The sequence below is a fragment of the Falco peregrinus genome, chromosome 4, assembly GCF_023634155.1.
Source record: "Falco peregrinus isolate bFalPer1 chromosome 4, bFalPer1.pri, whole genome shotgun sequence".
Taxonomy (NCBI): Eukaryota; Metazoa; Chordata; class Aves; order Falconiformes; family Falconidae; genus Falco; species Falco peregrinus.
In genome coordinates this window covers 76,090,585-76,234,763 of record NC_073724.1, presented here as the reverse complement: position 1 = coordinate 76,234,763, position 144,179 = coordinate 76,090,585, and the positions used below count along the sequence as shown (strand labels likewise).

Genomic DNA, 144,179 nt, shown 5'->3' with positions numbered 1-144,179 from the left:
TTGAGTAATCAGCAAATTTTGTTATGCCTTGCATACAAATTCTGCAAATAACTGTTACAGATGCAGCATTTCTGGAAAGATCTAGTTGTTGCTGCACTCTCCAGACTAGCCAGCTGCAACAAGGTCTTTTACCATCACATACCAACATACTTTTCACATCAGTCCCTCTACTGCTTTCTCCTAGTCTCTCCTCATCCAGGGCATGCCCTCACTCTTCTCTCTACTACTTCTTCTCTCTCTTCCTCAGCTGCTCTCTCTCCATTGCCTCTCAACAGAACCAGCCACAGCTGCACCTTATCTACATCGGCCAACGCACCGCCCCTGAAGCCAGCCCACAGCTGTATGTTATCAATGCTAATTAACCCAGCTTCATTCCTCTACATCTAGTTTTCTATTATCTGTGATAATGTAGAATGTATACTGCACTGTCTGATAAATGATGTAATCCACTTTATCTGAAAAAATACGTTCTAATATAAAATTCAGAGCAGTTCAATGGTTTTTACAGGATGTCAATGGCGTTTACAGGTTGTCAGATTAAAGATCAAAGTGTTCTCTATCATGATTGTAATTCTACAATATTGTAGGGACAAAAAATGCAGATTCATTAGTAGGTAAGCAGGTGATATATGGAACCACTCATGGAGAAATCCTGACTTCATTGGAGTCAGCCTTATTATTTCTTTAATTCCGTGTCTTCATTGTCCTTGAATTTTTTTTTAACAAGCATTTTGAAAACTGTGTTTATGTTTGTTAATTCAGTTTATTGGAGATAGCAGGATTAGATAGCATGCAAAGAATATGGCTGTATAAGTAATTTTCTATCTATACATCTATATATACATCTATATGGCTTATCTCTATACATTTGAAACACAAATTCCTGATGTCCTCTGTCACAAAAGCACAGTTCCAGATCACCTACTGTATATATCCCTTTAACATTTTATATACACAATTCCATTTTTACAGTAGCATTTAGTAGCTTCAGTGAATGAATACAGAATCCTGCTGGTCACCTGCTTAACATCCAGTCTGTCTGCAGATGATGTCCTACACTGCCAAGACTTGTAATGTGTGATATTAACCCAGGAAAGAAAATTACTATCCCCATGATGTGTAGCACAAAGACATGCTCTAAAGAACTCTTGCTTCAACAGAGCTATTCACTTGGAAAAAAATTATAGTATCTAAAGATTTCAGATTATGCTGCTAGCTGGAATTTAACTTTACCAAAACAAACAAGAATATAAAGGCAGCCTGTTTGAGGAAACAGTGGAAACAGGGCAGGGAAATTTGTCATGAGGGGTTTTCAGGTAGAGCAAACTGGCTGGAAGAAAGGATGGGGAAAGATATGAAGAAGTGGCCAGACAAGTATGATGGAGAGGAAGAAAATGGGGTCTGTGGGAAGTCTCCTCCGAAGTGGTCTGCAATGTCTTGGGGCAATGCCATTATTCTGTTGAGATTGATGGGATTTTGGTCTTGGCTTTAGAGCAGCCAGGATCTTGCTCTTGATGCTTATCACTCATGCTTAATCTTGCAGGAGAGGAAGTCGCTGCCATTTAGATTTCCTCAAAAAACAACCTGGGTCACAGGCCTGTTGGGCTCAGTGTGAAAACATTCTTTACATGTCAGAAAGGCAGGTATATTTAATGCATCTAGAGATCATCAAAGTGAGATTTCTGTATCAGATCACTTTGTTTACAGAGCAGGAGGAAAGCCGAGCATGTCTGGATTTATCCCACGTGTTGACTCACAACTATCCTATTCAAAGCCAAAACCACTCCTAGCAACACTTCCAGTCACTAACTGCAACTGCCAGACAGAGAGAGTAGATAACAGTAGAGGCAAACTTTCAGTCTGCTTTAACCTGAAATTGGATCTTGGTGGAAGAGAACCTGAAATTGAATCTTGGTGGAAGAGGGATTTTAGTTGTAGGAAGTAGTAAGTGGAGGCACGTTAGGAGTCCTCTCTTCAGTGGTCAATAAATGAATGGCTTTATGAACAGTGGAAGTTTTTGCATCTGGAAAGCTCTCCCAAGGTACACTCTTCAGTGCCAAATTTGGTAAGTCCATGTTATAGCAATAAGCTTACCTGTGAAACTAAAAAAAAAAAAAAGAAAAAAAGAATGTTTGTGTTTGACTCTCAGTGTTTTCCATATAACCTCTGCTTAATTTACAAGTGGCATTTCCCCTGCACTCCTGCCAAGTGTTATCTGGTTCTGATTGTCCTGAAAAGTTCTTTTCTCTTCTCATTTCACCTCTAATACGTGACTTCTTTAACCTGACATCAGGAAATTGTTTAGTTGTGTAGCTAGAGTGTACCAAAAAATCCCACAGACATAAATTCCAGTTCAACATACTTAGCAGAGTTGGATAATAGGACAAATTAAAGACATGCCAGTATCTTCTGACACTGTTTCAAGCAGAGATGATACTGAATGTAAATAAGAACATAGTTTTCTAAAGATGTGTTGCCATTCTGCATTTAACAATTGCTGTATTTTATGTAGTTCATTACCTTTCAGTCGTAAGTGAAGGATGACTGGCACTGTTTTATTATATTGCAATATTTTCATGCTCTTCTCTGAAAGATGGCATTAAGGTAAGGATTGGGATGACCATCTTGTGAGGGACAAAGAACTAAGTTAGGCACTACTTGTTCTACAGATTTTTACTTTTTTTTTTTTTTTTTTTTTTAATTTTCAAAAAGCTTTGAGGAAATATACAGTATCCCACTGGTAGGTTTAATTCAATGGCAAATGACACTGAATTCCTCAAAACCCTTCCAAAACAGAAGATTTTACTTTATAATTGCATTTATTTCTTACTCTGTCTAAGCTTCCCTGCACCCATCACATACAAACTTACTTCAGGAATGCAGACAGCAGATCTTAGGCACATACCTTGTATTTGCTCTGTGATTTTAGCTTAGCATTTGTTCCTACAGAGTTTAGAAATTGTACTCAAAATCATTGAATCTAACATATTGAATTGAAATACGCAGTAGATAGAAAGTTATATTTACTTGGATCAGGAACAATAGGCTTAGTTACTCCCCAAGCTTCAACAGGTTTCAAATTCAGTTAGGATTTTGACTTGCATTCCACCAGTATGAATACGTGCTCTGGCATCTGAGCCAATTGACTAAGTCACCTCAGGCAGTCAAAATCCCCTTCAGTTTGTAAAACTGGCCTGTGATACTGGTATCTGCCCTGTTACTGTGTTAAAAGGTGGGCAAAGAGACAGAAATTGGGTAAACACGCAGAATGAAGTAGAACAAGTTATTGGTGATCACCAATGCTTTAATTAAAAAATTTAGAAGATTTTGGAAGAAGTTAAAATATTGCAGGAAACCTCATGGTGTGTTATATATTTATTCTGGGGACAAGCAGGGTATCAATCGCAAATGAAACAACATGTCATAAACCCTAAATAAAAATAGAAATGTCCCTTGGTACTACACCAGCTTCTTAACCCAGATCTTTCAAGCTCTGCAGACAGTACTGAAAGGGGTGAGGGACAACTAGGTCAGTCTTTTGAGGCTGCATAAATCCGGACGGTATCCTTTTAAATGGATGGTCTTGCACTAAGACTGATCATTTCTTGGAAGCAAGATGAGAGTGCCTGGATGTCCCACCTTGACCACGCATACTTGGACCAGCACTGCTGTTGTGCTTCTCAGTTCTGCTTTGTGGTTTCTGGTGAAGTGCTGCATCATTCCTCCTTATTTCTGTGGGTTTTTGCTGCAGTTGTGTTCTGCATATGGATTTTTCTGTAGCCCAGTTTTCAGCCACACAATATCTAAAAGATGGCTATCATCCAAAGCTAAATATCATATTGGCTCCCTTTCTTGAGCTGAAAAATTTTAGAATTATAATAGTTTCCTAGAACTGGGTTATACAAAGGAGTAGTATTAGCATGACTTTTGTAGCTGAGCTTTTCTTGTTGCATAGGCATGCAGTGAGCGATAGGAAATCATTAATTTCTATTTTCACTATTTTATTTGTTTAAAATCTATGACAAGCAAATGGCAGCAGACAAAAGCATCTCAGTCTAAGCATATGTTCAATGTAAAATTTTGCAAAACTGCAATAGCAGTAGAGGAAAGATTGCTACCTGTCTAATTTGGGTACCAATTTCCACTGAAATACTTGAACAATCAATAGAAATACATCTGAGCACACTGAATACATGTATCCCTAAATTTAAAGCAGGTCAGCAAGGAAAGAAAATTTAAAAAATCAAGTTTAAGAAGTCTAGGGAGAATATTTTCTCTTATGCCTGTGTGCAGGAAATGAGAATGATAGAGGCCCCCAATAAAATGAAGCAGATTCAAGCTGCCATTTCTCCCTTCTGGGATTTCAGTCGTGTGCTGGAGAAAGCTTTTCCATTCGTTGTGCTGAAGATTTGATAATGGGTCTTATTTTCACTGCACTATTTCCACCTACTGCTCAAACTGCAAATTGCACTAAATTGTAAGTATGTTCTAGAATCGATAACTGCAAATAGGTATCGGTCTCAGGTTTCAGGGAATCGGCACTACAAACAAGCAAGTGGATATAGTGAGATTAAATACTTCTTTTATAAAAAGGTATTTGCACTAGCTCCCAGACTAAAGGTTGTCAGGTATCTAATATGGTCTTTGCTGCATGATCTGTTCAGAAACAAGAGTATCAGTTATTTGGCTTAAATGTTAGAATCCCTCTTGTGGATGTAATTTTTGTGTGAGTTCTGTTGTTAATTGAAGACAAATGAACACATATGAATAAGAAGGGCCACACAATGGTCAATGGAGGCATTCATTACTCTCACAGGCAAGTGTGTGCTCAGGATCAAGTATAGGAAAGGGTAGCTAAACCACCTAGAAGTTTTGAGGGGGATTCATCTGGACAGTCCTTCCCCATATATCTCAAGCTATAAAGTACATTTCACACTTCATGACAACCGTAACATTTTAGTAATGGATCTGGAAGATTCAAAAGCTCGATTGTGCTGCAGGAAAAAAAGATGAGAGATTTTGTGCTAAGCTATGAAATTTAATTTTTTTTCAGGGGGCTGAGTAGAGCATAGCTAGAAGACACATCTTGTGGATCTACCTCGTGAAATGTAGCAGGAGTCTTATGGACAGTTACAAACATAAATAGACAGTACAAGTGATTTAAAACTCTTTAATGTTCTAAGACAAAATATATACTTTGTGTGATATATGCTTACACAAAGTAAAAAAATACCAGCATTGCTAATCTCAAACAGCTCTTCATACAACACAGGTATGGCAATAGCTTTGATAGCTGTAAGAGGTTTTTTATTCATGCCTTTTTGTAGCAAAATCTGGATGCAGCAATTCTACTAAGCTGTTCTTGTAACTAGCACAAAATAGCTAAATGACTCTTAGTTCGAGCATCTGAAAAAACACAGGATGGTTATTTCTCTGAGCATCTGATGTGTAGGGAGATGGAACTTCCTGACTTCAGAATCTGTAGTTTGGACATTTTCTTTAGGCAAAAGGCTTCAGCTCCTGCTTTTCCCTTGTGCATTCTTTTTAATCACATGCAAAATATGTATGAGTTAATGCCCAGACTAAGAAACTGCAGTGTCCTTCACTCAGGACAGCATATTAACTGCTGCTTTATTAGATAGGAGGCAGCACGGCTGCGACCACTGTCTTTTCCTGGATATAAGCAGGGTACCAATCACAAACAAAATAGTACGTCATGAACTAGGAATAAAACAAGAGAAGTCCCTTCGTACTACATCAATTGTGATCACATGTGTTTTATGATAAAGCATCTGCAGTAACTCTGTTTTTTGAAGTGCCCAGCATTGACTGGTGGGTTAGATAACTCCTGAAAACATAATGTGTATTGCACCAAACCTCTTTTCAGGTCTTTGCCAGGGTATTATCACCTCTGGATATTTCTCACCCAGTTTAGATATGAGGTAAGCACCAAGCTGCTTGCTCCAAACCAGGCAGATACCTAAACTGAGGCATACATGTATGCGGCTAGAGAACTGTGAATACAATGATCTGCTTATGGAATTTACATTTTTCTGGAGACAGACAAGAGGTGGGCTGAGGTTTTTTAGAGTTACAGCTTTGGATTTAAATTTCATTTTACAGAACAATTTGTTTAACCTTTCAAAAGACTAACTGCATAGGATTCTATCAGTCAGCAGTTTTCTAGTAGAACTGCCTTGTTAAAATACTGGATTATTTTTACCACTGTGAACATTACTGTGAACCCTGAGCTACAGAAAGGCTCAAGTCTAGACCAGTTTTTATTATCCAACTTTCTTGCTTGAATAGTAAAATCTAATTTTGTTTAGTCTAGATCAGTTTCTGTTATCCAGCCTTCTTGCTTGAATAATAAAATCAAATTATATTTACAGTCAAATTCTCCTTATTTGTGAAAGAATCTTAATTGGATACTGCTTTTAATGGAGAATGCATGGTGGGGTGGAGGTGGTGAATAGCACTATTTTATTATATTATCTGTTGTTACTTGAGGGCCCTGCTCTTGAAAGAGAGCTTTGGACATCCAAGTATAGATTTGCTTTGGCTTGAGTCCTAAAATCATCTGGCAGGAGATTTAAACTGGGGAAGGGATTGCTGTGGATGTAGCTCTGTACTACAGAAAGCGGCCTCTGAAGAGGGTAGAGTTTATATGTGGGGTCCCTGGGAAAGTCCCACCCATCTTGGAACAGCTGCTGTTGTCTGGGATGATGGTAAGGTGAGGAGCTGTTTTATTCTCTGTAGTTGCCCTGTCATGTGAAGACTATCAGATGAAGGCTATCTGAAGTCTGTAGATTACTTCGAGCAGAATGGCACTGAGACAGTGTCCTTTCAAGGGGATGGAAGCCAGGACTTTGTTACAGGAGGAAAAATGTACTGCCAGTTTCTAAAAGCAACTTTAAACTAGTGCAAGCAGAATAAATTAGGTTTTGAAAGTGTAGGAAGCCTCAGTATTACCCAATATAATTAAATCAGTACATTCACCTCTAAGTAATTATTTGTAATAATATGTGGAGTATTTCTTAACCTATCATCCTTCAAAGAACTGCTCTTGGCAAAATAAAAACATATTTCCTTGGAGGATTGTATTTATGTAAATACTTAATAGATTGCGATTAAATTAAATTAACAGTATGTATCCTCTTCAGACTTGTGTATATTGTCCTGCCTTGTGATCTTTGCGCTAATGAGTATCTGAATGAAAACACTTGGTTTTTGAAAGAGAGTGTGGAAAATTAAATCAATCATTACAGTTAAAAATGAGGAGGAACCTTACTTTGATATTTGTAAGATTTCAATGGCAACATCATATTTTGAATCACTCTGTTGTGAAGGCTGGTAGAAAGAAGGGCACCTCTGCTTTTAATGCTTTCCATTATAGAGGTATGGACACGCTAGATTAGACCTACATGCCACCCAAGTCAGTAATTTGTTTCTGGCAGAGCCCAGAGCCAGATGCCTCAGGGGAAGGTGCAAGGACCTGCAGTGAGAAGTAAGGGCACTGCTCTCCCTCTAGCATGAAGATAATCTATTCATACAGCTTGAGCAGTCTCCTGAAGTCTCACCTTGTGGTGCCAGAAATAATGAATCCACCCTTCACAGATTTTGCTGTGTGTTGTACCGAATGAGTCTGAGATATAGCAGATGCTCTCAGGTCTGATCCTTCATTAAAGCTTTGGTGTGACAAAATGTAATAGCTGCTGTGACCTGGTGGCACTGCATGGGGCTGGGAGGCAGAGGCAGCAATAGTTAGGGCAGACCCCAGCCCAAGACCCATAACAATTTATGCCTGAACATGGCTAAACACATGTACTGAAAATCCCTATCTACTGGTAGACGTAAGTAGATACTTCCTTGTATCTGTTACAAGGGAGTAATCTTTGAGTTTGCAAACCCTTGAGTTTGGTGCTGTTCTGTGAGGATTTCAGAACTTGCTTCTTAGTCTTAGTCCTGAGTTTCTCCCTGGATTTATGGGGAGAACTTACGGAGGTCTCAAAGAGAACATTAGAGCAGTTCAGAGAAGGTCAGACACAACCAGGGGATGCAGTGAGCTGTCTGCCTCTGACATGGCTATGAAAAGCTCTGAGTCAGGCTGTCTTTGCATGCCTTAAATGTTGCATGGAGTCAGAGACCCCTGAATATGGAGCCAACTGAAATCCCCTTTCCCTTTGTGCAGTCACCTAGGAGTGGTCAACACAAAACCAGAGTCTTACAACTGGCTTGTGGGTGCCTTATTCTGAGCTCTATCTGTCTGGAGCTAGAAACAGATGGGTGTCCACCACCTGTTTGAAGAGGATACTTCAAAGTACTGACTAAGGGCCACTCCATTAAACACAAATTGAGGAGAAAGTAATACAAGGGACATGTGGCCACCTTGTGTTTAGAGACTCTGCAAGAGCAGCCCAGGGGCCAGAGCTGGAACCCCTCTTGTTTGTATGACACACCGTTCATCACAGCTATAAAGAAAGCTTGCCATCTGGAACGTTAATTTTTCACATGAGCGTATTTAAGCTCAGCAAACTGAGCTTAAATATTTTTTTTTTACAAACATGAAATTCTGTGTGGAAGTAAAATATATAAAGTAGTGGCTAAAGTTTCCCTCAACTGTACACTATCTATGCTGTCTGCTTCTACTGTGTGGTCATATATTTGCCTGAATGCATATACTGTACCTTGTTGAATAAATCAAAGCTGTTATGTATTTTAACTTTCTTAGTACTGCTGCTTATGAGATACTGTGTCTGTGGATCCAGATTAGCTTGGCTGTTCATCACAGATCAACACCTTTAGTACTTAATCACACGAAACTGCAAATGATTAAATACTATTTGACTCAGAGGGAGCATTGCAATGTAATATGTCTATTTATTACATTCCTTTCCTTTGCTTCTAATACAAATTTTTATTTACATTAAAACAGCTTCCTGTATATGAATTTCAGTTTTTGGGTTTGTACTATCTTTTATTTTCACAAACTTTTTAATAGTCATCTCTGTTGCAACAGAAGAATGAAAATAAATCAGTACATTTTAATAATTACAACAAACTAATTAGAAGGTAGAAGTCATGATAGTTTACATTTCATTGACTTCATAATTACAGAGTTGCCAATGTATGAGTGATTACCTCCTTCCTTCTTGTTCGTTATTAAATGAAGAGTTCAAGGAAGGCCTGAATCTTTTCTACCTACCGTGTTTGTCAGAGACAGGATGTGGCAAGGATGGCAGAAAAAGAGGAAGGAAACAGGTTAGCACTGTCCCATTAAGAGAAGATACACAAAATTACAGAGAAAGAGTGTGGACTGCTTTTCAAAATTATTATTTCTGGCTTGGTCTTCCCTGCAGGGAAATAGCTGCTTACATAGTGTACATACGGGTTAGGGAGAAGAGAAATTGTCACTTGTCATAAGGAAAAGGAAGATCTGTGCTTTAGATGGTTGAATCTAATGTAATGAATTCACTAGTGGTGTATCCCAAGGCTTAATACTGGGGCCAATACTGTTCACCCTCTTCGTTAATGACCTGGACAAAGGAGCACAGTGCGCCTGCAGCAGGTTCACAGAGGATACAAAACTGGGCAGACTGGCTGATGTTCCAGGTAGTTGTGCCATCATTCATGGGGACCTTGACAAGCTGGAAAACAGGGCAGAGAGGAATCTCATCAACTTCTACAATGGTAAAGCTAGAGTCTTACATCTGTGGAGTAATAACCCCAGGCACCAGTACATGCTGGGGGCCCACTGGTTGGAAATTTGCTTTGTTCAGAAGGTCCTGGGAGTCAAAGTTGTCCAGCAAGTGGACAACAAGATGACCATGAGGCAGCAATGCACCCTCCTTAGCTACCTTAGTAAAAGCATTGCCAACACGTAGAGGGAGGTGATTCTTCTCTTCAGCATGGTGAGGCCACACCTGGAGTACTGCATCCAGTTCTGAACTACCCAGTACAAGAAATATATGGACTTACTGGAGCAAGTCCGGTGCAGAACCACAAAGATGATTAAGGAACTGGATCACTTTTTGTATGAGAGGCTGAGAGAGCTGGGACCATTCAGCCTGGAGAAGAGAAGGTTTACAGGGATCTCATCAGGGGAGGGAATGAAGGAGAGGCAGCCAGAGTCTTCTCCACAGTGCCCACTAAAAGACAAGAGGTAATGGACATGAATCAGAAATCATTAAATTCCACCTGAACACAAGAAAACACTTCTTCACTGCAGGGTTGATCAAGCACTGAATCAGATCGTCCAGAGAGGCTGTGGAACCTCCATCCTTGTAGATATTCAAAGTCCAGCAGGACACAATCCCAGGCAAGATAATCTAGCTGATCATGTTTGAACAGGGGCGTTGGACTACATGATCATAAGAGGTCCCTTTGAACCTCAAAAATTTTGTGATTTTGTGAATTGAACCTATTATGTGATTAATGGTTGTGTTGTGGGTTAACACCAGTATGCAGCTAAACACCACACAGCCACTTGCTCACTCCCTTGATGGTGGGATGTGGAAGAAAATCCGAAGGGTAAAAGTGGAGTAACAGTGAGAAAACTCATGGGTTAAGACAAGGAGAGTTTAACAGGTAAAGCAAAGCTTTGCTTTGCGTGCACAAGCAAAGCAAAATAAGGATTTCATTCACTGAGCAAAGAGCATTAGATTCATAAAGATTCATTCATCAAAGAGTGTTAATATTAAAACAAACGCTGAGATCATAAAATGTTATTCCATATGGAAAGGAAGATGAATGGGTAATACTTGGCAAATTATCCATATTACCCAATTATATTTTTAATAGATTTTCCCATATGTGTGTGAAGAGATTTGAGCAAGGTGTGATTTGTAGAAGAGAGGAAAGCCAATGGAGTACTTCGAGAAACTTAGAACATACTCTGAAAGTGTTGGCAAGTCCATTTAATTGAAATCCTGTAGCAGACTTCTCTTGTATTAAAAAATCTGTAGCTGTTAGAGCAGGGAAATCACTGTAGTGAAGGGAAATAACTAGTAACAATATGCGTGAATTTACAGAGAGGTTAGAATACTGATTCTGAGGCATGAACTGCCTTTTTGTTTCAGTAGTTGCTACATTAGGATGGTAACTTTAAGAGCTGATTTCCTGACGTGTACACTACCAAATAGCACACTACAATGATGGGGTGGTCTTTCCCTACCCTGTATCTTTTTTTTTTTTTAATATGCTTTTTTTCAGTTCTTTGGATCATGAGACTTGCAGTGAATTGGATCATGACATTTGCTGATCTGACAGAGGAAATCTAAGGGACTAAGGAGGAAGCACAGGCAAGGGCAGGACAGGCAAAGCATAACTGTTCCTTTTGGTGGGAATGTGGTAACAGATCAGTTTAAATGCATGACGAAACCACATCCTTGCTGTTCACTGCAAAACCTATTGTCAACACCCGTTTGCTGGATCATTGCACTGTACAGTTACATAAATGAGAGATGTTGATTCATGACAATCTCTGTGGTGCTTCCGGAATGGGTATCTCCTGCAGTTACACCTCTGACTGTTTTGGAGGCTGACCTCACAAAACCCTAACAAAAATTGTATTAAGAGGCTATGAATGAACTTGCCCTTCTGCATGAACCTCAGAGGGTTGCTCGTTTGTGGTACTGTCTTCAAATCCCTTCATTCCTTTGTTTGCAGCTGAGCAACCATCCTTTCTCAACCTGTGTGTTTGCCTTTATTTGGTCCTTCTGCAGCATAATTCAGATGTTAATCTGTCCCAATCACAAACCATGTGGAAGGAATAGCTGACATGCCATGCATTGTTCATGACATAGTTTTCATGCAACATCACTGCTCATCCTGCCTCTCTTAATTTGATTGCAGTTTTTCTAAAATGTAAGATTTCTGGGGAAGGTGTTGTTCTATTTTTTATACAAACACTTCTATCATCGCTTAAAAAATAGTAGGAAACATTAATCTTCATATACACGGATACAGTTTCAAAACCCTTCATGAGCACTGCTCTGTAGGATTTACATTGTCAGTATATGAGATCAGACAGATCTTTGACCTTCTATATCCTTTTCTGCTTGCATCCATTTTCTCTTTGACATCTTCCTCCTTCATCTTTATTTCAGCTCCTCTTTGGTTACTTTTCCAGCTACTTTCAAATTTCAGGCTCTATCTGCTCTGCTTCTTCCAAGTGGCACCTGCAAGTCATGTTCACACTCTCTTCTTCTAATGAACTAAATTTTGTTCTGTCTAACAATGATTTTTTTACGTATCATGGTGCTCTCTTATTACCTTTGGAAGGGGGAATTTAAAAGTATTTTCTCAAATAACTAAATACTGGAACTTTTGGCATCAAATGTTTCTATTATACAGCACAATCTATACCACTGTGGGTTCTATAGTGTAACACCATAGGAGAGATCCAAAATTTGACATACTTACCAGCAGGGCAAAAAAAAAAAAAAAAAAAAAAGTGATTGAATCTTTCCAAACAAAGACTTCAGTAATCTTTGCAATAATGGCAGGCTGAAGTTTGTACATACATTGTGCTCTCCTAATTCTATGCTCCTATACTAAGCAAGGAATTGAAATGAATATTCCAGTCATCTCTTGTGAAATCTGTTGAAGAAAGATTGCTCTTTTTCAGTTGCAATTATCCTTAGTTCCAGCAGGATACCCAGAAGGGGAAAATACCCAGCAGTTCTCCAAGGCTCAAAGCCAATGCTATGGATATAAAAGATTTTAAATTATGTCTGTTCTCCATGCAAAACTTCTGAGAAACAAGAAAATTCTGGTTCAAAATCATGTGACCTTTTCCAAGATTTCTAGGAACTTGCAGCCCAGACATTGGGCTGGGGTATTTCAGACCTTAAAGTGGTGGCCCCAGCAACACTAGGAAATAACATCTGTACCACTTTGAATGGAGAAGTAGTTTGATCCAAGTGTTGCTTGTCCACAACACAGCTATTTTTTAAGAAAACCACAAGATTTTACTGGCTGAACTTGATGGCATGGTTGTCTCACAAATGGAGTTCATTACCTGGTGTGCAAAGACCCAATCTCACACAGAAGGCCAAGATAGCATTTATTGCAAGTTTGTGTGCTAGGGTTGGTCAACTACAGCATGTGAATTCTGCTCTCCAAGGAGAGCAAAGAACAGCAGTTCTGGCAGTTTCATTTCCTAACTGATGGCAAAAAAAAAAGGGGAAAAAAGACAGAGAGAGCAATCAGTGTGACACATAACTACTACACGGGATTTTGTGGTATCACTTAAATAGAGAGGCAGGGTGCAGCTCAGCTGTTCGTAGCCACAGAAACAGAAAATGTTATTTGGAAGGAAGAAGGAAGTACACCAAATCTACTATGTCTCAAACTTGACAGTGTCTCTTTAAAATGTTCTTAAACCTGTTTAACACACCCTTAATTTTCACCACTCCCTGGGAACATGCACCTCTTATAGTAACTTGTAAATCAAGAAAAACCAAACCCAGCAATTTATTCTCCAGTGTGTGGTGGCTATTTTCACACACCCAGCCTGGCCGTATAATTAAGCTACAACATAGCTTGCTAACTTGGAGCTTTTTGCTTCAACCTAAAATGAGTTTAGCACTATAAGCTTAAAAGTAGTTTAGCACTATAAGCTTAAAAGTTTCAAGTATTCTGGAGCAGAATTGCATATTTCAAAATGAAAATTAAATGCCCAGCCTTGTTTACGTGGCACTTAACAACAGCAACAAAAACAAACGGAAAAATCTTCTTTGTGTACTGAATATTAAAACTCATGTAAAGGATTGTTTCTACTAACATTCTTCCTAAAGTACTCACAATTTTAAAAACAATTATTCAGAAGAATATAATTTACTCAGAATAAAAGGGAAGAAAGATAAAGAATTCAAAGATCATGATTCAGGCATAACACTATGGAGGTTCTGCTCAGAGGTTCATAAAAGATGCCAAACCTCATTTATACTGGGTTGTCTGCAGCTCAGTGATCTGAACAGAATGAATACAGTTATCTACAAGGAAAGCACCTAAACCCCAAAATTCAAGTCTTACTGTTGCTATAGCTAAAGGGTTCAAATCCAGAAAGATCCAACACACTCCTTCTAAAAATAGAAGGAATACTTTGTACCAATGAATGAAAGGGATGGAATTGCCAGGAAAGCACAATGATTTTTTTAGTTTCTCTCTCTCCTCTTATCTGGCAGTTTCTCTGTGGATCAGATTCCCACATGGCCAGATTATAATTTCCTTGTCATACTTTTTGTGTAATTGGCCACAGCATACGGAAGCTGTGTTTTACAATGCATCACAGTACATGCAGTTTGCTTGAGAATTAGACAAATTTTGATGTTGTATAGATGCAGTGCTGCTGAGGCTGCAGAATGAGCTTTGCGACTTGAATTTTGGCCAGTCACAGAGAAAAAAAAAAAAAAATAGCTGCATGTTTGTTTCCTTTTCCTTTTAATTTGGCAAGAAGTCATTGCATTCTGCAAGTGGAAAAAAATTATTTCAAATCCTGCCATTACATGGGATCCATCTGACATGTCTAGGTGTTTACAGTGTAGATGTCTACTTCTGACTTGTCATCTTAGGCTCCCTTTCAAGACAGTGGAGAGAAATAGTAACTTCTAGAGCCCAATGCTCTGACCTACTTTAGTCATCTACATTAGAGCGAGATTACATTAGGGATGTCTTGGGTGACAAATGTGGTAGGAGCCTAGCTTTTGATGTAGCCTAGCTTTTTTGTTAAATAGGGCCCGCGATGGAAAGTCTCGCCCAGCTCCAGAGGAAACAAGTGTTTGAAAATAGCTGCCACCAGTTTGACTTATCCTTTCATTGAGTAGAATTCAGATTATTTACTTAGACGTTAATTGGCATTTAGTTTTCTCAGGCTAATAGACTGGATGAGGATTCAGAGCAGCCCATACTTGAAATTACCAGGTTCTTCACAGTATGCTCTTAGAGCACTGTGGCAGCATCTGGAACTTCAGAAACTGATCTGGGACTCCATGATTACATCCAGATAATTATAATAATTCTGTTCTGACTCTTTCCCTTGTAATATCACACAAATTATTTTGAAATCATCCTGTTTTAAAGCCCAGCCTTGTTTACATTGCACTTAACAACAGCAACAAAAATAAATGAAAAAAAACCAGCTCAGTTCGTGTACTGAACATTAAAACTCATGTAAAAGATTGTTTCTGCCAACATTCTTCCCAAAGTACTCATAGTTTTGAAAACAATTATTCAGAAGAATATAATTTACTCAGAATAAAAGGGAAGAAGAAGTTGATATTTAAAATGTACTATCTTCCTCACCATTGTAACAGTCTGTTGGCCAGTTTATATAAAAGGACAAGGATTTTGTAAAGACAAGATGAGAGCTCATTGTTTTTTCTGCTTCTCAGCCCATGCAGCCCTACTTGCAGATGTTTCAGTTTAGGAAATATGTTCTCCTTTCTTTCACATAGTTCTGTTCGTGATTGAAATCTGCACCTGAAATGTATTCCTTGGCACGTGTTTGGAAATGGTATGAAACCTTCTACTTTACTCAGATAAAGGAGGACAATGAGACAACTGAGTTTTCCTCCAGAGAAGCTGGGAGGGGAACATGGAAGGAAGATGCCACTTCTGTGATACGATTTTCTATTTTACTCCTACAGATGACCTACATTTCAACACATATCATAAATCTGCCTTGCTATTTTATTTATTTGAACAGGTGAGCAATTTTATTTGACTGCAAAGGTATTTATTAGTAAGGAAAGGGTCTTGAACATGTGCAAACAAAATACAGTGCTCTCTATATTTACATATATACATGCTTTCCACATTTGTCATGTAATTAGAGAAGAACTTCAGTCTGAAGAAAATAAAATGACAATGCTGAATGACTGTCAGCTGAGGGGCTGAATGACAGCCCCTTCACTAAGGAGACTGGGTTATTTTAATCCCTAAAACATCAACATTCTACAGACATTTAATATCACCTAATTGTTTACATCAACATCAAAGAATTAGGAAATAATTTTCATGCATACAAATTTTGACCATAGGGGAATAACATAGGAGCAGCAGTCCTTGTTCAGCCCAAAGGTCTATTTAGCCCAATATTCTGTCTCCAACAGTAGCCAAAAGCAGATGCTCAGGGAAAAGTGGAAGAACAGGGAAAGTATGTAAGCTGCTTTCCCTAACTGTCCTTACAGTCTCTATCAGTTTGCATGTTAGGGTCTTTTGTAACCAAATGTAGTTTCGGTTTACTTAGTAACCATCAATGGATATCTCTTCCACTAGCTTGCCTTCCTTGTCATTGAACTGTTTTATGTTTGGGTACACACACATGTATACAGAAGTATTTATGTACATACACACAAGTACAGATATACACATTATAAATAAGCTTTTGCATGTCATAAAATGTTGGAAAAACAGCTTCCTGCAGCAAGGACAGCTTACATACATATTGTAGGAAGAAACACCTCTTCCCCCCGCCCCCCCCCCCCCCTTTTTTTTTTTCCCTTCCTACTAGGTTAATTTTGATGCCACATAGCTCTTGTACTGGGAGAGAATTGAAATACACCCTTCTCATACTGTTTGTGATTTTTTAGACCACTTATACGTCCTTTTAGATATCCCTTCACCACACTAAAAGGGGCTTAGCTGATGCATTTGTTCTTTATGTGGAGAAGTAATTTTGTCTCTCTGACCATCTTTTTTTTCCTTCTCTGAACGTTTTTAAGTTCAATGCCATACTTTCTGATTCCCATTTTTGGCCTTCCTCTTACTTATTTTGGAACATATTTCCTAACAACTCTTCTACAGGAAGCCATTCTGTGCTAACTGTACCACAGCCTGCATCTTCCAGGAATGCAGATATACCTACCTTTCTTCCATGCTCATATTCAGCTTTGATGTGGATAGAGAACAGGATCACAATCTGTTACATTTGGCTGGCATGCAGTGCAGATATGTGTGCCGATAACACTAGTGTGGAACCCACCTGTCATTCATTAAATAGGTCAGATACTGGTTCACTGGGTGTTTTTTTGATTTTTCAAAATGGTAATCAAGGTTTTCAAATGGTAATCAAGTTCTCAATCAATTAATTTGATCCAAATAACAAAAGAAACCATCATTGCAAGAGAAAAGGCTGCTTAGCCCTAGCAGATAATCCCAGCACAATACCAGGACAAGGAGGGAAACCCAGTCTTATCAAATAAGTGTAATTTGAAGTTCCTCACGTATATAATTTTAAAAGGCAGATATATCTCCTTATTTGCACCATAAAAATAACATCCTGTTGGGTTGTCGCCTATGTATTAACAGTGCCTATGATCAATTAATCACTATAAGAAAATTTCAGATAGGGAGCAGGAAGAAACTTTCCTCCCCTTAACTTCTTCTCCTCTAACATCTTTTAATAAGATGGCTTTCCCTGAGATCATCACTGTTGGTTCTTTCTCAGAGCTCTCTCCGTGGGGATTTTTAAGTGATGGAGATATAAAGTCTTTCTTATTCTTTAATGAAAAAAACACGACTAATTCTAATTCTCACACTCCCACTACTACTGGTCAGAATGTGATTTTCATTTTTTTTAGCCACTCAGATGAATATTCTTGGTTAATTCAGATGGTGGTAACACATTAACAAATAAGCTATTTATCAATAACATAAGCTACAGAACTGGTTACAGCCATTCAGCTGGTACCACGCAGATGTCACTTGACCTAGATTTACAGTACAATTTTCCTTAGATAACTGATTTTATCAGTAACTCTTTGTGTTCTTTAGTAAGGTGGTAATGGTACTGATGCAGCATGAAGATACACAATTTTAACATACTATGGACCAGACTTTCAGGGAAATCTGCAAGATATTTCACTCATTTGCAGAGTAGAGAGGTATGCAAATTGTGGGAAAATCAGGCCCACTAACACTGAAGATTATGTAGCTCCATGAAATGTGCTGGCACCTGCTATGATTAGCATTTTTCTCTGCCAAGCAATTTTAGAGGAAAACATAAGACACTGTTCAGCCATTTTCTGCAGCAACTAGAAGCAATAAAAAGATTTAGACATTTTGCATACTATTTATAGCAATTTTTTCTTCCTTCTTTCGTGTATGAACCTTGCCACACCTTTTGGGAGAACAATGGGCTGCCAAATACATCTGCATTGTCACTAAGTTTTTCTTAGCATTTAAAAAATGCATACAAAAAATCTCTGAGAGTGTTCCTTCCTGTATTCAGGAAGGTGTGGTTAAACAGCCAGATTGCATACCTTACTTTAATCAGCTGAAAGGTCTTCCCCAGGAACAGCAACCTGCAATGGCAATAGGAAATGTGAGTTGGGCTGGTAAAAATTAATCCGTAAAGCACAACATTATCCCTGATGCATTCTGGTATTTCATATCAGACTTACTGAAAAGTACTCACTTTAACGATAACATAATCTAGTGAAAGTGGCTTTAAATTGTTCTGCCTCTGCACAACAGCTGTTGCTACATGATATTACGGAATTATTCTTCTATCTGTTTTAATCACCCAAGTGATAAAATTCTGAAAAATACAGCATAAAATGAAAAAGGAAAATTCAATGTATAATGTCTAAATATTAATTTAGACTGTGGTGAGACCAATATCTTTATGTCATAGTAAAAGGGCTGTAGTGTTATTCTCTCTCCAGTAAAATATTTACATTTTAGGGAGGTAGAAAAACTGTGGTAATTGTGTTCCCTCCCACAAAAAAAATATCTTATAACTCAGTGGTAAAAGTAGTCTGCTGGTAAAAACGGGCTGCTGTCAAAAGGGGGAATTATTTGTACTTGTGTTTAGCCATAGGCTAAGTGGCTTTTCCAATTGGAAGGCTGTTGCTTTCTCATCCTCTCCTTTGAAAGGGTTAGGCATGCTTGAAGATAAGCTTTGCATGTGGATTAGGCAAAGGAATTCTGACTTTTTGAGCACCAAGGGGAGAACAAAGTTGTTAAAAAGGACCCCAGGTGCTTGGCATTGCCAGTAGTTGCCCTTTGCAAGGCTGCACAGGACATTGCTTATCTACATTTAAAACCCACATCTCAGTATGAGCTAGGATGCCCATGGAGAAAGGGGGTTTCCATCTCACATCAGATCAGTAGTTTATTTTATTTTGAGGTGTCTCTCTAGGAGCAGGAGGAGCAGAATCTTCAGAGGAAAGTTACAGAAACCCCATGGGAGTCTAATGATAGAATAACCCGCCTGCGGAAAAAAATCATAGTCCTTACTTCTCCCTCTCCTCTCTGTTGCAGTCATGAATACTACTGCAATTCACACAACCGTTTCTAGTCTGAGTCATACATACCTCTTGGTAAGGGTGTACCCATAGGCAATATGTTTCCTTGGTTAATTATTTTGACCAGGGGTGAAAAGTACCTCTGTACATAGAGGCAGTGCAAATCCCGAGCATTCCCTTATTTTATGTAGGGCTGGACCGGGAATTAAGGTCCTTGTGTTAGTCACCTTCAAGGAGAAGGTGTCACCCTATACATGAGTACCACTTCCTTTTCTATGTTAAGTAGTAGTATATTTGCTGCAGTGGGTTCTTTTTTCCCTGAATGACCCTTCCCCTTTTGACTTAACCTGTTAGAACTGCTGCCTACATATATAGGTGATCTTAGATCAAGCTGAAGCAAGAGAAATGTATGGGCGGCGCAGATGCGCAACCCACTTCCCAGATAAATGTTAAAATAACTAGCTGAGTCTGCCTGCTAAATGCTGCCTGGCAGCTGGCCATCATCCACTGCTGACACCTATGTTTTAGAGTGTTTAGTTTTAGTCATCTTTTGACATGAGTTATGTCAAACACAATTCACTTTGGAAAAATCAGGTCCAATGAGTAGGACTATACTAGTTAAGTAAGGGTAGGACCTGGGCTTGAGCAATATCCTCTGTTTGCCCGTGCTATTACTGTGCACGATCCTTGACACAGTTTTGTTATTTCTGAAAAAAACCTTGGGCATGGATCTCTCTATCACAAACCCAGGACTGTTTCCAGTAAGAGTGTGGATGAGGCCACATAGTTCTTTTTGGAAAGTGAGTTTAGTGATACAGATAAAAACCATGCTGTGCCACTTGTCCTCAGGCCAGAGGCTCAGCTTTGGTATGTTTAACTTAATAGGATAAACGTAGCTTTTTTATCTATATCTTGAAACTAAAAACTTTGCACAGCATTTGCTAGAATGTCTTTAAATCTTTCGGGCACAACAGTTATAATAATAGCATCTTCTAACCCAGAATACAATAGTTTACCAATCTTACTCGGAAAGTCTGAAGTATTAAAGGATTTTTCATTAGGGGGACTGAGTGTATGGAAAAAATGTATTCAGTAGTATTAATTCCTTTTTGGGAGGAGTCACAGAATGGTATTTGTCCAAAAAGTGGCCTGATGAGTCATTGTTCATTCCCATCTCTCCCTTGTGAATCTACACAAAAACTCAACAGGGCTAGGTTACATTATGCTATTTTCATGATTGCCATCTTTATAAACCTTAAAAAGGATGTGGAGGTAGCACAATATTTTGCAATATGTTATGCACATAAAAATGGAAACTCAACAAAAACTGAGGAGAAAATCATGCAGAGAAAATGCATCTTACTAGCTATCAAGGGACATAAACTTTGCAGAAAATTATAAACTAAAGCTAAGTACACAGAACACAACCATGTTGTTCAGAGCACAGCAGGAATTGGGAAGCATGATAATGTATGGCCAATGTAAGGTGCTACATGTGTTTGACTTTAGCAACACTGAATAAGCCAGTCAAATCTAAGTGATGGCATTTATGAACTCATTATGTTCACTTTTCTACCACTGCTATTGTATTTTAAATGTCAACATCCCATACCGGCAGTTTCTTAGGAGGCATTTTAAGAATTCTTTGGATGACAAAGAAGCATAAGCCTCCATTGCTCGTGGGGTTATTTAAATTGAGATGGATAGAAATGGCTCCTGAAATATGCTGCAAGTCTAAGCAGCAAGAGACAGTGACCTCTGATTACTAATCAGTAACGCGTCCCTATTGCTTGTTATTAAACTAAAAAGAGGAGTTAATGTAGGGACGAATTCTAAGATATTGTTTTCTCTCATAAATCATGTCAGGCCATGCACTCTACAATATAAATCAAGCTATCAGCATGATTTCAGTGGCATTATATCCCATTACATCAGCTAGGGATGTGACCATTTATGTTTGCATCTATTTTTCAGAGAAGTTCCTTATTTTCTTGAGAGAATGGCAAGTATTTAACTCCCAAGGAGGAGATTACATGGACATTTGGTGATAGGTAAATATGAAATGAGTTACTGTCATCACCAAAGCACCTTTATGGTTGAACTAAAAAAAAGTATTCCTTCAACTCTGATAATAATAGTAAAGCATGGCCCAATGCAGTGATTAGGTAAATTACATTCTTTGATTAAAAGTCATTGGTTGTCAATGCAGAGGCATATACTCGCTTGTATTTTTTGCTTTGCTCTTTTTTTGACACTGCTGAAAAATATGTCCAGAATACTATCTGTCTGTGCTTCAACTGGGGAATTTTCTGGGGAGTGAGAAAGGAAATAAGGGAGGCAGCATTCAAATGTTGATATAGTATGACCAATTAAATGTCACTGTTTCTATATTTCTGTCCCTTCTTCAGTTAAATAAGGACTTTAAACTAGAGAATGAAAATAAAACTGTTCTCTAAATGTGACTTCTGAACAGTTCACACAATATGGGGATGGCTGGATTTGTGATACATTTTACCTGTTATACTTAGATCCAGAGGAAGAGTTCGAGTTCCCCTGAATTTCTGAAAGCTGAGTTTCTTCAGAGTATGAGAAGTTTCTTCATGGAAAATAGTTACAGCTCACTTTCACTGTATGCTTATGCTGAAATGTTCTATTTCTGATACATGGCACTGCATCATGTATTCTTTATTCACCAGGAACAACACTCGCATGTGATTACCATACAGAAAATGAGACAGAATGATTAGGAGTAAGTCAGATTTGCTTTAATCTGGGGGGAAAAAAAAAATGTTTTACAAATTTTTTCCAGCTTTGAAATATTAAGTAATCAGCATAACTAACAAAAAATTCACCATACATTTAATACACCGGTTGTTGCAGATCAGTCAATTAAAGATAGCTGGCCTGCTTTATTCTTAAGCTAAGTAAGTACCATTGTTAGAATTTCTTCTATGTGTGCATTTTCCTGTAGAGGGTCTCTTCTGTCATGCCAGCCACTAAAGAGTTAGCCATGACTGTCATGGAATAAGCCTCAGGCTTACTTGGAGTAGCAGAACCTGCTTGCTGGGCCCCATAGTTTCTTCTCTGTGTTCAAAGGTTATAAGTACAGGAAAATATCAATTTAATTTGTCCAAACTCTATTGATTGCATCTCTATTTCCGTTCCTCAAATATTTTAGCTGAAGGCGGCATTGTGAGACAGGCTAAGCTTATCTCTGACTTACAAGCAGAACTCTTTTTTGTTGAATATAAAATGATAACAAATTAATATCATCTAACATCTGGATTGTAAAAGAAAAATGCTTCAAAAACAGAAAGATGTTCTTAGTCTCAGGTTTTCTTATTACAAATCAAAGCTATATGTCCATTTCAAGTCAAAGTGTATGTAGATCTTTTTTAAGCTAATTCCCATGGGCATTTCTCATGAGGAAAGACATCTGTTTCATTTGGGCGGCATGTGTGTTAAAACTGTAAAATCCCAATATGTCTGTAAAGGGATGCATTCACAAAATTTTCTTCTTTGTCATAAAAAGATAAACATATAATACGGTTTACCTGAATATGCCAGGACTGCTAGTAGTTAGTAGTTTATACTTTGTGTTTTCTTGTCTGCTGCTCTGCTTCATCAGCTGTATTTCATCAGATATAACCAATGTTTAGACAATAACCTCATGCTGCTAAGTACCAAGCCTATGAAGAGGTAGCCATCAGCAAAAATAAGAATTAGAAATATGGCTAAAGAGACATGTTAATTTCTGTCAGAGTTTTCTTTTTTGTTGTTGAAAGAAATTCTTAACTTTCAGAAAAGACAACTGGGCTAAATGATACCTGGCATCTCACATAACGGCGTCTCATGTAATTCATTACCAAAGCTCCCCAAATATAAAATAAATGTTGGCTTGTATAAGATACATTAGAAACAGACTCTGTATCTTAAACAGAACCATAGGGTTGTATACAGCATTCCTATAAGGAAGTATTGATTCCATGCTACTTTATTTATTAACAGTAAACCAGTTCTTAGCCTACACAGAAACATATTGCAGCCATTTTAAAGGGAAAAAAGTGAAGGCAGTCTCTTCTTTCCTTGCTGTTTATTACTCGCTGTACTGAAGGAGAACCCAAATGTGCACAGATAAGAGAGACTTGTAACAAGATCTCATGTGGGAGGGCTTTCCCCTCCAGATTTTTGTCTCTGCCCACATACTCAAGCAGCGCAAACACTTAATGTGTATCAGATTCTGATGTGTGTTCCCCGTGTAACATTTCTGCAGAATTTTCCTCTGATGAAATACGGTGTTTCTTCATGTTCACCTGTATAAATACCTGAAACCCTGAAGCTGAGAGGCAACCCTATAGCTCTGCAATGTATATTTCTGTGAAAAATCCAAATGAGTGTAGTATATTTTTTCAAATAGGAATTGCTTGGGTTTCTGTTTCAAGGTCTGCAAAAGCATTTCATTCCATGAAACTCAGCCCTGCTGCACTTGAAAAGTAAACCAAGCACAGGAGTGTAACAGGTCACTGGTACTTTTAATTGATCTGGTATTTCTACAAGGTGCCACCCTTTTCCACACCTCCTACCTCCTCCTTAAGTGACTCAGCCTCTAAAGGAGAAATCTCTTGACTTTTCAGACAGCTGTATGGGGAAAAACAGTTCAGCTCTCTGACTGCTTTGGCTGTACCTCACTTCCAGGTGTCCCCAGGTTGACTTATCACACTGAGCCACACTAGGACACTAACTTCTACCATACCCAGGTAAGGACATTTACTTTTCCGGGGTTTTATACCATGTATGGAGAGTCCTATATTTTCAGATGTTTTGTGATTTCTTCGTGTTCAATTTAGGGTCCCGCTCCAAAAGATCTGATTTTCAAGAAGTGTGGAGAACTTGACTATGAAAATCCAGCTCTTAAAATGTTTTAGTTTAGGTGTTCAGATTTCCTGGACCTTTCTGAAATCTCTTGTCCTTACTATCTTAATTACTTCACTATTGACAATATATTGCTAATCCTACTTTATTCTAGTGCTATTTTTCTGATGATAAACTCACTGTTCAGACCCCTCTTCATGAATGGCTGTTTTAATATAATTTCTGCTCTTTGGTTGGTTTTATTGTTTCTTTATTCTTTCTTTGGATTTTTATCTGAAAATAAAGAGTACTAAAATCTCATTTACTTGAATTTTCTTCAAGTATATTATTTTGGAAAAAAAAAAAAAAGCAATACTTTGCTTTCATTTTCACCTTTGCAAAAGGTGTAGCAAAAATACCCATTCTGGTTTGATACAAAGACTTATCTATACCACGAATTTAAACCATGTATAAACAGGAAAAATTCTTCATTAAAAATCTAGCAAAGTGAAAGGAAAGAGTTGAATAAAAAAAATAATTAAATTATTACCCCCTTACCCCCTTCTACAGTCAGTTAAAAAAAGAAGTCTTTTAAACCTCATATGTTTCTAATTTGAAAACACTACAAATTTTGGTTCCTAGCAGCTGATTTTACATTAGTGACAGTTCCAAAGCTTAATTTCGTTCAAAACAGAATCTCCTCCACCCACGTCTTGAAAAACCAGTTTTGAGAGCTCTTTCAGCTACAAATAGATGAATGATTTCTGTTGTACGTTCATGTGTTCTCTAGTTCTACCCTGCCTTTTCTAACCTTGCCTGTTTTCTCTTTTACAAACATACACATTATTCCTACTCTCTGTGAGAGTTGTTATTAATTCTGTGGCCTAAATTTTAGAGTGGAATACTTATTTAAACACAATGTATTATTTATAGACATTTACAAATGCATTATGTAGTTATTGCTCTGATACATAACTCTTGGAAAAAATTTCATTCTAGGAACATGTTTTTGTTGTTCTTTGATGTCTGTAAAATAAATGTAGATATTTTTATATGTAGTCCTCAGCAAAAGGATAAAAGCCTAACTAATTGCCAAATAAAGAGAATTGTGTTACTTTTAATTCTGTTTAACTCAAGTGTTTATTCATTAAGTTCTGAATACACACTTGGTAATGTGCTGAGTTAGCAGCACCACTGTTCTTTCTATTTCATGTCCTGACCTAAAGTCTTGAGTGATGGCAGTGGATACTGTTGACCATTTTTTAGGGAATAAAGTACAGCACCAGTTATACATACAGATCTGCACCTGACAGAGTGAGCCTTTAGGGCTATTGTGGAGATCATATGCTTGACTGAAATAGCAAGGTTGGAAGTGTGAAGGATGGTATGGCCTGGGCTGTTGATTTGAAAACCAGCCTTTATCTGCAATCAAGAAGTAAAGCAATGCTTAGAAATACAAATTATTATTTCAGTTGAAGTATAGGTGGACAGATCTGACAGCCCAGTCACAGCACTTCTGATATTTGAGGGAAGAAAAGATGGATGTAGAGAACAGCAAAATTGGTATTGACTTCCAAACAAGAAAAATTTCACCTCACATACTTATGGAAGTCTATCTAGAATAACTGTAATGATGTATCTTCCCAGTGCCTTATTTCTAAGGCTTGGAGATCTTCATCCTGTACCAATTCAGAATTACTTTAATCAGTTGCTTGCTCACACATCGAGGTCTTACTATATTCAAGAGAAATGATGGAGAAAATAACAAAGATTGCTGACCTGACATGAAAGTAGTTAACTGAAGACAAGGAAATACTGTAGTGTGCTTCATAATTGTGATTAAGTAGGATCAAATGTGTTTTTGTTTAAAATGTCATAATCTCCACATTCATCTCATAAAAATGAAAGATAAGCCATGTAGTATAGAATTGACATTAACAGTTAAAATGGAAAAAAAACCCAAGACCAAATCCAAAAAGTAAAGCTGAAGTAAGCCTTCATTTTATTCTCTCACTAATAGTTATTCTATTCAAAATTCCTCCTGGACTGCAGTGAAAGCAAGCAAATGGGTCAAAACACGAAGGATGTGGAAAATTATTTCCTAACCTTTTATTAGCTTTGTAATGGAAAAATTCTAAAATATTGAGCTCTGGTTAGTCACAAGATAATGATGTTCAGCTTAATTTAGAGCAGAATAGTCCTTCTAAAAGATGAATTTTTGGTGGAAAGTTTCATATTTGGGATAAGGAAAGAACAAAGTATGTCTATTTTCTTTTTCATATGGTAGATATTAGATGTTTCTGAAAAGCTGGAACTGTAAGGATGAGGAGCAAACAGTAGTGAGCAAGCTGTGGCTATGCAGAACCATGTATAAGAAACCTGTTTGTTCCAGCTGGCATTTTATGTGGACATGCCAAACTCTGTGGTTTCTATACCCCCCAGGCTGCTTTAGCAATGCAGTATGAGAATCTGGAAGACAGGAAAATTCTGGAACTTTTTTGTTTTAAACTATTTGTTCATCTACAACGTTTTGTATCATCCAGTTCATTAATAATAGTAGGAATGTTGATATGTTAGATGTTTGGCAATGCTTTATATGAAAAACTCCCCTATAAAAACAAATGTTTTGACTTTTAAGAGAAGGTCTACCTTCCTTGACACTCCCTCAACATCTACTGTGTTGAATTACCTATTATACGGTGTGGTGATATGCGGTACCTCTAAGCTGTGGAAAGAAATATTGTTTATTAAAAGCAAAATATATATAAACTGAATATTTATAAATAAGATCTTAATCACTGTTGTAGCTAGAAGCCAAAGAACAAAGACTTGGTTGTTAACTAGTTCAATCTGATGTGGAAAACATGATTCTTACAGGAAATATTTGTATCATTCTTACAGATTTTTTTTTTAATACAGCAATGTATATATGTGAAACTTAGTAACATGGAAAGCTACAGCCAAGAACAGAAGAAGGAAGGCAAGAGGACTCTGTTGGAAGAATGGGTGTGTTCAGACCAGCTGAAAACTAGAAGGTCTAGCTTTGAGAATTTAAGGCAGGTGTAAGGTCTTCTGCTGATTGGCCACTACAGGATGTGGAAAGGAGATGTAGAAGTGTGAATCTGGATATTTGTGATAAAAATAGAATTGGAGGCCTGTGCTGCTTTCTGAATAACTTGCTACCAGTTTGGAGGGGCATTTTGCTTTCCCTGAAGTCATGTCTGAATTTTTTTCTGGATTTCTTTGGGATTGTATTTGGATTTCATAAAAAATGGGGGAGGGTCTGAATCCAGGATTACACGTCTTAAAACTTTTTGGGAACTGCTCATCGGACTGGCTGGGGCAGTTTTAATTTTCTTTTAAAGTTTCCTGACGCTGTTTTTAAATTCAAATTACACTGGAGCTACATTCCTGTTTGTTTTTGTTTTGCATTCCAGCTGAGTTGTTTTGCTTCAGTGGCTGAGTTCTTATTAAGAATGCCAGAACATAATTTACTACTATAGTATACTATAGAAGCCTATAACTCCTTTCTCACATTTTCATTTACAAAGTTAAAACATATTTTTTTTATCTCCCTTGAACTATCGGCTAAAGATAAGCAGTTCACTGACCTGTGTGAATAATGTGACGGTTCCAGTTTTTTATGAGCTGAAGTTTTTAAACTAATGTGGTTCTCACAGTCTTCTGTCCATTTCCCTTTCCATGTACACAGACACACACACAAGTCACAATAGTGAAGCCCAAAAAAATAGTGCTTGGATGAGTTGTATCTGCCTCTACAAAAGAGTCTTTTTATTTCTAATATCTGAAAATTTAAATCTTACCCTGACGATTCTTGATTGTCTGTGCTAGAGATTAAAGTAGGATATTTTTTAATGTGTGATTTAAATTTTAATGGATTAATCTTTGATATATAACTTGAAAGTTTGGAAGCAAAAAGTCAACCTTGAGGACAATATGGCAGTATTCTGTAGGACTAAAATGTCTGGGTGTAAAATTTCAGAATACCTGGCACATTTGCAGTGCTGACTGTAAAAGGGAGTGTGCCTGTTTTTTATATTCATTTACAAATACTACTTGCAGACTGCAAGACTAGGTAGTAGTTTATTCTGGATGCTGTACATATGTGCAACAGAAATCTTGTTTTGCTCTAAAAACATTTAAAAATGAATATAGGATAAGAGACAGAACACAGTTTTAATTAAATTATGGAGGATGAAACAAACACAATTGCTGGACTTTCTTCTGTCATTCATGGATAGAAACGGCTGTTGCAAACCTGCTTTCCAGTTGCTTTTCAGGGTCTTAGTGTCATTAATGAATCTGTGGTTATTCTGTACATTTTAAAGACAAGCCTCAAAATGTATGGCTTTTTTACTTTGGTGAAAAATTGTATTTCAGAACAAAAGTCTGAGGCTTTCTTGTTTAATTTTGACAAAGGTGTATGATACTACCTTGCCAGTTCTGTGAGAAATTTCTGTTTCCATCATGAATCTATAAAAAGGAAGGCTATAGTGTAACATGAAGTCTACGTAGGAGTTTCCTGTAATTTTTAATGACAAATATTTAAATTGCAAAATGTGTATTTTTAACAAGATATTCTAAGCCTTAGAATGACCACATTTCATTTAATTTCAACAAAAGAATGTTTCGTTTTCAAAAATTCATGATTCATTTCTCTTAGGAAATAGCTTTAAAAGTCTCTGTTAGAAAATAAATCAAAGTTCCTTCCGTACAAACTACTGCTTCTTCTCCAGATGAAGAAGTGCCAGCACTCGTTGCTTGTGAAACATACTGAAATGTCAAGCTATTATCCTGGGACTGACTGAAATAAAAAAAAAAACAAACAAAACCCCCCAACAAACCAGTATCAAATGTCCAGCTGTTGCTAAGCTGAAAACATAAATAAATCAGAGTCCTATCTATCATGTTATGACAGTTCAGGAAAATTTACAGCAAGATTGATTAAACTGAGAGGTTGATAACCTTCCTGAAGAGTTTCCAGGAAATTCAGTGCATATCTACTTAAAACCATTTGTCAGTAATTTTAAAAGGTATTTTATAACCTATTGCAAAATAAATAAGGCTCACCATAGCCCTGAGCATATTTTTTTTTGGGTAGGAACCAGATCCAGCTATCACATGTTTTCTACACAGACTGTGCCAATGCATGCTTGATACCAACAACTAAGTTTAAAAGAAAGGAGTGTGGGTCAGAGCCTTCCAATCTACATGCCAGAATATTAAACTCTTATAAACATCTGTAATTTCACAGCTGGGTGAGATACATATGGACTTTTGGATTCAAATATTAGTTTTGTGTTTGTACCTTTACTTTTTAGAAACGTCTGTATTTGTTTACATCCAGGTTTTGGTTTCTTGCTTTCTTTTCTTGGTAATCATCAACTTTTTTAGCAATTGTCCAGCTCTAAGTGCAATTCATTGTGGCATCCACTAGTTTTATATGGTTTATTATCAGTATTACTTTTAGTATTTTTGCTAAGCTTTTGTCAAAATTCAACATCTTCACCTTCCACTGGTAAAGAAACAGCCACAGGCTCCAGTCTCTCAATCCACTCTACCCTACGTGAGTGGCCAATGCACCCTACATCTGCAAAAAAGCCAGGACAACTGTGTTACCCAGAGAACCAGGAATGTTTGATTTTTAGTGACTGCTTCTGTCACAAAAACTGTTTTCTGGTGTTTTAGTAAATTTTAGCAGCCTGACCAGTGGAGCTGAATGGGAGCTTTCCAGCTTAACTTTTTTTTTTTCTTGGAAAATGCTGCTTTTCAAAAAGGAATCCATTTGCTAAGGAGTGTCAGTTTTGTTCCCACTACTAAATCAATATTAGGATTGCTTTTTTTTTTACTTAAAGGGGAATTTCTTGTCATTGAAATGTCATTGTGTTCTGCTTGATGTTTTTCTCTGGGAAAGCCAATATTCAAAATGCAGTTTCCAAGCCTGAAGTGAAATCTTTTGACTGGCTCACCTCCCAGATAATAAATATTATTTTTTCTAAATCAGCAGTCTTGGGGGCTCATTTTTTAACCTGGCTTCAGATAAGGGAAGAAGTCAGTGACTGGAAACCTGCTGCAGGGCAGAAGGACCGCATCTACTCGGGACCCCCGTTCAGCTGCAGGCCACCGAGCTGTGAGATCAGTCGGTGGGGCTGGGTGAACCCGCATGTGCTCAAGGCACGGCTCTGAGCCACCGGCTGATAACATCTTGCCATTAAGCTAAACACCTCAACCCATTCTTTATTACTCTGTCTTGCCCTCCAAAGGCTCTCACCACCCCTCGTGTTCTCAGGGAAGGAGGTCCTGACAAGGATCAGGAGGGAGAGGCAGCGGCAGGCAGAGGTGCAGGGTAGGTGTACACGTAGTCATCACCAGGGAGGGGAAAAGCCACTGCCATGCCTGAGCTTCAGTTCTAAGAGGGCTGCAGCTAGCACGAGGTCATTCCACCCTATCGGACTAAACTTGTGCGAAGAGGTGATCAAAGTGGCAAACTTAAACTGGCTTTGGGGCTGATTCTTAATCTCACCGCCAACTCTCCTTTTTTTTTTTTTTTTTTGTTTGCTTTTAGATTCCCACAGAAGGACAACCCGCTGAACAAGATGTCAGCTTTCAGCATACGAAAACAGTCTCCTAATCAAAGCGGTAATACTCCTTCATTTTCTGCTCTCAGGGCACTCAGATGTTGAGGCACGGCCTCTCTGCTTTCTAAGAATTGCCATGCCCATTGCACAGCTCCCTCTCAGGGCCTGCTGCCACTCTTTGGCAGTGACAGGCAGGTTATTAGAACCACAGTAGGACCTGCTTCAGACACAAAGCTAGCAGTGTTGAGCATAAACTTTTACTGGCAGGGACTCAGGCCAAAACACCATGCTGGGCAGCGTAGTGTGGTGGAGCTGGAGAACCAGGCACTGTGGTGCAAGATGGTGGCTCATGCTGCTGAGGCCCATAGCTGCTGTAGAAACCTGACAGGAGCACGGTGGCTGGCAGCGCAGTGGGCAGACAGGGCATCCATTGATCTCAGCACCATATCTTTGACTCACTCAGGGAAATGAGGAGAAATTAAGGAAAATTAGAATGAGGGGAGGGTAGGGGAAAGCTAACCACTGTCAGATGTGTTCGTTTGTTCCACTGGAGGGATGAAACTTGAGGAGTGCTGGAGTGTGGTTTGTATGCAGACAAGTGACCAGAGGGAAACTGGAAACATGATGAAATTTTCCATTTGCCCGTAACCTACAAAATACTTCTAAAGACTGAAAGGTTTTGAGGCACATGAGGACATGGTTTGGGTGGGATGTGCCAGGTTTAAGTACACCAAAATGGCTGCAGCCACAGCATGGAGCTGCTTGGCTCTACCATGTTAAGGGCATAAACTGTTTATTGCCAAAATAAGAAAGGGATAAGCTCCATCTGACTGTGATCATGTGACCTGAACTGTTGTATCAGTTCTATATTGATTTTTTTTAACCAAAACTTGGTAGACAATTAATTAGACCAGAAATGAGTACTCTTCAGCAAACCCAAGGCCTCATGCATTAGCAAATTAATTGTGATGTTTCTTGAAAAGAAAACAAAATATGTATTCCTTGGCTACTGCCTTTGAAGATTTGCCAAAACCCTGCTTGCGCGAAGCATGATTTCTGTGAAATCCGAGATTTTTGCATAGGTAGTAACTTTTCCTAAAATGCTCTTGGAAAAAAGCCAGTATTGCACCTGCAGGATTAATTTTAATAGTTGGATATATACTGAGTACGTCTTGAATATACAGAACTATTTATGTTATGTTCGCATCATTGAAGATTTTTTTCTTCAAGATTCAGTTTATGGCTGACACTAGAGCACAGATTAAAACATACTGCAGACAGTTGAAAGCATCTTTGGCTAAAACTGTTAGTATTAAAGGAAGGCTGGAATAATTTCCACCCCATGAGCTGCCATCAGCTATCCTTGCTGTAGAGGTATTATCTCTGGAATGTATATACTTGAACTTACCTTTTTCCTATTTTTGAAAATTAACTTATTTTTCCCCAGTGCAAATGACTGCACAAAATTAAAAATATCTAAATATTTATCAGAATGGGAAGACACAGTTTTTGCTACTGGATCTTCATTCAAATCCTTGATTATTGAATGTTGCAAAGTTTTTTTCTATCTATGTATGTTTATCCGAGTTCCTATTATATCCCAGTCATTACTCATAGTATCAGTACATTCAAAACAGCAAATACTTAGAGCAAATGCACGTAATGTGGTCTTGTTCACCAATTGCAACTATCTCCATTCTTGACAGTGACTAAAAAACAATACTATTATTTAAACTGATGGAGGTCCTACCTCTTTTTGGTTTGCAAGAAATGTTTATTTTAGTAGATATTTTTATGAACCACTGGAGCTATGTAGATGAGGTTAGGATGCCTTCATTTTTTGGAGTCTTTAGAGCCAGGTTTTAATATATATTTTTAAAATAAAAAATAGCTCAATTGGCACTGAACAGGCTGATGCAGAAATCATGAAGTGAGGATAGACTTTTTGTTCTTAATCTACTATGACTGTAAGCACGTTCTTACAAATCTCATCTTTGATGTGCCTGCTCATTTCTTAATGTCTCAAAGGGCTGTGTTTACGCTGCTTAGAAAAAGAAAGCCAAACCTTGGCATTAAGGCCAAGAGACAGCAAATGTACAGCCATGCTTCTTAAATGTTTGTCACTTCTCTAGCAGCTGTCTTGGAGAGAGCTAGTCTAACACAGAGCCACAGATTTTCTTATAAATCATAGCAGATTGCCAAAACACAGCTCTAACTAATAACGTAATACTGACTGCATGCATTTTCTGTGGGTGGTCTTTCTATACACAATCTTTATGGTCAAATGTCCTTACTGAACATCAGATAGTGATATCTCCTGAAATCTGGTGGTGTTGAACTCCTTTTGCGTGAATGCTCAGAGAGTGAGGAATTCATGGAGAAAACCATTGAGGTCTCTAAAGGAAAATCTGAGAAACTCTATATTTTTCATCAGTCAGTGTGTTGATTAATTGGCTGGTATTGACAAAGGTTTTGCATATTTAACTTTACACCTTCTCTTGTCTAGGAAAGTCTGGGGCAAGTCTCACAACTGAAGTTTCTGTTTAGGCTCAACTTCCAGTCTTCCATTTTAAAGGAGAATGTTAAAATGATACAACAATATTCCCCTCACCTCAAACAGGCTGATGATATGAAACGTAGGTGAGAAGAAAAAAACCTGAGTACTGGAGAATAGTCAATGGATATTTTTTTGCTTACTTCTGGGCCAGACCCCTCATAAAGGGAAACCAAAGCCGATAAACATCAGACTTCTAACACAGTGAGGAATATATATTCTCCAAAATCAAGTCAACATTGTATTGTTAGTTCCTCAATATACTAAATATCAGTGTTGTTGGGCAAAGATATTTTAGGCTGATTTCATAAGAAAATAAGGCTTCCATGTTCATATCTTGTGTGAGTGTGCATGTCTGTCTGTCCCTCTTAACAACCTTTGAAACCATACACCAATTTTAGTTAAATTTGACATAAAGACATAGATCTTAAAAGTATTGCTTTATTGAAAGTTCAATAAAACTAGGTAGCTGGTTAGAAAAGAGACTTTGTTCATTCAGCCACTGAGGAAAAAGTTTCAGAGGGAGTCTAACCCTTTTGAGAAACCTGAAATTCCACACATGTTTGGCTGGATGTAGGTGGAGGACCATGTGATCATCTCATGAAATTTGCATCCTGTCACACATCTGCAAACACAAAAACCACAGACAACACCCCAGGAAACAGGATTCATTAGTTTGACTTTCCTGGAATTACTGTTGTCTGTATATTTCAGAATTCCTTTATCAGATCTGTAATATTTGTTTACATTAAAAATATACAAAGCTGTTTCATGTTAAAGATGAAACTGAATTTAGTTTGGTAAACAAGGCTTGTGCAGTCCCTTGAAAGTCAATGGGATCAAGCCACAGACTTTGCAAGCAAGTGGTCTGCACTGGAGTGACAGCTGAAGATTCAATGTGTGTTAAACTTTTACATATTTCAACCTAATAGTACTTAAGTTTCCAAAGTTAACTCATATGTTCATTTTCAAGACATACTTACTTGCATTTGCAGAAAATAAGAGCCCTTCTGTCGCAATTAAAAGCAGACAACAGTCTACTCATGACATTAACAAACGACGGACCCTTTTGCAAGATAACAGCTGGATAAAGAAGAGGCCTGAAGAGGAAAGGTAAGAAAGATATGAAGTACATTTATTCTGTATTCAGTTCAGTATGCCAAGTATATTTCTTGAAGTGACTGCTTTTTCATGAATGGTATCAACCAGAATTACATTAATATAATCAAATAGCTATTATTTGTTTATCTTGATGAGGTATTGATTGCCTTTTGGAAGTATTAGTTTGCTGGACTTTCACTAACTATGTTTTTCCTTTAATGAGATGTCAGGCTTCTGCTCTACAAGAAAAATCCCACATTTCATCTATTTAGGTTGCAAGACTATGATCTGACTTTTTCTTTTTACAAGCATGAAAATTATAAATCTTGGCAAATTCTTTTAAGGAGCTTAGGTCAGAATCAGTTGAAATCTAGTTTAATGCAAACTAGCATTTGTGCTACAGGAGAAACTCGACCTGGAGACCAGACCCTCAACATTTTGTCCATGAAGAGCACATAGGAAGAGGTAATGCTTACTGCAAAATGTCTGGAGTCATCTAATGCAGAGATCTGTAGCTGATGTGGTTACGGTGGTAGTGGACAGCTGTGCAATCTGATTAAGGACAGGAATCTTTTGCAAAGAAATAATTTTATGGCTTTAATGTTCAAATTTTAAATAACTACTGTCTTTCTTTTGCTTGAAGTGCTGATGAAAACTATGGAAGGGCTGTACTTAATCAATACAAGTCCCAAGATAGCCTACACAGGTAGAGTATCTGAACACCTTTCTAATGATATTGCCAAAGAAAACTACGTACTATAACCCATTTATAGCAAAAGTTTGCTATGTTCCATTCTAGTCTATGCATGTTTCTACTGTAAGTCTGACTCTGATGTCAATAATTCTTAAGTCGATCATTGCAATCGATGTAGCGTTTAATCTGCTGACACCCGGATTGTCTGAAACCTGTATGATACCTTAATTAGAGACTTATATATTGTTTTATTGGTGATGAGTTGTTTAATAAAAACAGTGACCAAAGTGGCATTTCTAATTTTTTTTATAGCAGTAGCACAAATGAAAAGGAAGATCAGAAAGCTGTACTTGGACGATACAGGTCTGATACTACCTTGGACAGGTAGGGCTTTTTTCTGTATATGTTGCATTTTGTGATTCTCATACCCGTGAGAGGTCTTAAAAATGGATGACATCAAGAGATTTTAAAATTTTGTATTTATTAAGTGTCTAAGTAGAAGACTTCAAATGATTTTTGCATGAATTGTCAATGAGACAAATGGAAATGTGATTTGAGAAAAAGTTCTTTTGACATCTTGCTCTTCTTTTTCTGTATCAATTTCTGTGTATTCTGGTCCTCATAAATGCAAGTATCTCTGCACAGATGTTAACCACTCCTCCCCAGTTTCTTGCTTTTTGAACTATAAATCAAAGTCCTATCTCCAATGGTTGAGCACAACATGGCTAAACCCTTAGTTCTTTGCAAATCCTTGCTACCACTTCATACCATTATCACTACAAATAGCAGAATTGTATGCTTATCATATAGGTGCTTAATCTTAAAGTCCTCTTCAGTCTTGACCTCTGGTGAGTTAAGACATGACCATGCTTGTGTTTACAGAGTCTTTCTGCGTTGCACCTTCAAAATTAATATCTGATATCTACAATACGCTGAGACTATGAGTACTAGCACTTAAATGCACACTGTGGGAGAAGTGCACCTGTGTGGTTGGATCTTAGCACTGTTATTGTGTTTGATGATCTTTACTTCTGCTGTAAGAAACAACAATAAATTGTTACATAAAATTTACCTTCTCCATAGAAGTCCGGAACAGAATAGACTACAGAGCTGTGTGATGTCACCCCTCTGTCAGTTCTTCTGCAGGCCAGTGAATCCTGCCGTATTTGTTCACTCGTCACGAGGAAGCCATTCTATAGCTTCAATTTACCTATTTCTCTTCTTTGTATCTTTTCTATTTCCATATTAGTCTTTTTGATCTGGGGTCCTAATCTCCACACAGGCACTTAAGATGGGTACAGACGTTGTATATATAGGGGAGTATAACTGATTTCTGGTTCATTTCCTATTCTTTCCCTTGTACTTCATAACATTGAATTAGCTCTTTTGAGTGCTGCTGAGGATAGAGCTTTCATTTTCATAACATTATCTGTATAATTCCAAGACCTCTTTCCTGAGCAATAATTGCTGGTTCAGGGATCAATTATTTTTCTTGGTAGGCATTACTTTGCATCTAAGAAAACTGAATGTCACCTGACATTTTAGAAATCTGACATGTTAGCAGATGACTTCTGAAAGCCTTGCCAGTTGGCATTTGACTGCCACGTTAGCAACATCTTCTCACTCTCCTTTTCCAGAGAATTTGTAAATATATGAAAAAACACAGGTCTTGTACAGATCCCCCCTTACACTCTGAAAAAATGTCATCTATTCCAAACCCGTTTCCTACTTTTAAAGCAGTTATTTATTCATGAAATGACCTTCTCTGTTACTACATGGGAGATCAGTTTATTTAAGAACCTTTAAAGCAAATTTCTATGAAGCTTTTTGGAAATTCAAGTAGAATATATCAGCTATGTCACTCTTGTCCACAGGCTCACTGACTTCAAAACAATTTTTAAGGCTTGATTTTTGTGCATAGAAGCCCTGGTTACTAATTTAGAAGTCATAGGACAATTCCAGTTTCTACAGTATCCCTGAACAGCATTGTCCTTTTGTACTCTATATGGTTTTGCTTTATGCTGAGATACTAAGATGTCTGAATTATTTTAGGTTGCAAGTTGACTGTTTTGTGTTTTCATATACACAAATACCTATCATAAAAGGTTCTTAATATGCAGCAGATGACAGAGAATACAAAGAAAAGGTTATATAGTTCTGATAACTAATGTGGAATATGTCCATAAATGGAGTGAATAATGATGATTCCACCTTAAAATTACCACAATGAGGAAGCTGCAGTCATGTTCTTTATTTTTCCTCACTCTTTACCGGTCTTCTCAAAACTGTGGAATAAAGCCATTCCAGGATTAATTTGTCCACACCCATTGCCAGCAGGCACTTCTGCAAGGGATGACCACGTGTTCTACATCTCCTCCAACTTGCAACCTAAGGCATAAAAGGGTGTGGTGATGTCTTTTCTTTTAGCACCTTTTTATTCCTTGCAGTCAAATTTGGTAATTCTGCATCCTCTGTGAAGGATATTCTCCACCCAGTACGATTCCCTTATTTTCTTATAAATTATTTCTGGCAAGCATAACCATAGGACAGAAGTCTCCAAGCTTAGAACATATCAGTCTGCAGAACAGCTATATTGTTTAGTTATCTGTGTGAAAAAGCATTCAACCTTTTTCCTGTTCAAAACTAAAAGGTAGAGTTGAAGATGGAGCATGTTCCTGGAAAGCAGAATACAGTCTAAAGGACTGCTTCTAGTAGACAGTTCTTCAGAAGAATTACCTTGGTATTTGAAATCTCTCAGAGCTGTTTACAGAATTATAGACAACATGACTTACAATATTGAAAGGAATTTTTGTCTAGCTAAGACACTGTAAAATGGTAGCTTTCTATCCTGCAAAAGGTCTTTAGGAGTTACCTGTTTTCAAGCTAGATTTTGGAACATCTTTTGACAATTCTGCTTTGCATTCCTCCTGGCCATAACTGCAATATTCCAAAAGACAAGAATTTAAAGAATTTGGATCTATCTGGAAGAATGTCTCTTCAATAACTTGTTTTCAAAATGTCAAAATAGTCACTGAAATTCTAATTTAAAAAAAAATCCAAAATAAAATATTTGAGGTGTATAGGAGTAATTTTGGGTTCTTCATTGCACATGTGAATGTGACAGTGAAGACATATCTAAAAGCCATATTAAGTATAGCTTCTTGCTTCTTGGATACTGCCATATCCATGGTCAAAAAAGGTATTGTCGATACGAATTCTGCCTAATACCATATCTACAAAATTTGGACATCAGTTTCAGTATAGGAGACCTGAGAGAGATGCTGCAGATGACTACATGCAATTGCACCATTGGCTGCAAGCACAAGAAAACACCAGATGTTGTTAACATAAATCCATAGCTTGATGGCAGCAGATGCACATATACTTGTACTGGCATGTAGATCTACATAATTCAGACAATTGCACTGTGCAGATAATCACAACCAGCCTTTCTGGTTAGGAGGAAAAAAATTATTTATCCTTTTTTTTTCTCTCTTAGTATTAAAAACTAACTAAATATTTGACAAAAGATGGGAGAAAACTTAAAAATCAAACAGTGACCATGAAAATTACCTTTCTGTTTTTCCAAGTACTAAATGCTACTAAGTCCAGAATAGTTTCCAGCAAGAATAAAACCTAACTGCATTTGTGGCAATTAGATCTGAAGAGATAGGACTGAAGCAAACAAGACACTTCCATTGTTTGCTTTATTAATAATCTAAAAAATCCTTTACAATGGTAGAAATTATTAGAAAAGGAACTGAGACCAAACCAAAAACATGGTACGATCATGTTTTGCACATCTCGAACACTGCATGCAGAATTTCATGTATGTAAAGAAACTACAGTAGAACCAGAAAAATATAGAAGTTGAGAAAGGAGGATCCCAGGGGTGGAATAGCTTTCATATGCAGAATGTCTGAAGAGGCAAAGATTCCCCAGCTTCAAAAACTGTGGTATAGGGAAAGTGAGTAAGGAAGGAATGCTTTCTGTTTGTTGCACTGTAAGAATGGGGAGATACCCTATAAAATGTTTAGGTAATGATTTATTTTTTTTTTTTAAGAGAGAGAGAGAGGAAAAAAAGAAAATATAAAGGAAGAAAAAAAGAATTATTTTTTGCCTTAACACATATATTAATTGTAAGAGTCATCACCACAGGATATTGTGCAAGCCAGAAGTTTAAATTGGTTCAGAAAAACATTAGGTGGGTAAACAGATCATTGATACAAAGGCATCTGTTGGAGAAAGCATTCCGTGTGCACACAGAGGGTATTGTTTGACCACTGCTTATAAGAAGCTGAGAAGTTGTACAAGAAGTTAATATTATACTTAGCTTTCTTCTTTCACTTTTTTCAAAGCTTCTGCTACATTGGGGAGCAGTGTAATAGGATGCCAGATGGACCCTTTAAGTCTTTAAAAAGGGAAAATAAAGAACTACTTAAAGTGTTGTGCTGAATTTTGAAAATATGAAATGAAACACGAAAGAAACACTGGTTCATTCGGTAGCTGTGAATTAAAAGAAACGCTGGTGTTTGTATCCACAGTAATGCTAGCAAGTTTAGCGAGACCTCTAGTGATCTTCTGAGTAACTGTAACTGCTGGTCACAGTCACAAGCTGCCTGTGACACGACATAGTCATTTGCACAAGTAAATTTAAGGTCAGAAGAAAGCACAGAGCATGTGCTGGTGCAGACTGAGTCCCACAGCAACCCTGAGGGTTTTTTATTAAATACAACAGTATTCTGTGATACTTGGCTGAAGGCAGGATACAAAATGTTTTGTACATGTTATTAGATTATAGTTCTAGGATTGATTATTTTGTATCTATAGCTTCCGTTCATAGAAGGAACTAAAATTAAATAATTTATATATGTAAAAGAGTTGTAGCTCAAAATATGTTTCAGCTCTTTTAACCAAATATTTAAGATATGTACATCACTATATTTGTGCTTTTTGGAGTCCCCCTGTTCTTATTAAAGGATATTCCATACATGAGAAGAAAGTTGGAATACAGTAAGTACTTAAGCTGTTTCAGCTATGATAGCTACATGGTATTTTCTGTGAAAATTTGGAAGGCTTTTAGGTAACAAGTACAGAATCCATAAAGGGCTTGAAAAATCATGTTGTTGTTTCTTAGTGTAAATTTCATGGCTTAATAAAATAAATTCAAGCACAAATAATGTAACATCTTTGATACGTGTTATTCCTGTAGGTCAGTACCATGCTTTGTCAGGGATTTTACACCAGAGTATTTTCAAATCGCATTGATCTCTAAAAGCTGTAAAGAAAACAAGACCGTTGCATCTCCCACAGGATGGTGAGGGACAGGAAAATGGTATAGTTTATGTACTGCTTGCCTGAACATTGCTTTCTTTCTAGTATCTTGATCTAATTCAAAGGTGTTGTTATAAATTAACTGTTAACAATAATGCTTGATACAGTATATCAATTAGCATTTGATAAGTGTTTTAAAGCAGTTTTTTCAGTGAGCTACTCAGACTCTTCAGATATTAATGAACTAAATTTATATTAATTCAGCTTCTGTTCATACCCATTTTGATACTTGGAATTTTTAATCTGTACCCAGGGCAAAGTGATACTCCATCTTTATTGATAGTGTTTGTTGGGGTTTTTTTAAATATCTAGAGTGTGCATTGTAAATACTTTCTGTGTTTCTGACAGAATTCCAGCCAGAAGTGATATTGATAAAATAAATACATCCCCAACTCTGAATAATAAGCAAAGCAACAGGTATGAGTTTTGGAAATTTTATCATCTAAGTATTATGTATTAGGATTTATCATGTATCATGTATAACTTATCAGGCATTATCTTCTAAGCATTATATATTATCATAACTTCTCAATAAATGCACATACTAGAATATATAGAGAAGTTGTTTGTATCGCATATGGCCTAATAGGCTTCATTTCACCACCTGACATCTGGAATGCAGACATCTATATGTGGGTTTTCAGAGACTATTTTTATAGCCAGAGAGGAGAAAAAGGGTCTTTCAGAGATATAGCCAGAGAGGAGAAAAAGGGTCCTTCAGAGGACAATTAATCTGATGTCTCTCAGATATTTTTTTTAGAATAAGAGGAATTTTCCTTAAAAATGCCTATTTCTTCAACTCAGATTTCATATTTACTCAACATAGCAATTATTTAAGAAACACAGTATTTTAAATAGAAAAAACAGTGCTTTGAAAACAGTTCGGTATGGATATGTTCTAGAGCTCTACACTTCTCTGCATGAATTCTACACACATACAATATGTATTTCTGAGGAAAGACTACATGAAAATATTCTAATTAATGTTTTCAGTGGAAAATGTCACTGAAAATTGCCAATGGAAAACTTGAGTACCAAAAGATAGAAAATACTTTTTTTCATAGACAGGCTGATTTTTCCAGTGGAAAACTTCTATTTTGTCAGAAGGTCAGTTTTATGTTTAAAACAGCTTGAAATGAATTTTAAATTTAAAATAAGTTGGCAAAATTTTTTTGACATCTTATTAAAAGAGTTGTTATGATTCAAAGATGACCACTTTATACATGTAATATGACTACACAATACTGAAAATTGATTTTCTAAAGAACTTACAGCTCTTACCTAATTGAAATTTTTCTTTAAAAAATGAAAGTCAGAAGAGCTCAGCCATCGTACTTATAAATGTAAAGAGACAAATATATCACTTTGTGCCTTTATCAATGTCAGTAGTGTTTTATCAGTAATAAATTACACTGAATATAGTTGCTAGTGAAGGCTGAGCACTGCAATTAAATGTCATCTTGCAAAGTGTTGAGATATTACTCTGAAGAGCAAATGAGTCTCTCTGGCGTTTAAAGTTCAAGTGAGGTCATTCTTTTGAATTATGATTTTCACCATTATGTTGTAAATCATGGTGATGATGACACATGAAACATCATATAAATTGGATTTTTTGTTATTTTGTCTGGAGCTGATTTTTTAATAGACCTACCGTGAATTCTGAATTGGGACTTAAGTGAGACTTAAATGGTATATACCTTTCCCTGCCAGAGAGCAGTAAGATGATTTGTAAAGCTCTGTTCTTCAGTTACTCTCATTACATTAAGAACTGCAGAGGACAAGACAATAACTCTCTGACAAACTGTGTGAGAAAAATCACTGGCTTGGAATTTATGTATTTAGGAGTATGAGCAATACAGTCTCCTTTTACAGGCATAATGAAAATAAAGCAAACTTGACATAACTGAATAAGAAACATAAAATTTAAAGCATGAAAAATAAAAAAAATTGGTGGTTTAGTGGTTAAAGACTGAAGTGTAGGTACAGAAGTCAAGGTTTTAGGAAGTCAGAAATTACTTTAGATATCAAGTAAAAACACATCTATTCTCCAAGCATCAGAATCCCTTAAGGTGTCCCAAATCTTGTATCCTTTGAGATATTTCCAAAATTTCAGTTGACATATATAAACACAGTCATACCATTTACCATACACAGTTGTATCATTTTCATAGTAGAAATACGATTTCTTATCAATTTTTTCATTTAAAATGATAAACTTATTGAAAAATAATTAATTATGTATATTTCTTTAACAGACAATCTTGGACTCCTGATGCAGCATCCGAAAACACTACTGCAACTTCTCCAATCAAGAAGAAAAGGTATTCGTTACCATCACTGCACTCCATTACACTACAATAATGTATCACAATTACAAGAAAAAACATTACCAACTTTCTCCTCTAGTATGCTCTAACTCCTCAGCAAGCCTCAAGAACTAAACTTTTACATGCTCTGGCTTTTTCTGTAGGAGTACTGGCTGCCAACTGGATTGAACTCCGTTCAATACCACACTTTGGGCTTGGCCATTCAGCCAGCTTTTTACCCAGTGTAGAGTACACCCATCCAAGCAGTCAGTTTCTTCAAGAGAATGCTGTGGGAGATAGTGTCAAAGGATTTACTAAGGTCCAGGTAGACAACAGCCACAGCCTCTCCCTCATCCACCAGGCAGGTCATCTTGTCGTAGAAGATCACATTCGTCAAGCAGGAGCTGCCTTTCATAAACCCAGCTTGACCCCGTGCTGTTGCAGTACATATGAACTACAGTGTTTTCTGCATGCATGATACACAGCTAGCTTTAAAAATTTGCATTTCAGATAGTATTGTCTGAGCAGGAATGAAAACATGGTGTAGAACAAATAACTTTAATTTGTAATTTAAAATACACTGCTGGTCATAGCTGTATTTTTATGCATCCTTCCCAGCCATGAATTTTGTTCATTTGTGATTTTCTCTTCCATACTCCATGCATAATAATTGTAATCAGTAGAATTATGAAAGCAGAAACTAAAATGTCATCATTTTCATATTAGCAGCCTGCTTGTTTGGTGGCAGTTTATGGTGTAGTAGTTCTCTTCAGGCTCTTTGAAGATGTGAAAGGCCACCACTGAATTGCACTGTTTATGGTGCAATTGCTTCTTTTTCCTCACAAACAATTGCTGGATTGATAGGTTTGGGGGGGGGGGGGGGGGGGGGGGAGAAGGAGAACTGAAAGTGCTTGTGATGTTTATGTGACCTCTAATACCAGCCTGAATGTGTTTCTTGGGTTGATACTTGACACTCTTTCCTTTGTGCATTCCATCTGGTTGTCCTTCCCATAAATGATTTGTTTATTTGTACCATTCAAGTTGCAGAACAGACCACCTACAGTCAGACAATGCATTATTCAAAATAATTAAAATTATTATATTTTCAATTCCATTCAGTTATCTGGAAAAAAAAATCTAATTAGTATCTACATGGATTATTTCAAAATACTAATTTAAGAAAAGTTCCAGGTATTTCTACATCAGCTTTGACATTCTAACATTCATAGTATGCTGTTCAGCCCCATATCATTAAACTAATACTCAAAGATTTATTTGTTAACACTGACAGGCAATCTTGGATGCCTCCCCCTGTTTCGAGTAGTAAGACCATGACAGAAACAGTGGAAACAAAAGGGTAAGTACTGATGATTACTAGTTATTTCCTAATTGTTGGCTGGAGCTGATTTTGGGAGTGAGTTAACAGAGTGATTCTTTGAGGGACTGTGTTTGATGAGTAAAATGATATGGCAAGAGAAAGCACCTCATGTCTAATTACTTCCTTGGGTTCTTAGCAGCTTGACACCCAGCATTGACTGAGGTCGGAGTATAAGAAATGCCGGCCACTTGAGGTTACATAAGTGCTCCCCATAATTTTTCTACCGTGCTTGTACGCTTTCTTCATGGTTTTGACTATTTCAGTTAGATCTCCACAAGACAAATCTGATATACAGCAATGAGCCATAAGGGCAGGAATCTATTGCTGCCCTTTGGTCTGACGGCCAGGACCTAACCCTGGGCTCTTTTGGTTAACAGCGTGGACAAAACCTCAACATCTGTTTCATCAGCTCTCAGTAAGCTGTCCAAGAAATAGTTTAGAAGAAAATCTCAGGCTAAAGTTACTTGCAGACAAATGTTTAACATTAATTTCTAAAGTTGTTGTTGCGTTCTGACAGATCAGAAAGAGAACAGACAACATTTCTTGTGCTCTCATCTAAACGCATAATATGGATGGTTTAAAATATTAATGCCTGAGCTTTCATGATATTCTTTGCTTAGGTCCTCTTCTGGCAGCAGCATGGCCTTTGTGCTTCTCTAGTTTTAATACGGGAAACTTCCAACATGAGTCTTACGCATACCCATGATGAAAATTAAATGAAACTGAAATGAACAGATACATTGTCATGCTAGGTGGAACTCCTTGGTAGATGATTGCTAAGGGAGTTTATGGAATCTTTCCCACTGGAAGACATAAATGCACGAATCCTTAAAACCCAAGTTTAGCAATTATTTTTAATCTTATTCTGTGTTTAGTACTGTCCATCTGTTTGGCCAAGATTCAAAGTCACTGACCATTTAGGAGAAAGATAACTCCTAGATGCTAAAGTTTATTTTCTAAGTCAGTGCTTACTAGATATTTTTGATATGCCAACTATGATGAATTTATTTGGCTTCATTTCAGTGTATCACTATGATCATGGTAATTTTGAAAGCACAGGATAGGATGCATCCTCTATATGGCATCTGCCCAGCTTCTACAAAAAGCTGGGATTCCTGTGTCCTCAGTACTAATTATCCGGTTACTCCTCTGCCCTCATAGTTCAGAGAAGACCAAAATACAGGCATATTCTTTCTGAAGCTTTCATGACCCTTCCTGGATCACCTAACAATGATGTCACCAAGGACAGCCGGTTAAACAGTGATAGGCATTAAATGATTTATTTATCTTTTAAAAGTGCTTCGAAGATGTGAAAGCTATTTCAAATTGTGACTATTATTGTAACTAATAATAGTCACTAAAGTAAAGCCTTTTACTCACCTCTGAGTTTCAGGAAATAGTGCTTACGCATAGATGCTAATAGCCACAGTTGTAAAAGGTCACTATCAGTCTTAAAGACATGGAACAAAATGCTGAGTCTTTTCTTCAAATATGAGAATGGCTGATTATTCTTCTGTCCTTAGGAAGAGAGTTCAGCAGTCATAGGTTTGTGGGTATTTTTAGTCAAGAGTTTATTTACTTACCTTTTCTGATTCTGAGACCTGATTCTAGCCTTCTATAGTCAAGCACGACACATAAATTTCTAGAGTGCTTTGCCTCAGTTCTGAGCTGATTAAGCACACTTTACAGAACACTTAAAAGAAATTGCAATCGAAGCTAAGAATATAAGCAGTTCACTGTAACTGAGTTTTTTGGTTGTGAGTTGTGTGCTAGAAAACAAAACACTATTGAACAGAGTGATTGGAAAATGTTAATTGAAGAATGATTGTCTTAGTAACGTATCAAGAATATGATTAGAATTTAATATTGTGCTAGTTGAGTTAAACATGTTAAATTCCACATTAACAAACAAAAATACCATCTTGGAAGGATGGGAAAGTAAAATTCATGGCTGTTGATTGATCAAAAATCTGGCAAAGTGCTTCGATAGTAGCATTTTGCAACTTGGTTTCTGAAATATTTACTCTTTTCTTTCACTAGGACCATTTCAGAAAATTCAGAGGCTCCAACAACGTATGTCTTGCTTAATTTGCTTCTTAGTAGATTTAGCAATGCAACACATTCCTATGCACAAACCTTGATTATTATTTTACATGTATTTATAATACAAAGACTGTATAATTTACCTGGGAGGGTTCCTTGATGGTCACAGAAGTGCATGAAGAAGACTTCCTTTCTTGCAGAAATGTAATTATTTTCACATAGTTTAGAACATTTAATTGGACATTTATTCAGATTGAAAAAACAACTGTAACTGCATAAAAAAATAAAAACTGCTTCAGAATTTTAGTTCCACAGTTATATAGGTTGCTAATGCAAATATCCTTTATACTAAACTGATACTGTAGAGAGCAAAAAAGAAAGTGTGAGCAAAGTGAAGGAAAAGGAAGTGATAAATTAAAAAGCTGGCCAGATGCAAAAGCTTGTAGTAGAATGCATTAATGTAAGATGAATTGATGTAAAGCAAAATTATTTGAGTGTCTGCAAAGGTTGCTCTAATTTTTGAAAATAAATTTATTAAATTAATTCATTAATTAAATGCACATTTCACATAGTCTAAATTAGAAAAAGATTACTTAACCAACCTGTAATTTCATGGTTGATAATTAAGACAGATACACAACTTCTTATGATTTAGTTGCCATCCTAACAGCAAGTTTCTCTAAAGAAGCATTTAACTCTCATTTCCAGCTGTACCAGTCACCAGCCACCTTCTTCCTTTCTTATTTCAGTATTGCTGCAATGACCAATCTCACTGTTCACACAAATAAGTAAAAATAGGAAAGTATAATTATTTACTTATTTAGTTTTTAACAAATCAGTACTTTGCTAAATAAGTAAAATGTATTTAATAGGAAGTAGAAAAGTATACAAAAGTTCCTTTACTACTAAAATAATTTTGAAACAGTAAAAAAGCTCCACTTTATTTCTGTATCCATACTAGCAAAACAGCTAGTCTTGGAATACTAATTTTTCAAAAGGCTAAGTGGATGCAGTAATCTAGTAAAATAAAGCATTGCATAGCTCTTTAGATAAGTATTCTTTATCTATATCTTCTATATGTATAATTATTTAAATATAGTATATATTTGTATATTATACATATAAATTTAAAGAAAAACAGAAAAAAGTTTCTGAAAGAAAATCCTAACTCACTGTAGTTACACCTGTAAGAAATAAATCTACAACGATAATCCATTTAAATGTTATGTTTCCAAATATCTTCCTGTGCCTTAAGTATGTTTTTGCATTCCTGTTGCAGACCTGCCTTTTCATCAGAACAGGTGACCCCTCAGAAATCAAGGATGGATGTGGACAATCCAGCTACAGCAAGGTAATGTAAGCAGATATATTCAACACAATGTTTTGATAAACATTGATTAATGTGATATAAAGTACTCAATTTGTTTGAATTCCATATTTGATAGCTCATTTGGAGCACTCATTTGGTGAGTGATAAATGTAGCATTTATCTATTCCCAACCATTGGCTTAGAAGTACAAACCTTGAGTTCCATCTTATTGACTTGCTAAGTTATTTCAGATGTTTCATTTTTTATTCTTTCAGACTGTCTAGCCTGCATCTTGAAGAGCAGCATATATACATAGTTGCTGCAAATATTTGGAAACAGGTGAATTGCAGTAGTACAGATTATATAGTACATTTTCTTTGGTCTTCAATAAATTAAGGGAGAGGTAATATCTACATTCTAGTATGTATATAAAAAAACCAACAAAACTTGTGCATTGTAGTGTTAACATTTTAAATAGTAAAACCCCATCATATACCATTTAGTGTGACAAAATTAGTACATTTAAACAGATGGACTTGTTCTTGTAGTATGAGTCAGATGGCATATGTACTAACGTATCTTGGAAAGTGTACAGAATACCATGAAAACTACTGGTGGAAAAGACATAAAAAAATTATTTTTTTTTTACTGAAATTCCAGAAAACGGTAAGGTTCTCTGCTGATGAAAATGTTACATTTTTCAAAACAACCAGCAATAACCATGCAAACATTTGAATCTGTGACTTCGACCAGAATATAATGCCTGAATATGCAATTAAAAAGTGAATGAATTAATTAGAAATAGATTTCTAGATATGCACTGAGAATTACAGTAGCTCACTGCACAATTTTTACCTGGAAATATTAAATGGTGCAGACACTAAAATTAGATTACATTAGCTAATTTTATTTAATTTGATTCATAAAGTACAGTTTTCTGTGGTCTGAAGCCACAGCCTATATTATTTTGAATTATTCCTCCCTCCTCCAAAGCCCCCAGTATGTAAAAACGGTACAAAATGATTAAGAAAAACATCCAAAAGATGTCTGACAGTGTAATCTGTAGGGGAAAAAAAAAAAAGCAGGGCTTCAGTGAAACGTTGTCCTGTCGATAAATGTGAGGGATCTCAGAGAATTAAATATACCACTGTATTAACTAGGGAAGTCACAGCCATTCTTTACTCCTAAAGGCTTGTTAAGGTTTTACTTAATCCCCACCCTCAATCGATTCACGTTCCTCATCCCCCGGTGGCTCTCATTACCATCTGAAGCTTTGCATTCTTGTCCCTCCATTGGTGGAGAGCTGGAGGAATATTTTACTGGTCTACAAGTTTCTATGGTAACATTGCACAGTTACAGCTATTTGTGTCAGTATATAAACTATAAGTAGCCTGTAATCTTAGTGGGCAAAATTCAGCCCTCTTTACTCCTGCTATAATTCCTTTACATTTGATTGGTGCTTCAGATGTCACCTATCTGCTGCTCATATGTTAGCTTCACAAAACTACAGATTTTTCTAGAATTTATGCTTACCAAAAATGTATTAAGCAGCTGTCAGCAGAAGTGCCTTTTTTCTATTAGAGATGTCATATAAATGCTATTTTTTTGACCAAAAATTATTTTGCCACACAGAGGAAGTAAACAGTTACACAAAAAAAGTATTTCTAGTAACACCAACATTCATTAGAGTAATATCCTTTAATTTCCTATATTTTTTCATAGAATGGAAAGATTTTCGAGTCACACTTTTTAAAGTCATACTTAATTGATTATTTGACTCACTCAGGATTCTGATAGGGATGTTAAAGGAATAATGAATTAATTTCAGCATAAAATTAGTGGGAAATAGAATTGGTTTTCTACCAAACTGGTCAGCAACACAAGGAAAATCTTTCAGAAAGGATTTACCTGAAAAGGTTGCAGATATAATCTCTTTTGGCTAAAAATGTAAGCTTCATTGTGTACTGTTCCATGCAAGGCCTAACACTGATTCTGCTACATAAAAAGCATTTTTTGCATTGTTTTCAAATACAACAGATAGATGTGGCATCCATTTTAAAACATAGACTACACAATAATTTACATAGCATATCTGGAGGCATGGATATACGGACCACCACCTTTTGGATATGTTTAACAGAATGGAACAGGCATCTCATCATTAATTTGGGCACCTATAGATACCCTAGACAGCATAAGTAGGCTAGCATCCAGAAAAAGTAAAGATAACCACTGTCTAATAACTCTGTATTTTTCAAAGCATAATAGGTCATTCTCAAATCAGGTCTCTTGGTATCTAACAAATGCAGCAGCATATGAGCACTGCACTGGATACATACAGAGACATTTTCCTGATTTACTCAATGGGTCTTTTATTCATTGCTTATCAAGTACTTTTTGTGTTTCTTTTTCAACTCAGTGGAGATCCCAGATTCTCCCTCTGCGCTTTTCCATTACAGAATTGTAGTAACCATTAAATGCAGGTCTTTAAAAAACTGCATTTTTTAAAGAACCATGTTCTGTGGGCAATCTTGTTAAACCAAACATCTCGAGGGTGTTTAACACACCTTTAGTCAATCTTTCATTAATTATTACAGTTAAGATGCTAAAATGTGTATTTTTGTCAAATGCTTTTATATGGGGTTCACTTGTATTCAACTGTGCTGCTTCCTTGCATATGATCTACAAAGAAAGTAACAGTACTTGGTACAGGGGACCACATTTACCAATGCAGTAACAAAGGTATTACCACCAAAAGATGCAGCATAATCAAAAAAGTCATATTTCCAAGAGTTCATAAATAGTAGAAGTAATTAATTGATCTTTTATTTTGCTTAGATATATCAGAAATTGTGTTGGACATACTTGAGGAGAGGTTTTTGTCACTCAAAAAATGTTGGAAGCAAGAATACTAAAACAGAACTCACATGGACATACCCATAATTCAGTAGCTGTAACTGCAGTCAGATCTTGCTTTGGCTACCATGACAATTTTTTCTTTATGGTAAAGTGAAATGGCTTTACACTTTCTAAATTGTTTCTGATAGTACAAATTAATAGTCATTTTTGATGATATATTTTTGCATTTAAGCAGAAGGCACTTCCTAGTTCCTAGTGATGGGGACCTTCTGCCTCCCAATTCTGACTGATTTGGCATTCAGTGGAATGATGGTTTACAGCTTTTCTGCATGTTGATATAAATGATATGCTGTTGCAGAGCTTATCTGAAGAGATCCAAGCCCATTATTCCTAACTGAAAAGTTAATACAGTGTTTACAGGGTCATAAATATCCTCCAACCAAAACTAAGTTGTGCTTTTTTTCAGTGATCTTTCCCAGTCTACCTCCTATAAAACATTCTGATCAACAGCTTCTTCCTCTGTATTTAACTCCAAAATCCTCTGGGCTAAACATTACACTGGTTTTGGCACAGTATAAATTGGCTTTCACAGTTGACTGCAGACCTCTTCTGTTCCCTCATGTTCGGTTGTTACTGATGAAAGGTCTGAATGAGGGCTCCTGGCACTGATTAATGAGCATAGCGGTGTGGAAGGAAATGCACCCTGCTTCAGAATAAATGCCACTCTTTTCTCAAAGAACTTCTTTATTCATTCTTAGTTATATATGACAAACTCTGATATAGGGACAATAAAGCAGCCATGGATGGCAGATCAAAATTCAGCTGCACCCATGATGTTAAGGTTTACCCAGCGAGATGCCTGACATACTTGATTTACTCTAGACCAACCCTTTTAGTTCAGGTTTGGAAGGTCCGGTTGGAAATGTTGTTTGCTGACATGACTAGATCAGCAACCCTTAAGGTTTTAGCCAGGGCTGGTTAGTGTGGTCTGTGTGTATTCCATCATGTCAGAAGAAGAATCTGTGGATTAGAATCCTTTGTAGGAGATCAGCTGGGAGATATCACTGAAGAAAGGACAACAGATGCAACTTGTTTGGTATCCCATTTAGAAACATTCTATATATCTTATAATCTATTAGAAATAGTGAGTCACCTCAGTAGTTTTTATAATTCTGGTCAGGTCTTTTAATCAGAAAAAGATGGAGATCTATTAAACATACTGTGTATGGCTCCTTTATAGATCTGCCTCTTTTTTTTTGGCTAACAATGCTGATGATGACAGAGTGAGTAGATCTGAAGCCTCACTGAGTATCCTGGGATTTGACATGAAATGCCCCACTGATTAAAGACTACAGCAAGCCTTCTGAAATTTGTGTGGTCTGTCAGTTTTCTGGTCCATGAAAGAACCTACAATATTGGTGTTTGGGTATTATGTGAACTGTTTGTGTATCAGCAAAGATGGATGATCGAATTCTAAGTAACAAGGCAAGAATGCCTTCAGGAATTAGGGAACAGCTGTAACTAGAAATGGGCTCAGCAAGACTTTTACAGGTTAAGAAACATTCACTGAATGAATAGGGAGCTGTGGTCACATACTCTCCTGCCCAATACTTGTTCAAGACCATGGCTGTTCTGTTTAAAATTTTGTTTCTCTCTCTCTTTCCCACACATGTCCAGGATCAACTTCAATTTGGCCTCAGCATTAAGGACAGTCAGAAAAGTGTGATCAAACTTACAAAACCTATTGTTGTCGATTGTTTTCTTCATTGACTTCAGAATATGCAAATACATTAGAAATGTTTTCATTCCTTTCATCAAACAACTGACATCACTAAAGTTCTTTTATAGGCATGGTTCATGTTTCCTGTTTCTATGTCACTTGAAACTTTATCTGAATGTTTTCAAGATAAAAAAACCAAACCAAACCAAAAACTAAAACCAGACTAAAAACTATTAGCTGTGCTTGAATGTCTGAATGGGATTCATCTGTGTTTTCTTTTCTGATGGTGATCTGACTTGTCACCAGTTAAACCAGAATTACAGAACTATTATCCACTGAAATCAGTGAGATTCACAAACACATCTCACAGAGCAGAAGGACTGAAAAGTATTAGGTCTTTATCTTAAGTGAACTGAGTTAGAAATCAAGTGCATACTGAAAGTCAAAACAAAATGTTAACAACTCAATTTCTCTAAGTTTTAATACAGAGCATAAAAGAAAAAAATCATACTTTGCCATCACATCATACATTCATTTTTATACTTTTAAAATTACTTAATGAACTTGTCTATAGGTCTTTTGTACATTATATCAAGGAAGACATTAGATACCTAACATTCAGAAAATGAGATAATGCAAAAGAAAATTATTCTGTAAATGAAGAACCATTTGCTGATATTGATTCAGGGTCTGAGTTATTAAACTTTTGTAATTTACCTAATCTCTGGAGAGCTTGTCACATAAGCCCTAAATAATTTCCCTTTTTGTTTGTGTCTGAGAGGCATAGAGGTCCAAGATATGGTAGAATAGGAGTGTCTGCTTAAATTAAGCCAAGATTTTGCATGCAGCCTGCCTTGACAGCTTTTTTTAAACCTACTTTACTTATCTTCTTTGCTAACCCTTATTCTGATGGACTGTCTTCATCAGTTGTCAAATTTCTAATCTTATTTTACACAAGCAGCTAGAGGCAAAACAGCAGGCAGCAGCAGCAAAATTCATGGTTAACAATTTTATAGCATGAGGCCCTCAGTGGTCCAGTTGCACATAGGTTTTTCTACCCTTCAGAGTGGGGCTTTCTTGTAGATTCATAGTGCTATTTTAAGTATTTTTCTGCAAGGGGATGTTAAAGGGTGAATAGACTTCTTTCTGGAGGTGGTCACTTACAAAGGGAAAAGTAAATGAGTCAACAGAATTGTCTTCCACACTTTAATGATGATAAGTACATCTAGGCCTTAATCTAAGTCTTCATGTTTTTATTTTATAATAAATTAATTAATTTTTTTCAAGGCTTGATCCTTTTGTACAAATTGTGATACAAAATCCTCTGTTCTGCTGTTCCAAGTATTTTTATACAGAATACAAAAATTTGTATTTGTTATCCTGAATTAGGTGCTCCTAAAAAATTCCAGTCATGTCCTGTGGCTGTATTAAAATATTTCTTCTTCTTGAATGTATGAGCAAACTATATATTCTCCTCCTGGCAGGCTGTCTGACCTACCTTGTTCTCATCCATTTCAAAAAGTACTCACCCTAAGCAGAATGTTCACAGTGATGTAACAGCAGGCTCTGAAAATACTGTGCTTGGAGGTGGCATCCTTTGGAATGACCTATGAAAAATGTCAGCATCTACTACAAGCCATCTACCACATTTGAAAGCTATTTCGCCAAGTTTGTCTAAACTGCTTTGTGTAGAAGTTTTATGCTGCTGTTTTCCATCATCATCTGTATTTTTTTAAAATGTTGACAAATTTAAGAAGTATGAATTCAATTCAGCCAGCCTTGGACACTGAAATAGTTCCTTTTTTCAAATGACAGTTATACCTGGAAAGACTTCTGCACAACAGCCTTTCACTGCATCTGATATTCTGATATTCAAGGAGCTTCTTTAATGTATGAATATATAGGTTAGTCTCTTCCCCACTTTAAAACTTGACATTTCTTTTAGAAGTATTAGAAAAGGTATAAGTTGAATAGCTGATCTTTAGCATGCTAACAACTCTTAAAGGAAACCTAAACTGAAATTCTCTTTAGGTTCTGTATTGCACATGCACTCTATTTTTTAAGATTGGGTTATGTGAGTGATATCAACACTGGTGTCACCTGTGTGCTTACTTCTAAAGTAAATGTAGCTTTGATAACAATAAGAGATTAAAAAATGAGTGAAAGTGTGCCCTGAACCTAAGCAGATACATTCTGATTTATCCACTATAACCTACAGCTTGCCCTACTTTACATTTTTATCCTTTCACAAATAATAGCTCTCAAATTTTAACTTTAGTTGCTAATAACCTGAACTATGGTTGAACCAGTAGCTTGAAGTTGCATATCCTATGACCTTTCCTTTGCACTAGCCAGCCACCTCAAGGTAAAGAACTTGCAAAATGTCAGCCCTGACTACTTGGTGCAGTCATGTCAAGCAGATGTTTCATGTAGGTGAAAGTTCGAGAAGTGTTACCAGTGCAAGAAATTAATATCTAAAAGGGTTACATTTTACAGAAATTTTGTTCCATAGGTACTATAAAGCATAGCTGAACAGCTTGGTCAGCATGTACTTTTTGTAATCTCAAAGAGTATAAAAGACATTAATTAATATTTCCATTTTTAATAGTTATGTTGCATTAATATATAACATGTTTAATGTTAAAATATTGAAAAAAGAAAACTAATTAACCAACAAGATCTAATTCAAGGAAGATTTTGTTTTTCCTTACATCACATAATAATAGTGCATCACATTCTAACTCTTTTACATAAGTTCAACAATCAATTGATGTAATTAGTTCTCAGCATTCCTCAGTTTAAACATGAAATTTCTTGTGAGAAGGGAGAGTTTAATTGGGAAGAAGCTGGTCTAGATAACCTACTTTTTGACTGATTTAGCCAAACTTAGTCCCTAATTACTTTTTAGGTATGAAATTGTTCATGCATATAACAGGAATACTTGGCTGATTGTATTATCTGGTAAAGATATTTGTTATATCATAGCATACTAGAGGTCAGGCAATCTCTGAAGTTGTCCATGACGCATATTCAGTAGGAATTATCCTTTTTGACATAAGTATTAGGTATAACTTGTGTTTCCATACATAATTTGGTCCTTTTATTCCAGAAAGAGTGTGTGCAAATGTGCATATGGGGGGCATATGGCTGTGTCTATGAATATATTTGAACTACTACAATGATGTAGGCTTTGAACTTTTAATCAGTTTAATTTTGTCTTTCATAAAGAATGTGTCAATTATAATTTCTTTTTAAGTGAGTATTTAATTCAGCTAACTGACAGCTGGCCATACTAATTGTGGTTTCATCTGGGTTTTGTTCTGTCTCTAAAGGAACCAAGATCTCAATAACCTCATCAAAGTGAATCCAAGTTCTTTCACAAGTGACAAGAAGTAAGTCTTCAAAGCTTCTCAGGCCCTGCTTTTCTAAGGCAGTGGTAGTTTGTAACTATGAGAATGTCAGGAAAGGTAATGTTGCAAATCTGTAAAATGTTTATAGCTCAGTAAGTAGCATTCCTTATCCAGAATGATGAATATGAAAATACAGACTAATTATCTGGCATGTGCACTATCAGCTGAACAAGTAATACATAACAGCAAGCTTTCACACATGCCTTATACGCTTCCCTAATGAAAAAATTAAAAAAATATTTTAATATTGTTAGAGAAGGGGTGTTAAACAAAATACTGTAGAACTCATGGATGATGTGTTGCCCCAAAAGGATGTAACAAAGCATTTCAGTCACCAAGGGCAGTGATCCATGAAGAACAGCTTGAACTTACATTTTTGAACAGCACATCAGTTCAGTGCATTTCAGGCCAAGTTTCTTGTGGTCTGTAAGCAGCCCTACAGTAAACGGAAAGTGAAGAACTGCCAGGGTACTGTGCTAGTAAGAGCTATGTAATATTTGCCACACCTAACACTGAAATTCTACAGATATCTTCAAGAATGATGTTCTAAACAGAAGCAGCACATAAATGTTGCCAACCTGTGATCACCTATTTTAGACAATCTCATGTATATGCATACATACATACATACATACGTATGTACACTTAGCACTAACCTTTTAAGTTGAGTATGATTTTTTTACAACTTTTAATTCACCAAGAATTTATTAGCATAGAGTACAAGACTTTGAGACACTACTGAATTTTAGGAGGCATACAAACTTTTAAGATGAATAAACCTATTATGGACTGAAGTGACAAAGTTTTCAGTTTCACAGAGCTAACTTAAGTCTTTTGCTTTTGCTCCTTTCTTCTAGCTAAAGAGAATCAGGGTTTTTACATTAGTTAGAGTGCTTTTCGTAGGTCATTCCATTCTCTAATTCATTAAACCTTTTTTAAATAGTAAAAAAAAAAAAAAGAGGAAAAACTAGACACTAGTTTAATTGTATTTATGAAATTTAAAAAAGGTTTCCTTATATATGTAAAGGATGTTTCCCTATATGTGAGTCTTTGGAAGCTTACATTTTCATTAGACGTGCAGACATAATCAATGCTTTAATTGTTAACTATGATGACATGTGGAGGTAATTTCTTGTCATTCCAGAAGCAAAAATATGTGGACGTATTTTCAGGTATCATCTTAAGAAGTATAAGTTTCTTAGTTTAAATAAAAATATAGGTTTTGCAAATCAATTGTGCAAAAAAGGATTAAGCTGCCTCAACCCTGTCAATTAATACTACGTTCTTTGAAAGTCCATGTTTCTCCTTCACTGTCTTCACTGGCAAAGAACAATCTTAAACTATGACATTGATATGATTATACAAATCCATTTTATTTTCTTGGCTATACTAGACAATAAATTTTTTTTTTAATTGTACAGAACATTACCTTGCTAGTGGAAAATTGTAAACATATTTTCTTGTTATGGTCAATAATGTAAGTGTCTGCAAATTGTGAACATAAACTTCACTAACAATTTACATTTTTCCTTTTTCTTTCTTTTACTACACTTTTCCTCTTCCCAGATAGGGGGAATATTTTAACAGTTGTATTTGTTTGTTTTTTCAGAGGAAAAGACCTGGAGGATTTTACTGAAATAAATACTGCTGGTCAGAAAAATGAGAGGCAAGGGTGTCATAATCTTTCTCATATGCTTATAAAATGTTCTTTGTTGGATATTAGTATTAATTGGTTCTGTTTTGTAAAACTCATTAGAGGAGTCAAAATTAATATTGTTACTTTATTGAAACCACAGAACTTGTAACATTTTTAAATTTGTCATTAAATACAGTCTAGTAGATATAAATAATTCAGTGTGGAAGAAACACAGGTAGTACCTGACTTTACCTTATTGGAACTCTAAATAGTCAGTGCATGAGCACTGAAGTTGTTTAAATAAATGTGAAATGCTCTGTCAAATTAAAAACTGTCCTTTAAATACAAGAGAGGACTATCATAAATAAATGAAAAAAATCCTTTTTTTTTTCTTAGCTTCATTATTCATTTTCAAATGAGAACCAGTGTGGCCCATTCTTCAATGGATAACATCATTATTTTTAATCACACACCATTTGATAAAACTATTAATGTGAAATTATATTAAGGTATTATATAGATGACGTGATAATTTATGAAATTTATTCTATGAAGTCAGCTTTTTCACAGCCAGTGATTTATGAGTTAATAGTATAAATGTGGTCATATGGTCCTGGAGATTGTATACAAACCTAGATAACAGCAGTTGGAAGAGGAATCTGGCCTGGACATAATGACAAAACAAGCAACACTCTGTGGCAGCCACTTGCATAGTTCATGGTGCTGCTGAACAAAATTATGTTATCAAGTTATAACGACAGAGCCATAGTCAGTTTAGAAAATGTAGGCAGGCCCTTTGCCTGTTGTAGGGCGATACAACACAACACAACGGTCATAAACTGAAACAAGAGACGTTCAGACTGGTTATAAGGAGGACTGTCCAGAAGAGGGGCAGGTTGCCAGAAGAAGTTATACCATCTCCATCCTCTGAGTTTTTCAAGACACAACTACAAAAAGTCCTGAACAACCTGGTCTGATCTCAGAGCTGCCCCTGCTTTGAGCAGGAGTTTAGACTACTGGTCTCTCCCAGGTCGCTGAATTTCAACCTGAATTATCCTACCATACTCTAATGAACTTAGCATTTTCTAGTAGCTTGTTGTTCTTTTGTATTGCAGCACTGGAGAGAAACTGAAAAATATTGAAGTTTGAACTGATAACTATTACTTCATAACTAACTAAACACATGATATGAAACAATTGCGATACATACCCAGTGTAGTTAGGAAACTTCCTTGTGAAATGCATATAATATTTTTCTTCTTCAACATAAAAAAATCAAACTATTTAATAAGTTTAGGTTGAATCAAATAATTTGATTAATTCTGAGGGTTTTCTCACTTTCACAGAGATAAGGACCTTGGTGATCACACTGAAGTAAAGTCTGCTGATGACCAAAGTAAAAAACGGTGAGACTCAATTCATAGTTCTCTAAAATTTAAAAAGCCAATATCAAGAGTTGTAGCTGTTTAGTGTGGTACCAGAAAATGTGAATTCCTAATAAAAGTAATCACAATTTCCATAATTTGAGTAATGTATCTGTATTATTTCTAAAGTGTGCCTGATTAACCAATAAAACAATATAGCTGCAAGTATTTTAATAATAAGCAATGACTCAAACCTATAATCTCTTGTAGTCAAGTATTTTTGTGCTTATCTAGGTGTTTTGTGAACTCAGATGTTAGCATCTCAAAGAAATATAAGGAAACACATTCCTAGTTAAAAAGTTTCACTGCTATGAGTTTTCATTATTTGCAAAAACTAAGATCCCTTTTGGTCAATTAAAGTGGAGTTAGTATTACGTTTTTAGGCACCATTCTGATGGTAACTTTTAAGTCTTCCATTTAGCTGTATATCTAAATGAAGAGGAAGAACTTAACTATCTGTATACATAAGCAGTTTTGCTATTTTTTTAATATAAAATACTTCTATACTAGCAGTCCCATTTGACAGTCTGACCAGAGAACCACGTACTGAGTATCTATGGTGAATGAGTTTCTCTTTTAGTTCTGAAAGGGGGCCTGCAAGATTAGGAGTCAAGCACAATACAGTGCTGCTTCATGCAACATGCTATGCATATAAAACAGTGACCAGGACTGAGCAAGGTTCGTTTAGCAAAGGTTCAGACCTTGGCAAGCTCACTGAGAAAAATCAAACTGCAGCACAAACTCTGAGTTAAGGCTTATAATCATCAACTTCTTTCAGAATATAACCTTTGGCAGAACCAAGTAAGAGCAGCCTTTCTCTGAGCTGCTTTGTAAAATCATCAAAAACATTATTAACACTTATTACTTCAATCCTGTATTTTGTCTGAAAAGGTTTATTTTTATGTTTGGTTGCATGTCATGTTTATGGCAGGGAAAACTGCAGGAGACAAGGTTTCTTTTTCTTGAATCGTAATCCTGCTTTTTGAAGTAAGAGTCTATGTATCTGTTTAGCTAGTCATTTCTAAAAAAACCATAACTGTAGTATATCCAAAAAAAAGAAAACTTGAAACTAAAATATAGTAAAAGAACAAAACATTATCGAATATTGCCAAGAAAATGCAGAATGCTATCAACCACTGAGACATTACCTTACCGCACAGTTGAAAACCTCAGTGGGCACCTTGATGAAACGAAAGTTCAATTAAAGTTAGATGAAGTTTCTGATATAAATATATCTACAAGCATAAACAAGAGGACTTAAAATTTTAGGTCAGTGATTACATTACTTTCTATTTAACGACAGTAAGAAAAAGCTAAGTTTATTTTATCTACTCATTCTAGCCAAAGCTTCTACATTTATGGTTGTAAGTGTAACAGAAAGCTGTGTAGTTGCAAATTATTCCTAAAAAGTGTTTGTTTTCTTTTTGTGTGGTTTCTGGTTTTTTTTAGGGTAACTGAGCAAGCATATGAAAATCCTCCAAGGTCTCCAAATAATCTCCCAGAAACAAACTACTCCAGTGACAGTGGAAGAAAGACCAGGTATTGTGGACAATGAATTGAGAACCGTAATGTCTAAAGTGCTATTTCTTGCAAAAAAAATTAAGAGAAACCATCTTTATGCAAGAAATTTCAGGGATGTTTAGAAACCTCACACTGGGCTCTGGAATTATGCCAGCCCCCTTCCAAATTCTGCTTCTAGGATCCCACGCTTAAAAGCCCACAAACCATAGCTCCAGTGCACAGAGTGGGAAGCACAAGACATACCCTGTGTAGCTCGAGATATAGCTGAGGCATGAAATTTAAGAAAGCAGTTAAGCCAGAATTCTTATATAATCAATAGAGGAATGGCATTTCCTGCATGTTAGACACACTGAGCTCTCAGGCAGCTTAGTTCTTGCCGAGGCTGTAAGGAAAACATTACACTCTTCACTCAAGTGTCTTCAGTTCCTAAAACTATATGAGATTAATCTGAACACATCTATCATCTCTTATCCCAATCACTGAAACTGTAACATGGGTTTCTGATTTTTTGGCCGGGTACAAATGATTTTATAAACCATTTCTTTTGCAATACTCTTGCTCTAGCTGGATTCTGTCTCTACAAGCACACACATTGCAAATCTGAGTGAAAAAATGTGATGTAGGGATATTTAGTAGAACTAGCTAAACATCAGGTCTGTTGATAACAGAAAATCACTGAGATAAAGGAAACAATATATTTTTCTTCACAGTCAAAATATATTTTTAAGAAATAGAACAACAAAAATTACAATATATAATTCTTGAATGAAAGACATTTTTGGATTAGGAAAACCTCTCCAGCACCAACCCACCCACCTATGTGGATTAACTCAGTATTAGTGTAGACAGGATTTTTTTAAAGACATATTCCTATACATATGATGTTCTATTGGTAGACAGGATTTTTTTAAAGACATATTCCTATACGTATGATGTTATATTGACGTATATTGATTGTGAACTGCCTGAGCCATGGCTGATGACATGGAAGAGAGAGGAGAAATCTTCTGTTGAGCCTTACTAATAGGGAAAATAGCAGTCACAGTCTGGTACGTCATGGAAACTATGGCCAACGTCCCAGTCCTTAAGCTTATGCACACCTGAGCCTCGGTGTGGGTGTGACTGGGCACTGGGTCTTTGACCTCTCATTTTCTTACATTTCCTGTAGGAGGTTGCAGTGCAGGTGAAATTTGTGTATTTTGAAATTTCTGCATGTCCTCGAAGGCCAAGCCCATAAATTGGCTCAGAATAAAAGAATATCCAAACAGCATGCAGTTTTAAGACTCAAAATGAATATTCAACACAAAAATTAATTAGCATTTTGTATAATTTTCAAACATACAGCTTCTGATGTGTAATATTCTGATTATCTTTGAAAAAACACAAACAATAATACAAGAATAGCAGTGCAAAGAGTATGCTTCAATATGCAGTGTTACCTTACACTTGACAAAACGTATATCCCCTACCTGAAGCTCTAATCCCAATTTAATTTATGAAAGCTTACTAAATGAATGATCTTTGCAGGTCATTCTTTCAGGGTTTATGTAATAGGTTCTACAGAGTATTTATTATTGAGTAGTTTGCTGTATAAACAAGTCAAACCCTAGCAAGTAAAGGAGTGGGTGATATGAACTGAAAGAAGGGACTTGATCAGTTCTCAGGTTGCAGTGTGGCTCAGTTTTTTACTTAGTGTTTTGTCAAGCTGTCAGACTATGCATTTATTTGGAAAGGTTCTGAGTTTCCTCACATTTTCTGTTGGCAAGACTAGAAACTGACGTTTCAGAAATATTTTTGCTCTAGCTTCATAGTTTTTTGTTCTATATAGTAAAAAAAAATAAAGATATTGTTATATATATTTTTCTGTATTTCAACCATAATACTCTAGCCAGTTATTAAAATCCAAGGGACACTGTTCTCTACACTAGGACACTTGAGGAAAGTGTTTTTCTGTATACATTATACTTTCTATAAGATAAACAGTGTATTTTCAGGCATGCTGCATCTAAATACCCGTATTATGTTCAGTGTGCAATGCACAGTACTCACTTTGCCCTCATCTCAACCCTGATTTAACCACTTGAAATGTCAGCCTGACTCAGCACTAGATTCTGCAGCTAAATACAATGAGTTAAATGGAAGATTTGGGGGAAATAAGCTTAAAAACAAAAAGAAGCACAAACAGGCCCGTACCTCATAGGAATAGAGAGGTGATATTCCTATGCCACTTTTCACTATAGCAAGAAACCTTAGGCACTTGCACCATCAATATACTCCACCCTGTGACATGTGTTTGGCACATCTAGCTTCGTCGGGGGAAAAATAGCCAGAAAAACTCTTTCAAAAGGCAATCACTTCACTTCGCTTTTCCACTTAGTAAGCTTATTTCCCTCTTGCCTGAAATGTGAATGCAGCACTGGGCATTCATTTGAAGAGATACCTGGCCAAATCCAGGTTTGCCACGTTACTATTGAATAGCAATCATATTGTTATGTTCTATGAAACATAAATAAAACACATTTATCATTTAAGCTTCTCAGTAACTGTTCAATTTTAATACATTTTGATGTTGCATATAAATCAGATAAGACATATACACATTACAAAAGACAGGTATGTAGAAAAGTGTATCTGGGCTGTGTAACACCTTACACAGGCATGTTACCGGTCTGTTGTAACTTCCCTTTAAAAAAGACATGTTCTGCAAATACACATGACTATAAAATATTGTTCCTAACATTGCTAAATATTATTCAAGAGTGATACAAAACATGTAATAATTACCATATACCTTATTAATTTCTGGAGGAACAGGATAGCTGAATCAGTTCAGAAATGTTCAAAATGTGTGGCAATATGACTTCTTCAGCTGTCACAATACATGCTCATCCCTTCCATGCAAACAAAACTGGCAGTTAATCAACTGTATTCAGTTCTAAATTCAGTATATTCCTCCCTACTCTGATACAAGGAACAATACAGTTACTGTAGTGAACTCAAATCACACGTTGAACAGCCTGTATTATAAAGGCCCTTACTCCACTTCTAGGGACATGCTGTAATTTTGTTGGGCTGACAACTCTTTGAGAAGTAATGAAAGGGGGGGGGGGGGGAAGGGAAAAAATGCAATGTGTCACCATTTCCTGATATGTATTATTTAGGCTGGGATATCAACATGGGCAAACCCAATACTGTCAATTAGATTTTGCTCAATGGGCTTGTGGATTTAGTTTTGAAATGTTGAAGAATCATTCGACAACAGAACACAGTCTAAGGACACTGTATTTCTAATTGATGTTTTTTTATTTCATATATTTTTCTTAATGGTTGTGAAAATACAGAAAAAGAACTCACCACCAAGTATTAAAATTTTATTACAAGCATGTTACATTATTTTAATTTGCATATTATCATCACTGTAGTGAAACCTTTAAAAATAAAAAGTACTGTTCAGTGATTTCTGTGCACTCACTGCTTCACAGCAAATCATCATATGGTGCCTATGAAGAAAATATAACTGGAAATACTATCAGAACTGTTTACTCTACTTCTGATCGGTAAGTACACACTAATAACATTGTAGAGTATTAAAGGACACAGACATTTTGCATAAGCATTCAAGCGTTCAGACAAAAGAGAGCAGTGGAAGTCATGATTATGCTCATCAGACAGCTTTTCATACAGAGCTCCCTTTCTGTGGGATCTTGCCATCAAATCATTACCACAGTTCAGCAGCCTAATATTATGTTAGGCTTGTCACAGCTGACACTTTTGAAATATCTATAGAAACAATAGCCAATGCCTTAAGTGATAGAGTTGGCTTCATGGTTCTGTAAGTTTTTCAGTTGGGCAGCTGCTTACTCTGCTGAAATTGTCTTCCTTTCTGAGAATGGTGTCTATAATGACCAACTTTAGGTACAGATGTGGAGGAATAGGGTTACATGACAATGCTGTTAAAAACTCCATGTTTTCACATCAGGTAAGATATCCCCAAATATAAAAAGGATATTTGCTCAATCGGTAATATCTTACTTCACAGGGGGGAAAAAAAATTAAATGTGCCCACTATTTTCAGTTCAGATAATTTGGACAGCTCCATTACTCAGAAATACCAAATCAGAAAAACTCATACCCTTTCCAGCGTAAGTATAAGGAACTCTGGGAATGATTAAATATTAGTACAATGGTTTATCATTGAGTGGAAAGGAGCAAAAGCAGTTGATTTTGTGGTGTGAAACCAATACCAGCAGTTGTATCTAGAGAAAGTACAGATCATCACATAAGAATACAAAAAGAGCTGAGATTTTTTTTTAATATTATTGTTATGAATATGAGGTAGGCTGTTCTATACATGTGTTCGGTACCACTGCCATGAAGGTAGGATTTCTCCCTGCAGTGCAGAAAATTAAAAGTATTTTCAGGCACTTCAACAACATAGGGGAGATTCTATATCAGACTGATCAAATGATGGCAATTTAAATTCAACTACCAATTTACTTTTGTGATTAAAACATTAAAATCATTACCCTCCACTTCATTCCCATTTAGCATACATGCTCCCAGACATTCAGCAGCTTTAATACGGTCTCATTACTATTTGAGATCATTCAGTTAATCAAAGAAGACCATTCTTTCTATCAAGGTATTTTTGCTACTTGATAATTATGCTCAGCAATTTGCCCATCACAGGAGCATGTATATTACACCTGTCAACTAGAATGGAAGGAATACACACATGACATTTTTCCATTTATGGCCATTGTACAGTACACCTGTCTTTCCTATGTACTGCACTAGGCTTATCAATTTTCTCCTTGAGATTTCAGTGGTAGCTTTTTTTCTGACAGCTGATGTTATATTATATACACAGGAGTATAATTGGAAAAGATATATGTACATACTGCAGGAAGCCCTTGGGCATCGATGCCAAAATGATCTTAGATGCCTTGCAAATTTGCTGTCATTCGACTTGCTTCAAGGTAAGAAGATTTCACCTGCTACCAAGAAATATAATTTGAATGTAATACCAACATTATATTACATATATAATAAGAGAATATTCAGGCCTTAGGCCTTCTCCACCTGGGAGAAGATGAAGGCTTGCACACTGGAGAAGATTAATGGAGGAAATACTAGTTTCTCTCTCTCACCTCTACACAATCCCTTCCTCTTTCTTTCCATCTCTGTCTCCTCCTCTACTCTCCCTCTCCCTGCCTCTCCTTCCTTCTTGCAACCACAAGGAGGATAAATGATGCAGTGGAATGTATCCTGAATGTCCTACCCATTTATAGGCCTTCAGTTATACACACTTCCAGTCTGATATAGTGAAATATATCCTACTTACACTTTCTTCAGATTGGAGATTTTTTTTCTATTTTTTACAAAGTTTTGTAGATGTTTCTGATTAAGTGACATCTAAAACCATGGCTTGTGCCAAAGGCATTAGCAAGAAGTATTTGAGCCATAGAGGTGAAATAATTTTACCCACTGTCACCAAAGATTTGGTTAAAATTTGGGTCTTATGGGTAGTTTCTGCCGTACGATAAAATAGTGTGGAAATTGGATATGTCTTTGCCACAATCTTATTTAATAAAGGTTATGTAATTATTTTTCCCTGATACTAATAAGAATGAAAGGACAGCAGATTTTTTTTTTTTGTCATTCCAAATCCTAAGCCTCAGCCTAAAATTTGCTCTTAATTTTTTCTCAGGATATGTCTACCAGCATTGAGCTCTCTAGTCTGTTTTCTTTCTGCCTCACTTGTATTAATTTTGCTTGCATCTCCACACAGTTTGTTGTTCTAACAAACAATACTTGGCAAAATCACTGCATTAGCATAGCTCATTTTTTCTGCCCAGTCTTGCATAGCTTTTACTTCTGCTTCTGACAGCAGTCCTTTTACATAGTTACTGCCTGAAAAGTAACTCAGAGCAGAATAGAGCACTGAGGTTGTACCTAACATATATGATGTTCCATATGCTTTTTGTCTCATACGGACTTTCTGAGCTCTGTGAGCACTAGAAATGCAATTTCTTCCATAGAAATCACTATGTAATACCTCCTCAGTACTATTATTGCAAGTAAATACAAGATCTGGTTCGCTTGCATTCCTTTTAGATAGATCAACCCACATAAAGAGGAATGGGCTTTTTATGCAATTAGGATTGTTAATATGTTGCTATTGGCTGAATTATTTGTTAAATATTTAAGCTTATTATTTAAATTATATTCTTTTTGCTACCTATTCCCAAGTGGGGACCTGTCTGGCTAGCAAAATTCAGCCTAAGTTTTGTGTAACTACACATTTATGGAAGCACTGGCAAAAAATTAAACAACTAATGGAGGTCTATGGTTCATGCTTGCAGTTATGCATTTAGCTAAGTAGTGCAATTTCTCATCATTAATATTCATTTAGCTCCTTACAAATACCCTGTATCCATTATAGATTTGCATGTAGCTGACAGCAGTATAAGGTCTTTGTTTCCTTATAAAGGTATATGCCGAAAGTTACGTGGGTAAATAATCCAAACTGTAGGGTTTTTTCTCTGTACAAACATGCTACCTAATCTTGGTAATCAAAGCTTTGAAAGCATGCTCATCCTTTTGCTGATTTATACCAGGAAACATAAAATGAGTAAGAGAGCAGACTGTTTTAATAGTACCCTAATACTAACAGCTTATGTAGAAATGATATAGAAAAAGCATAGTTATGTAAAACAAACAATCAAACGTCTAGTACTTTAACATGTTATACTAATCAGTACTGCGTGCTCAGTTGCAAATTCATACTAGCCCTAATAAGCATGTGTAACATAAGGCAATTGCATATTGTTTGGATCCTGGAGCTAATAGTTTACACTGCCTTGTGTGTTGTTATCTGTGGTGTTGACATCACAGAATTTCTTTATTCATTTAGCTGCAAAGGGATGTTCTGGGTAAGACTGTTAATTTTAATAAAGATTTTCAGTCCAAATTTATCTGAATAGACAGCCATCATTTTTTTTTTTTACGGAAAGGCTCACAGCTTTTCTGGGATGACTGGCAATTTGGTTACTGAATTGCACTGTAAAAGTAATGCTGCTTTTCACTTATCAGAGGATAAAATATCCAAAGAAACTGGAATGTACTATTCTTTTATTAGATTGGGGAAAAAAAACCCAACAAAAAACCAGGATGATCTGGGTGTCAAGATTCTGGTTTATACAAAAAATTACTTTGCTCTTTGATCCACTGTAGGCTTTCCCTGTGATTTTGGGAAGTCAACCTCTGTGTGTATCTGTGTATATTCCTATGTGAAACTGGGCAATGCTTCTCTATCTCAAAAATTAGCTTGTTGAGGCATTTGTGAAAGCATTGTCCAGATTCTGCAACCTTGGGAGACATAGTTAATGGTTAAGTGTCACAAAATATTTTGAAATACACATTTAGATTCTTTAAGATCTACTTGAAGTTGGATGATTAAGTCTGATCATGCTTCCTTTACTCAATGAAGAAACAAAAGGATCTCAAAAGGGTGAATAATCTTATTTTAGAATAAATCTTTAAGACACAGAAAGCACCTTTTGGAAGTGTCTGGGGGAAGGAAAGGTTTAGTAAGTTTAATGAGAACCTACAGAACCAGTTGAGACTTAGGTATCTGATTTTTAGATGTCTAAAGGTGAGATATTCAGATGTCTAATTTACTGTTCATTAAAACTACCCTTTCAGAGCTAAGATTTGATGATATTGCAGTACTCATAACCCCTATTATGATCTGGGTTGCTTACTTCCTAAATGACAGCATGCTAGGAATGAATATTAGAGAAGCCTTTCATTTTAATTTTTCTTGTTACTTTTACTTGTGTGTTGAAGTGTGAAGTATGTAAAAGACCACTGGAAGATTTGAAAGCAGGAGACAGCATTTGGATTTACAGAAAAACTGTGCATTGTGAGCCTTGTTATTCCAAAGTTAAAGGTAAGATGCAAGATGTATTATACTGAACATAAGCAAAAATGTAGAAAATATTCAAATAACTCCAATGTATTACAACACAGCTGTTGCGTTTGCTCATTTCTGTGTACTCAAACTTTTTCAAACTATTTTATTCAGTAAGACTGGGTTGATTAGGGTGATATCCAACCCCAGGTTCTAGACACAATAATTATTCTGTACCTGTGAGGGAGATTTCTTAAGATCTCATTGTAATCTGTTCAGTCCTACCTGTGCAGTCAATGGAGCAAAGCAATGGCATCTTGCCCTGGAAGTGACAAGAATAAATTGCAAAGTCATCTGAGAATCAGGCTGTTCTACTGAAATGAATAAGCCAGGGTTCAGAGGTATTTTCATCTAATGTAGTTGTGACTAATGAAGAGAAGGTACAAAAACCTATTAAATCATAATGAAAATATTATCCTGTGAGTACCATTCTTACCTTTGTGAGGAACATAGCGAGTAAACAAATGTGCATGGCAGTGAAGAACGAAGCTCTTTATTAATTTTCCTAGAAGTTGCTAGATTTTAAGTCTTCTCAGCAATTATACACTATATACTACAAATCAGTACCTCTGTACCAGATAAAGACAAATGGAAACGTAGATGAAATGTTCTGATATACTTTGTGTTATTATGCCATTGCAAAATTTGATGGGAGGTGAATTTTGCAGTGAATCAGATTTTAAAATTAAGTCATTGTGACAGTTATAAAACTGTAGGAAGACACACCAAAGACTGTATAATAAGCATTATAAATTGACATATCTTATTTCAGCAAATGACAAGATGGGACAGTCAGACTTTGGTAGATTTTCTAAAAAAATTAATTGATCTAAAGGTTCTTTGTGTAACATTTAGAGAATACTGATTTGCTTGGCATTTCTGATCAATCTTTTCTCTCTTGCAGAAAAATGGATCTACTAATTTTGACATACAGAGAGAATGATAACGAAGTTCCACGAGTGTTTAGTTAAGCGTATTGGCCTGTTAATTCAAACCACTATGGAAAATGATTAATTTTATTGCTAGGAACAAATACTCTAAATTCAATTCTACTGCATGTTTCCCAAAGGAATTAATTTATGATAATTTAGATGCTTTTTCATACACACATGCCAGGAAGTAAAACAAGATATTGTTCAGTATATTCATCAGATCTGTGAAACTGCTAAACTGTATGTAAAACTAACAATTTATTGAAATTTTCTGAACAGAAGGACGTACCTACACGTATGTTTTGAAGGAGCTGTGTTCTCTTTACTGAAAACACATCTCGGATATAAAGATCTGTTATCTCTATATAACATGAATGGGATTGATTGCATCAAAGATTAGTCATTTAAAAGTCAGCTATTCAGTTTAAACTACTGTTTTCATACAGAGTGAGGTGGGTTCACTATGTACCTCTGAGAAAAGACATCAGTCTCCAGAGGAAGATTCTTCCCAAGTAACTTAAATGATAAAATTAAGATGGAACAAATCATCTTTGGAAAATGCATCTCTATTACTTTAGTAGGATTCTAGACAAAAATTGTTAGAGGGTTTTAATTAGAAGCATCTTGCTCCGTGTTTGTAATTCTGGTAACCATTGTATTACCATTTTTTTAAGAAGTGCACACTTAATAGTGGCCATGAAATCATGAAATACATACTTTGCATGACATTATGTTGTTGTATTTATCTTTCCTACTTTATTAAACTGAATATCTAAACACCTTGGATGGATTCATCTTGCCTAAATTTAAACATCTGCAATGTAGACATCTACTTCTTAAGTTACTTGATCTATTCTGCTTTCAGAGTCATACAGAGTAGTAAACATTTTTAGGAAGCGATTCAATTGCTCGGATTGCAAACATCTATTTTACCATGATGTTAACCACGCTCTGAATGTACATCTTACTTTACGTGGTTTGCAAAGGAACCTGGAGTGACTAGCTCAGATTTCTAGATGTCTGCAATAGGGCAGATAAACTCCTTCCTTTGAGCCTACAGTGAAAGCATTATTTTTTTTTCCTTTTGGACAGTGTATGCGCATTGAAGTATACAAACTGAAAGAAGAGTTCATGCTTTGTTATGTTTCTGCAACACTCAATTGTTACCTGCCTTATTTGCCTAAGATAATAAATAGTTCAGCAGTTTGCTGGACAAACAAAGGTGTTGACTACCAGTCTCTGCCATGAAATGGCTTAGAAGATGGTTATTCAGAAGTGATTTTTCTCCCTTACATCTCAGCTTAGAAGGACTTCATAGATACTACCATGACAAAGCTAGAGTGCTTGAAGACTGCTGGACCTGAGCAAGAGCTTAGAAAGGGGAAAGTGCCAAAGCCACAGATTAATATTAGACTGTTGAATGGCTGTCCCAGCCAAAATTTCTCTCTTTGTCTGCACATTCAGTAGTTTGCACATGGATGTGTGTCTAATTTAAACCATTGGGCCTGCAGCTGAATAATGATGTAATCTGTCTTGCCTGACTTAAAGGATGTTCAGACTGATATACAAAGGAGCCATGAAACAATAGACAGTTTGTTTTGTTAATTTTATGAAAATTCTTTATAAACTAAAGGCAGTAGTTTTAATAAACCCGTTAGTATAGATATTTTTTTCTGGTGTGTGTCTCCTGCTGACGACATATTACAGTTAAACTATTCTTGTTATTACCCTGTGCTTCCCCAGGAAGCAATAAGACTTGCACAACAGGTAGAGAAAAGTAATGGTGTCACAGACTTGGTCCTGTTCAGAGGCCAACAGTTATTGCTAAGGCTCAGTTACAATGGCAGATGTTAGATATTCATTTAAGCTAGCACATTAGAATCCAGGACCATCTAGTGTGTGAAGGGATGAGAAATTTTAGTTCACTCCACTAGAGAACAGAAGCAAACTCTGGATCCAAATATCTGCTACTTAAATGCTCACTGACAGAGAAGTAGCAATAAGAAACAATAAATAATAATTCTGTGCTCATTAATTCATCCTTGATGAACAGCCCTGGTAATTTTGCCATGTGGGTTTTTTTGTTATTTTTTATTATATGTTTTAAGTTTGCTGAAAAGAAACACCACGTTTGTGATGCTTGATATTTACCATATAAAAGCCGGCATGGCAGTACTCATTAAAAAAAAAAAATCATATTAACATCTCAATACTAATGGATCAAAACTTAATTGTTTTTTGTCCTTTTTGCATATCATTAGCATGCGGTGTTTTATTTCTCTTTGACTAGTGCTTCCATTAAACAATCCAAATGAACAGTTTGCTGGCAGCTGTTTTAATGAATGTGCTATCTTCAATAATGCATTAAATTAGACCAAAAAGCTGTATTGAGGGATGATGTACTAAATTATGTGGGGTTTTGTGATTCATCAGGCCCATTTTTTCAGTGTGTAATGGATACTTTATTCTTCAAAGCTGGGGCATAGCTCTACAGGGGGGGAGAATCAAGTAATAGGAGAAAAGGACTGAAATAATGCATATAATAAATGTTAATGTATTTAAACATGTAGATGGCTTCAAAGCTACTGGTATTTACATGAACCAAGAATGCCACAAGAACAGCTCTGCTGTATTAATATATGCTGTTGTACCCTGTGTAGGTTCTTACAGAACACTCAGCCTGAGCATCCCCTCCCTAGCAGTGCTTGAAATAGGGTGACAAACGTCTGTAACATTGTCCTGCCATACTCTTCCCCTTGAAATAAACATCTCTGTGAGTTTGGCAAGTCATGCCCTCCATTGCTTCATACAGCCTCCTTAGCTAGGCTTGTAAAGAACCGGTCAACATCAAAGCGGGCTTGTTTTTATTCAATAGGTCAGATCTATTCCTTGCTCCTTGGTATGGAGTTGTGGGTTGTGTTGTGGTAGTTTCATGTGTTCAGTTTATTTACTCAGGATATATAGAGGTCAGAACTCTGCTACTCCCCTTGGCTGCCTTAATACTTTAACATAATCCTCTTGTTCAGAATGAAATGTATCTGCTTTCCTGGTTGGTTTTGCTTTCTGATCATACTTGCATATTGCTCACTGTACCTACTCTGTTACACCAGAAGGTGGTTTTAGCTTCCAGTCAAGTTGGTGTCAGACTACGAGGAAGAAATGTTGCCTCCTTTTCTCCCTTCTGCTGCACTGAAACACCTCGGGGGGGGGTTCACAGCATCACAACAGCAGAGACATCCTTCATTCCTTAAAGAGAAAGGATAAAGATACTTAGGTAGGCTTGATGTGCCAAAGGCTGAGATGGTCAACTCTGTTTAGATGCTTAATGGATGAAGAATCACTGACATTTTAAACCCATGAGATATTTCCTTCTTTGACTTCCAAGGCCTACTGTCCTGTTTTGTGCTTTGCCTGGTCTGAGCAACTCAGCTCTAATCTCCTGCATCAGTAAAACTGGGATTTAGAAACATTCCATGCATTTCAGGGACAAGAATCTGCAGATAATCTCAAAACATGTTTGACACACACTGCCAAGATCAAACCTCCTCAGAAATTTCCTGATAACTACTGCCTTTTAAAATCATGGAGATGGGGTTCTCCTCTTTGAACAGATCACTGGCCCAGAAAGTGAGGGGGGCAAGTTCAATTTCTCCCCCAACCTACCTATGTTTTAACTAAGTCATGTAACACAGTGGAACAGGCTGGTATGTGGAATAAATAGATGTTCCCATTAACATTTTTGCCATGTTCCTTGACCTGTTGCAGGGTGGATCCTTACGGCCCACGACCCACAGGATAGCTGCACTGCCTGCACATTCACTGTGTGCCATTGACCCCTCAGGAATGACTGCTGAATAGAAAACACAGACAGTCCTGGGAGCAAAGACCAGATCGTGGAATTTCTCCATCTCATCTGAGTGGTCTAATTCATAATTAAAAGCAGTCTGAATGATTCTCTGTTTATCTCTGTTAATGCCATGTTCCTTTCTAGCAACATTAGAGGAGTTGTCTGCGCTCAGATTTGGCTGAAATAGGATGGTAAGGGAGCAGAATTTTGGGGGTTTGCATCTGAGAGTACTACAAATGTCTTCATATGATGATCTCTTCCAAGCTTTAGTATCTTTGCCTTTCCAGTCTCTGAGCTCTTTTGGACAGGAGCGGACTCCTGTTTGTGCAGTGCCCAGCACAGCAGTGGCCTCTGGGTGGTACTGCTGCACCTGTGTAAATGGCTCAAGCAAAATTCAGATTTCACCTCCCTTTCCAAGCAAACTACTTGTAAATGTACTGGTTTTGTGGCATTTTTATAACTGTGTCAGTTATAAATTGACGGCTACAGTCTCATAGCCTGTGTCAGTATTTAAAACTGGTAAACTGGTTAGTTTTATCCTGTTAGAGTCAATATCTGAGTATACTCATGTCAAAAGCACTTGTCTGAGTCTTGGCATTGCTATGCAGTCACCAGACATCTGTTAAGGGAGCTTAGACAGCCATTGTGGTCAGAACAACGGGCAGCCAACATTTTAAAACTACCTAGTTATTAAAAAAACCCACAAAACCAACAGAATAATTTCTGGAAAGAAAAGGCAACATTTTTCTAGCGTTCAAGGTACTTTTCCTAAGGGGAGGGTGGGCGTGGGGGGGGGAGGGGCAGAGAGTAGTGTTCACATGTCAAAATACCCCCCAAAAAAACAGAAAAAGGAGAAAAAAATAAGAAAAGGATAAAAGAATTATGCAAAGAAACCAATTAAGGACAGGTAGAGTCAGTGATTTTGAAAACTGGGAACAGGAATTTAAAAAGTAATAGTGTTGGCATAAATAATGGTGCCGTTGAAAGCAACAGTCAAACTTGACTTTAGGATGAATATTCCACAAAACGCTGGTGTATCTTCACATCTTCTGGTTTATCTAGGGAGTTCCCACTCATGTAACTTTGAATTATGTTATCCCCGTATGTAGTTCAAAACTTGGAATGAAGAATGAGAAGCCAGCTAACCATACTTGTGGCATTATAATCTCCAACAGCCAAATATCTAAAATAACTAATATTCGGGAAATCCACAGAAGTATAGCATTGATACATTTGAACATTGCTTTTATCTGTTTACCAAACTAGTTGATAACTAAAAGTAACAGTAAAGCCTTTTGTAGCAAAATATCAGCTTTCTCACAACAAAATTCTGCATGGGAGCAAGCATATCAGTTTTGGCACATCTGTGGAAAGCTGAAGAAGGAAAGCAGGGAAGTAGCAGTATTTTTTCTGTCTCTTCCACTCTAGTGTGAGACATCTCAGACAGTCAGAGGTGAACACATGCTTTGAGAACTTCGATTTCTGGTTTTTAACTTGGAAATCACCAGGACTGTTTAAAAACACCCCTGCCTTCTAATCCAGAATCAGTATCTCCTCGGTAGCAACATAAATGAAACAGGGGAGTTGAATTAGCAGGGACTTTTACTCCCATAATGAAATTGGAACAAACACGACTAAAAGATCTAGCTAAGATTAATATGCTCTTTTTGTAATACCATGTTCATACACCCTTCATCGATCCAGTGCGTGTACTCAAAAAATGCCTTTGCTGCACTGCACTTCTATTTCCAGATTGTCCCAGAAAGGGCAGATTACAGATCAGCTCTCCAGCCTTGGAGCTGTGTCTGACGCTGGCTGTACACCTGCAGAATGGACAAATGGGACTCACAGACAGAAAGATTGATAAATCCGTCACTACCCAGAGCCAGGAGACCTGGCAAGGCAGGAGGGATGGCAGAGGTTTCTACGCTGGTCTAATGATCTGTTGCAGAAAAGATGTCAAGCACTCTGTAAGTTATATAGTATATGGAAGAGAGGGTCTAGAAAACAAGTTTGGATTTAAGTTTTTTAACTGTACTTAAATTCCCCTCTAGGTATCTTTGCAATTTATTTCATCTTTTGTGACTGAGTGGGTTATACATAGGGCAAGGGCAGGTTTTTGCATGCTGAATGGGAAAAAGAAATCACAAAAACAAATTACATGGGCAGTTCTGGATATTCAGCAAAGGTTTCTGCTTGATCAAACTGAACTTGGATGAGAGATCAGTCACTTATGTTTTTTTAAACCATTCCCCATTTGAAAATTTAACACACCCACTTTGATACAAGAAAACCCTTCCAAGCAACTGCAAACTTCCCATGCCTTTTTGACATGGTATCAGTGCTGCTCAGATGTGCCTCCTTGAAAAACCTATTTACTCCTGGACCGAGGGGGGTTTGTAATATTTAGGTTTTCCTACATATGTGATATAAACAATGCTAAGCATATTACTGTTTAGTTTTTTAACATGGTGACTTCTAAGACATTTTACAGTATCATAAAGCATTCAGTCTGTTGACCTATACTTAGTAAAACTTTGCAAACTGTAAAAATCACTTAGTTATCCATATGATGGAGCTGCTAACATGGACAATAATTTTTTCCCACTTTATGGCAAAGCTCCTCAATTTCTTGAATCTCCTTCTCCCACTGTATGCAGATAGAGAAAACTAAAGATGACAGTAGAGAAAAAAAAAAAAAAAAAAGAGGAAAAAAAAAATACCAGAATTAATTGAACCCTCCAGTATATTCACGTCATCATGAAATAAGCCATTTTTCATGTGTCAATGTCCAATGTTCCCCAAAGACAAATCAAGCTGAAATCTGGATTCTTGGCAAAATGAATGTCATGGATTTTTAGCCTCCTGGAGAGAAGCCGTACTTCTGTCATTATGGTCATCAGCATTTTACACTCAAACAGTCTAGCTGCTATTTCAAAACCTTGTAACATTATCAATTCATTTATTAACAACCTTGAACTCCGCATCTGCCCCTCTACCTTCTCCTTCTTCCTATTCATCAGTGGTAAGGTTCTGTGAAGGAAATTATACCCTCCAATATACTTGTATACTGGAGACAATGCAAAGGTTCAAGCTTATTTGAAAGCATAATTAGTCTTTGTTCTCAGTGAAGACTCATTAGGAACAAACAACCCATCCTGATTTGTAAGATCCAGGCTGATATTTTCTGTCTATAGGGAAGGGAAGTGATTAATGCCTTTGAAAGCCAGAGCGATTTGATATGGAATCGATGAGTCAAAATAAAATAAAAAAATGTCAAATTAGAGCTGTTAGGGATAGTTCTGTCTAGACAGACCTACAAACTAGCAGACTCTAAGCTTAATGCATAGACAGTATATTTGGATATCATAAATGCTGATTTTGTGGAGCAGCTGGGGCTCACAACAAATGCTGCAATGTTAGATTTGATCCTATAGAAAATCTATTCTAGCAGTGATTACAGTGTACTTCAATGTAATATTAATTCAATAAGGAAAAAGCCAGAAGGAGTCATGGTAGTTTATAAAAGGTAACCGTATAACAAAAAGAGAAATTCAATTAGCAGGAAATTAGCAACATCTAAGAAGTCGAGATGTTTGCAAGAGACATCGAGAATGATGAATCCATGCTGTAACTCCAGGAAAACGTTTAATTGCTCAAATATTTTAGAGCAAATTTATACTTAACAATGACATATTGCTGGGACCAGGTAGTATCCATGCAAAAACTCTACAGCAGCTCAAGTGTGTCATTGCTGAACTTCTCACAGGCGTTTGCCCCATCATTCAAAGCAGGCTCGGTGCCAAACAAATTAGAAGCATCAGCTGGGACATCAGTCTTGAAAAAACACAAAAGCTGCTCTGGGGGACTATATTTCAGTTAGTCTCATTTTCTGTCAAGCTGATTTGTACAAATTATCATAAATAACTGAATATAGAAGCATCTGGATATGTATGATATATTGGAGGACAGTCGATACAGCTTTTTAAAGCAAGGTATGCTCATGAATATACAAGTGTTTCTGAAAGAGCCAATATGCTTTTGGTTAAGCTGATTTTTTTTCAGTATATTTGGATTCACAAGTATTTTCACCGTCTTTTACCTAAGCTATCGTGACATAAGAAAACATACAGTATTAACGGAAAGGAAACAATAGAATACAAAATTCAGTTTTCATTATGGAGGGAGACAAGAAACAAGGGGAGGTTCAGCATTCAGCCCAACTTCTGTGGGGACAAGGCTATATAAATTAGGGCTTGTCAGCTTGGAAGAGAAGTAACTGAGTTTTATGCAGTCATGAATGACAAAGAGAAGCTGAATAGAGAATGATTAATCATTCTGCCTTTCTCAGAAAAGCACAACTAAGGGACATCCAATTAAATTACTAGGCAGCAGATTTAAAGTAGATAATAGGAAAGGTTTTTTTCTTACAATACATAATTAAATTGCAGCGCTAATTGCCACAGGGTGTTGTAGAGTTCTAATGTTTAAATGATTTAAAAATGGGGCTCAGAAAATGGTAATATTATTACGCATTGGTGGCTATCAAAATAAACGCTCCAGATGTCCCAATTCAGCGATTTCTGAAAGCTGGAGAAAATGCCTCAATATTTTTCTTATTTCCAAGATATTTTCCTTACAAAGCTACCCAGTCTTTGTTAAAGATGGACTTCTGCTGGTACGGTAGTGGCTCTATTTTTGTAAAACTAATTTCACAGTCATTTTTCAGACTGGAACTGTACTTTAAAATAATCTCACCAGACTTGGAGTTTACTGTCCATGCTCTGACCTTATTGTAATGCATCTTTTGTATAGCCCAGACTGGATTACTGCAATTAATTCTTTACCGGCTTGCCTGAAAGGCAGGTCCAGCCTGCAGCTATTGCGGCATAAAGCAACAGGCTTATTACCAGAGAAGAGCAGATGGGATTACTAGACTTCCTGCTTCTTTGTTCCGCGTTGGGATCCTATCAGTAACTATACTGATTCAGAAATTTCTATTACAGGATACCATGTAAGCAGCACCCCATAGTAGATCTCTACTTATTTAGGGCATATAATTTCTCAGGTTCAGCAACAGCAGGTTTCACGGGCACATTAGGATGTTTGGGGTTGGTGTTGAACACATTTTATCAATGCCTCAAAAAAAGAAATAGAGCCATCAAGTCTTCACAGTGGTTTCTAAAGAGTTTATGAAGTTCTGGGTTATTCAAACTCATCACCTGCTGAATGGAGCTCATTAGCAATTTATTAGTAATGTCAATATTGGGACAAGAATAATTTGTGCTCTAAAAAATCAAACAATTAGGTCAAATATTTTAATGACTAAGATGTTCAAACCCTGTTTGCAGAAGACTAGCAGGCCAGCATGAAGATCATGAGATCATGGTTCAGGAACACACAGTTTATCTGCCAGCACCTCTACATGAAGCTACATCGTTAGTGAAATTGCATGTACATTTAAAATAAGGCAACAAACACAACACAGTGAAATGCATTTTTACCTTTTACTAGATCCACCTGGTCAGGAAATGCCTGGAAAAAAGGTAGGGTCTCACACAATGACGGTGAGCCCGCTAGTCAAAGCATGCACAAGTTTAATCTGTTTTCTACCCGTACTACTGGATGGAAACTAGGCTGAAAGCAGGCCCACTCAAGGAAGAGCCAACCTTCTGGACCACTTGCTTGGGGACAAGGTGTAACGAGCCTGATCTGCCTGTTGTGATCAATTCACCTGAACTGCCCGGAAAAGCTTTTCTACCCGTGCTAGGGCACTATGCTCAGTCCTAACCTTTTTCTCCTTTGGAACTCAGCTCTGAAACAAGTGTCTGCATGCACATTTCTGTAGGCGGCACAAACAGTAGAAGGCAGTTGGAAATTTGCACTACTTTTACTCATAGCTGAGGGCACGCATTTCCATGGTGATTCTGTAGCATCATCTACCATGACGCTAGGTGCTCTAGGATCTCTCCAAACGTGTCTCCTGACATATCTCCAAACTGGTATCTGTGTTAGATTTTTTTAATGATGCAATATCCTGACCACACACTGTCATGTTCCTGTTCTGGCAACGGAAGAAATCAGATAATAATTTCCTGTTTTTTTGTCGGCCCACTAAATAACTTTGCTTGCCTAGTTCAAAGAAAGAAAGTAAATCCTCCATTTTGAATCTCTTTCGAGTATTTCCTCTGCCTCATTGCATGATCCAGCACTGATACTACCACAAACTTCTTGGCTTTTTTTTCATTGTATGTTACTGATGTCTAATAAACTCGATGCTACATACACTGTTAATTACCTTTTTTATCACTTTACAATCTTACTGGACCGGCACATGCATTTCTAAGAATTGAGGCTAGTCCTGTTATTAGTGATAACAACCTGAGAGATATGCCTTTTGCCTGGGGCTAAACATGTAAAAACTCAGTTCTCGTTTTACTTATGGGAAAAAAGATTACAGCTATCTGTACTAGTGAAAACTGGATCATGCTACTCACTTTGATGACACATGGCAGAATCGGGGCCAGACGGTTTTTACACTGTCAACTTTTTCCACTTCTTTCTTCCAAAGGGACAGAGGAGACACAAGAGAAGTGTCTGGGGGCTGTACTTGTTCTCTTCAGTGATAAAAGTTACATTATCTGGAAGTCAACACTCTCTGCCCTGCTCTATCTTCCTTTCCAGCCACTCTTGTAGTACCAGTTGTTGTTATTTGCACTGTAAAAGAGCTTAAAAGACAGACGAACAATAGTGCCGTTATCCTGTGCATGTGCAGAAGAATGCTTCCAGACTGAACAAAAGAGAGAAAACCGTGACAGGCTGGATGACTTCAAAGTTGACTTATGCCCTGAACAGAATTAGTGTCTGTTCCCCCCTTGCATAAGCAACCCAAGGCAGCGACAAAGCACCATGAAGGCAGCGGTGGCCGCCACTGCGACCACCCTACCTAGAGCTGCTGCTCAAGAACTGGGCAGCGACCAACTGGCAGCTATTATTAGCGGGTGTTATTAGTGCTATTAGTTATTAGAGCTATTAGTGGGTGGGAGAAGGAACTCACATGCTTCATGGTGATTTGTTCCCTATTTCATATCAGAGCTTAAAGACTTCAGGACAGTAAGCTAGGAGGTCATCCCCTGCAGCCGTAGCTGGGGGAAATGAACCCAGCGAGGGCTGTGTGATCGATGGCTGAGCTGCCCTGGGCAGCACCAAACCTCTGCTCACCTACCAGGCACGAGGGAGGGACACAAGCAACGGGTTCTTTCCACACTGGGAGATGAAGGACAATGTAAAAACACTACAAGGAGCGAACATTACCCGTGCAAGACTTGAAGGCAACAAACCCGCCTGCGTACGTGGACTGCGTTAAAGGAAGCCATCTCAATACAAGGGCGTCTTTCATCTCGGGGGCTCTCCTACACAGAAACGCTTAGGTAGTTACGTGGCTTTCTGCTACGCTTGGTTCCGTCTTCCTGCTGCACCAGCAACGCTATCTTTAAAAATACGTGGCTTTGCTCGCTGTGAATCAAAACTCCCAGAATCAGCACAAACCCACAACCGCCTGCTTTCGGCTGAATTCGTCCTTTCAAGCCCAACAAAGCCCCTACTTGTGATTCCCATTCCCATCACACTTTAAATCCGCATAATTACAAACCCGACACCACCGGGCTCTAATTACACGGCTCACGGGAGGAGCGGCGTCCTGGGCCGCATCCAGCACGCGGGGGGGGGGGGCGGGGGGCGGCACCTTTGTTTAAAGCCCCGGGCGGAGGCGGCCCCGCCGCCCCCAGGCCTGCCCGCGGAGCTCCTCGCGGAGGCGGCCCCGCCGCCCGTCCCTGGGCTGATGGCGGGGCGGCCGGGCGGCTCTTTGTTCCCGCCGTGTGCGTGTGCGCGGCGCTCCGGCTGCCGGAGTGGGAGGGGATCCCACCCGCGTCCCCGCCGCCGCTGACGGGAGGCGCGGCGAGCGGGGCGGGCGGCGCAGCTCAGCGCAGGGCCGGGCCGGGCCCCCAGCGCGGCCAGCGGCGTTCCCGTCTGCCCGCCGCCCGCGGGGCCGGGCGCTGCCCTCCGGCGGCGCGGCGGAGCAGGTGCCGGCGGCGGTGCCGGCGGGGCGGCGGGATGGAGGCTGCCTTGCTGAAGCCGGCGATGATGGCGGAGGTGAAAGGGAGCGGCGCCGGCCCCGCCGTCAGCGCCGAGCTGGAGGTGAAGAAGCTGCAGGAGCTGGTGCGGAAGCTGGAGAAGCAAAACGAGCAGCTCCGCAGCCGCGCTGCCGCCGCCGCGGTCGCCGCCGGCCCGCCCAGCCCGCACCTGCTGCTGGCCCCGCCGCCGGCCGCCGCCGCGCTGCGCCCCGCCAGCCCCCCCTCGGCGGCGGGCGGCGGGGCCGCGTCGTGCTTGCCCAGCCCGGTGCCCACCCTGCTGTGCGCCGCTGCGCTGGGCCCGCCGGAGCCCCTCGCCTACTTCAAGCCTTCGCCCGGCTTGGCGGCGGCCGGCGGCGGCGGACAGGAGCCCGGCGGCGGCGGTCCGGGGGCGGCGGCCACGGTGCTGGACGAGGTGGCGGTGCTGGAGCTGGAGGACGGCGGCTGCGGGCAGGACGAGGATACCTGGTACGTGCGGCGCGGCCCTGCCCCGCCCCGGCGCGGGTGGCCGTGGCCCCCAGCCCCCGCAGCGCTCGCCCCGCCGCTGCTCGCCAGGCCTCCATTAGCATCCCCCAGCCCACTCCGATCCACTTGATCTCCTGCTTAAACTTAAATCTGCCCTTTAAAAAAAAAAAATTAATTATTTTTGTTTTCATTCCCCACCCCCACCCCCCCGAAACGTGCGGTCCCTGCGGCGGGGGGGCCGTGCCCGCGCTCAGGCGCAGGTGGGGGCTGCACCGGCCGTGGCGCCCTCGGCCGGGGCGGGGGCGGTCTGTGCTCGTTTCCCACTCGGAGTTAGATCGCCTCTCTCTAATGACAGGTCTCAGCCTAGTTTCAGCCTCCTGTTTACATAAGGAATTAAAAATAGCGAAATTGTTCCGGGAAAGCCTTTATTTGCGCCGCGCTGCCTCCCCATCCTAAAATCTCTGCCCAATTGCCTCCCACCTTCAGGGATTTGGGAGGGCTTTTGTCTTTTAGACATTGATCCAAATGGGTGGTTGCGTATCTTCAGCGCCCACGTTGCTCCCAAAGGCATGGCTGGGTGCTAGTATAGTCAATAAAGCATGAATGAATAGTGAATGAATAAAGCAGAAAATAAAATCACCGAGGGGAATGATGGCACTCACTTAAAAACAAACAGAAGAGGAGATTACAGGCTAGAGATACAAGTAAATAAGTAATCCTGGTGTCTCAAAACTTGTCGTAGTAATGTGGACGAACGTTGTAGGGATGCTGCTGGAATACTATGGGAAACATCGGCTGTGTAATCATGTTACACATAATTCGTGCTCAATTGTTTTAAAGTGTCAGTAATAAAATATTGTTTATCTTTAAATAACTGTTTTCAGTATCTGCGAAAGCTTCAGTGTAGTTTATGTGGCTGGTTTTTACATCTAGCTGAAGTTTAGGCCAGCCAAGAATAAAATACAGTATAATGCAGCCGAGATGCATTTAAACATCCTTATTTTTGGTAGAAGAGAAGGGATTTGAAAATCAGTCTAAATATGGGAAATATCTCCTGTATGCTGGTTCTGTGTCCTTCATGATACAAATAATACCATATTGCTATTTCAGAAAATAGCTTTTAAGAATCATCAATAAATTGCATAGGAATTTTTGTCAGTGTTGTTTCATTGTATGTACTGTTAGCCTGCGCAGGGCCGTTTGGGGCTTGTCAGTCTGGACTTGAATCAAATTTTACATCACTTCTTACCCCTGACTTACCTTCACATGAAGGAATCTCAAATTTGTTTTATCCCATCCTGTTAAACAAAACGTTTTCCCTGTTTATGTTTATGGGTGGTGGACAGTCATTGTTATTTCGTGTTCCTGTTTGATTTGTCCCCTGGAAGCAATCCTGAATGCTTTGGGGGCTGGGGGTGGGGTGGGGCAGAACTTACCTTCATGTCAGATATCTATGTGTCCACAGAAAGAATTTCATGACAGGGATTTGTTAACAAATTTATTCCAGTAAGAGCTAATTGTTTTAGCTGTTGAACGTTTTTGGTTCAAGGCTAAATCTCTGCCATTGTCCGTGAGAGGTCAGCTGTGTGATGCCAGCTACTTGGGGCTTTTTTGCAATGTCAGTCTTTAAAGCCTGCTATCTGGAAAGCCAAAGACCAATGCATATCCTACTTGATGATTAGTAATTTTAGGCCTTAAATACCTTTGCTTTTTTTTTTTTAACTGCAGTTACCAAAAAAATGTAGAATTGGCATCGTTGCAGACAAGTCAGACCTCTTTCTGCTGTTCAGCCTTTTGCACATCAGTCACATGTTTAGCTTTTGAAGTACTTCTGCAGGTTAACAGGAAAGCTGAAAGCTTTCATCTTATTTTTTGGGGGGTTGTTTTTGTTTTTCTCAGTATCACTTTTTTAAAATGTGTAGTCAGGGGAAATGAGTCCTCTCCTCAGAGAAATTCAGTAGTTGATCTCTGCTGGGACTGCCAAGAGAGAGCAATCACAGTGAGGGTATTTATTCCTTGTGAGCTGGACAGAGTGCTGGTTGACTCAAAGGAGAAAAAAACCCAAAGATGGGGCAGACACTGGAGAACAGTTGCTCTTGGGGGACTTTGGTAACTGTTGAGCCAAAACCCTAAAGGTGAAAGACTGCTAGCTGTTCTTTTTTGTATTTTTTTTTTTTTTGGTCTTGCCTTTTGCACCTCCCATGTGCTGGTGAGTGAGGATCAGCCTTTTGACTGTCCGCAGCCCCATCGATCGGAGGCGGTCAGGCCAGGGAGCTGTGCAGCCAAGAATAGTTCCTTTCCTGGGAGATTTGCACTTTCCCAGGTGAACCATTGTCTGCTTGTGTCTGCTAATCTGCAAGGGCAACAGCAGCAAGGCAGATCCCAGCTTCAAGAATTTCCCCATGAAATCTGCTTTGATACTTGGCTTCCTAGTGTGCTTGACCATCTGATTAGTTGCCTACACTTGTCTGAGAATAATGCATATATGCTCGCTTTTCTTGCACTTTTTTTTTCTGCTGGAATTGAATATCAGAATTGGATTTTCATTGTTTCTCAGAAAATGTTTAATGTTTAAAAATCTGACTTGTACAACATTCGGCTCATCTGGGAGGAGGTACTCTGTATGAAAATTAAATGTAATCAGCATTCTGACAAGTTGATTAAATTGTTATAGGTAAACGAGTGAAATAGATAACAGTGAAATTATGATTTAAATATAAAATCAAATACTGGAAATTAGATGGTTTCAATAAAGATAAATATATAGGGAAAGATTGATAGCATCTCTGGTGTGTGTGTGTACAGCACTTAATGCATTTGAAGTTTGGGGCAGTCCTGAAATTCAGGTAATGAGATGGCAGATTTTTATGAGAAACCTGCTTGAACTTTGTTTTGATGTGCCAGGCTGTAAAGTTCATATTTTGCCACCCACTTTGAGGAGGAAAGGAGAAAACAAAAGTAATGTGAACTCTTCTACTTCAGAATATCTTTTGTTATTAGATATACTGTAGGGCTTTGCATTGTTATAAATGATTAGTGGGCAGGAAAGAACACAAAAGTTTTAAGTATTGCACATCTTGCTGATATTTGTGTGTGTATTTTGGTTAAGGTTGTACGTCTTGCCTACCAAGACTCTCACTCCTCAAGAGAAATCACTGAGTCCTCTGCAGTGGTGCAGACGTGTTCTGGATCATCCAAGTCCTGAGATAGAGGCTGCAAAACGTTCCCTATGCTTTAGATTGGAACAAGGTAATCTTATTCTTTGAGTTTCTTTACTAGTAAGTTGGCATTTTTGGTCTGGCTTTTCACTTGTGTTTGCTTTTTTCCACAGTTTAGCAAGCTTTACGAATGGCAAACATGCAGGTTTTTTCCTATGTATTCAAGTCTTCCTCCACTACATAAATGCCAACAATTGTTTGAAATATTTTTTTTGTGAACATGCATTTTTTTACAATGTTCTTCTTCATTAATCCTTTTTTTTTCTCCTGCATAACTCTTGTCTTCTAAACTTGACAGTTTTCATCCATTGCTTAAAATAGCAGACCTCTTGCCAGGAAAACTTGGATGCTAACTTTAATATTGATACCTCTATTGAGATTCGAGAAACAGTGCTTTCGGGTTTTTGTAAAGTCAAAAATTATCACAGTGCTTTTTATGTATGTTTTTAAAAACGTATTTGTCCACATCTAATGTAGTATCAGGACATTGCTAAGTGTAGGACAGACCAAGAAGGGCTGTAACTTGACTGCTGGCACCGCTTTGTTGGGCTCTCATTAGTCTCAGGTACTGGGATCAATCTGATGGCTATTTGGTGCCAGTGAACTTGTAGTTGCATCTGGGCATGCTGAATTCTGATCTAAATAAATATCAGCCAGCATTATTTTTACTTTTTTACCATCTAGGGTCCCATTAGGATTGTAGTAAGTGTTGTTGAAGAAAGCGATCAAGGCAGGATATTATCTTAAGGGTTATAACTCACTAGGCAAGGAGCAGCAAATGAACAATATAGGAAGATGACAGGAGAAGGAAATAAAGCTAATGACAATACGAGCATATGGGCGTATCAGTTAGCTACAGCCGTCATTAAGAGAGATTGAGCATGTTCCTGTATGCTGTGGAGGATATGGGTAGCTGTGGATTAGTCTTATCCAAAATCCGGCGTTTAACTGAGTCGGTCTCTGAAGGCGTCTGTCTCTTTATATTGACTGTAAAAGATTCTATGATGATTGTTTTCCTAGCCATATTTAGTTGAGCTCAGTTAGGTGGGCCAGACTGCAGGTCCTATGTTGGTAATCGTCCCATCTAGCTTTAGGGTGGAACTTGGCTCATGATTTGGACACTTGATTCAGGCATCTGTGGTGTGAGCTGGGTGTCTGTGTGTGGCAGTCAGTGGGAGTTTTGGCCGTAGGGTCAGAGGAATTGGGGGAGCTGCTTGGGTGACAAGGTGTAGGTGTTGGCCTTAAAATGAAGTCAATTGCTCGCTTGAGCCCACGGACAGCCGTGGGTGCTTGGTACTCCCATCTGCTCACCTGAAAGTGTCTCTGGTGTAGGGCACCCCAGTCTGGTTTAGAAGCTCAGTTTAGATTGCCCCACAGAGGCATCTAGTGCCATTTGAGATGGCCTTGCTTACCCTGGTTCCCACTCAGGATAGATACACATCTTCCATAGGTCCTGTGGCTTATCTGTCATTCCTTTGATGGCATAATGGACTCACAAGGGCCCCTCAGATGAGGAAGTGCATCTAGGTATGGGCAACTGAATCAAGCCCATAATGTGAATGCAGAAGCAAGCCAGAGGAGCGCGTGACCTGTTTTTCCCCTTACAAGTTATTATTTAAATTTAATAGACAATAAAGGTGAAATTATTGTTTCAAATTCAAATCACTCTGTGCTTATCAGTTCAGTCTCTGTGCAGAAGTCACACTGAGTGACATGTGTCAGAGCTATGTTGACAATGAATTGCTTTGATCCATATGGTCTACTCCTGGTGCTTGTTTCATGAGTTTCTTGGGTTTGGTAAAAAGTTTCTGAGAGACTATATAAAACTCATTATGGGAGCAGTGTGTTCAAGGAGGGAATGGACTCGTTTTTCTACTGCAGCAATTCTATCCTAAAATTGTTTTAATTAGTAATTCAGTTAGACTTGATTAACTCTCACATTTCTAAAGATTTTTATTACCTGTGCTTTTACAAATTACGTAATAAGCAAATGTCATATTTCTTACCCTAATTTTGTAGAAGTTGTTTTCACAGTATTTATTTCTTCCTCAGTTTTGAAACCATGTGTGAGATTTTTGTAAGAATCTAGTAATTCTGTTTTAAAAGCACAACAAACTTTTTGTAATCTGACTTTTCCTGGGTTTTGTTTTGCAGTGCACTCTTAGCAGTAATTATGTGTGTATGAATACATTCACATAATTTTATCCTGATTTTAAAAGTGTCTCAGTAAGAATGGCATTCTTCTTTTCTGGTACTGAAGTTTAAAACTTGTGCTTGTAAGTTGAACAGTGCTTTTCCCTTTTATCCATATGCCTTGCAAGGATGTTTTAGAGGGATTTTGAAATCTAGTTGTGCCTCTTCTGTTTGGTACTGAGTCGATGGTACTTGAGAATTACTAAATGTGTAGTCAAAAAACATTTATAATATACCAATGTGTGGTTTCTGAAATGGCTTACAGGTAGAATTTGCTTAGTAATTTTGTCCATGGTGCATTAAACAAATAATTAATCCAGTTTTAGGTACTATAGTGCACATAGAAATAAAAAGCAGTAGAAACTCATTTTTGCCTGCAAAGTCAGCATATCTGAGTAAGTGCATGCAGAGAGTGTGATCCAAATGTAATAAAATTTTGCCAGGCTATTTTTCTGAGTTTTAATTGATTCCTGTTCTCTTCCTAAGATTTTTAAATCTGTGCCTATTTATTCCTGCTCTTGTAAATTTTCCTTATTACATTATATCCTGATTTTCATAGAAGTAGTCATTTGTTGTCTGAAATATCCCAGTGTTAGGATAGTGCATAACAAGGCTAAAAGTCTTGTGAGAGACCTGCCAAAGCAGCCGTAGGTGATGAAACGCTGCAATGACTACATCATCTTTCAGGCTGGAGAAACACTCGAATGATGTTATTTTCTTATTGCCTTGTTCTCACCAGCTTGTTTCTTTTCTAGTGAAAATTACTGTTTTAAGTATGTCATGGTGGAAGTAAGATTTCATCTTGTCGTAAATCTGTAAGTGTATAAGCACAGCGGTGGTCTCTAGCAGGTGATTCTTATGTGAACTACTGTGAGAACCTGGACAAGCTTCTCAACCTTCCTCTGGTCCACCACTAATTAGGTAAAACTTCTATTGTGTTTATAATGAGCTAGGCTTATTGCAAGCCCTGTTTCCGTGGATTAAACGTGCTAGCTTTAAGGAGGATGAAAGTTAAATGTAACCTCTTAGGATAAGATTTTTTCTTGGAATTGTTCCTGTTTTCTGTGAGCATTTATACTGTTGAGGTAATAATACTTGTTTATGGGGTTTGGGTTTTTTTTTTCCTCTGTGGCCTGACCTGGATCACTACTTTCTTTTTGCTTTTCTTCAGTCATCTTTTTGTTTGAAACCTTTCTGGTTTGTTTTGTTTACAGCAATTATCTTATCTACTGTAGTAGAGTCAGTTTCCCTCTCCCTTTGTTTTTTAATCTTCCTGTCTGTTTTATTTCTTTTGATGCATTCAAATCATCAGGGCCACATTAACAGTCTTAACAGTGTGGTGGATCATCTTCTGTATTTTCTTGGTAGTACTTGGAGATGTTGGGACATGGCCGTATTAAGCCCTGTGAGCACAGGGATGTGATGTGTAAAGTTCCTAGCTGATGCAGATGGGTATAACCCCTCTAAAATAGATGGCATGGTGTTGATTGACATCCTGGCTGAAGATACCCTGTGTGGCTTCACTCCTGTAAAAGGCTCTGGGGCAGGCAGGTGGATAAACTGAGGAGTTAAGCAGCTTAGCAAGGAGTCAGTCTGTAGGAGCTCAGCTTTTATGCAGGGCTTCAGAGCATATCTCATCCAATTCAGCCTTCCAGACAGAAAACTCCTCTTTCCTGGAGAATGAAATATTGGCTAGATTCAGAGTTTGGCTTTAGATAAGTTCTTATTCAGAAATACTCCTTCAGATCTTTACAAAGAGTAAGCAACAGAAGTCTGTAGGTTTTGCAGTTGGCTGCAGTAACTTAGAGCTTTAAGATTAAACTCTGCTTCATTTCTTAAAATGAGTAATGTGCTTCAGGGTGAATGCTGTTATGTTGTCTGTGGATGAGAAGGTATGCTGTGAAACAGATCTGTGGTAGTTTCTCTCCAATTGCTTATGATTTTACAAAAACCAGGAATCTAATCGGTGACCTTTTAGCCTTTATTGTGCTGGATCTCTGTCACATGTCAGTTAAGTTTCATATCTAAACATATAACATACCTGCAAGAAAAACTAGGGGGGAAGGAAAAAATCCCAAACCAAAACAAACGATTTATTTTGACAGTACTGTATTCTTTTTACATGTAACAAAAAAAAAAACAAAACAAACCCAAAACAAACCAAAAATCCCCAACAACTTGCAGCTGGTAGGGCCCCAGGCGGCAGGTTTTACCTGGACATACAGCTTGCTGCTTACACAGAAAGAGGCGAGGTTCTGTCTCATTTTCCTGATTCTCTTCCACTTCCCAAGCGTTCATAGTGAAGTCATTTAGTTTGGAGTCTTTAAGATACAAAATACATTTCATCAGCTGCTAAGGATTTATCATGGGGAATTTCTATAATGTAGTCTAGCAGCAGTAGCAAACAGAAAATACTGTAACTGGATAAAAATTTTTACTTTGTATGCATGAGCTGGATCCAGTGCTGCACCCAGTGCAAGGTGGGATTTTTTTATTATTTTCAAATAGGTTTAAGTTTATTTGCTGTCCATTGATGCATCAGCAATGTATGTTGTGGCACTCAGGACTGGATTAATAAGATTTAATACAGCTTTCTCATTCTTATTTTTCATATAAATGAAGATTAAAGTTTTACGTAAAATGCTTTTGGGGTCGCAAATGGTAACGTCCTGAAGCTTGCAGATGATTGCATTTTTGTTTCCCTCATAAATAATAAAATGTCTAAAGCTTTAGAAGGAATGAATTAAGTGGCATGACAGATTTGGTTTTGTTTTGTGTGTGTTTCTGATAATAAAGGGTGATGTGCAACTGTAACTCCTATCAGCATCTGAGCACCTTTCGGGGAATGTGACATCTCAGAGGACAGGATGCATAGCAGTGTTCTGCTGTAGTATGAGCTTAGTGCTCAGAGTACACATATACATGCGTTTATTTGATGTAACCTGTTGTAACAGCTGCATAATTCCAAGGAGTTCTTAGAGATTTTGCAAATACTGGTATCACTGGATATTCTAACACAGCTGCAAGATGATTGGTATGTTTCAATTTGGAAAAACTTGGGTTTGATATTCTACTTGCATTTCAAGCAGAGTATTTCTGTCTATCTGGAACATTTCTGCTCGGCAAGTACATTTCAAGATAAAGTGTTTGGTTGAAAACCCTTATGGCAACAAATGCACAGAAGATCAGACACTTTTTATCCATTTCAAGGATATCTTTTGCCTTTTTAATATAGCTCTTAGATATGACTTCTTTGAAAGTCATTCTACTTTTCTTTGAATTATAATATATGTACTGTTTAAGAATTTAATTTCATATTTGGAGATTGTTGTGCATCACAATTAAATATTTTCTTAGAATTGATTTCTGGTTGTCATTATAAAAAGATACTAAATTCTGAAGTCTTTGTAAAGGTTGGTAGAGAGGTGGTGTTGGTTTTCTTAACATCAGTTGAGAAGATACCCATCCCTTTTTAGAGTGTAAGTGTTCTGTTAATCCACAGTAGCTACTGAGTTGGAATTATCAACTCATCATGAGTGGCTGAACAGCTAGAAACACTGTCAAATTTTACATGAGGATTTCAGTAGGCTTATTTAAAATAGGAATAACTTAGGCTTGCAAAATAGTCTCAGTCTGTAATGCAGCATATGTTTAAAAGCAGTAGTAGTAGCATCAACCCTGACAGTTAACATTAAAAATACAGGCACAATTAGTGTTATCCAGCAGAGTACTAATTGCTGGTTTTGTTACCAAAATATGCAGCTAGTTTCCTGGATAGAAATTAAAAAGAAACCTAGTTTTTATTAATGGTCCTGGAGGCACTTGAAAGCTTAACCCCTGAAGATATTTTTTCTATGGAAAGGAGGTTCTTCTCAAAACAGTGCTGTTCTGGAAGCTGTCGTTTCATTTTTGCTCCTGATAGTCTATAATGTCTTGCTCATTGTTTGCTGGTCCCCAAATTACTGTTACAGCTTCTGCTGATTTTCTTTCACTGTCTGTTTTTGATGTATGCTGAAGAGAGCTGGGAGGGGAGTAACGTTCTGGAATGTAGATGAGCCTCCCCCATGTGGTATATAGAGGTAGCACTGCTTCTTTACTAAAATGTTTATTTCTGTATTTTTGCTTTCAGGGAGCACTTAAGTTCTTGTCTTCACAGCACTGCATCTTTTGAGATGCTTTTGTTCTGACTGTTTTATGCCGTGATGCCTAAGTATATTTTTGTTGGTTACTTCTGGCATATAGTCCACAGTCCTGTAAATATGCCATACAGTCTTTCTCCTTGGCAGCTGACCTCACGTTTTAATATATTAGGAAGATGTCAATTATCTGCACTTACTTAACCAAGTGTTCCATATCCAGCACTTCTCAGTTCGTATTTTATGGAAATACAATATTTATACAATATTTACACCAGTCATTTTCTTTTACATAAGAGTTCACACAAAAGTTACTGTAATAAAATAAAACTTTTTTGACTCTACCTGATACTGAAATGTAGTCAGTAAGCTCTGACCTGAATACTTGAGGCATAGGCATTTTGAGAGTTGCTTGATCTTTATGCTGCAAGACAGAAGATGTTAGTACAAATGACAGAAGTATAGGAGTTTATAAAAATAAAATTCCTGAGCATTTTATTAATTTTTCTTTCATGAGCCTCCCTTAAAATGCTGTTTTCTTAATTCTACTTCTAGAGTGGGTTGTATTTGTAAAATGTATTATTACAGAAAATGTTTTCTTGTGGAATAATCACTTTTGGTAGGGTCACTAAGCCATCATTAAAGTCTTTTGAATGTGGCTTGATCAAACACTGTAATGGAATGCTTCATTAAAAGCTTTGCACTTCTGAGAAGTCTGAGGGAGAAAAGTAGTATAAGTATGCCTGCAGGACAAAAAATTGCTTTTGTCAGAAAAAAAAGCTGAAAACCTAGGTAATTCTTGTTTTGAAAAGCATTTGCAGCAATTTAAAGTTTACATTTTTACCAATTTAAAAGGATCGTAAGAAAAATACAAAATAAGAAGATAAAGTCACAAAATATACTTCATGTTCTTGAATATTTTAGTTTAAAGTATTTAGTTATGAGATTTTATGGAAAACTGATATGAGGTAACGATTAATTTTTAAAGTGATATCGAGCTAATGCCTTTAGCGTTTTTTTTCATTGGTTTATTTATTTTTAAAATGTTTTTATTTTATTACCACAATAAAAGTCATATAAACCAAAACAGAAGAGGTATTGGATCACATCCGCTGGTGAATTTGGACAACCATTATCACTTCTGTGGTGTGAAGTACTTGTAAATAGAGTCTACACAGCTAGCAGACCTGAGATTAAACCCACTTTGTAACATGAGAGAACTCCGTACCATAACTGCATTTTGAGAGAGCTTTTTTCTTGAATGTGGATAGCTGAATATACCCAACCCTGTGTGCCCCGCTACTGCAGAGGGGCATTGCAAGTGCATTCTGACTTGGAGCAAGTGTTTTCCCACTTCTGAAAAGAAAGGCAGCTTCTCTTGTATTCACTTGTCTTCCTCCGTTATGTAGTGCCGGTGTTGATCTTGCTACCTGTGCTGTATTAATTCAGGATGAGATGGCTTGTACCTTGAAATGTACATTTCTAGAATGGTTACACATAGAAGTAGAGGTGGCTAACCTTGGACATATCCTCACGCAGTCAGATAAATTCCACTGTAAGAGTTCATGAGTTATATCCTCTGCTGCGTAGGAGGGAAGATCAGTTAATTTCTCTTCTCAGCTTTGTCTGCAGCTGCTGGAGGACAGGTTGTTTCTAAGTATGGTAAGAAATCAAATCTCAGGTAACTAAAGAGCTTCTTTTGGTGCTAAAGGTTATGAATAATTTTACAAACCTTAGTAATTTAAGTTAGATACCTGGGAAAAACTGGGTACCCATTGACTCTGAAGAAGCTAAAGGGCAGTTCATCTAGCCTGTCTTACTTGATTCTTAAACAGTTGTCCGAACTGAGTATGGAGATGCTTGTTTCTCTCTGCTAATTAGAAAAGATGTTAACATCTGAAGGAGTGAAATGGCAGTATTCCCTTATACTTTTAACAAGTCTTGAATACCCTCTGCATTTTGGAAGAATAGCCTGATGCCTTTTATTCAGAGATCGTTTCTTACTGTCTTTTCAGTCATGGCACTTTAGACCTTGCTCATAATAATTTGTTTAGATGCCTAAGTTCATTCTTCAGAATAGGGACACACAGGGCACTTGGGGGGTTTTTTGGTGTTTTTGTATACTAGTAGCTTATCTGAGTCTTTCCATATTTGGTGCAAAAATTTTGTGCCACAGTCCAACTATTTCACCAGTGTATGGTATAAATACTGTAGAATGTGTCCTCTAGTCTTAACCTGAAATACATGGGATGTTGCCTTGTGTTGCATCTGAATCACAGAGGAAAATCTGTGTGATTGAATCTTCCTTGGAAAGATTTTTTGTGTCTCAGTTACCAGGACCAGATGTGGATGCAGCTGTTTCTGTTGTCTGATGTAGGTACCTTGTCCTTGGGTCTCAGGCATTTACATGAATTCATGGAACATATATGGCCCAGATTTATTCCACCTAGTTGTAGGCATGTGCCAGATATACCTAATTTAACAGAACAATCGCTTTGGCCATGATTCATTTGTCTTAACAAGGGTGCTAAGTGTAGTTTGATGTGCTGTTGGATCCTTGAGGTACATAGAGGGGGCAGATGGGCATGATACATAAAAGCCTCACTTAACTGGACCAGCTGGAGCACCTGAAATGTCATTACAGTCAGGTTTTAGACAACTGAATCATGCCCTGGCTGTTTTGTACTGAAGGGTGGGCTGTGCTCCAGGCTGTAGGTGTTTCAAAGTGAAGCTGTGTAAGCATATGAGATAAGACACAAGAGAGCACACTCGTCTGTTTCTCCAGAGCTAAAGCTGTTGGAGTCTCAGAACCAGGAGATTCCTCCTCTCCAGGCTACTAAATGTGAGACTGCTGCAATTCCCTGTTCCCATGTCCAGCCAGCTCTAAAACTGGAGTCTTGCTAGCAGATCTCACACCCACACTTGTACTTGCATAGCCATGTGGGTCCCTGGTACCTGCCTGGACCTCCAGTGTTGGGCACCAGGCCCCAGCTTTCTGGTAGCTGACCCCTAGATCCATTGTCCCCACAGCATCCAGCCCCCAAACTTCTGGTCCTATTCACTGGCTAATCTGACTTGATGTTTGTTGGCATCTCACATGCATATTCATATGGACCTCTGTTAGCTGGCCGAGACCCAAAGTCCCTCCAGCATCAAGCCTGTAGCCCTGCAGTTGCTTAATAGTGGGTTTCCAGACTTTGTGTCCTGTTCACTGGCTAGCATGGTTTGAAGTTTGCTCTCACACATGCATGTACATTTGCACACTCACATGTGGCAGAGAAGGCCCTTTGTGCAGAAAAATAGTTAGAAGTAGTAGTACTTTGAAGACTAATCAGGTGCAGGGGTAGCTCATGTCAGTGGCCTGACCAGCAGCATGTTTACACATGGCTGGCCCCTCTCATCCCCTGTGTCTTATATCCCATGGATGTTCCTTACCTATTCATTGTGATCCCTCACTTTCTTTGCCCTTGTCTCCTCCTGACTAAGCAACCTGCCCCTAATTCCTTTTCTGCACTGGTCCCAGTTTTGCTACACCTGTACCCAGATTTGGTATTTCTGTTACTGTTACTTAGGTCGTCTCTACGTTACATGGTGTCACAGATGGGGTTACTAAGACACTGCTGAGCAGGGTGCTGCTCCCCAAAAGGTCCCTGGTGCTCCCTTTTCAGCTGCCTGTGAGATTCAGCTGTTTCTCATGTTAACAGCCCTCACCCCCTGTAAGACCTGGCCATCCCTCACTCGCTGTTAGTCACTTCTGGCAGCTTTACTGTTCCTTGTTTTGTTGAGTAACATCTCCTGTGTGATCTGTAGTTCCTCATGTTGCATCCAGTTACCTTTACTGCTGGCCAAGGAGGACAAGCAATCTCCTGGCATATCTTCATGCAAACGGTCTTTAAAATTCCCATTATAGCCAACAGAAAGACAGAACTGGGTTTGGTTGTCCATGTGTATGGCACTACTAATGCCTTTGAAATGCCCTGAGCAGATGTCTAAATAGCATGAGATGCCTACGTGTAGGTAGCTGAATTGAGCTGTAGACCTCCATTGACTGTTTTCAGAGCTTAGGTTGCAAAACTTAATTGTGGACACTGTCAGTGTGCAGAGGAAATGTCTGCAGGATAGCAATGAATGCCTGAAACAATCCTATGAGAGAAAGTAGATTTCTTTTTCTTCTCAGGGATATATATGTTTGTGTCCTACATTTTTAAGTAAATACTGTTTTTGTTGGTAATGAAACCGCATTGATCTCTTCAATGATACAGGTATTTTTATGCAGGTGACTTGCATATGTAACTGTTAATTTGAAGGAATTACTTTAAGAGTTTTGGAAGGAAAACTTGTAATTATTTTCTAATTAATTCTGGGTGTAGCTTCAGGCTGTAGATTTTAAAATACTAACATATTGGCATGTGGTTCCCAAGGTTTTTCGTGCATGGTGCGGCTGTAAGTATTTATTATTTTGTTGTCTTTTCAGTTTAGAATTGCTTTTTACATGTGAAGAAATTCAGTATGCACTTGTGTGCTGGTAACTTTTCAATCATGTCATTGAAAAGTTACTAGCACACAAGAAAATGAATAGTGCAAGGTAACTTGCATTTGTATATTTGTAGCACGTGAATGGACTTTTAAGTGGCATTAACTGCTAGCGGCTTCCTTTAAAGTCATTTGAAAGCCATGTAAAGATTTGTGTCAGAAATGAAAGTAAGCTGTTAGGGCCTGTCATTTGTTTTATTCTTCAGGCGTGGATCATATAATTCCAATTTCATTGGGCTCAAGGTACTACCACAGTATAGCCTTAGTAAAAGAGTAGGATTGGGTGTTAAGGCTTAAAAATTTGCATCTGACTGGTAGCATTTTTTTCTTTTTTCTTTTTTTTTTTTTTAATTTTAATTTGGCACATAATCTGTTTGTGATTTTTGGCTTTAGGCCATTTTTTCTTCATAACATGTCTTAAGTCTGTTATAGGTGCATGGAAAGATTTTGTGGCCCGTAGTGTGTAGGTGTTAGTAACTTTGTCATTTGTTGTGGTGTTGCCTGCAAATACAGAGGGCTGGGATCAGCATCTGAACACCTTAAGGTCCTTTCTTCCTGGAAGTCCACCATGTCCCTCAAGTAGCTCTGTAAAACACTAGCAAACCTTCTCAATGTTCTTTGTTCCTCATTCCCAACCCATAGGGAAGGCAGGGGAGAGAGCAGTTTGTAGGCCAGCATAAAATAGGGCAGGATGGAATGATGGAGGGAATCACTGCTTCAGCCTGTTCCTCCACAGGGTCACCAATTTTCTTTTTTGTCATTTCTGTTTCATATGTTGCAATTATACCGCCTCATGGTTTTTTAACACCTTCTGAAACATGGAGTGTGAAAAAACTAACTGTAATCACAAGTGGATCTTTGTTTATAAATAAAAAAATAAATTTCACTTTTAAGTAGGCACATATGTTCTTGTTGTGTTTGACTTAGTCCAAAAAGATTTTGATATTTTTGGCTTACGTGGCTGCTGATAAATCTGAGATACTTACTTGGAAAAAACAATTTTCTTTTTATGGAGAACCTTGAAGAAGCATCTCAGACTTTGTTGTCCAAGCCCATTTCTGCTTACTGTGGACATGACTGCTTCTGGTGGTAGAAACGCTTAAAAGTTACAGTACAGTGCTTTTTATCCTGAAAAGGAAGACCTGGGCAGAAGGATGTTGCAGCAATGTAGTAACTGTATTGATGGTGCTTCTGGAACTTGTGTGCTTTGACTCTTGTCTCTTGTGCTTTTCTCATACTTCCCCTGTTGTAATATTCTCGTGGTTGATAATGTTATTCTCCTTCTGTAGCTTATACCTATGTTAATTGTTTGTGAGGAGCAAGGATTGCCTCTTTGTTAAATGCTTGTACAGTTCTTGCTGCATTGTAGGTAGCTCTGGGAGGTACTCGCAAGGTGAAGTTTACTTACGGAATCTCTCTTGAGATGTCTGAAATCACGCCAGGGGAGCTTAAATTTAGGAACGTGCTCTGAGTTAGTGCCAGGAGAAATCAATCTTTCTCTAGAGAGTCTGAAGAGACTAGTCTGCTTAGACTAAAAAGAAGTCATTGCAGAAGCGCTGGCCCCCATGACAGTAATGGTAATGATAGTATTACCTATATCAGTCATTTTACCTATTTTCCTAAAGTAACTGTTTGGTTAGCACTTCTTAATTTGACTCTAGGTTGGTGTTGAACTTTAATTGTACATGAGGATATGCATTCTGAAAACTTTTATTGTATTTGTCGGTCAATTTTACAGTATCTTTGATTTTTGAAGGGATTTGTATCTTTTCTCTGCTTTGGGTAATAGTGTTAACACTTTCTCATAGTAAGTGCGTAACTGTGACACCTGCTATATTTATCCAAAAGCCACAGGGGTCCTGGAGGGTAAGTGCTGCTTTTGACCTTGAATGGATCCCAACTTTAAGCTTTTCCAGTCTGATTCAATATAGGCAGCAGGTATACTTGTGCAAAGAAAAAGGAGTGTGGTATCTTGGAGGAGGGTGTAAGTCAGAAACTGTAGACAGAGAAGCTCTCTTGCAAAACCCTCCTGCCAGAGGTTTAACCTGTGAATAAAGATGGCAAGTGGATATAGTTGTAGGGGGAGCTGTAGTGTGTTTGTGGGTGTTGGATGTAGGAGAAATTCAGGACTAACGAGTAGGGTTAGAAAAAATGCAGTTTAGAGTTTGAATTATTTTCTTTTTTATGTGATGATAAATGATAGTTATGTATATATTTATATATAAAGTGATATAACATATGGGCAGACACATATATTTGAATTCCACCTGGTATGTAATCACGATCCTATACTGCTAGGTGAAGGATGGGAAAACGCCCTTCTATGAGTCTGTTATTCATAGAATGGATCCCTTACCCTTTGTGCTTACCTCACTTGCAGATGATAATGTACAAAAGAAAAAAGAATTATGTATGCTATCAGAAATTTTAAAAAATAATTACATATGCTACCAGAAATTTTAAATTTAGGAAATATAATTAGCTATATTTTTCCTCCAGATGCCTGTTCTCCTGAGCAAGAATTTACATCTTTGATTCAAATTGTAGCTAACGTCTGGTACATATCCACTTAAGAGAACTGTCATATGTTCTGTGTGGCATATAGAAATTAAGTTCTTTTATTAACTAGAGCAAACCCTTGCTACCTTGTCTGAAGTAGTACACTAACTACTATATAATAGTCTGGTGGTTTTTTTAACTGTAGTGCAATGAATAGACTAAAGGAATAGGATGTCTTCAGCAGAAGAGCATGACAGCCCCTTTTGTAGTAGCTGAGCTCTGATCTGCAAGGAGAATTGAACTAATACCTGTTCTTTAAATCAAACAGAGAAGGGATAAGTAGCCTTGCTCCTCGTACTAGAGGAATCACCTAAGTGTGGACTTAAAGAGTGAATGGGCGAAAGCCGTCTTCCTCTGTTTTATGAATGACAGTGAGCCCTTCTTGCAATCTATATTACAAAATCTGTTCTACTCTCTAAAGTAATCCTTTCAACATGTTTGTTTTTAAAAAAATAAATTTAACACTGTAGTTGAATGCTTGCCCTAATTGTTACATACTTATGAAGAGTTTTAGCTGATGTGGTTTCATTTTTGTTTTCTGGAATGGCACTTCTGCTACTGTCTCCTGTCTTCTTATTCAACTCCTGAGACCAAAGCTGCAGAAAGGGAGCCTGTTCATCAGAGGTCTGTGGGACTGCTGTGATTGCAATGACTCAGCTCCTGTACTGAATGCATAGGAAGATAAATACGATGACACAGATGATCTTAGACCTACCAGTGTAAAGACACAAAGACTCAAGACATCACAAAGCAGCTGCTGTTCTCTAAGGGATGAAAACAGCATTTCCAAAAGAATGGATGCACTGCTGTCATTGGGGTTTTAAAACTGCTTTTGGCCGATTGAACTGGAGATATCTAATGTACAATTGCGAGAGATTGGTAAGGTGGGCTTTAAACTGAAGGGCTCGGGGAGGGGTCCAAAGTGGCAATGCTCAGGCCATCACATCCAACTGGGGAATAATCCAGGCCAACCAGAGCAGCAATACATGTTCCTTAACTGCCTTCCAAGATAAGAACCAGGAGGCCAGCCATCTCAAGAGTGTGCAGGGCTATGGTGGATCCACTTGCACCCTGCCTGAGACACCTGCATGCTCAATTACCCACGCGTCTGAAATGCCTGTACACCAGCGTGCTCAGTTTGGGCAATAAACAGCAAGAATTAGAGATCTGTGTGCGGTTGCAGGGCCATGATCTCATTGCAGTTAGAGACATGGTGGGACGGCTTGCATGACTGGAATGCTGTCACGGATGGCTATGTACTTTTTAGGAAAGACAGGCCAGCAAGGAGAGGTGATGGAGTTGCTCTGTGTGAGGGGGCAACTGGAATGTATTGAATTCTCCCTAAGGGTGAATGCAGAATGAGTCAAGAGCTTATGGGTGATGATTAAAGGGAAGGCCAACATGGGTGACACTGTTGTGTGTGTTTACTACAGGCCACCTGATCAGGAAGAGGGAGTTGATGAGGCCTGCTACAGACAGCTGCAGGTAGCCTCACCATCACAGGCCCTGGTTCTCATGGGGGGCTTCAACCACCCTGATACCTGCTGGAAAGACAGCACAGCTGGGCACACACCATCCGGGAGGTTCCTGCAGAGCATTGATGATAACTTTTTGACACAGGTAATGGAGGAGCCAACAAGGCAAAGTGTGCTGCTGGACCTTGTACTCACAAACAAAGAAGGACCAGCTGAGGGCAGCCATGGTGGCAGTGACCATGAGATGGTAGAGTTCAGGATCCTGTGTGGAGGAAGCAGGGCAATAAGTAAGATTGCAACCCTGGACTTCAGGAGAGCAGACTTTTGCCTCTTCTAGGACCTACTTGGAGGAAACCCATGGGTTAGGGCTCTAGAAGGTAGGGGGTGTCCAAGGCAACTGGCTAATATTCAAGCATCGTTTCCTCTAAGCTCAAGACTGGTGCATCCCTATGAGTAAGCAATCAAGCAGAAGGGGCAGGAGGCCTGCATGGTTGAGCAAGTAGCTTCTGGCAAACCTCAAACAGAAGAAGGAAGCTTATGGGATGTGGAAAAGGGGACAGGCCGCTTGGGAGAAATATAGGAATGTTGTCAGAGTACGCAGGGTTGCAATGAGGAAGGCTAGCGTCCATTTGGAATTAAATCTGGTGAGGGATGTCGGGGACAAAAAAAAGGGCTTCTTCAAGTGCATCAGCAGCAAAAGGATGACTGGGGAAAATGTGGGCTCGCTGCTGAATGAGGTGGGTGCCTGGTGAGGAAGGATAAAGAAGGCAGAGTCACTGAATGCCTTATTAGCTTCAGTCTTTACTGCCAGATCTGGCCCTCAGGTTTCCTAGACCCTGGAGGCAAGAGAGAAAGTCGAGAAAGGCTCACTCTTGGTTGAAGAGGATCATGTTAGAAATTATTAAAGCAAACATGATACCCACAAATCCATGGGTCCCAACCGGATGCATCCCTGAGTGCTGAGTTTGCTGGCAGATGTTATTGCTGAGCCACTCTCATCATCTTTGAAAGGTCCTGGAGGACAGGAGAGGTGCCTGAGGACTGGAGGAAAGCCTGTGTCACTCCAGTCTCCAAAAGGGCAAAGAGGAGGACCCAGGGAAGTACAGGCCAGTCAGCCTCACCTGCATCCCTGGAAAGCGGATGGAACAGCTTCATCCTGGAGGTCATCTGTAAGCATGTGGAGGAAAAGAAGGTTATCGGGAGCAGTCAGAATGGATTCACCAAGGGGAAATCATGCCTGACCAACCTAATAGCCTTCTACTATGGAATGGCTGGCTGGGTAGGTGAGGGGAGAGCAGTGGATGTTATCTGTCTTGACCTCAGGAACATTTTTGACACTGTCTCCCATAACATTCTCAAGCTTAGGAAGTGTGAGATGAGTGACAGGGAGGTAGATTGAGATCTGACTGCAGGGCAGAGCTCAGAGGGTTGCCATCAGTGGTGCAGAGTCTAGCTGGAGGCCTGTAGCTACCAGTGTACCCCAGTGGCCAGTACTGGGTGAAGTCTCACTCAACTTACTCATCAGTGACCTGACTGAAGGGACAGAGTGCACCCTCAGCAAGTTTACTGATGATACAAAACTGGGAGGAGTGACTTGCAGGAGTGAAATAATGGTCTCAATGACATATCAATATGATCCTAGTTGAAGACGCTTTACTTAAGTTTCTGCAAGTTCATAAACAATTTTCATATTAGTATACAGATCACACCTTAATTCTATTGGTTACATACACCGTTCAGATTTTGCTATACAGATACTAATTGGTTAAAAGCATACAAGCAGTTAGTCCCATCTTTAAAATAGTTGACATTCCTGCAGTTACCAGCTCCCAACTCAACTCCTGGTTTTTTGCCTGCTTAACTGCCAGAGATCCTGTTTTCTTTGTTCTCGGTGTCTTTCTCACAGCCTTGCAGCCTTGCTGACCAGACAAAGCTTTTAATCATATCAAGCTGGTAAAGCAAGAGTGACTTTTGATAGGCCACATGTCCCTTTTCTTCCAAATACATTGCCAGTGACTGATACAGCAAAAGGTTGTGCTGCCATTCAGTGAGACCTGGGCAGGCTGGAGAGTTGGGCAAAGAGAAACCTAATGACATTTCACAAAGGCAAGTGCAAAGTCCTGCACCTGGGAGGAACAACTCCATGCTCCAGTGCAGGCCGGGGGTTGACCTGCTGGAAGGCAGCTCTGCGGAGAAGGACCTGGGAGTTCTGGTGGACAGCAAGTAGCCCATGAGCCAGCAGCGTGCCCTGGTGGCCAAGAAGGCCAGTGGGATCCTGGGGGGCATCAGAAGGAATGTGTCCAGCAGGTCAAGGGAGGTGATTCTCCCCCTCCACTCTACCCTGGTGAGGACACATCTGGAGTGCTGTGTCCAGTTCTGGGCTCCCCAGTTCAAGAGAGTCAGGGAACTACTGGAGAGGGTCCAATGGAGGGCTGCGAAGATGAGGGGACTGGAGCATCTCCCTTATGAGGAAAGGCTGAGAGAGCTGGGACTGTGTAGCCTAGAGAAGAGAAGACTGAGAGGGGGTCTTGTCAATGTATATAAATATCTTAAGGGAGAGTGTCAAGAGGATGGGCCAGGCTCTTTTCAGTAGTGCCCAGCGACAGGACAAGGGGTGATAGGCACAAACCGCAGATGATCTCCAGAGATCCCTTCCAACCCTCACCATTCTGTGATTCTGCGATTAGGGAGAATTATTTCTACACAAGAAAGCCCTGTTAGGTTAACTGATTTTGAAAACAGGCCTCCTTTTCAGATTGAAGTTAAGAAAATATGGAAGACCTGCAGGTTTTTTGCTATGTGGAAAGCAACTGGCTGACAAGATAAAAATTTCTCGTGTCCTTAGTAGCCCTTGAAGGGGCTGCTTGTATGCAGAGCATATACAGGCAAACAAAAGACCCCCACCCTTCCTTGATGTGGTACCAAAACATAAGCAGGCCCTAAGAGTTCATCCTGTCAGTGCATGCAGCCTGTGTACACCATGCAGAGGCAGGCCAAACAGCCTAGCTCCAGTACATCCACACACCGCAGTGCAGTGCCGCATGGGTAATATACATCAGTGTGGCTATTGCTTTGATCCAGCTTGAATGAATGTGATGATACTCCTCGTATTTCAAATTTCAGGTCACATCTCTAGCTACCACATATGTCTCTTTCTGTGTTTTAAACATGCTGTAAGTGCTTTCAAGGTAAGGTTCATACTACTTTAAGCCACTTTGAACTTCAGGCTTGAAATTGGGGACTAGTTGAAAAACAGACATCTCCAGAGCATGAGATCTGTCTTCTTCTGGTGACAGGGAAGGACAGAGGGAAGCCTAGTTGGTTAAGTAGGACTGGAGGTTGAATTTGAACATTGAAAACTAGCTGAGGTGAATATAGACCACAGAGTTTATTAAAGATGGAGGACATGCTGTATTTTGCAAAATGTTTTTCCCCTTCTGTGTGGCTAAAATTCAGATTGGCTTCCATACCATAGCTTTTGTAAGAATTTTTAGTCGCCAAACAAAATTAATTTCTGGCCTTTACTTATGCTGTGGTAAACTGGAATTAATTGTCTTGAAAGCAGGCCTTCCACCACTGTGAAATTAACCTATGACAAGAAGCAAGTAAAATGTCTCCAGTCTCATGGTAGGAGGCGAGGTAACTAAACAGTATTTAAACAAATTATCTTTTGTAATTACATCACATGTAGTAGATAGAAATAGTAGAAAGCTTATAGTTGTAGAAATGTATTAGGAAAAAGACCAAGTTGATTCAAAACCTATTGAAATCACTGGAAGGCTTTAACTGACTTTCTTGTGGTTTGTGCATCATCCTTACATTAGTTCCTAAACATATTTTGCCTACTAATTATATGGGGCTTGGGATGAGTGTCAAATCAATTTGAGAGGCATCTTCTGCTTTATATTTTTTATATTTGAGGTTAGAAATATGATAAGCTGAGATTCAGTATTTATTGGTTCCTGCATGACTGAAAATAGAGTAAGTTCATGCTCTTGATTTGGCTGGCAGTGATCAGTACAAACTTTAAAACTCTGGAGCTCTATTCCCCATAGTCAGAGACTTTGCTTGAGGAGGACTTTGCAAAGCTTGGCTATACACCACAGGGTTCTTCTGATGCACATTACAGAGCTACATGTGGTGTCCTTGCCATTGTATAAGTGTCAGGAAGTTCAGGTCTGTGTTAGAGACCTGAATGCAGCATAGTTCTGTTCATTGGGAATGTGAAAAGATGTAACTCCATAACCTGCTTTGGCAGAAGTCCCTGGTATATATACGTTTGCTGTGGAAAGTTTTCCTTGTGTTGATGTAACTTCTTTACTTCGTGGCAGTGCTTGTAGAGTGTTGACATAAAGAACAGCTTTCCACAGTGGTGTAAGAGGCATTTACAGCTCCTACTATACTGTATTGGCAAAATACCCCTGTACCAACAGGTTTACTTGGTCCTTATTAAGTAATTCAAAAAAATGAATGGTGCGTGGAGTAGACTTGTTTGGGAAACAAGTATCTTTGAGATGCAAGAGAGATGCCCAAGAAAACCATCGTTATAATAAGTGCTAGTTCAAGTAAACTGACAGAGAACTGTCCAAAACCACATTTACCTTTGCTAGCCTTTACTGCAGCTGAAAAAGATTGTCACTGCACCTACATGACTTGTACAAAGGTGGATGAAACCCCTCTGTGAATAAGGGGACATGAAACTGCTTCTGTTTCCCCTTGGATGTTGAGGCAAACTCCACAGAAGGGTACCTCTGAGGAACAGAGCTGTGTGGCTGGGGAAGAGGAGGACCTGTAACAAGAGTCACATTCCCAGTGCGTACCAGATGGATTAGTAGCTTGAAAGCCTGCTCCTGAATAATAGATAACCATGCCCAGAGAAGTGGCAGGCCAGATTTATGATCATGGGCCCATATTACAAGCAACCCCCCCATCCCAGCATGCATTATTAAGCTTATATATGATACTAGGTTTCTCTCTTCATTGATTCTCAGCTAGTGAGAGTGGTGCGTTAGAGGGCTCAGCATGCCCCAGGAGACATGTGTGGGAACAGTTGTAGAGCTACAGCTGCCCAGTTCCTTTCTGTAAAGTGATTTGCAGAGTCTCTCAAAATAGCAATGCTGATAATTACTTTTCATCTCAAAGTGGAATGACCCATCTTAGTGATGTGGTACTGGGACAGCATGCGCTGCTTCTGGGGCACAAGGAATTTGTCTGTCCTGGTTAAGGCAGTGTAATTAGCATTTTTGTTGAATATATTGATCAGATTATGGGCCTGGCTTTAGACTTGAAACTTCCTTTGTTTCTTTACAGCAGACCTGAAAATTAGTGATGATGACACATTTTATATCAAAATAGGAAATATTGACTGTGTATAATTTTGGTCAGTTCTCTGTAGCTGTATACAGGTTTTGCACAGGGACAACTGTAAAGTACAAACACTAAAACCAGCCTGATTTCAGGTGTGGTTACCAAGGCTGCACATCCTTCCTCCTCTGTGAGCATATGTTGTTGATCCCATTACAGCTAAAGGCACCTTTCAGTGAGTTGATGACAATATGGCAGTTTTGAGTGAGAGGGAACAGGTTTAAGTCCTATTTTTTATAATGCTATTCTCCACAGAACTGTGGTGTTAATAATCTAGCGCAGTAGCTATCAAACTGCTGCTCACCAATGCTTTACTGTGTGAGAGCTGGATCCTGGGCAAGCATCTCTAATGAGGATGCTGCAAGTTTTGAATTATGGAGGCTGTGGAGGTGACTGCTGCAGCTGCATACTCTTTGCTGCTGCTTATCTGCAGACATTTGCTTGACTGCTTCAGACCTAGAGAGAATACGTCATACTGGTTTGCAGAGCAAATGTCCACTGGATTGAAGAGGTGTGAATTAGATGGCAGACAAAGGTTGCCAGGGCTCTGCAAGAGTAGGCAGCGAAGAAATGTCCTGAGACACAGGCACGTTATTTTTCAGACCTGGGAGACTATTCAGACCCAAAAGCCAGCATTTAAAGGAGAAGACAAAAAGACATTTTTCAGGTCAAAATTTAGTTGGTTTTACTATTTGTGCAGTACTATGGCAAATGGAGCATTTAAAATGGTGCTGAGTGATTGCAAGATATGCTTCCCACAGTGTTCTGTAAGATTCTGCTGTATCACATTTTCACTGAAATACAGACAAAGCCATTACCAAAGGTAATGAATTCAAGAAGGAAAATAAGGTTGGGTTAAGTTTCACAATGCTTATGCAGTGAATAAGAGCATGAGAGTTCAGGTTTTGCTTATGATGACATTAGAGAACTTTAATGTCTTTTTCACAACCATAATGTTAGAGTCTATGTAATAGACCTGTGCTTTATAAAGGGAAATACAAACTATTTCACAAATTGTGCCAACTGAAATGTTTTCCCTTTGCATTAACAGGCAGTGAGTAAAACATAATTCCTGCTGATCAGGATGATCAAATGACGTTAAAGTGGTACATACGTCTTGACTTCTGACACAGCTCTGCTTAAATGTAACACTTTGCCATGCCATAGACTGCAACAGCAGTATCTGTGTGAAGAAGCCTGTTTCATGTTAGTGAGGTGAAGCCACCACTCAATATGGTGTGGAGATTTTTACAAGGTTATTTGGACTATTTGAGACCAGATTGGTTATACCCACCAGGTTGGTTGCAGCTAGCTGCTAGTGAAGGTGTGCTGGTTGTGAAAGAGATGTTAGTTTCTTGCTACAGTCCTGCCTTTCTCTAGGTAGACACACCAGCCTCCTCAGAGGTTCTTCAGGGCTCTTGGACACTCTGCTCTCTTGTATGGTATAAACAAACCTAAAAGTCTCTTGTGGATCAACTACATTTGGAATAAGATGATCTTAGATTGCTGTTGTTGTCTTCCTCTCATCTATTTACATGGAAATGTAACCCATTTTCTTTTTGGCAGGGATATATGTCTTGTTCTAACTTCATTTGTGCCTACAGGAATGGCTGCTCCTTCAGATCTACTAGCTGAGATGATTAGATAATGGCTTCTGTGCCCATTTCAGTCAGTCTGTGCTGGGTAAGCCTAACCAGAGACCTGATAATTTACAGCCAGAAGTAGCGGAGGCAGGAGGTCTATCCAGCTGGCACAGCAAGATTTGGAAGATGTTTCTGTGGCCTTATGTGCATTGTCTGTGCATCATGGTGATAGCTTTACTCTGAGTGCCGTGGTAAAGTGGTTACCATTTAGTTCCCTTTTTTGTTGCTCATTGTTAAAATGTAATGAAAGTGCTGTTTTGCTCTGCACTGTATATGTAAGCAAACAATCAGTGTCAGACATTGAGTTCATCTCACCTGCCTTTACACACATTGTGGAGGCTGTTCTCTGACAGGCTTTTCTTTTGGAGGCAGTGTTGGCTTCAGCAGCCCCACCTTTCTGCTGCTGTTCTCTGCTGCTCCATCTCTCCCTTAAAAATGCCCAGGTACAGCTGGGTTCCGTCTTCCTGGTAAAGGAAACTGAGAAACTCTTCCTTGTTTAAAAAAATAGATTAATAAAAAGATCTTTTTAAACAGATTGGATAATTGATCTGATTTAGCATGAAGTCTTGCAAGGATGGTTGTACTTGCTGGTGCAGTGCACCAATGCAGCTGAGAACATAGCATGGGGAGGATCAGGGTAAAGCATTAGCCTGTGGGAAGGTATGAAGTGTTCCCCTTTCAAGTGGATCTGCTGCCAAGAAAGGTGTTTGATAATTTTAATTGGGTATCTGAGCTGTTTTAAGTAGGATGGATGCAAGCATTGCAATGCTCTAGCACTGCAAAAGAGTTGTCTTTTTCAGTTGCTTAGGAAAATGAAAAACTGAATACAGGCTCTGAAATCTGTTTTTAAGCTCTGTTTGTTGTTCTCTGTAATGAATGCTGTCAGAGTGAGTTTCGTTTGAATATATGCAGAGATCTGTATCAGAGCCAGTCACCCTGGGCTGCCTTTGTAGGCAGCGAAGACAATGAGGCACAGCTCATCTGCTTTTTGAGTGGAGGTGAAGTACATTGTGTCCTGTGTGACAAGGTCAAGCATGCATGTATACATAAGAGCATCTTCACTGTGTCTGTGACACAGGATCCAACATCCAAAAGTGCCATAAATAGATACTAGAAGAGACTGAGAATATGGGGAAATAGCATACATGCCTCTCCTGACAGCCTCCCAGTTGTATTTCCAGTTCAGACACTGACTGAACCAGATGCGAACTCTGATTTAGATGTGCTTGATGGATTCCTCTTCTGTGAATTTGTGTGATCTTCCCATGTAAATTTTTGCATTCACAGTACCCTTGGGTAAGAATTTCTTGTTTTGGAAGGCTCCTAATTCCGTATTTGAAGGTGCCTAAAATTAAATGGGGTAAACACTCTCTCCTTAGTGAATGAAATGCTCATAGTTTGGCAGAAGAATCTGGGGCTATGTATTGTGTTCTAGGTTACCTGATGTGATAATATACAAGAATGAGTCTTCTGCTCAGAAAGGTATAGCTTATTTCAAACTAGGTGAAAAGTGGGAGCTTGCATGCTCATGGCTTCTGGTTAAGAATCCACCAAATGGAGTGGAAATGCATCAGACTGGCAGTTTGTATAAAACAGCAGTTGCTGAGTATGGGAACTGGGAACAGACATTTGGGCCCTAGGTCATGCCTAAGGCTTAATACTGCAGCATAGTATTTGGCCTTTTTCTTCAAAAAAGGGAGCTGGGAACCATGTTTGGCTGCTACCTCTGCTCAGAAGATTTGCTTTTGGACTTGTGCATGCGGGGAGAGTTGTACACACAGAAGGAAAATGAATGCTGAGACAATTACATTTTTCACAAAGCCTATGTGCTTCGCTGTTTATATAGCTTGTTCAGTAAAAAGTTTGCCTTAAAGAGGCAAGTAAAAAAACAAACAAACCCACCCAAAACACAGCAGAAAACCCAGCCTTCCAAAGCACATAACTAAGGCACAGTATCTTTTGTTGGAGGTAGCTCATCCCTCTTATTTCCATTTAATTTGTAGTCTTTTGAATAAGTTGGTGTCATAAAATATTTTTTATGAGAAAGTTGGGTCAGAGAATAGCAATTAGAATCTCTCTGCCCTCCAGCACATTGCAGATGGAAGGCAGTGTTGTTTTTCCTGGATGTAATGTGTCCAAAGACAATTTTCAGGTCAGCCTTTCACTGAATTACGTTGAAATACAGTAGTTGCACATCTGTCTTGAAAAATATATATAAATCTTCCCTACTTCCACCAGCAGGTAAACATTGGCACAACTGGAACGTTAGACAAAGTGGGTCATTCCTGAATCTTACTGAGATGTACATTTTTGTCACCAACTGCAGTATGCCAGACACCACTGCCGATTGCTTTGCTTTGCTGTGCTGTGCTAGCCCAAAGTTCTAGGAACTACTGCAATTGGGATAGGCTTTCTGATTGTACCTTTAAAAGAGGCCTGTGCTGCATTTGCTGGGGCAGATCTTCAGATATATGAATTGTTGCAGCTCTATGTACCAAACAGTTGTATACCAATACATACCAACTGAACTGCTCTCTCTATACTAATATTACATCCTTTTATATAATTTTTCTTAAAAGGACTTTATGTGAATGAACTGGCAAACAAACTTTTTCAGGTACTTCCAGATCTCACATGCTCTTTAAAACTAACATTATTTTTCAGTGTTCCTAGGCTTAGAGGAAAGTGGGCAATCTTTATTAATTTTCTCATGTCCTCCTGTCACTGTGTGTTTGTGTGGTAGGTTGACCTTGGCTGGAGGCCATGTACCCACCCTGTCACTCCCCTCCTCACCTGGGCAGGGGAGAGAAAATGTAATGAAAGGTTTGTGGGTCGACACAAGGACAGGGAGATCACTCAGCAATTATGTCTTGGGTGAAACAGGCTCAACTTGGGGAAAATTAATTGAATTTATTGCCAGTCAAAATCAGAGTATGGTAATGAGAAATAAAACTAAATCTTAAAACACCTTCCCCCACCCCTCCCTTCTTCCCGGGCTCAACTTCATTCCTGATTTCTTCACCATTCTCCCTGCCAGCAGCACAGGGGGACAGGGACCAGGGGCTGCGGTCAGTCCCTCACACGCTGACTCTGCCGCTCCCCCCCTCAGCAGGAGGCTCCTCACACTCTGCTCCGGCTCCAGCCTGGGGTCCCCCCCGGCAGACAGCCCTCCATGAACTTCTCCCACACGAGCCCTTCCCACGGGCTGCAGTCCTTCCCACCCTGCCCCAGCGTGGGTCCCTTCCCCGGGGTGCAGCCCTTCAGGCACATGCTGCTCCAGCGTGGGTCCCCCGCGGGGTCACAAGCCCGGCCAGCAAACCTGCTCCAGCCTGGGCTCCTCTCTCCAGGGAGCCACGGGTCCTGCCAGGAGCCTGCTCCAGCGCGGGCTGCCCACTGGTCACAGCCCCCTTTGGGCGCATCCACCTGCTGCGGTGTGGGGTCCTCCATGGGCTGCAGGTGGGGATCTGCTCCGCCACTGACCTCCATGGGCTGCAGGTGGGGATCTGCTCCACCACTGACCTCCATGGGCTGCAGGTGGGGATCTGCTCCACCACTGGCCTCCATGGGCTGCAGGGCACAGCCTGGCTCACCACGGGCTCCAGAACCTGGAGCACATGCTGACCCTGGTGTCTGCAGGGCTGTGCTTCTCACATAGTCTCCTCGCTCTGGCTGCCATTGCACAGGTTTCCCTCCCCCCTTGTTAAATAAATTATCATGGGGATGCTACCACCATCACTGATGAGCTTAGCCTTGGCCAGCTCTGGGGCTGTCTTGGAGCCAGCTGGCATTGGCTCTGTCTGATGTGGGGGAAGCTTCTAGCAGCTTCTCACAAAAACACCCCTATAGCACCCTGACGACCAGAATGTTGCCACGCAAACCCAATGCAGTCCAAACTTTGACAGTTGATTTCATTAGACATTTGAAGCTGAGCTTGGTTACTTTTTATTACTTTAAAGTAGCACAAGATGAGTATTTAATCTCTTTTTTTCTTTACATTCCAATCCTGTACATTGGCTATTAAAACTACTGTGAAAACTTAGAATTTTGTAGAGAAACCCAATTCTTGCAGAAGATGATCAAATGAAGCCATTTCATTGCTGTGTAGTTTCTCACCAGCTAGCCAGTCTTAAGAAGAGACATGTATGTGAGAAGGCATGGATTTAGTGTAGGAAACCAAAAGCAATGAAAAACGTTGGCATATATTTTTTCAGTTGTTGTAGTCTAATTATGGATGTTCAAGGGTAAGGATATACACTAAATTCTGATGGAAACCCCTGTTTACTGGCTCTTGATAGGAGTCCCCTTGTGCAGTGTATGCTTAAGGAGTTTCTCTCTGTTACCATTGCAGCTGGGAAAGAAGAGGTGCTTTGCCTCTCTTGACCAAGAAATGAAGGGACAGAAACAGCAAACAAGCCCCAAGAGCATTTTGTGAGCTGTGTGTGGTAGTGCAGGGAAATAGTTTTGGGCACTTACAGTTTCAATGTGACTGAAAATGTGCATTAAGCATGTGAAATGTGACTCTGTGCTGATGGCAAAGATGCTACCACTAGTGGGGATTGATGAAGGAGCTACAGCTGTGGTTAGGAAACCATATGTGCTGGAACAAGCTATTGAGATGACCACGCTGATGGCTGTGCGGACAGTGCTGCTTGAAAAGTCAAGGTCACTGTACAGTAATATTTACCAAGATGGGAATAGGTGTGTGCCTCGGGCTAGTTTCCAGTTTTACAAGTACAACTCGATACTCATACTTAAAGTTACCAAAGCTGAAAACATTGCTGTCGCAAAGGTTAGCTTTGAAGCGCTAGGTTTAAATAAACCCTGGAAGATGTTACAGGCCTTTTCTTTGGAGCACAGAAGCTGAACGCCTCACCCTGTAAACTAGAGCTAAGGATTGTACATACTTGTAAGGTCATGTGTTTGGGAGCTCCTGAGGTCCTTGAAAGATGGTATCTACTCAGGCTTTGCTTTGGAAACTTAGCTACCTGAACTGTTCCTGAACAGGGGCACCACAATGTTGGTTGCAGTTAAGTATCTAGCACCTCTCTAATACCTGAGACTGCTTCAGGTTCTTACAGGAGCTCTGGGTTTCCTGTGAACTGGAGTAAATCTCTTCAGGCTGGCGAGTAGTAGGAGCCCAAGTGTCCTGCTTCTTGAGCAAGTGTCCCAACAACGGCACTATTCAGTAAGTACTGGGAGCTACTTTCATCTCTTCTTCCTCTGGCTGTGTTTTCAAGCACATTAAGACACTATTTCCAGGTGTACATCTGACTGTAGGAGTAGATTTCAGACTGAATCACTGTTTTATAGGGACCAGAAGTGAAGGTTAAAATACCTGTTGTTGGGAGGAAGGTATTAGATATATTAGATATGCTTCACTGAGGTGATGGCTCTTAGCTGGTTTAGATGTTCTTATCTATGGTAAGGAGAGGGTTTTGAATTCCCTTCTAGCACTCTTGAGTTTCTCCAGTGATTAACAGAATGCTTCTGTTTCCCATGTAGGACTGTGCATTTTACTCCTGAGAGAGATACCTCGCTTTTAAGCATGGCTGCTGTGCAGCCGTGCATATGCATCAGGGAAGTGGTTTGGGTTTCCTGCTCGAAAGAAAGTATGCAGCAGGAAAGTGCTGTATGTTCAAAACTTGCTAGATTGACAGTATTGTAAATACTCCTACCCTGTTGGCTCAGAAGAGGGGTTTTGTTCAGGCTGTGTAATTATACCCATATTCAGATGTCTGCATATATGCAATTTAATTTATTTTACCTCGAGCTTAAAAAGCATCTTTTACTCTTGCCCAAAGGTCTATATGAAACTTAAGCTAATTGAGTGCATAAGCAAGCTAGATAATGCCTTCTATAATTTAGTAAGTTTATTCAGTCGTATAGCTCAATTATTTATTTCTTTATTTTTTTCTGTCTTTATAGCAAAGAAATATTTTTTGTTTTGCTTACAGTGAATGTAAGTCCCTATTCTGGCAAACTGAATTTGTTGAGTTTCAGAATACAGTTACAAGAATGGAAGGTGTTTAAAATGTGCATGTACTTCTTTTGGTGCCTTGGACACCCTGATATCCTTAGCTAATATAATGTCCTAGGTATATCTCGTTCATCAAGGACCTGTACTTGACCTGTCCCTGTTTATGTCAGTGTGACCCCACAAAATTAAAACAACCTAATGGAAACCTATGCAGGTTTTTACCTCGTGTCCCAGCTTATGAATGTTCCCATTAGTTTGAATAGCAAATTTCATCTTCACTTTCAAAAACATGATTATATACATTTAGAAATTGTGTACCTTATGTAGATTAAATGAGAAATTGCTTTTAGTAAAGGAATTGCTTTGGATATGGTACATGCAGTGGTTTTACAGGGTATGCCATTCCTTTTGAGCCATGCAGTTCTGTAGATGTTTACTTGTTCAGGCTTTCATGTAAATTTTCCATCAGTTCTTATCAAATGCTAATTATTCACAGTGTGGTGAATATTTGTGTTTATGTAGTTGCTCATATTTTTCTATGTGAGTTACTATTCTCATCTATTTTAGCATTTTGATGTCTCTAGGAAAGTTCTGAAAAGTGAGCTCTTAATTTTTAAACCTTCAGTTGTGCTAGTAAATATTTTTAATTTATGAACAGGCGCACTTGTTGCTGATTTTATTTTTTAAAGCAAAAGTTTGATTGCTTATGTAATCATTTTGACAAGTCCTTTTTTAAAATACAGAGTAGGCATTGTGTAATGCAGTTTCTTGGCAGTCTAGTTGCTAAGACTTGATCAAATACAAGGAAATCATACTCAAAAGGTTGGGCATTTGCAATCTAACTGTAGGCTTTGATGACTGGGACAATTTGTGCTTATTTTATTACAGAATATTAGTTCCAACAGTTTTGTGCTTCAAGAAGTCAAATTGTTAATGTGTTTAACTCTTTGCTGTCAGTAAATGAAATGGAGGTTTTGGCTTCTTTTCTCTTAATGGGTCTTTAGGTGCCCCTGTGTTCCTTTCCATGGTTGATACCTTTTCTTCCTTCAGTGCATCTTCCATGTAAGGTACTCAGAGCAGGATTATTCAGGCTTCTATTCAACTGCAAAGGTTAGAAACTTCCTTTGTTTTTAAATAGTACCTGAGTTTCTTATTTCATCTGTGGGCAACCGGAGTTGGGGTGTTAAGAAGCTACAAATACTGTAAAATTCAAAACTTAATAGCTGGGCTTTTAAGCTTAGAATAAAAATCTTAACAACGTTGTCTCATCCATGCATACCATAGTGGTGTTTTATCATGCTAACCAAAGTAGTCTCAGAATCAGTGTGGAACAAAATAACTATCCTAAAATGTCTATCCATTGCACAATTTTGAGATTTTACAGATTTCACATTAATTTATGTATTTGCCTAGATGTCTGTAGCACTTGCTTCCTGCATACCTTTTCATGGGTTTGGCATTAGCACAAGATTTCAGTAAGTCTAATTTTGCTGTGTTTGATTGATAGTGTGGAAGTACTCAATATGTACGTAGATATTTCCGTTTGAAACTTAATGAAAACAGTTTTCTATATTTGATCCTAAGCAATGGAGTTAATCATATGCCTAAAAATTGTCAGTCCTTTGCTGATGCTTAAACACTATGAAGTTTTATTTTAGGCACAGTGGCAAAAGTTCTGCAGTTGAGGATATTTTACAGTGTATATCTAGAGATTTAATACATAGATTAGTGTGGATAGAGTTTCTTGACTTCTTCATCCATCTTTCCTTGTGAATACATTCTGTTTGAAAAAGGAGTCTGAAATCTGGTTTGCCATAAATACTAATTATATTCTTCATGTGGGTTCTTGCTTTCATAGTCGTGATAACTGTTGCTTTGTGCACAGTGGGCCAGCTCACAGCGGTTATTGTGGAGGGTAATGAATGAGGTTTATTTGTGCTGTACGGTTGACCACATCTGGGAGTGAGAACACGCTGGCAGCTAATTGGCCTGGCAAATGATCAGGCTGCTGCAAAACAGGATCTTGTGTTAGGCAGAAAAATACAATCACAAGGAACTGTCATCCCTTGCTCCTTACTAATGGTTTCTGGTGGACATGAAAAACATTAGTTGTGAATATGATATTGGGATCTACTCTTACTTATCACATGCGTTTCTTTCAATGAATGCCTCAAATCAGTTTGCAGTTATTGTTCCTTGTGAGTTAGTCTCATCCCCAGCAATTTGTGTTAATTACTAATGTATAGAGTTGTGTCCATCTGCATTTGCTCTTCTTTTGTCCTGGAGGACTTGCATGCTTGACTCCTGAACTGCTCACGTTAGTGAATGTTATGGACAAATAGCCGTGCCGAGGAGCCTGTGTCGTGTTGCTTGGTATTGAGCAGTTCCCTAGAAGCCGTGCTGATGCTGCTCCTAATTAAGATCTCAGACCTGTAAGGGTTTTTTAAGCTTGGAGGAACTAGAATCATCAAAAAATGAGGGAATGGCAATAATTATTTGGTGAAGGGACAGCAAAGATCACAATTTGAATTTTTATCTTATTAATGCATAGCTTTGCTCCCTCCCGCAGAGGCTGAGCCTTGCAGATACTTCCCCTCCCTGGCAGACTGCTTTGTGCCAGTGCTGGAACCAGGTGGTTGCCTTTGCTTCAAACTTAGCAGCACTAGTGGGAAGAGTAGAAAAGGCTGCTTATTCCTTACAAACCCAGGAGTGCTTTTGAATGGGTTAAAGCAAAAGGAATAGGGAGGAAATAGCATTTTTTTGCACTGGCGACAAACTGATTACTCCAAAATGTTGCAAGGATGTGATTGACAACCTGCCAACAAGATACCATTCCCTGCTGTTCCTTACATCCACTTGTTACTGATATTATCAAGACAGAATTAAAGTTCGTATGTCCTGCTAAATCACTGTGGTGACAGTAAGGTTTTGAAACAGAGAGGCCCTGAAAATTGTTTGAATATCTATCTGCGAATGTTTAAAATAACTGGATCAATAGGTCCAGATAACATGGCAGGTTTGTTGTATTAGCTAGCCATGTGATGGAGAATAGCTTTTGAGGGCTTTTAGGCCCTTCTAGTTTTGAAAACCAGTTTGCGGCATCTGGCACCATGCAGTAACGCCTGCTAAGCACTGAGGTTATGCCACTGACTGCTAAGCTACGTGTAAGTATGTTCCTAGCTCCCTCCCTTCCTTGTGTCACTGTACGTAACATTTGTCAGCACAAAATAGATTCTATCACAAATAAAGATGTGATACTATCGTTTGTTCTTCATCTGTACAAACTTTGCTTGTATCTGAATGGGTTCTCTGAAAATTACATTTTTTTCTGGAGAGTATATCAATATTTTATATTTTACCTTTTGAATGCATGTTAAAAAATAGGCAAAGAACAGTTGTATTCATATTTTACTGCATGAACTAAGAAAATTTAAATTAAATAAGCCTTTAGGGTTTTGGCCTATTCTGAGCTCTCAGTGATGTTACTGAGCAGACAAGATGCCTTACAAGCTCGTTGTAAGCAATATGTAAGAAAATAAGTGCCCTGTTCTATTATTTGGTTGATCCTCCAGAAACAGTGAAAAAAAGTTCATGTTTATGTAATCAGGAATTTGATGCTGTAAAAAGCGAAGGGGAAATATGGTAGCTTAAAAGCTTGCTGTGGGATTACAGTTGTTTTTAACTTGACGGTTAAGCATTATTTACTGTTGTCTCTGAATTCTTATAGCTGATAATTTAACTGCTAATTCAGTTGTGTGATGATTAATTGCCATGAACCTTAAAAAGCACTACAAATTTTTCATCTGTTTTTCTCTTAACAGTAGTTTTGTTTACTTCCTGATACTTTGTTTGTTGGCACCGTATGTAATGAAAATATACCAAAATGGTGTATACACAGAAGATGGTAAACAAGACATACTTGCTAAAAAAGTTTTTGGAGCACACTTTTACATGTGGAAGGCTGTAGTGATCCTCTTGTTTGCTGTTCAACTTTGACCTTTATTTTCCTTTTGCAATAAGTAAAAAATGTATAATGAACAGACTAAGATGAGATGATTTTTTGCTCTAACAGCACTATTCTATTAATAACTGTAAATCTTTTTTTCCCCCTCTTCCCTTGCATCTGTAACAGCTAGCCGATGGCGGAACCTCTTCTCTACACCTGTCTCCTTGGCTTTTCCCTATAGTCCTGTTGCGAGACTCACCCCATATACCAATGGCTTTAATAGTCCCAGCTTCTCTAAAACCTCCAGTAAAGCAATACTAACACCTGAACGGACAGGTAATGCGTATCATTTTATTGATTTACAGTGCTTGCAAAATTGCTTAATTTAATCTAATCTTGCTGGCATTTAACAGCAGTACACTGTTTGGATGATTGTATATAAACTCTCATCTCAGAGGGAGAACTTTGTAAAAAATGACCTAAAACGTGGCAATTAGCTAGCTGGGTAGGTTTTCTTCTGTGTTACAGTGCATGTTACAGGAAAGTGGTACTTGTAAACAAAGCCTATTTCTCAATAGTGATTTACCTGAGAGTATAGTTGTGACTGTGTCAGTTTAAACAGTCTCCAGCTTTGTTTGCCCTTTATTGCTCATTTCTGCCCCAGTGTTTCCCTTCCTTGTGTCTACAGAAACATTTGTACAGCTGTGTAATGAAGTTGCAGGGAGAATTTCTCTATAATAGCAGTAGCCAACAGAATCGTGGCTGTTTTCAAACTGGTATTGTTGCTACTATCGAAGATTTATTTTATGTTTGCTACTGATTTTCAGGGGACACAGGAGTTTTAGGAAAAATACAGACTTTCCAGGGGCTGTAAATTGCAGAGAGTTGCATTTTTCCTTTTTCACTACAAGTATTGGGGATCAGTTTGTCTCTATGATTTCTCTTAAGCTGCAGTGGTAGCAGAGAAAATAATCTTCTGGGGAAGAGGCATTAACATTTTATTGCTGATGAGAGCAGGCCTGGTCTGAGGTCGTTAACATCAGTGTCACACTGATCCGTGCACTGTTTTCTGTGTGTGATGTCATGTGCACATGACAGAAAGCCGTTTTAAGGCGTATGGGCACTGTGGGTGACATACAGCTCCAGACTGAACACCTGGCGTAGGTGTCTACGTGTGATTGAGATGTCTGAGCCCCCCTATTCATTGGGATGTAGTTTAGTTCCTAAATGAAAGCATCTCATGCTATTGTAGATACCCTCAGGTATCTTGTCTGGCTTCACACTGCTGCTTGAAAAGGGCACAGCTGCTACTACCTCTGCAAAACCTTGAGGAACATTGTAACTTCCAAATTTGAAAAAGCAAACACATTTATTCCTTAGGATCCTTCCAGAGCAAAGTAATCCCATGCGTGTCCTTTTCTGTTGGAGATATTATTAGAGAACAGCTGAATTTCAGATTAATTTTAGGGGGCTGCTTTCAGCGGTGCTAGAGGATGCAAACACATCTGTGATACAAGCACAGCTGATGAGCTGTAGTCACAGTGGTTCTCACCCTGCAGGCTGTGGGCCTCTGGTGGTCCAGAGGATATTAGAAAGTGATTACTGTTTTATTTGAAGAATTTTTCTTTAAAGTTGGGCAACAGCAAGCTCATGCAACTATTTGCAACTTAGTTTATATTTTACTGTCATGCAGGGAAAACGTAGAATCCAGAACCCTCTCCAAAAGGTAGCTCTGTGAAGGAGACATTTCTTTCTCTGTTGTTGCATAATGTTCAGTCTTAATTGTTATTGATTTCTCTGACGATTATAAACGATTTAAAAACACAGTAAAATTTAGGTAAATGGCTCTGACACGGAGTCTTAGTACCGAGCTGAAGTTGGTGACACATACATGCTTGCTTTCTAGAACAGGATAAAGAGAACCACAGTCTCGTCAGAAGGATTCAAATGCAGATGTATTTAGGCTATGCTAACTAATCCGAGCTGTGTGGGTAAATTATTTGTTGTCTGGGCAATGTGATACTATATTCGGAGCTATACTCTATTCAATAGAGAAATAGAGAAATAGAGAAATTCATGATTATTACTACATTTACTACTTTTCACAAGTATCAAAGCCCTTTGTTAGTTGTTAGTGGATTGCACTACACGTCTGAAGGTTTTTCTCTGTTATACAGAAAATATTGTAAACTACTGTAATATAAAGAGCAGAGAGTTGTGAATGGAAGATGGCCAGATGTATTCACAGACTAAAGGTTATGTTTTTTTATATAGGTTACATTTCTAGGAGTTCCCCTTTGAGCCCACAGTCATCAATAGACAGTGAACTGAGCACCTCAGAGCTGGAGGATGATTCCATCTCCATGGGATACAAGCTGCAGGATCTCACTGATGTTCAGATCATGGCTCGTCTACAGGAGGAAAGTAGGTGTTTTTTTTTCATTTTTCAAAATAGTCTGAGGAAGATTTTCTCTAACAGTCAAAACTGCTCCTATCTGGTCTCAGTTAGGTAGATCTTTCTTAAATGCTGTTGCTTCTTGAGTGGCAGATGGAAAAACACTTCAGCTGCTCAGAGGTGTGCACGTCATTGGGTTCCGATTCAACTTGATGCTTATATTTTTCTGAATCCCAACTGGTAGCTCCATACCCATTGAGTACATTTAGATTTAGAAGATTTACAATGTCTTACCCCATTAATTAAAATAATTTTATTTCTGGGGAGGGAAGATGCTAAAGCAGTTTTCTTATGTATATGTAATGTAAAGAAACATTTTCTTATGTTTCATGAGAAAGGTAAAAGCAAGCAGCTCTTGTAGGTTTCTTTGCCCCTACTTTGACTTTCTTAATTGTCAGATTAATTTTAAAATTAATTCCCCTTTAGATCCTGAATTGGGGTGTTTAACATTTTGGTTTGAGACAAGTGATTATATACAAATCTGAGCTCAAAACCTTGTTTGACATAGCTTATAGTTTGGCTTGGTAGTAATCTTTGGAAGATGTCTTTATTTATAAATAAAGGGCATTTGACTTAGAAATCACTCAGACAGTGAGTGCAGTATCTTTCTCACTTCCTATTAGTGCCAAGTGAGGCGTAAAGGAGGAAATGATGAGATGAAAAACGAGAAGTTCAGAGATGGTGACTGCAGGAAAATACCAAGTAATAAATGACAAAATAAAATGAAATAAAAATGTGAGGAAAAAATTAGAGCTGCGATATGGTTGCAGCAACTGGACTGAGCAGGCCAGAGTGATCACTTGTCAGCAGTTGAACTTGCAGAGCATCTGGTAGCACTCGTTACATTCAGCAGAGAAATTAGCAGGTGTGAGACTTTCCAAGACAACTGAATTCTCAGCTGGAAAATGTGTATAGTCACAGCTCGGCAAATTTCTGATGTTATGTGAAAGTTATAATAATTATTAAAAAAAATGACTATCAAAGATACAAGGGATTGCATTACTGAGCTGTGCTCATCTCCTTCAGAGTGAGGTTTAAAAATGACTTCAAGTACTTAGCTCTTTAAGGAATCAGGTCATTAGTAAACTGAAAGGAAAACCACAGTTTTTCTTCTAATCTATGTCAGGTGTAATGGTTTTATCTCATCCTTACAGTAGCAGCTGGTGCAGAATGTTTGAGCACATGATGGTTGTTGTCCACTTAATCCTGTGGAAAGTGTTAGTGTTATACGTGCATGCAGGCACGCTCCCTTCACGGCCACGAATAAAATCCCACTCGAGGGCTGGAGGGAAGCATAAGAAGTTTCCATTATGAAGCAAAGACATCTGTCAAAGCTGAGGGCTTTTTGTAAATCTAGAAGAGTTGTTGTCTGCAGCTGCTGGCAGAGTTACTCAGCTCCTGGAAATGAGATGTACATCCCCTTTTTCCCTGGCTGCTGTGTGGCTGGGAAAAGGAGGGATGTATGCAGGATGTGGATGTTTCCCTCTCACTTGACCTGGAGCAAACATGCTTTTTTGGGGAAGCGCTGATAGTGGGATGGTTTTCAAAACCTGGCATTCTGAAAAGGGGGTGGTCAGATGTGTACCTGTCTAAAAGACAGCTGTGTTACCAATAAACCTTATCAATGAGACCAGGTGCTAGCAGGAACTAATTCTGGTTCAGGGAGGTCGGAGAGCCAGAATATTTACATGGGTTCTAAGTTTAGGAATGTCATTGTCAGCATTTTCATTGCATGAGTATAGGAATTTAATAACAATAACTTGGAAAACTAATAGTGTTAATTCCTCTAATTAAGAGTGTTTAAAAGTTAAAAGCTTAATACTCATGTGATCTTTCTGTTGGCAGAAAAATAGGTGCCTCCTGAAGGCAATTCATCTTATGTTCAGAGAGGCATCTAAGACATCTCACAGGTACTGCATTTTGGAGATGCCTGTACTCTTTTTTTATATTTTTTATTAAAAAGGGATCTCGAGGGAAATAATTCAGGCTTAAGTGCCTGAAAGGTAGACATGGAAAGTTGGATAAGATGAATCCTACCTCAAATCTTCAGCCTGGTGATACTGTAAATGCAGTTCTTGCTGTAAAATTATGTCTGCTTACCTACTTAGTTTTCAAAATTGAAGTGCGTGTTCAGAGTTAATTACAGCAGAAACCAAATCATCTTTCTCTTGGAATTTACAGGCCTTAGGCAGGATTATGCTTCAACTTCAGCATCTGTGTCAAGGCACAGTTCAAGCGTCTCTCTGCATGTGGGAAAGAAAGGGACGTGCGGTGACCAGGAATATGATCGCTATAGTCTTGAGGATGAGGAAGAGTTTGACCACCTTCCACCTCCGCAGCCACGGCTGACTCGCTGCTCCCCCTTCCAGAGAGGAATTCCTCATTCACAGACTTTCTCCAGCATCCGGGACTGCAGGAGGAGCCCTACCTCCCCACACTTCCCTTCAAATACCTATCAGCAGCCCTACTACTCTCCTCAAGCCCAAACTCCAGAGCAGCAACCAAGTAGGATTAATGGAGGTGGGTTGCATACTTTTCTGAGAAGTTGTCTTTTTTTCGCTGCAAAGTGCCAGTGCCATTTTAAAGATCAAGTTGTGTCAACAGAGTGAAGTGTGTTTAAGAGTATGACAGCTAGATCAGTCCATGAATTGTGACAAGGAATTTAAGCCTGTGAAAATGATTTGAGGTATGTTCTTGCTAAGTAATTTGCTACTAAATGTGATCTGTGACTGAATCATGGAAGTTGTTGCTTTAGTCTGTTTTAAAGTGCTGCAAGGATAACCACAAGTCAAGAAAGAAGAAAAAGGAAAGAACATCTTTTAGCAGGCTGGTAGTTGGCTAGATGAACTGATGAGGCTTTTGAGCTTGGCCTATGCAAGTCCATTGTGAATACAGTAAACTACAAAATAAGGTTTTCAGATTTTCGTTCCCTTTTTTATTTCTGACTTTGCTGTTAATGAAACTATGCTGTCAGTCTGCGATGAGTGCTTATGGCAGGGGTCAGGTCAGCACTGTGCTCGTGTTCTGGGTCTGGTAGGGCAGACTGTAAGTGGGAGATAATGTCACTCCCGAACTATCCTGAGCCATTGCTGCTTTTAGGACTGCATTTGAGATGTATTCCAGAGTGTCTGGAAGATTTGTCTCTCGGTGCTTACTCAAGACTTAAGTTTCCCTCCGTTATTGCTGTTACCTTCCTTCATTCCTTACTATGATCACAATTTTCTTCCTCCTGCTGCATCTTACTTTCCTGTTCCTTCAGTCTTTTCCCAAAATTAATTCAAAACAGTCAGTTTTCAGTCAGAGTCTTGTTTGTAACGTTACAGCTTACAGCTCACCCTTGGGCAAGAAAATAAAGGTGCTATTTACAGAGCGCTGTAGATATGCATGTTGCTTTCCTGACAAACAAGACATGACAGGTTGGTGCCAAAAGCACTTGCATTCAAATTAAGACGTGGCATAGAAGTATAATCAACAAGTGGCAGTTCATGAAGAAGGGCGATATTAACAGAAGGTAGAGCAACGTGGGTGTTACAGTTGGTACAGCATATGTGCCATATTAATTTCAGTGTTATTTTTCTTGGTGGTGAAGGACAAGAATAGGACAGCACTCATGGGCTTGCAGAAATGTTGGGGAGATAGAAAGGAAGGTTATGGGGCATTTTTTATTTAGGAATAAGGACAGGATGTGGTGCTGTGATCTTTTTGTATGGTCCTCAAGTGCTTTTTCAACTATTTTTTGGTGTTCAATGTCAGTGGAACTTAAACATTGGATTCTTGCATGGAAATCTCAGAAAGTACTTACAAGGACACTACAAACACTAGATTCCTAGTTTATTAACCAGAAAGCATATAAATATAAAAGGCCACCAACTTTACCCCGTGGTTGCTTTTTTTCTCAATAACTGTGAGGTACTGGATAATCTTTTGGTGTCAGTTAGAAGGTGGACACACACAACTTCAGTTACCTGTTTGCTGGAGTGGCAGACAGTCCTATAATAGCCAATACCACTGTCTTTAGAGGGGAATTATCTCTTCAGCTTCTGTACCTTTATCCTCTGACTCATGCAGCACTGATCCACATAAATAGCAAATACTGATGGGGAGAAACCTTTTACTTCAGCCGTGTACAGTTGGCAGGCTGGCAGACAAGAATTCAAGTCATCTTTGTATTTGGTATGTCTGAGTAATATTATGACAACATCTTCTCATCATTACTTCTTACCGTCTTGGCAGCAATTTCATTGTCTTTCAAGAACTCCTACACATTGAAATGGAGGTAGACTGCAAAATAAGAATTTATCTGAAGCTCAGTGTGGTGGATGGTGTGTGACAGGTTCCACACTGTTACAGCTTACCAAGGCAAAAGAGAAGGAGGGGTGTGATAGGTGGAAGGACTAAACTGTTCAGTTACTGCTATCAATATATGTGGAAAGCATCATCCATAATTAATCAAAATCGCACATATCACATCCTGCGCTGCTCTTGGCCGTTACAACAGTCTGCCCAAATCTCACTTCCTCTCTCTTCCCCTAAAGAGATCACTTGTGTTCTTGTATGTGCAGTCAGCAGTCTGTCCCCTCGTTCATCTGGTCATTCACAGAGCTCTCCGTAAGAGTAAGTTGCAAGTAACTTGAATTTATCACTCGGTCTGGGGTGAAAAAACAGTGTTTAGCTTTGACACAGTGTCTCCTCAAATATGTGTTTAGCTCAAATAAAATTTTTGGCCTTTAGGGAAACAGTATGAGGGATGCTGTCCTGCCTGCTTTTAGTGAAGTTTGTTTCATATGGTACGCTAGATGAGGTACTTACTCTAACTTTAACTATGTGTACTGTAACAAATACGCTGAAGGTGTGATAAACTTGGAAAACTTTAATAATTATTTTAAGAGTATATTGGTGGCCTGATGAGGAGCACCTGCATTTAAATGCTGGGATGTGGGTGCCTACATGTGTATGAAGGGCTGAATTCAGCTGCCCACGTACAAGTGCTCAGCACTGTATGAGATAACTTTGATGCACCCTGCTTGGCTTCACCATCACCATGGGTCAGTGCTGTTTAGAGGCCATAGACAACCCAGGGTGTCTCAAATGGCGTAAGGTGTAGGCAGTGACTTGTGCACTAGGTGTCTGGTCTCCCACTATAACTAATGGTCTGCTTGTTCTTTATTCACAGGCGACTGCATTTTAGTTAGCAGAGAGATAGTCTGAGGGTTCTGGCACTAATCTGCCTGTGCTTGGAATGAGGATAAAATGTTTTCCAGCTGTGTTTGAGGCTGTAATTTTGAGCTCACACATTGTTCTTGCCAGTGTATTGTAGTAAAGTGCTGCCCCTGCTGTAATTTTTACATTCTGCCCTACTTTAAATTGCTGTATATCTATTTTACAATAAAATACCATAGATCTGTTTTAAAATACCACACCATCTAGCCCCTGCTCTCTGGCACAAGTTCTTTTTCTCACCTTATCCCACCCATGTCTGAGTGAATGGTACCAGTGCCATTTACTGCCAGTCTCCAACAGCTGGCTGTACTGAAAGGCTCCTGGTAAACACTAGCATAAAGTGGCAGATGTGTTAAGATGTGAAACGTATTAAAATGTGTTCAAGTTGTATTTGGGGCCACTTTTAGCACAGACTTTAGGCATACCTGTTGTTACCTCTTAACATTTTTGCAGCCATTGCCTGTAGCGTGTGTATGTTATCTTTACTTTCTAATAAATTTTATTTCCAGTTCTGGCAAGAATACACTAATAGAAAAGCTTTGCATGAATTCTGCTTTTTTCCTTATTTAATTACACCCTCTCCCTAAATCAGCTGAATTGTCTGTAACAGTGAGTTACATCAGGAAAATTCCATCTGTGGACTTTTTAAGGCATTCTGGTTTTCAGGGATTTTTTTTTAATTGATCAGTGGGTCAAAAATAGATCATTTAAAGAAGATCTGAGAGAGATGGGAGGTGAATAGCTTTTGCGTATCTGTTGCAATTAGCTAAACGGAATCAGTCTAATTAATGTGTGTTTCATAATTTGACAAAAGATTTAGTATGTTGGCAGTGGAAAGATTGCTGTTTATACCTCTCTCCCCTTCCTCTAATTTGGAGAAGTTCATGGTTAACAACTTAAAATATTGCTAATTCTATTAATACCAAGAATACTTTATATTTAGTAATTTCATATAAGAAATACCACCAAATTCCATAAAACCAAGCTGTGTTCTGCTTTGCTGTCCATAAATGCACACCATTTTTATTATTTTTTTTTTTTACTGTGACACAGAAGCCCTTTCATTTTCACTTTTAAAAAATATTTTTTATTTCTGTTTGGTCACTTTGTTAATTTTGAATAGATGTTAATATTTGTACTCTTTATTACTTGTGATTTTGTGAAACCAGAAGTAAGAGATCTATAGTGCTGTGAAATCATCCAGAGTAGTCAAAATCAAGGATAGACAAGATACTGCAAATGGGATTGATCCTCTTGAGGTCAGGCCCACTTTCCAAATCTTGAGATGAGCTTACTCATAAACTTTTATTCTGGCACCCCTTATTTCATGTGCATTTTAAAGTGTCCATTTTTATAATACCTGAAAATTAGAAACTCTGTACTTCAGACAAATTATTCCAGCTAAAGAGGGAGTTTATTATAATGCAGTGAGAAGGGGCAGGTGAAAAATGCATCCTTCATTGCATAGCAGTGCATGCAGTTTGGTTAATTTTATGGTATATTTTCCATTACCTTTTCATGTTGTTTTTTAAATTTTTAGCTTGGTTGATACCTTCATAAACAGGCCACAGATACCATTCACTTGAAAAATTTTGCTTTTATTTTCCAGAAACTTAGTGCATGTGTTTCTGGGGAATAACTTTTCTCAGGCACAATATTATGATTATTGGCTGTTGCAATAATTTGGAAAGCTACAAATATGGGGGTTTGTTGTTTTTTTTTTAAGCGAGGTCCAGGCAGGTATAGAAGAACAGCATTTCAAGGGCAGTAGGTTGATGTTTAGATATGAGTTCAGTATAGACTAACATTGATTTCTGTGTTCGGAGAGGTCGGAGAAGATCTGTTCTTGCTGATTTAGAGAGTGTTTTTCTGCTTACAACCTCTCTTCTTCAGATAAGAAGGGAGAATTCACTGTAGGAGATTGTTGCAGACTTTATTAAAGAAAAGGAGAGCAAAAATCTTACTTTGTCACCTTTGTGATTCTGTACAGCCTGCTCTAGGTGGGCCTGCTGTAACAGGGGGGTTGGACTAGATAATCTCCACAGATCCCTTCCAGCCCTCTCACCCTTCTGTGAATCTGTGAAGTTAGGTTGAGAATAGTGATCAGTGGGGAGAAGTCATGGAAGGATAATGGAAAAATCTTTAATTTGCTGTAGCTGTCTGTGGTGGGAAACGTATGCCTGTGAAGCCAGAGCGAGATGGAGTAATAGTTCTGAATAAAATGAAAGCGTTCAATGTTAGCAAAATGTAGGTATTGAAGAATGGTGTCTCTCTCTTTAACTGAGACTTGCTTTTAGTTCTTAATCTGTATTTCTGTTTTTAAACACTGATGTCTCTGCTGTATCAACTGATGATTCCTAAGACCTTTAACTAGACCCTGGTGTATTTGGGATGTCATAGATGTTATCGCCATAACAAATGTAAGGCAGATACTGAACTCGGGTCTTCCAAGATGAGAAAGAGAAATTAATCTCTTAAAGTGAAGGTGTAATTGAGTGTACAAGTTTGTTAAGGTTTCAGGCCAAACTCTGAATATTTACATAATACAGATTTATGTATTTAAGTTACAACTTAAAATAGAAAAACACAGATACTTTTTTCCTTATGTTTTTTCCCCAACTTTTTTGTGCATACAGTACAGATAAGGCAGAGTTGAATTTGTAGTGTTTGTGTGAAGTATTAAAATAGATGTAAGGAATTGCTAATGTAGCTTAAATGTTGATACCGATTTCTCTGAGACCCTAATAATTATGGTTTACTGTATCACATTCCTTAGCAATGGTGTACTTTTGGCAAGGCTTTTGAGTCCTTTTGTTCAAATAAAACATTGGTAACACTTGCAGAGAATAACAATAAATGAATAAATGTGTTTTAAGACACTTCACTGTAGGATCAACTTAAGTCCTCCTTGCAAGGAGAGCCTCACTGGATTAGGTGTTTTGGCAGAGAGAAGATGATACGTATCAAGAACTGCTACAGAACTCCCAGTCTGGCAGCCCACCAAGAGCGCACCTCTCCTGGGGCAGCTTTGCTCCCAAGGGCAAGGTCTGTGCGTGCTACATGGACTTTAATCTTCAGCTGGTGATAGTATTAGGCCAGGGAAGGCAAAAAAAAGAAGCGGTGGAATAGGGGCAGCTACCTGCAGAGCTGGGACCAGAAGACAGAAGGCAGGTGCTGCCTGTTCTGGTGTCCTGCCAGAAAGAAGCTGAGCCACCAATCCCAGGCTGACTTCAAAGAAGTGGCATCAGGGGAAGAACATCCTGGAAAAAATCAGAACTGAAGCAGCTGGGTAAGAAGCAAACTGCTGTCTTTACTGTAATTTTTTGGAATGTCTGACAAAATAAGGGACACTTTTGCCTGCTTTTTGACCCGTCTCTCACTAGTAGTGAATATGATCTGTGCTGTGGGATGGTCTTTTCGTGCACATTTTCAGTTGAGGGCAAAGAGCCTGTGTTTCACAGTTCCCAGTTTTTCCTGTGCTGTAGGCAACAGGCAATTCAGTATGGATGTCACATATGGGAAAAAGTGTAAACATGCAGCAGGCGATTCTTGGTGTATCATTCTGCTGCAAATGTGTGAAACAAAGACAATGTCTGCCACCTAAAGAACACTGAGGAAGTGACAAGCCTGTGTGTACATGCATGAACTATTCTGAGAAGGTGGGAATAACCAGGCATTGGTTATTGACTGCCTTGCATGACCTATCCCTGCATTTTCTTCAGAGTTTCAAATATCTCAATAATACAATGTCTGTAGGTCATGCTGTTAACATCTCAAAGAAGGCTGGGAAAGGCGAAGATACATCTGTGATACTTTATATGGCTGCATCCTACTTAAACATTGTGTTTATTTTGGCTTAGATTATAGCTGAGACTCAGTGGTGGGTCACAGTAAATATGGATGCTCTAGAAGGTGCAGGTCCTTTGGAGTTTCCCGCTGGTGTTAATATCCACATCTTCCTAACAAAATGAACTCTAAACAACCAATGATCTTTTTAGGCTTGCCACTGAACCATGTTAGTGCAGAAGAAGTACAGAAACTGTAGCAAATACCAGCCTCCATCATACACAGGACTGTTCGGGCAAATTACTTCTCACCTGAGAAGACATCTCAGCTCTGTTCCTTCACTCCTTCTCTGTTAATTTTCTCATCAGTCTTAGAAGAACAAGGATCTCTAGAGAGGGAAGGTTTGCTGCTAGCATTTTGGAAAAGTATTTTTGTTTTCTTCTCATATACTTCCAGCAAGTCTGTATATCATCACGTCTCAGTAGCCTGGAAAAATACTAAAATCACATAACACCACTTCATACATCAGTCTCACAAGAGCCAATGTTTCATTTACAAACAAAATATCTGTAAGACTCTTCCCACTGTTCTTGGGAAGGGAACAGGTGACAGAACAAACTTCAAGAAAGAGATGAAAGAGGATGCATCATCCAAGATAAAAGCTGCAAAGTGCTGTCAAGACAAACATTTCTGGGTTTTCCCCAAACACAGAACTGACCTCCTATTTTCATTGCTTTTCAGGGCCATTTATCTCAGCAGACACAAGGACCCGTCAAAGAAGTAACACAGATGCTTGATGGATGAGAATTTGCAGGTGTAGCAGGAATCTGCTGCCTGAGGACTGAATGAATCAGCAGCAGAACAGACTGTTGGAACAAGAAGGGACTAATGAACAGGAGGCAAAAGACGTGGCCAGCCATGACATGGAGGAAATCCAGGCTACTTCTGTACCTATTTTTTCTGCTGCTGTAGCTGCATCCACTGGACAATTCAAGGCGCAGACTGTGCCTGTGGTGGCTGATGCAGTCCCTGAGTGCAAGAACATGTAGTGCCCAAGGAATTCTGTTTGTACAATGTGATATGTGGATAGTATTACAAAAGCTATTATATGCAGTGCCATCTTCCCTACCACATCCTGTTGCTCAAACCATTTTTGCTGAGTGCTGTAATGTTGACCTAGGGTTTTAAAGGCTAGACAGGGCTCCAAAATTAATAGTAGCTACAGACAACCCATATTCATGAATTTTCTGCTGCTCCGGGCCAAGGGTTGCATCATAGGACAGTTCCCTTTCCAGTTTGCAAAGTCATAAGTATTTCAGAAATGGGGACATATAGTAGCCATGTGGATGCCATTGTTTGCATCCCCAGGACAGTTTTGGAAGCCGGGTGACTGACATTTTATCATTGTTCTATTAGTGATATTAATACCACCTGACTAAACCACAGTGGTAATCCCTTTGCTAATGTTCACTGCTATATTATTGACAGTTTCAGCCTGCCAGTGTCAATGACGAGTCGAAGCACAAGAACTCTTTAACTCTTTGATGAGAGATTATCATTAAACTGGGTTTTTCTTAGGATTTGGCTGCACTCTAGTTTCTGGGAACTCAAAACTTGCATTTCCTTTTCCTGCACTGAACTTCTCCCTATCTTACCTCCCATACCTTCCGTTTGATTTAAAAAATACGAAAATGTAGTGTATTTAACTCGCAGGGATATTTAAACTATTTCCTAGACAGCAGTGGGTTTCTGTCAGACCATCTATGGTAGCTGAAAGTCAACCTTAGTTGAGATGGAAGAGAAGGTCTGTCATTACAGGACTTAGTGTGCATGATACATTGTCAAGGGCAGGTAGGCACTAGCAGCTGGGACTTGGGACATCAGGATATTAGAAATGCTGGACCACTGAAATACAAGGATGTTTTTGACTATTTGCAAGACTCTGTACCAGTTCTTACCATGAGGACCAGTCATAAAACAGCTGGAGTGGTAGCTTTGCTGTGACTCGATTTGCTGGAGTTACACAGGCATGACATGTATTGAAGTTACTGTTAAGTGACTACTGACACCCCGTATAGACAGAACTGTACTGTCCCTTCGTATTACTTGTCAGTTGTTAGCAGCTTTAAGGATTAGAGGAACTCATGATGGTGCTAAATAGGTTATATATTTATGTGGACTGACAGAGATTCTAAGTAGATTCGTTGTTTCCATGGACTAAACTTGCCTTGTGTGAGCTAGGAGGCTGACCCAAAACAGCGGTTCCAAGCTGTGTGTCGTTCCTGTGCATAATCAGAAATGTCAGCCTTCAAATGCCCTGCTTGCCATTGGAGAGCACTGTCGTAGCTGCTGTTTAGAAGGCAATCATACCCAGCTTTCTGTTGCAGTGTAAGAACAGGAGGCAGACATCTGCCAGGTGCTGGAACCTACAGCAGCGGCAGGAGCTGGTGGCCTCCACACTGACCACGGTACCAGGAGAAACGTAGCTGCCTCAGCAGGGCACAGCTTTTGTGTTCATGGTGTTGTCAGTGACAATTTAACGAATGACCCATTATTTCCCCACAGCAGTGCTTTACTCTGAAGTCTTGTCACGTCACAGGAGGCAATTCATACCAGGTCATGCAGTGTGTGCCTTTCTGCCACCGTCAGTCTCTTCTGATTTTACAGGACTGAGTCATCTCCCTTTGGCCCCATGGCAGAAGAGACCAAAAGAGCTTCCCCTTAGATTACCTAATGCTGTTGTGGTTGGGAAGTCTTCTTGAGATGTCAGACTTGGTTTTGGTTTCTCTCTCCAAATCAGCTAGCGTGAGTGGAGTTGCGAACATCTTCTAAGCTTTTAGACACTTACCTTAGGCATTGAACCTGCCCCAAAAATATTTGGGACATTTGCAGCTTGCTTTTTGTGAAAGGCCCTACAGGTCTGTTTTGAAAATGCCCGCCAAATCAGGCACCACAAGCAGGACTGTAGGGAGAACCACCAGATCTGAAAAACCTGATGTCAATGCAGGGCTCCAAGCAACTGAGCAACATCAAGATTTAGCAGGTTTTGCGCATAGTCACCAGCAGAAATATAACATGCTAATAAGGGTAGATACTGAATGGAAATTTTTAACATCTCAATGGCACCTGAAAGCAAGATTTATCTCACCTGTCTTTAGACATGCACAGTGTAGATTTCCTATGTGTGACATTGCCCCTGGAGCCTTGCTTTGTATTCACTGCAAAGAAACAGGCACATTTAGGGCATGACTCATCTGACCTACTTTACATGTTTATGTGAAACTCATCCTTACTATGACACTTCAGTGTTTGAATCCTTGTGATTCCGATAGTGTACTGCCTGTTGGTGTCTTTAAGATGATTTGTGAATAATCGTGCTGTTACAATAGCCAGAGGGGTTCAACTAGTAGGCTGTCAATAACATATTTATATTCTTCCTGCAGAGCAAAACCTTTCTTTGTGTTGAAGTAATTTGTTTTAGTTTTGGTTTCTACAAAAATTATTCAGAGGCTGCTTGTGTTGGAAATTCTGACCTAACTATGGATGTTGTCTTCTTTTGCTTCAGATAAACTTCGGAGAAGCATGCCTAACCTCGCGCGGATGCCAAGTACCCCCACCATTAACAGTAACACTGGCTTTGCTACTTCTCCAGTCACTGTGAGGAACAGTCAGAGCTTTGACTCCAGTTTGCATGGAGCGAGTAATGGGATTTCAAGGATGCAGTCATGTAGTAAGTACCTGTCGTCTTTGGCTGCACACAAGGAATCGATAGAGTGGTAAAATACACGTCACTGAACCCCCTGCTTTATGAGAAATTAAAAGTAGACTGTTTTACTTTTGCACCGGGTTTCAATATAGCTCAGAATTTTCAAAGTTTCTATTTTGGAAAGCAAATTCTGCTGATCCTGTTATGCAGTATTGAGAGTTTCATCACCACCTTCTTTTATTCTTTACCCATTCATTTTGTGCTAACTTAAAAACTAAAATTATAATAATAATTAGTATTGTAGAAGCACCAATAAGGCAGTTAATTCATACAAACTTACAGTTTTAGGTTTGATACTGGAATTGAATACTGCCTTTCTTTGAAATTTATACAATGCTGGCTTTACACTACATTGTATAAATACTATCTTCAAATACGTGACCTCTCTCCTTTAATAAACTTCACTTTTTAAATCTAACTTTAATAAAGTTGAGCCACTTCCGTCTGAGCAGATGGAGGGTTATATCCTCAAGTATAATATACTTGTTGAGAGGGGGGATTAAAATTACTCTGTAATTAGTTTAATTTAAGTGACTTCTTGATGAGGGGATGAAGGGAGTATTGATCTAGTGGATGTTGAATTATTAATGTAGAATGTGAACAAGATCATGATTCAGATTCATTGTTTCTAGCACAGTGGTTGAGGTACTTTCAGAGGAAATGGAAAAAGTAAATTTCATTGGATGCAGGCAGGAGAAAGGATTTAATTTACACCTCCCATGTCCTGTGAGGTTTTGGAGGGAGAGGTTAGCAAAACCTTTTCCTGTGGATATTTTCTTTCAAATTTGAGCAGAATTTACAAATGTTTTTAAGACCACTATATTGCATCTTTTCTGGAAAATACACTTAACTGCTGTATTTGTTTTGTTATATTTTTATCCTGTTTGAATAGGAGAATGGAAGTAGTTGTTCAGGTTCCCACTTGAATTCGCATGGTAGTGCACTGAAAGTTTATTTACTGATTTAAAAAAACAACCAATTTCTCTGTGTGTTTATGTATGTAATATATGTGTGTGTGTATAAAATGTGATTTTTCTGAAGTAACTTTTTGAAAAACATTTCTAATAAGTGCTATACTGGGGTATTTAAGAAGCTGTGCTATGTTAAGAGTTCCATAGCAATATATTGCCAATGTTGTTTAATTGAATCGCACATCTCTGTTTTCTCCTGTACCTTTAAATGATTTTAAGACAACCTTTTTCAAAGACTTGAAAAGCACTTGGCCTCTACGTGATGTGTTAGTTTATCTGCTTCAGGCTTTTGACAGTTTGCTTTTGACATGGGTACTCTGGAACAGATGTGTGTCTGCCGTACACCAGAGGGCAGGAGTGTGTAGAAGATCTGTGTGTAAAGCTTCTGAAACCCGTAACATTGATTTAAAATGGTAGTTTACATAACATTGACCTTGGTATGTGCTGTTATATTCAGGATCTTTTTGTAGCCTTTTCATTGTTTTTATACATGATGCTTAAACTTCTGTGGTGATTTATAATGCTTTAATGCAACGTTCCTTAAACAAGATTAGGTTATTGCAAGCAACCTTACAAAGATCTAAATGATATAACAGTAATTAATTGATACCTGCAGCATTTTTTCGTGTTTAAAGCTCTAATTGCATAGGTGGAATTAATGTGCTTTTAATGGCTAATTAAACCTCTTTGAGAGGAAAAAGAAGGATGAATACGGGGTGCGGTTTTTGTTTAGGATGGGGATACAACAGGGTGTTTTAGTTCAGTGCAGTGTTACTGGGTACAGTATTGAATCCAAGGGTTTTTTCAAGAGTTTATAATTAGCAAGTAAATTATATAATGATGTGTTTATCCCTATTCGGATCTGTCTAGAAATGAGCATTTACTTCTTGACCTCATCTGTTGCATGCTTGACCGTGTTATGTCCTTTTCTACCACTCTTTACAGTTCCATCACCAGGACAGCTTCAACACAGAGTTCACAGTGTGGGACATTTTCCAGTGTCTGTCAGACAGCCTCTCAAGGCTACTGCCTACGTAAGCCCAACCGTACAAGGCAGCAGTAGTAATAGCAGTATTCCAGTGTCCAACAACGTGCAGTTATATTCTAACACTGGGATCCCGATGCCAAACAAGACTGCCAGTCAAGGGATTGTAGGGCGCAGTGCCCTTCCAAGACCATCACTGGCCATCAATGGGAGTGGCATACCCAGAAGTAAAATTGCACAGCCAGTACGAAGGTAAGAGTTAAACAGGCCTCCTTCCCTATGTGGATGGCTTTGGCTTAGATTTTGGGTTTGGGTTTTTTTTTCTCCTGGACATGAAGCTGGGCTATAAAACAGAAGAGTTTCTAGCTCCTGGTGCTGACTCACTGCATGGGTGAAGATTTTTTTCCAGAAATAGTGATAAACAATGGTTGCTGGTAGCTGCTAGTAAACTATGATAATTGATAGAATGTAATCAATCACATATAAATAAGAACGGATTGCTGGCCATCAATAAGAAATCAAAATAAATGGAAACCTCAGGTCATTAACATATGTGGCCTGCCTTCTTCCAGACTTGTGCCAACTGCTATTTCAATGTCACAGGATTAGCAAATCTTAAAGAGTACTCAAATAGAAAGAGTTCCATCCCTGTGGTTGTAAGTGGTTGTAGACTGTGAAAATGCAACTCGTGACATTACAGCATTGCAATGAAGGAAATATCCTGGATAGTTCAGTCCTTGGGTTGAACTGGCATCCTTTCAGTTCCAGCTGGGAGACAGTAGACTAACAGAAAATCGTGGAGTATCACATACTCGCAGTGAGCTATACTGTTAAGCAAATGCATTTTTGCATTTTTCCAAGAGAATTTAATCTCCAAATGTGTGTGTGTGTGTGTGTGGGGGGGGGGGGTTAGGGCAAGCAATAAAATAAGCTTGAGGAAAGAGACTTGTGTTTTAATCACCTTATCACAGCTGGGAGTTAAACTCTTAGGTGTATGTTCTGTGATTAATAGGTGGTGAAGTTTGTCAAAGAGAAACTTCTATCAACTTGTGTCAGCTCTTCAACTGTTTCTTCCCATTGCACACATCCCTTTTCTGGTGAGGGTCTGCTGTGTGACCACCTGATTTCCTTTTGGATAAACTGTCACTGTTTAGCTCTCACCATTTTTATACTTTTCACTAGATACTGACTAGATCCAGAATAAGTTCAATTCCTCGCATTCTTTCTTTGGTTGAGTTACTTAGGGATTACACTGATGTGACTGACGACAGATTTTGACCAACTGCAGTGAAACTCTGATAAAGAGCTGTCAGGTTTCTTCTTTGATGAAGTCTGTACCATGAGATTTCTATTATAACCTTCTTTGCTCTCTGCTGGAACACTCTGTTAGAGTTCTTTATAGTAGAGAGTTTTCTTTCTTTTCTTCTTTTGCCTTTCCTCCACTTAATGTTCTTCTGCAGAGCTCTTAAATCTTTCATAGCAACATGTGAGAAAGAGACTTTCTGGGCCACGAAGACCAGTCCCTTACTATTTTGTAACTTTTCATACATCAGACAGTATTAAAGAAAAAACAAAATTAAGAGGTTTCAGTTGGAGGGCGAGACACTGTACTATCAACACTGTTTTTATTAGAAGCTGATTCAGACCAGTTAACAAAGCTATTTATAGTCCAGAAAGTCTGGGTTCCTGTCGTCTTACCTTCAAATGTACCTTAGCAGCATCGTATGTTGCCATGGAGCCAGACTGATGATCCTTGAAGATGGATGGTCTTTGCACTGTGGAAATGACAAGGACGCTAAAAGCACAGGCAGATTGGAGTTCAGCCTACAGTTCTTTAAGACCCTCATTTCATTTTATTTATGCATGTAGAAGATAAGGGCAGTTTCAGTTCATATGGAATTTTCTTGGAAGGAATTCAGCCATCGGAGGCAGATTTTCTCACTGTTGACTTTTGTCACTATGGTCATTTCTAAGGAATGGCATTGCTAGTTATCAGTTCAAGAGTCTAGCTTCTTTCAGTACACTGGAAACTAAGCAGTGTTTTTAGTCGTGACTTGATTAAAGGTTTTTTAAATAAATCAGATGTTCAGGGAGAATGTCATATTAAGAGCAAAGCTCTGTCTTCATATGTATGGCCAGACTGTTAGGTAGCCAAGTTACTGGTATTTTTGATACTTAAAATAGAATCAATCATAGAATGGTTTGCGTTGGAAGGAACCTCAAAGATCACCTGGTTCCAACCCCCCTGCCATGGACAGGACACCTTCCACCAGACCAGGTTGCTCAAAGCCCCATCCAGCCTGGCCTGGAGCACTGCCAGGGATGGGGCAGCCACAGCTTCTCTGGGCAGCCTGGGCCAGCGTCTCATAGGTTGTAAGACACTTTATATAGGCCTGTATTAGGGAACTTCAGTATTTACTGTGTAGGATCAAACACAGATCCCCCACAATGAGGGGTTGCTTTTGATAGTTTGTAAAATAAAACCATAATAGCCAAGATAACCAACTTGGCTAAATATTAACTGCCTTTCTCCTTGCCGTGAGAGATTCATGCATCCACAAGCAGTGTAAAGAAACTGTAACAGTACATTCCATCTCTTCTTGGCCTTACAAGTCAGACAGCGCCTTTTTTTTTTATTCCTGTTGAATGAATCCATACAACCCTCAGCCTTCCCACTCATGCTTGGGGCTTCTTGCAGACCCCTACCTTCCAGTCCTTCACCTTCTATCCTTACACAATGTGAGGGGCAGCAGTGACAGGTCCCGTAGGGTTAGGTGAGTCGGGAGCCAAGTGGGACAGCCAGGCTGCCCCACAGTGCACAACCAAGAGTAGCACTGATGATGACCAGGGTCAGCCAACAGTCCCAGTCTCCAGAAAAGTCCACAATGATGAGGCAGGCCCTAGCTGAAGTCAGGAAGTCAGTCGGCAGCTCAGGGTATGGATCAGTCCCAGGTGCCAGGCGCAGACATGGCTGCAACGTAAGCATAGCTCCGGAGGCCAAGGTGGGAGGCTTGCTTGTTCCTTCTGCCTTATACTGGAGCCAGTCACTGCAATCCAGCTGGCAATGGAAAAGTAGAAGAGGACTATAGACCCTCCAAAACTCTGTTATTGCAAATCACGTGGCATCGTACTGACAGCTTGTACTTGTTTGAAACGGTTTTCAACACTGGCACATTTTCCCGTTCACTGCCCTGTAGCAGAGATTCAGCTGTGGATTTTTTTTTTATTATTCTTACTGTTGCTTTCTAACTATTCTTTACTTTTTACCCTCTCCATTTTTTCTTGAAGATTGTTAAACATACTTTCCTCTTTTTCTTTCTGGAAAAAAAAGAAATTAAAGCAGCAGTTGCAGAAGACAGCAGAGGCAGGTCATGTTTTATGCTTCAAGTAACTGGATTTATATCAAAGATAAGGGATCCCACAACAAAGTGGAGCTGCAGAAAAGCAGCTTGGATGAACCTAAATTTAACCAACTTTTTTTTGGTTAAGTGCAATGTTTTTGCCATAAAAAAGGAGTTGTAGCAGATAGGCGAGAAGCTGTTCTGGTGATTGCTTTTAACTTACTGACTCTGCCTGGGTTACAACATACCTCTGCCTTTTTCCAGCCAGGGGCGTTGGGAAGGGAGAGGAAGCATCAGTAACTCACAAGAAAAGCAGAGAAGTGTGAGAACAAGATACCTGGTTTTATAAGAAACAGTTTCAAAGAATTGAGACACTTTATTTTCAGCAAATTCTGGTGTAACAGAAATGGGTTGTGGCAAATTCGAGATAGCCTGCCTCATCACCAGTGAGTTGGCATACAGGTGGTTGGTTTTCCTTTTTTTAATTTTTCTTGAAACAGTTACCTCAGTAGTACCTGGAGGGTTTGGAAGATGGTCAACAAGCGTTTTATAGCAAGACCCTGTTTATTAGTGAGAGATGCAGGGACGGTGTGAGAGTGGGGGCCCAGAGGAGGGTGAGTTCCCTGCAGGAGTGCTGGTGCTGAGGCCAGCAAGTCTCTGACTTTGGCTGTGGCATGGAAGTGCATTGGCACGTCTTGGATGAGGGCTGGGAGCAGGACTTGGTAGAGTTCTTAATCAATATAAGATTCTTAACCAATATAAAGTTCCTTAGTGTCTGCATAGTGTTTTTATGAAGTGCTGGGTTTTCGTGACCATGCTGAGCACAACAGCTTTTTGGAGAATATTTCCCATTAAATCTATGCTGTCCATAGTGACAAAAATAGGTTTTTATCATCTATAGCCCTGAGAAAATCTTCCCATTTAGAGGGGTCTCATGCATTATGGCAATTACTCACCAAATTCTTTTTTACAAACCTTTTACCCAGTCAGGACCAGTAAGAATAATGGGATCTAATTGGAGGTGGCCTTAATTTCACCCTAGATCTTTACATTTGCATTAGCATGGAGCCAGAAATACACTAGTGATGTGTCCAAGCAAGCCGCAACGCCACTGTCACTGCAGAAGTAAATAATGTTTGTTACCTTGATCATCTTTCACATGAAACATGACTTCATTTGCCTTTTTTTTTTTTTTTTTTTTGTCATTCGGTTAATACAGTTTTCTTCAGCCTCCAAAGCCACTTTCGTCACTCAGCGCAATGCGGGATGGGAACTGGAGAGATGGCTGCTATTGATGAAGGATGCCCATCAGCAGTGGAAAATAAATAATGCGGATTTCATTACCCAGCTGGCTGGGTAACAATGATTTGGGAAAGGAGGGTCATACAGCATTATTTCCCCTGGGATTTTAATATTTAACCATCCATAATGCAATGTCATTTTTAAAAAATGAACATCTTATCAAATACTAAATATTGCACTTAATCAGTTACCTGAACAGCTGCATTGTTATCAGACTAACAATGGCAGTGTGGGCATTTGGAAATGAAGGAAGTATTACTTATGTGCAAAGTACCAGAATATTTCCTTGGAAAGAACTAGGGTGATAATGCTTTCAGTCAGCTTTGCCGTACTGAAATTTTAAGATAATTTATTCAGTGTAAAGGCATCATGCATTTTATTTTGAATTTGGGGGGACTTATGTATGTGCTTGAATTCTTTTCTAGTGTTTCCAGTACATTTTATTTTGTATACTTACATTCATTTAAACTTGCCTGAACCTTGAACGACAGAGAGATAATTTAACTTTTCTGTGCCATAAATAATATTTTTGGGGTAATGTACTTTTTTAGGGCTAGGAACATATCTTACAAAATCGTACCATTGGCAATACAAAGCAGTATATTTATGTTGCAGAAGCACAAAAAAAGTAGCATTCACTGGAAATTGCCATCCAGCTGGGTCAGCATGGTTTTGTTGGTCTTTCACCATTTGTTCAATTGTTAATTTATTGTCATAGTGTTTTGTATTTAAAATGGCAGCATAAGTCACATTGCACTTACAAAGATACAGTGATCTCTAAAACTACAGTTGATTTTCAGTACTTTATTACAAAGAATAAAATTGTAATGTTTTATTAACAGTTGCTTATGGAAAATGAGTTTTAATGCAAATAAATCTTTTTGATAGATCTTTTACAAAATCCAATTGCACTAATCAATGCTTTCTTATAATGGCATATGACTTAATATTTGATTACAACGTGTATACTGCTGTTTTGGAATGTTTCAGAAATAAAGAATCTATTTCAGCAATAATGCTGTTCTTGAATGTGCAATATAAACATTGTCAGAATTTGGCAGCTGACACCTGCTTAGCTCCTGAATTTTTTTATTACTTAGCATTTATAAAGGTTATGCTGGATTTTTGCAAATAGTAACAGTTCTGAAAATTTCTGATTTTTTTTTAGATTGTGTTATGACGCCATAGTATGCATAGAAGTCAAGTGTGTATTACTTTGAAATCAATCTTATTATGATCTTAAGAATTTTTTTCAGTTGAACATTCAGATTCTGCAAGTGCAAATGTGACTTGCAATGGGAAACGGAGATTGTGTACCAGGTGAGCCTTTCACCATGGCTCTGAATTTGCTCTCAGTTTTGCTCTGAATGGCTTGAGGACCTGCGTTTCTTAAAAGGGCAAACTAAAACAAAAACCAAAGAGGAAGCATTTAGTGGTGAGTAAAACCTTCATTACACTGAGAAGTGATTGTGCAGTAGTGCAGTAATATCCCTGCACAGCATAACATTGTTTAACAGAGATAAACAATTCATTTTTCAGACTTCAGCTCTTTTAATCAGTTAAAATCGGAATTTTGTGGGAGGGGTTTGGTTGTTGGTTTGTTTTTTTTCTAAAAAAGACAGAACTGTTGAAGAAGGTATCAAGAAATATTCCAACAAGGAAATTACCTCTGCACAGGTAAGAATTTCAGCAGGAGTCTGCCGAACTCATCTTGTTCATAAGAGGCTTTAATTGGAAGAAATTACTGCTGGTTAAAGCAGTCATTTGTAGACAGTCTCTGTTGTCTTGAATGGTTTATCTCACTTACAGACTGATCATGGCGGGGGCGCAGAGCCAGCATGGGGGTGCTTTGCTATTTGCCTGTGACAAGGAGGGATGCAGAACCTCCCAAATTAATAAGGTCTCCTGGCTTCTGGTGCTAGGGAACCAGCATGGTCTTTTTCATCATAGATGGCTGGAAACTAGTGGCAATGATTAGCTTCTGCTCACTGCTGGCCGTTCCAGCCCTGGTCTGAGCTGTATCTTCACTTTGTTCATAGCGCTGGGATTTTATCCCTGTCCTTCCATTATCTGGGACATCACAGCCCCACATGCTCTCGATTTTTGAAACAGGTTGCAACTGTTGAAGGTAATACTGAATTGTACACAGGAGGGCAGTATATACTTTCAAAACAGTTTTGGTAGCTAAAGCTCTACTTTTTTCCAGGCTCTTGGTTTGAACCCAGTGCCTATGTTTCTTCCCAGCGTTGTTTATGTATGATGACAACGTGTGAAACTGTCTGTGATTTGCATTTTTAAATTTCACACTACAAAATGTGTCGTGAACTGGAGAGTCAAGCATTTTGGATATAATGCTTTGAGAAGATACAGTTGTTTTTCCCTTTTTAATTGTCCTGTTCACTTGAAATACGTCATGTCAGGATTTGGTAACCTTATAGCTTTCCTGTTTTAAGTGTTCTTGACAAGTATCTGTCACACTGGATGACATCAAACTTTAGGAGGAAAGGTCTGAGCAGCTTGATCTCTTCCATACCCAAAGGATCAACAGAATCACAGTCATTTCAGCAGTGGGCTGTGGTCCTGCTGCTCTCAGCCTGTAGCTGGGGAAGCTGGCTGTCTCCCCTGAGATTAACATCAGCAGACCAGATACTAGTGCACAGTGTCACGTACTTTACCACAGTCTCACTGGGAGCAAACTGGAATATGCAACACAAAACCACTTCTGTCACGCTCAATTTTGTGAGAAGCAGAATCTCCTCCAGGGCAATGGGAAACAGCAAGGCCACACAGTTATCTTTAAAAATAAAGATTCAGACTTACTTTTCACAATCAAAATTTCATTTTTAAGTATAAGGGAGCATTTGAGAACTCTCTCTGCCCCCTCTTTGGTTCTCTTTTGGTCCATGAATCCAAATCCCATTCCTGTCTCCTTGTTGCTGCATCCCAAAAACTACCTACCTCCTTCTGTCCAAAATGTAGTCGGGCTCAGCTCTTGAGGTGATGACCGAGTCATGATTCTCAGTCTTCTTCTCTAAGGTTTTTTTCCTTTCCCTTTTTGGTCACTGGGAATAAAACGTTTACATTTCCAGTCATACAGCCCCAGAACTGTCTTTGACTTTTCTACAACTTGGTATTCTGGTTAAGTCCTGCATACATAATAAATTGAAGGTAGACGTTCCCTTTTTCGTTGTCCCTGTTGCAAGCAGAACACCTAGCTCCCTCTGTATTGTCCCTGACTGTGGGGGAAGTCCCCCATAAACATAAAGGTCTCAGGTTTTATTTGCCTTCAAATCCTTCCTTAAAGGCTTTTTCTTTGGTATGGTACCACTCAAAACAGGACAACAGTTAAACTGACAGTGTCGTACTACTCTTGAGCCCATTAGCACATGCTGCCTCATCTTGTTGTGGTTTTTTTCTCTGAGTAGTGATTTTTGTTATACCTAAATTGCAAGTTGTTGAAGACATGGACTGTTGTCTTTTTCCTTTGCGTTTGTATAGCATGAAGCTCAGTAGGGTCTTGGGCCCAACATTACAATGCCTGTATGCTAACACAAATACTAAAAATCAGCAAACGCTATTTAAATATCCACTGCTATGAATGATGGGTGAGGTTTCATAATTAAAAAGAATTGGGAAAGTAACACACTCTCTCAAAAAGTGGTGTTTAATCCTCAGGAATGACTTACAAATTCAGAAATTCTTGATAAAAAGGGAGATTACTAAGCCAGGATGACTCTCCCTGTCATGTTGTGGTGAAAAGGGTAAGGCCTGGCTGGTTTGGTTTAATTGTCCCAGCTGACCAGCCCATCTGCTCAGCCATCTTTTTCCATTCGTCTATACTTCCAATTCTTGCTCTCCCCCGGTTCCCACCTTTCTTACAACCTCTGTCAGTGGTTACTTGTGCTCTTGTGGCTGGTGCCGTTCCTGACCACCCACCTGCAGGTCCCACCCAGCTATTCTGCTGCTTGCTCACCAGCCAGGGGAGCAAGCCCTCGGTGCATCTTCTGTCTCCGTCACTGGGACTTTCATCTGTTACCTGGCAAGGTAAGCAGTTACACTTAATCTGAATTAATGACAGTGGAAGGGAAGTTTAAGGCATGATTAGATGCTAATGGGTCTGAGTGTGGTAATTAATGCCAGAGTTGGTGATCCCTTAGCAGGGTCACACCTCTACTGTATGATCTGACCAGGCTGCTTGTTAGTTCAAAGGGCAGTTCAAGGGCCCAAAAAATTATCTTTCTACGTGGGCAGTTCAACAACACTTTTTTTTAAAAAGCATCTCATAGACGGAAGGAAGGAAGAGATTAGATGGGTTCATTTTTGAAACCTTATTCCTCTTTTATGTAAGTCAAGCATTTAGGTGGCTTTAGCATAACAAATCCCTTGCCCATGAAAACAAACAAACAAACAAAAACTAGGTATTGGGAGTTCTTTGGTGCCCAAATGCTGGTTTTGGCATAATCCGTATGGCATATTTGTGATTGCACCACTGAAGGCTTGGCAAGACCAAGCAGTTCATGCAGCAGTGCAGTACTCATCACAACAGCTTATTTTAAGCATCCTGAGCCCATAAGGGGAAAAGAGAAGAAGCAGAAGGTCAGAAGTTTAGAAGTCTTGGTATGAAACCTATTGTAGCTGCCGTTTTCTCAAGAGTAGCTCTGTACTTTGAAATATCATTACTTTTGCAGATCCTCTCACTTTGTGGTCGTGACTGGCTTATGTGGCTTCCCAATCCATTTAAGTGCATGTGTAAATACATGCCAATTTCTTTGCGTGCTACCTGGGAGGTTTTAGTAATCTGGGCGTAGTAAGTGGCAGCACAGGGTACTTTGAACATAGCATTAGCTGAAAACTGGTACATGGTTTCTGGATCTGAGTTAGCTCTTGTTTGCTTTACCATGGTAGGTCTCTCGAACCATTCATGAGCACATGCTCATGGCCATCTTATCTTGCACTGTGAGCATTGTAGTGCCCAGCTGTGTCTTTTTGACTGACTTTAGCAGCTTTTATTCCTCGTTAAAAGATGGACTAGTGCAGTGATGTTTATGATTATGAAGAGATAAGGTAGCTGGGAAGATAATATTTTTTCTACGATTTATAGGCACAGTGACAAAAAACGTCTGGAAAGGTGAATGGTGCATTCTTACTTTGTTTTTTTAAAGAAATGCTAAACACATTAATTCATGCATTACCTTGAGCAGAGTATGACGTGATGGCAGGCGTAGATACGTACATATAAAAGCAACTAGTAGTCTTGGCTTCCGCTGGTCCATGTGAAAATGGATAGACACATAGATTGAGCTCTCTGAACCATGTTAAGAATTTTGGACAAACTTTCTGCAGGCAAATACTTCAAAAACCGGTCTCTTCTATAGACGGTCCATCTGGACTTTTTACAGGTGGAGAGAGGCTTGGTGTCTTAACACAGTCAAAAGGCATGTGTGCAATTCCCAGTGCAGCTGTCAAAATTCTATGAAACTACTGGTGGACAGACAATAGATAACATTCACAGACCATGAAGAGACTCTTGCTTGAAGAAAGATGTGACAAACGCACAAAATGAAAGCAACTCTGTCACTGCCATCACACTCTCGTTAGCTATTTGGTGATGCACTATTGAATTCAACCCTCTTAACGTGGAGAGGTTGGACATCTGAAACTGATCGAGCCAGGTAAGTTGTTTTTGTGGCTGGGCGGAAAAAAGAACCTTGCAGCTGCTACACACAGAGTAGATTTGGCCATGCAGTGTGGAATTGCAGTGTGGATCCACTGCCCTGCAGCAGCCCTGTTGCTTCCCAGGAGCACAGCACCAGCTGTACACATCGTGCCCAGATGTGCAGCCATCACTGTCTGCTACCCTCTGTGAAGGTACCAGGGAGTGGATGTTCCTTTGCTTGCTGAAGTGGAGTGCTTAATAGAGGCTGATTACTGCGGCAGAGTCCAACCAGACGATGATACTCTTAACGTGT

The 144,179-nt window shown here is 38.8% G+C and overlaps 2 protein-coding genes across 4 annotated transcripts; both read left to right on the top strand.

Moving 5' to 3' along the window:
• The first annotated feature begins 23,886 nt into the window (after window positions 1-23,886).
• On the top strand, window positions 23,887-70,237 carry SCEL (sciellin). The gene is made up of 18 exons (XM_013295973.3): window positions 23,887-24,010; window positions 30,691-30,764; window positions 34,253-34,370; window positions 35,002-35,064; window positions 35,365-35,436; window positions 40,735-40,803; window positions 42,642-42,707; window positions 43,984-44,049; window positions 46,111-46,143; window positions 47,393-47,464; window positions 55,334-55,393; window positions 57,021-57,077; window positions 58,394-58,453; window positions 59,921-60,010; window positions 63,475-63,549; window positions 64,863-64,971; window positions 67,844-67,946; window positions 68,872-70,237. The coding sequence occupies exons 2-18, from the start codon at window positions 30,722-30,724 to the stop codon at window positions 68,886-68,888; spliced, it is 1,173 nt and encodes a 390-aa protein (XP_013151427.3). The 5' UTR covers window positions 23,887-24,010; window positions 30,691-30,721; the 3' UTR covers window positions 68,889-70,237.
• Window positions 70,238-80,465: 10,228 nt separating this feature from the next.
• SLAIN1 (SLAIN motif family member 1) lies at window positions 80,466-139,226 on the top strand. Of its 3 annotated transcripts, XM_027781034.2 has the most exons (9): window positions 84,476-84,589; window positions 97,920-98,858; window positions 99,413-99,599; window positions 116,571-116,720; window positions 118,659-118,808; window positions 121,021-121,359; window positions 131,411-131,575; window positions 133,528-133,819; window positions 138,128-139,226. In XM_027781034.2, the coding sequence occupies exons 5-9, from the start codon at window positions 118,748-118,750 to the stop codon at window positions 138,201-138,203; spliced, it is 933 nt and encodes a 310-aa protein (XP_027636835.2). In that variant the 5' UTR covers window positions 84,476-84,589; window positions 97,920-98,858; window positions 99,413-99,599; window positions 116,571-116,720; window positions 118,659-118,747; the 3' UTR covers window positions 138,204-139,226. The 3 variants fall into 3 exon arrangements, with proteins under 3 accessions (XP_055658868.1, XP_027636835.2, XP_027636837.2); XM_055802893.1 differs by lacking the exons at window positions 97,920-98,858; window positions 99,413-99,599 and adding an exon at window positions 80,466-81,343 and having other exon boundaries at window positions 84,450-84,589; XM_027781036.2 differs by lacking the exon at window positions 116,571-116,720.
• Window positions 139,227-144,179: the final 4,953 nt, after the last annotated feature.

Excerpts from the sequence above, each read along its gene's own strand:
- SLAIN1 (XM_055802893.1), top strand. The coding sequence starts at position 80,859 with ATGGAGGCTGCCTTGCTGAAGCCGGCGATGATGGCGGAGGTGAAAGGG. Across the intron at positions 118,809-121,020 it reads GGCTCGTCTACAGGAGGAAA|GCCTTAGGCAGGATTATGCT; the intron begins GTAGGTGTTTTT and ends TGGAATTTACAG. Across the intron at positions 121,360-131,410 it reads ACCAAGTAGGATTAATGGAG|ATAAACTTCGGAGAAGCATG; the intron begins GTGGGTTGCATA and ends CTTTTGCTTCAG.
- SCEL (XM_013295973.3), top strand. The coding sequence starts at position 30,722 with ATGTCAGCTTTCAGCATACGAAAACAGTCTCCTAATCAAAGCG. Across the intron at positions 46,144-47,392 it reads AATTCAGAGGCTCCAACAAC|ACCTGCCTTTTCATCAGAAC; the intron begins GTATGTCTTGCT and ends TTCCTGTTGCAG. Across the intron at positions 63,550-64,862 it reads GTTTACTCTACTTCTGATCG|GAGTATAATTGGAAAAGATA; the intron begins GTAAGTACACAC and ends TTATATACACAG.